The 144,179-nt window shown below is 45.8% G+C and overlaps 1 protein-coding gene, 1 long non-coding RNA gene and 1 other non-coding gene across 3 annotated transcripts; all 3 read right to left on the bottom strand.

The window, feature by feature from the left end:
* Nucleotides 1-30,333: 30,333 nt before the first annotated feature.
* Nucleotides 30,334-93,026, bottom strand: LOC116975817 (potassium/sodium hyperpolarization-activated cyclic nucleotide-gated channel 1-like). Its single transcript, XM_033025051.1, has 11 exons — nucleotides 92,787-93,026; nucleotides 83,018-83,210; nucleotides 77,011-77,118; nucleotides 75,609-75,749; nucleotides 63,620-63,778; nucleotides 48,685-48,778; nucleotides 42,676-42,803; nucleotides 34,093-34,239; nucleotides 31,595-31,832; nucleotides 31,073-31,273; nucleotides 30,334-30,950 (listed from the first exon to the last, which is right to left on the bottom strand). The coding sequence occupies exons 1-10, from the start codon at nucleotides 92,996-92,998 to the stop codon at nucleotides 31,158-31,160; spliced, it is 1,536 nt and encodes a 511-aa protein (XP_032880942.1). The 5' UTR covers nucleotides 92,999-93,026; the 3' UTR covers nucleotides 30,334-30,950; nucleotides 31,073-31,157.
* A 5,112-nt stretch (nucleotides 93,027-98,138) lies between these two features.
* On the bottom strand, nucleotides 98,139-108,777 carry LOC116975727. The gene is made up of 3 exons (XR_004412724.1): nucleotides 108,734-108,777; nucleotides 99,253-99,257; nucleotides 98,139-98,265 (listed from the first exon to the last, which is right to left on the bottom strand). It is a non-coding gene; the product is annotated as an uncharacterized LOC116975727 (long non-coding RNA).
* Nucleotides 108,778-136,068: 27,291 nt separating this feature from the next.
* Nucleotides 136,069-136,260, bottom strand: LOC116976555. The gene has a single exon (XR_004412973.1). It is a non-coding gene; the product is annotated as a U2 spliceosomal RNA (small nuclear RNA).
* Nucleotides 136,261-144,179: the final 7,919 nt, after the last annotated feature.

Here is a 144,179-nt window from a genome sequence, read left to right as displayed (position 1 = left end):
TAACGGCCCTGCTGTTCCTATGGATCGATCAGCGACATGGAGAGGGGGGACGTGCTGCATGGGCAACAGCCTGTCCTCCATATGACATCGCCCAGGCTTGCATCTGACTAGGATGCATCACCCATGGTCAGTCATGACCGAGGGGGGCCTACTATGCTTGTCTGAATGAATGCAGTTTCCACAACCTTAAAAATCTTAGACAATGCAGCCTGCATGAAAGGGATCCAATCCATCATTGCCTCCAGGGTGGTATGCTGTACCTGCAGGGTGTCATTTACAAGATACCTTGCTGCAACTTATTTGAAGACTGTTTTCTATGATGGTAAGAATCTTGTGAACAGGGGGCTGCAAGTAAACTACCATCAGTTGGTAACCTCTGATTAAAGGTGATTATAGGTAGACAAAAATGCTGGAGAAACTCAGCGGGTGTGGCAGCATCTATGGAGCGAAGGAAATAGGCAACGTTTCGGGCCAAAACCCTTCTTCAGACTGATGCAGGGTGGGGGGGGGGGGGGGGGGGGGGGCGGGAAGAAGAAAGGAAGAGGAGGAGCCAGAGGGCTGAGGGAGAGCTGTGAAGGGGAGGAGACGGCAAGGGCTACCGGAAATTGGAGGTCAATGGCAAGGTGATTATAATTGCTTCAGCCTTGTCTTGGGCATCTGCTGGGTTCTGTTGGTAGTAGGATGGGAGGCATTTACTAGGTTCTAAATTATGGGGGAATTTAACTCAGCCGCTGCTGATAGCCTACATCATCTCGTGGATAGACACAAAATGCTGGAGTAACTGAGTAGGACTGGCAGCATCTCTCAAGAGAAGGATGATGTTTCGGGTCGAGACCTTTCTTCAGAAGTCTAGCTTGTTCTGTTTAAAATCTAACCCATCCAGCGCAACCCAAAACGCTTTTTGTGTATCTTCAGCACAATGGAAGGTGTCCTCATGTTGTCTCCACAAGGATAGGTCAATCATATGCAATCATTGTCAAATCGCAGAATTAGAGACCAGTTAGTCTAACGTCGATAGTGGGGAAACTGCTAGAATCATTTATTAAAGATGGGATAGCAGCACATTTGGAAAGTGGTGAAATCATTGGACAAAGTCAGCATGGATTTATGAAGGGTAAATCATGTCTGACGAATCTTATAGAATTTTTCGAGGATGTAACTAGTAGAGTGGATAAGGGAGAACCAGTGGATGTGTTATATCTGGACTTTCAGAAGGCTTTCGACAAGGTCCCACATAAGAGATTAGTATACAAACTTAAAGCACACGGTATTGGGGGTTCAGTATTGATGTGGATAGAGAACTGGCTGGCAGACAGGAAGCAAAGAGTAGGAGTAAATTAGTCCTTTTCACAATGGCAGGCAGTGACTAGTGGGGTACCGCAAAGCTCAGTGCTGGGACCCCAGCTATTTACGATATATATTAATGATTTGGACGAGGGAATTGAATGCAACATCTCCAAGTTTGCGGATGACACGAAGCTGGGGGGCAGTGTTAGCTGTGAGGAGGATGCTAGGAGGCTGCAAGGTGACTTGGATAGGTTGGGTGAGTGGGCAAATGCATGGCAGATGCAGTATAATGTGGATAAATGTGAGGTTATCCACTTTGGTGGCAAAAACAGGAAAGTAGCCTATTATCTAAATGGTGGCCGATTAGGAAACGGGGTGACGCAACGAGACCTGGGTGTCATGGTACACCAGTCATTAAAAGTAGTCTTGCAGGTGCAGCAGGCAGTGAAGAAGGCGAATGGTATGTTAGCATTCATAGCAAAAGGATTTGAGTATAGGAGCAGGGACGTTCTACTGCAGTTGTACAGGGTCTTGGTGAGACCACACCTGGAGTATTGCGTACAGTTTTGGTCTCCTAATCTGAGGAAAGACATTCTTGCCAGAGAAGGTTCACCAGACTGATTCCTGGGATGTCAGGACTTTCATATGAAGAAAGACTGGATAGACTCGGTTTGTACTCGCTAGAATTTAGAAGATTATAGAAACGTACAAAATTCTTAAGGGGTTGGACAGGCTAGATGCAGGAAGATTATTCCCGATGTTGGGGTCACAGTTTAAGGATAAGGGGGAAATCTTTTAGGACCGAGGAGGAAAACATTTTTCACACAGAGAGTGGTGAATCTCTGGAATTCTCTGCCACAGAAGGTAGTTGAGGCCAGTTCATTGGCTATATTTAAAAGGGAGTTAGATGTGGCCCTTGTGGCTAAAGGGATCAGGGGGTATGGAGAGAAAGCAGGTACAGGATACTGAGTTGGATGATCAGCCATGATCATATTGAATGGTGGTGCAGGCTCGAAGGGCCGAATGGACTACTCCTGCGCCTATTTTCTATGTTTCTATGTTCTGGCAGACGCCAGAACCACTGTTGAGCCTTCCCGATGTGTCGTGGGCCCAACTCAACAAAACACTTGCCACCAACTTGAAAGAAAGCTGCCTAAACTGATGCATCAATCACTGAGGGAAGGTGGCCACTCCCAACAGTGGCTGTATTCAAAGGTTCAAAAGGTTCAAAGGTCTATAATTGTCACGTGTACCAATTAAGGTACAGTGATATTCGATTTACCATACAGCCATACTAAAAAGATGATCAAGTGTCACTTCAATCCTGATTATCCAGATGCTGTGATGTCCCAAAGCATTCCCAGCAACCACGTGCATTAAAAAATTCCCCCCAGGCAGCAAACCAGGAAGGAAAATTCACAATTTAAATAATTTAAAAAAATATTTTAGCAACTGCAAACCATCGCTGCACCATATACTTAAGATTCAGTGAAACGATGAAATATCAATCCTTTAAAAAAATTAATATCCAATACATTTTTAAATGTCTGTGTAACATAATACAATGATGCATGTAAAGTTAAGGGCCTGTCCCACTTGGGCGTCATTTGCGCGTAATTTATGCAACACGATTTACGTGTCATGCCGTGCACGTTACGCGCGCATGGTGCGTGGTGACGTAGGCAGTGACGCACCGCGCCCCAGGATTTTGGGATGTTCAAAATCTTTGCACGCCATCTGCGTGACGAGCAAATGACGCCCAAGTGGGACAGGCCCTTTAGTCTTTTTAGGCTGACTATGGCACATGCGGCAAAGGAGTTTAAAGGTTTGCATGTCATTAAGTTCTCATCAATTGACCCAAGATACCTGAATTCCAGTAGAGAGGCCCGTGATACATACAGCTTGCAAGAGCTGAATTACCGACAGCAACTTCTGGTAATTCCAAGTTAGCTATTACGCATGTGCTGAAATCCCAAAGTTACTATCAAGTCCATGGCTTAAAGATCCCAAATCTTGTTGGCTTTGCTGTTATTACAATTACTGTATATTATGTATGCTGGCAGATAACAGCTTTTATTCTTACTCTTACATCATATTTAGACTTAAATTATAACATCTTGAAATCAATTGTTATATTTTGACAGGTTTATAATGAAATCACAGAACAATTACAGACGATCGCTAAAGTAGCAAATCTTACTTTGATCACTTAAAGCACAAGCTAAATGTATCAGGGTTTGGTATTTTAAAATGAACGATATAAACTTTTAAAAATAGAGTAATTTTAATATATTTTAATACAGTTGATAAATTATTCGGCAACAGATTTCATACACATGAATATTATACTGCTGAAATTGTTTTTTTTACTGCAATCATCATTTGTGAAGCCTCTTACACAGACACATTTTCAATCATTATCTCGTCATTTACACTGAACACTAATCATATCTGTTTTTTAGGTTGTGAGGATCTGGAAAAGAGCTGGAATTGAATTTTTAAAAAGCCAATCCTAGGCATCTCAGTATTCTGCATACAAGATCATTCTCCGATGATCTGTTTGATCCAAGGAAGAATAGCTATTTATGTTCCATTCAAGTACTTCACACGCATTATGTACTTTTCTTTTAAATAAGACACAAAATGGATTATGGAAATAGAAAATGGGGGACAGTTTGTCAGAGACATAAGAGACTGCAGATGCTGATATATATATATATACTAGACCAAGTGCAGACCTGTTGGGTCTGTTTTCCCAACGCGCGTTTGCGGGGGGGGGGGGGGGCTGCAGCATCACACTCACACAAACCACCCCCAAACACACAGGCGGGGGGGGGGGGGAAGAGAGGGAGATGGGGTGGGGAGAGAAGAGAGGAGGGGGGGAGAGGGGGAAGAGGAAAGGGGAGAGATTGGGGAGGGAGAGGAGAGCAGGGTGGGGGAGAGGGAGGAGAGTGGGAAGTGGGAGAGCGGGGAGGGCAGGAAGGGGGTAGGGGGTGGGAGGGGATGTTAGAGGTGGAGAGAGGGGATGAGGGGAAGGGGAGAGAGGGGTAGGGGAAGAGGGGAGAGAGAGGAAGGGGGGAAGAGGTGCGGGAGGGAGTGGGGAAGAGTGGGGAATGAGGGGGAGAGGGGTAGTGGGGAGTGGTGCAAGAGAGAGGGGAAGGGGGTGGGGGGGAGATGCGGGTGAAGAGGGGTGGGGGAAGAAAGGAGGTGGGAGGGGAGGAGGGAGAGGGGTGAGGAGAGAGGGAGATGGAGAGGGGGGAAAGAGGGGGGTGGGGAAGGGGGTGAGAGGGGGTGGGGAGGGGGGAGAGGGAGGGGAAAGAGGAGGGAGAAGGGGAAGGGGAGGGGGAAGTGTGGAGGGAGGGGGAGAGTGGTAGGGGGGGTGGAAGAGTGGGGAGGGAGGGGGAGAGGGGTAGGGGGGAGAGAGGTGCAGAGGGGGAGTGGGTGGACAGAGAGGGGGGAAGGGATGGGAGAGGAGGGGATGAGGGGGGAGAGGAAGGGGGAGAGGAAGGGGGGAGGGGGGAGAGAGGGGGGGAGGGGGAAGAGAGGGGAGAAAGGGGGGAGAGAGGGGAGGTGAAGAATGGGGAGGGAGGTGGAGAGGGGAGGAGGGAGGGGGGAAGGATGGGGGAGAGAGGGGTAGGGGAAGAGTGGGGAGGGAGGGGGAGAGGGGTAGGGGGGAGAGAGGTGCAGAGGAGGAGAGGGCGAGTGGGTGGAGAGAGGGGGGAATAGATGGGAGAGGGGGGTGAGGGGGAGAGGAAGGGTGGGAGGAGGGGGGAGAGGAAGGGCGGAGGGAGCGTGAGGGGCGGAGAGGAAGCTGATGGGGAGAGGGAGTGGGGAGAATTTGAGGAGTGGGTGCGCGCGTCGTCAGAGGTGAGGGCTGGTTCTTGAACGTAATAATCTGCTCACTGTGCCGGGGAGGGAGAGAGAGAGAGACAGGGAGAGCGAGAACAGGGCCCGCCTGCTGCTGGTAGCGTGCGGATGGGCGCGAGCCATGGCACGAGCGTACTTGGAGGGAGGTGTGCCTGGATTGGTCGACATGTGGGATTGTGACGATTGTGAGATTTTAAAATGAGTGATTAGGGGGGGGGGGGGGTCGAGGAGGATTTTATTAAAAAACGTGTACATAAAAATGTCCAAATGTTTTGAGGAGTGGATGATTGAATGTAAAAGTGAAAAGGGATAGCGAAATGGGAAAAATCTGGGAGAATTTCGGATAAGTTTTGGCGTAGCAAGGAACCAAAGGCCGATTCTGGCACCCACAAACACACACACACAGAAAAAAACACACACACACACACACAAGTTTTAATATATAGATAGATATACACACACACATCAGTGAACAGATAAAGTGCAATAGGTTGTTATAGTTCATAGTTTGTTTGAAGTTGTGTTTAAGTCTGATGGCTGTTCCTGAATCTGGATGTTGCAGATTTCAGGCTCCTGTACCTTCTACCCGATGGCAGCGGAGAGAAGAGTGTATGGCCAGGATAGTGTGGGTCCTTGATGATGCTGGCAGCCTTTTTGAGGCAGCAACTGCGACATGTACCGATTGTTAAAAGAAGATAAACACAAAAGTAACGCTGGAGTAACTCAGCGGGACAGGCAGCATGGCTGGATAGAAGGAATGGGTGACGTTTCGGGTCGAGACCCATCTTCAACATCCCAACGGAAATGTCACCCATACCTTCTCTCTGAGTTACTCCAACATTTTGTGTCTATCGTCGGTATAAACCAGCATCAACAGTTCCTTCCTACCGATGGTTAAAGTTCAACGTAGCAACTAAATGGCCACAACACATTAGATTAGATTATTTAATGACCACACAGTCAAGCTGGTGGAATTCAGGTTCAGTACAGGATGTTACAAGGTAGGCTGATTCCCGTCAAACATAACATAAAACACAACATCATACAATATACAGTACATGCATGGGGAGGATATGTGCTGTTATCATAGTGTGTTCAGAATTCGGATTGCGTGTGGGTAAAAACTGTTTTTAAATCGAGATGTCTTGGCGGACAGTGAGCTGTAGCGCCTTCCTGATGGCAGCAGGTGGAAGATGTGGTGAGCTGGGTGGGAGGGATCAGAGATGATTTTCTTCACCCTTGACACAGACCGTTTGTGATGGAGTGATTCTATTGATGGAAGGGGAGTGCTGATGATTTTGGATGCTTTGTTAACTATGCGTTGTAATTTATTACGGGAGTGAGTGTCTAAACTGTTGAACCAGACTGTAATTGATGAAGTGAGCATGCTTTGGATGATGGCTGTGTAGAATTTGATTAGAGGTGTTTCCTTACTCTAAACTTCTTGAGCTGGCGGAGGAAGAAGAGTCTTTGGTTTGCTTTTTTGTAGATGTGATTTGAATTGATTTTCCATTTGAGGTTATTGCTTATGTGAGTGCCAAGAAATTTGAATGAGTCAGTGGTGGATATGGGTTCGCCTGAGATGAGTAGGGGGGTCTTGGGTTGTGCCTTACGTCTGAAATCAATGATGAGTTCGTGTGTTTTTGATGTGTTGAGTAAGAGGTTATTATCTGTGCACCAAGTGACTGCTTTGTGTGTTTGAGTGCGGTATTCTGTTTCATTATTGTTCGAGATGAGACCTATGATGGTTGTGTCATCTGCGTATTTATAAATTTTAACTGAACTATGCTGGGATGTGAATTGGTTTGTGTAGAGTGAGAATAACCAGGGAGACAAGACGCAGCCCTGAGGGGCTCCTGTGCTGAGGTGCAGGGGGTGAGATATTGTGTTATGTATCTTCACCCTCTGTTGTCTGTTCCAAAGGAAGCTGTAGATCCAGTGACAGATGCAGGGGTCGATGTTCATGTCCGTTAATTTATGGAAGAGTTTAACCGGGTTGATGGAGTTAAATGCCGAACTGAAGTCCATGAACAGGATGCGGGCGTACGTGTTGGCGGTTTCCAGGTGTTGCAGAGTGTGATGAATGGCCAGATTGACTGTGTCTTCCACTGACCTATTGGCTCTGTATGCGAATTGGTGTGGGTCCAAATTGGAGGAAGTACTGGTTTTGAGGTGAGCAAGAATAATGCGCTCGAATGACTTCATTGCCACAGATGTAAGGGCAATCGGTCTATAGTCATTGAGGCAGGATGATGTGTTGGACTTGGGCACAGGGATGATGGTAGATTGTTTAAAGCACTGGGGCATTGTACATTGGCAGAGGGATGAGTTGAAGATGCCGGTGAATACAGGGGCCAGTTCTACTGCACAGTGATGAAGCACTGCTGGGCTGATGTTGTCTGGGCCTGCAAATTTATTTTTCTTCTGTCTCCTGAAGGTAGTCCTCACCTCGGCCTCCTGGATGTGGAATGGAGGTGGAGGAAGAGGAGAGGGGGACAATGGTGGAGGGACTGGAGACTGTTCAAACCTGCCATAGAAAGTGTTCAATCTATCTGGGAGTTGATGATCATTATCTGGGATGGGGGTGGATGTCTTTTTGTAGTTGGTCATTTCCTGGAGTTTTTTCCAGACAGTTCTAGTGTTGTTTGTTGATATTTCTTGTTCTAATTTGGTGGCATAATTGTGTTTGGCTTTCCTTATTGTGGACCTTAGTTTATATTTTGCAGCCATGTAGTCCTGCTTGTTTCCAGATTTATATGCAGCATTTTTATCAGTTCTTGAAGTGTCGGCCAATCACAAACTCATAACTTGGAAAAGCAGTAAAGAATAACTATTACAGTTTTTCAGAAGTCGGGCTAAATTCAATAACATGAATTTTGCGAAGAGGTAACAAAAAGGATTGTTGATGGCAATGCAGTTGTCATTGTGGATGAGGACTTTCAAGAAGTATTTGATAAAATGCCACAATTTCAATTTGTTTGTAAAATTTAAATGCATTGGGTAAAAGTGTAACAGAGTCAATGATCCACATGTATATAGTTAGCTGCAACAAGGATAGAAATGAATGCAAATTGCTGTTTTTGGGGGCTGGAAAATATATCCATTGGCAATCCCCAAGCTTTAACACCAAGTAACACAACTATTTTCGTACAACTTTAACTTAGGATATGGGCAAAACTTAAAAATTTGTAGATGACATTGAAAAATGTAATGAAGAGTAAGGAAAATTGGCTACCAAAGAACATGGGCAGCGAAAAGGTAGGTACAATTTAATAGAGAAGAAGATGCAAATATATGAGAGATAAACATATGATAAATATATGATAAATGATCCAATTTTAAATTGGGACTACGAAGAGAGAGACTGGGAAATGTGTGAAGATGCCAGGGAAACCGCCTGTAAAGAATACAAGTCTGTGGGATTTATAAATTGATGCATGCAGAACTAAAGTCAAGGATAAGTACAAAGGACAAAGGACAAAGGACATTTATTGTCACATACACCAATTGGTGTAGTGAATTTTGAGTTGCCATTTGCAGCACACCAATAAAAATAAGACACAACATTAAAGAAGAATTTAACATTAAACATAAAAACATCCCCCACAATGGTTCCCACTGTGAGGGAAGGCAGCAAAGACCAGTCCTCTTCTTCGTGTTCACCCCGTGGTCTGGGCCTATTTGAGGCCTCCACATTCGCCGCGATGGCAGCCCAATGTTGCAGGCCCCCTCGCCGGATGATGGAGCGTCGGGAGAACACTTTTCAGCGGCTTGGAGTGTCTGGAACGGCCGCTTCCTCCCCGCGGCTCCTGAAGTCCAAAGGTCGCGCTGGTCGGAGCTCCAATACTGGCGATCTCGGCGAAAGATCCCAGGCTCCGCGGTGTTTAAACTCAGCGCCGCCCGCTGCTGGATGCTCGGCAATGACAGCTCCACGATATAGGAGTTGGCGGTCTCAGCACTCAGGAGCTTACCAAACAGTGACCCGGATAAGGCATCGCCCGCTCCGGGATGGTGCTTCAGCGCTGCGCCGCCGCCGAAGCTGAAGTTCTAGCCGGTCCCAGCAGGAAACGCCGCTCCAGTCCCGTTGGTAGGCCGCGAGGAAGGGGCGAAGATGCGGCTCAGAGGAAAGACGCTTCTCAGACCAGGTAGGGACTGAGAAATACAGTCCCCCCCCCCCCACACATAAAAAGACTAGACCTCCAAAACAAAATTTTTAACATACTAAAAAAATAATTTTAAAGGGTGAAAGGACAGACAGCTGCAGGCTGGGCAGCCATACTCGACGGCGCCCCCGCTCGGATCAGTCACAATATAAATCTAACATTCGAAAGTTTAAAAAATGCCCTGGCCCTTGCTGGTTTATTGTGTCCAATTTTGGTCATCAAATCAAGGAAAATGTCTAATTTAAAAAGAGTTTAGAACAGAATTCCTAGAATGACTTCTAGGAATCAGTTTCAAAATAATTGCTGGAGTAATGTGTTCAATTTTGTTCACTGTTTCAAGGAAAATGTGCAATTTGAAAAGAGTACAGAACAGAATTTCTAGTTATTCCTGGGATGAGGAATTAGTTTCAAAATAAGACTCTATCCATTTACAACTGAAATGAGAAGATATTTCTCCACTCAGATCTTTTGAGAATTGGTTGCTTATTACATGTGACTTCAGATCGAAAGTGATTTTTGACTCCCAAAAGCCCTGTGAAATGGCCGATCAAGCCACTCATGTCAATGATGGTTAAAGATAGCTCACATCTAGAAAACAATCTGAAAAAACTGATATACTATTCCTCTGCTTGTATGTGTTTGATGCTCTACAAATATCCTTAATGTTCACAAAAGAGCTCTCCTGGTCCGAGAACACTGATGCAATTATAAAGAAAGCACATCAGCGCCTCTACTTCCTGAGAAGATTACGGAGTGTCGGTATGTCAAGGAGGACTCCCTCTAACTTCTATAGGTGCACAGTAGAGAGCATGCTGACCAGTTGCATCGTGGCTTGGTTCGGCAACTTGAGCGCCCAGGAGCGGAAAAGGCTACAAAAAGTAGTAAACACTGCCCAGTCCATCATCGGCTCTGACCTCCCTACCATCGACTGGAAGTGGCGGCGCTGCCTGGCAGCTGCGGCTCGCCTGCAGTCCGTCTGTTTTTTCTTTTTTTTGTTGTTTCCTTTCGTCTGTTTTAGTTGAATTTGGTTTATTAGGTTGTGTATGGGTGGGGGGGGGGATGCGACTTTTCTTGTCGTGTCCCCCGTATCCGTCTGCGCTGAAGCCTAATGGCGGAGCTGGCGGCCTCGGGGCTGTGGCGGCGTTCCAGCGTTCCGGCGGCGGACCCGACTCCAGAGCTGTGGCGGCATTCTAGCATTCCGACGGCGGACCTGACTCCAGAGCTGTGGCGGAGTTCCAGCGGCGGACCCGACTCCAGAGCTGTGGCGGCATTCTAGCATTCCGACGGCGGACCTGACTCCAGAGCTGTGGCGGAGTTCCAGCGGCGGACCCGACTCCAGAGCTGTGGCGGCGTTCCAGCGTTCCGGCGGACCTGACTCGAGCTGTGGCGGCGTTCCAGTGTTTCGGCGGCGGCGCGGCTTCAGGGCTGTGGCAGCATTCCGGCGGCGGCCCGACTTCGGAGGCTCGGCCGCGGGCCCAGTGGACGACAACATTGGAGGCCTGGACCGTTTCAGCGCAGAGGGAGAACAAGGAGGGAAGAGACAAAGACTTTAAGACTTTTGCCTTCCATCACAGTGAGGAGGTGCCTGGTGAATTCACTGTGGTGGATGTTAAATTCGTGTTTATTGTGTGTTTTGTTTTTTATTATATGTATGACTGCAAGGCAACGAAATTTCGTTCAGACCGAAGGTCTGAATGACAATAAAGGATACTTTGACTTTTGACTTTTTGATCGAGGGGATCTATCGCAGTCTCTGCCTAAAAAAGGCTGGCAAGGTCCAACACCATCCTGGCCACACACTCATCTCCCCGCTACCTTCAGGTAGAAGGTACAGGTGCCTGAAGACTGCAACATCCAGGTTCAGGAATAGCCCACAGCCATCAGGCTACTAAACTCAACTCAAAAACTCTGAACATTAATAGAATAGAATAGAATGCCTTTTATTGTCATTCAAACAGCTTGGTTTGCACAAAATTGCATTTTCTAGTCTAACATTACAAAACAAAACAAGACCCACACTTAACACAGTTTACACAAACATCCATCACAGTGAATCTCCAACACCTCCTCACTGTGATGGAAGGCAAAAGTTTTAACTCTTCCCTTTGTTCTTCTCCCGCGGTCCAGTAGTCCAACTGTAGCATCGAGGTGACCAGGGCTCACGATGTTAAAGCCCCCGGCGGGCGATGGTAAATCCCGCGGCCGTTAAGCCGCTCCGGGCGATATTAGGCCCCGCTCCGAGTCCTTTAAACCCCGCGATTCCAGTGGATGTTGCCAATGCGGGAGCTCTGAAAAGGGGTCTCCCACCAGGGACCTGCGAGCTCCCGATGTTCCTGTCCACTGGGCCTGCGGCCGGAGCCTCTGAAGCTCCGAAGTCAGGTCGCAGCCTCGCGCCACCACAGCTCTTCCCATTCCGAAGTCAGCCAGCTCCGCGATGGCGAGTCCGCAGGCTTCGCGACTGGAGCCCTCAGGCTGGTCCCGGCCGTAGGCCGCCGCCGTCGGAGACCCAACAGAGAAAAAGTCGGGTCCCCGTACAGGGAAGAGATTAAATGGTTCCCCACCCCCCACATCTATACAGCTAAAGAAAAAGTATAAAAAATAGAGTCAGGACATACATTTAACAAGACAAAAATTATAAAAAAGACAGACGGACTGTAGTCGAGCCGATGCCGTAAGGCACCGCCACACCACAACTGTACCACACCACAAATAGACCATTATCTGTTTATTGGCACTTTATCTGCTTATTTATTCATGTGTGTATATATTTATATAATGGTATTTGGACACACTGATCTGTTCTGTATTCATGACTACTATATTCTGTTATGCTGAAGCAATGCAAGAATTTCATTGTCCTATCTGGGACACATGACAATAAACTCTCTTGAGTCTTGTGGCTCCTAAACTCTTGATTCAAGCATAGTGAATCCTGATATATCAACATTGTCCACCCTGCTCTCAGTTACATTTTTCTGCTACCTTCTCCCATGGAGTGCTGTTCTATCAGAGTCCTGTCCTATTACTCAAAGGCACCAATTCTCTATTTCAGAGCCCACTCCGTCACCACGTTATGGAGTCATTGAGTAATGCAGCATGTAAAAATGACTTTTGGCTCAACTCGGTCTTGCCGACCAAGATGCCCCATTTATCTCATCACAAAAATGGAAAAGTTGCAGCTAAATTCTTTATTCTTTGCTCTCTACAGCTTAAGATCATATAAAAAATCCCAAAACATTTTTAATGAGAGCTTATTCTGTGCAGGATATCCTGTCACTGAAATATGGAACTTCTTGTGCAAAGCTCAATTCAGGTTGAAGCTTTCAGGAAATGGTTGAACAGACAGCTACATCAGCCTTTTAAAATCTGGTGAGTACAACGTTTAAACTAATGTGGTCTTTGTTGATGTACCAGCAAAAGAATCACAATAATTTACAGTGGCATTGAAATTATGTTTTTAAATATGAATGCTAGATGTGCACATTTGAAATTCTCTTTTTTTATTTTCGAGGAAGTATAGACCCTTCTTATACAGATGATGTTCCACAGTGAGATTGAGATTTTATGACTGAAACGTAGAACTCTATATTTTCTAGTCTTTGGACATGAAAAAATAGAATTTAATTTTGAGCTGTCAATTCATCCATTGGCCACAAGATGGAAACGATGTTCTAACTATAAAAAATGATTTGCTCACCTTTTATTTAACAGACAGTTTGAGAGATTTGATTAAAAAGACTGACGCTCCAGTACTGATGCAGTTCATCCACCCAAATAATAGTTGTTCGATACATGTAACTTCCCTTAAAAATTTGAACCAGTTGTTAAAAGAAGAAATCAATTGTACTACATGTGAAAATAATTGAATTTTTTTTTTATTGATCAATCAGTACAAAATGTGAGAAGATACAATTAGACAGAATCAACATGATTTGGTAAAAGGGAAGTCATGTTTAAATCGATTTGTTTTTCTGAGATGGTAATGAATGAGAAACCAGCAATGTTTATTTGCATTATCAAACAGCTTATGATAAGATGCCACTAAGAGGTTGTGAAAAGGATACAGTGTTTGGCATTACATAGCATAAATTGAGGATTTATTAATGAGGTGAAAAAGTAATGGGAATAAATGACTTACCTTTGTTTTGGAAGATTACAGAGCAAATGCATCGTAGCAACAAGTCCAACCATCTGTTCTTCTGCTGGACCTTCAACAATCCTTCATCTTACTCAATTAATATAATTCTTTGTTTTTTCCATTCTGCCTTTTATACTTATGTAGTCTCATTTATCTATACTTAAGCCCGCGATTAATGTATTATCCTCGGAGGAATGCAGATTAAATTGAAAATATAAATGCTACACTTTTCTTAAAAAAAATAATTATACCATAAATCATGCTGGAGTTGTTTACCTTAGAAACTATTGTTTTTGTTTAAACACTGCAGGTTTCTTGCTACCCAGCAATTAATTTCCCCGATCCAAGACATGATTGGTTTGGATCGTGGGTGTACCTCCGACACAAGTGAGACACAATGGTCGAGGATTGAGTGTGCAGAAAGCAACACCAGGGAGCAGCCGAGATGAAGGCCTGAGGCTCTGGAAATGGGAGGGAAGATGATCGTTGCATAGATGATCGTTGCATCAGAGGTGTGATATTACAGAATCATCTTTTAGAAAGGGACTTTTCCAGACTGTCAGTCTAAACCAGTGATGGAAATCGCTATCGTAATATGGAGGGGACCGGGGGACACAATCTTTTGACGGCTGCGCGCGCATGCGCACTCACACACACGCACAAGGCTTGGAGGCTTCTGCCGTGGGCCCAGTGAACGGTAATTTCAGCTCAATCCAGTGCTAAATGCACCTTAACTCTGCCTGTCTAGCCGGGTTAATCTACAGCCCTGCCTGGACTGCCAGAACCGTGGAGCTAGCGTTGTCAGTCCAGGCACCGTGGAGCTAGCGCTGCTTCTCCGCACTGGCTGTAAACCTGGGCCATATTTCCCGCAAGTCCAGGCAGGGCTGCAGGTTAACCCGGCGGGAGAGGCAGAGTTGAGCTAGGTTTAGCCATGCTTCTGTGCGCTGGCTGTGGGCCTGGGAGCACAGCGCCCAACTGACTCCCGACGTATCTGGCCACCCCCGGGCGTGGGGGGGGGGGGGGCACACACTCTGGTGGGACGGGGATGGTCCAGTGGAGGTTCGGCAGCGACTGCAGCGCCGGAGAGCCGGCCGAGATCGATCCTAGCTGCGGATGTGGCGCAGGTCTGTGTCCAGGAATGCCGTTGTGGCCCTATGACCTGGGCACGTCTCCCTCCTCCAATCACCCCACTCTATCCTCAGTCCCACCCCTCTCACTTCCGCCTCTAACCGACACCTCCCTCCTCCAATCATCGCACTCAATCATCATGTTCCGCCCCCATTGCCTGCTGACCGACATCTCTCTCGTGCAATCGGCGCCTTCGATCAGCAGTCCCACCCCCAGTCTCGCGGAAAGCGGAGATTTCACCGGGTTTTAAAATTCGGATTACAAAAAATTGGGGGGGATCGTCCCCCACCTCTCAAAACAGAGGGGGGACGTGTGTCCCCTGCCCCCCCCCCCCCCCCCGGGATTTCCGCCACTGGTCTAAACCACTCTGTGTGGTAGTTTCAAACTCTCAAAGTGAAAGAATGTTATTGGAATTTCCCATTTAATTGTTAGTTGATTTTAATAGGTAAAAGGCCCAGTGAGCTTCACTCTTCCTTACAATGGAAAATACTATGTATTGACGCTGGCAAAACCATTTATACTTGTACAAAACATTATTAAGTTATTCCCTCAGCCTTCATTTGTCAAGAAACCAGTTCACATTGTACATATATAGAACGGTACAGCACAGGAACAAGCCCTTTGGCCCACAATGTCTGTGCCAAACATGATGCAGAAACTAATCTCTTCTGCCTGCACATGGTCCATACCACTCCATTCCCTGCACATCCACATGACCATCTAAAAGCATATTAAATGCCATTATCATAACTGCCTCAATACCACCCCTAGCAGCTCGTTCCTGGCACCCACCATGCTATGTACAAATTTGCCCTGCACATCTTTAAACTTTGTGTCTACACCTTAAAACTATGCTCTTTAGTCTTTGATATTTCTTCCCTGGGAGAAAGGTTCCTCCTCAATAGCCATCAGCACAGAGGCACCTCAAGGCTACATGCTCAGCCCCCTAATCCACCAACTCGAATACTCATGACTGTGTGGTCCAGACACAGTTCCAATTCCATCTTTAAGTTCGCTGACACACCACCGTTGTTGGACAAATGACGAAAAATGATGAGTCAGAGTACAGGAGGGAGATGGATCGCCTGATCGAATGATGCAAAACAACCACCTTACCATACCTGCCAACATTTGAAAATGAAAAATCCTACTCTGAGTGCGCAGATTGACGGAGTGTGAGCTCGCCCATTACGATAGTTTAATCCAGCCTTAGGTCCTGGATTTTAAGGCTTTTTTTAGTAGTTTGCCGATATTGCGATATATTCAGAGCTACCAAGTTTTGTCAGAGCATTTCAATATTTTAGTACCTGAAAATTAGTATTTTGCTGAGTAAATCAGTATTTTTACGCTGTACCATTTTGCTGATTTATTAAAATATTTTATGTGCTTACCAATGTAAGAGTACAAGAATGCATAACTTGTTTATTGTGTATTTGTAATACAGTTTATTGTGTATTATATGTCATAGCTGTTTTCTTGCATTTGTCCAGAAGTAAACTGAAAGTGATTCCCAAGCTTTCTGCTGGTAGTTTACATAACAGAAGCTTAGAATTTTTCTAACACACAACCAGTAAATTAACCCCCATAAGATAAATATTTAATGAAATAAATGACTTCATACAGCGACAAAAATCTGTACAAAGAATGTTACGTGAAATGTCTCTTTGCCCAGCACTGTGTGCAAACAGCAGAGAAAAAGTGATTTTGGCTGCAGCCATCTTCTGCTTTAGTAAGATGGCTGCAGCTGGTCGGTGATTGGCCACAACGCCCCTTGGAGACAACGGCTGAGTGGCCACTGAGTGACCGGTGCATTATTTGATTGGACACAATGCCCTTGGAGACAGCGGCGGATTGGACGGGAATTTTAAGGGAAGCTGGTCGGTGATTGGACACAACCCCCTTAGAGACAGCGGTTGATTGGCCATTTTTCCCCCCTCATTTCAAAATCGTACTGTTCCGATTCTTCATACTTTAACTTAAAAATTGGAACAAAACGATAAATTCTGATTAGTTGGCAGGTATGCCTTACGTCAGCAAAATACCAGTAAAACCAAAGAAATGATTGTTGAGTTCAGAAGAGGAAGGCCGAGGATTCACAAATCTGTCTTCAACAACGAGTCAGTGGTGGAGAGAGTTCAAGTTCCTGGGAATGCATATCTCTGAAGATCTATCTTAGACCCAATACATTGATGCAATCATAAAGAAAGCCCAACAGGCTTCTATTTCCTTTGAAGATTGTGGAGATTCGGTATGTCAACGAATATCCTTGATCTTCTACAGATGTATTGACTGGTTGCATCAGGCCTGGTTCGGCAACTCAAATGGCCAGGAGCGAAGATTACCAAAATTGGTGAACACTGCCCGGTCCATCATGTGTACTACTGACCTCCATTGAATGGATCGATAAGAGGTGCCAAAAAGACAGCCAACTTCATCAAGAACCCACTCCACCCTGGCCACACTCTCATTGCACTCCTGCCATTGAGAATAATGTATGGGAGACTGAAAACTGTAATGTTCAGGTTCAGGAATAACTTCTCAACAACCATTTGAACACTACAAACTCCAAGTAAACTACAAACTGGTTTGCACTAGGGATGTTGAACTTTGCTTTGTTTTTGTGCTATATTTGGCTTTTTATTTATTGAACTTTTAAAAATGTGTTTATTATATTATCCATTGAGGACTGTGTTTACAAACCTGTTGTGCTGCTGCATGAATGTACCATTTTGGTACAAATGACATAATAAAACCCTCTTGGCTCTCTTTCTCAATAACCTGGGATAGATCTCATCAGGCCATGGGTATTTATCAAATTTAATGCCCCTCAAAAGCCACAACACCACCACCTTTGTTATCTCAAACTGCCCTTGCATATTAGTATTCTCCAGTAATCTCACTGTCATCCAAGTACTTCTCCTTTGTGAATATAAAGGCAAAGTACCCTTTTAGTTCCCCGCCTACATCCCCTGACTCCCAGCTTTATCCTTAAGCCATCCTACCTTCTCCCCAGTTACCCACTTGTTTATAAGTATGTATAAAAAGATTTGCAATTTCCTTTAATCTGACTCACCAAAGACATTGTATGAATCCTTTATGGACCTTCTAATCGCCCACTTGAGTTCTTTCCTACTTGCTTTATATTCCTCAAGGATCGAGCTGATTTCATCTTCTTAAACCTTACTTTTTTCTTTATGACCGAATTTGCAACCTCTTTGGTCATGCAAGTTTCCCATACATTTTCTCCTCCTTACTGGAACATGCTGGCCCTGAACTTTGATCAAGTGGCCTTTAAATGATTCCCACATCATTTGTGCAGACTTCCCAATCCGCACGTATTATCTTTCTGCTGATTGGATAGCACGCAACAAAAGCTTTTCACTGCACCTTGGTACATGTGACAATAAACTAAACTAAACTAAACAAAATAATAACTGCTCACAATTTACACACCCTGGCTCCTGCCTAATAACATTTTCATCTGCCTTATTCCAATAGAGGACCTTCACCCAAGTTCCAGACTTATCGCTATTCAAAACAATCTTAAAACTTATAGAGATGTGTCACTGTCCCCAAAATGCTCTTCCCCCGAAACACCAGTAACCTGGCTAGGATCGTTTCCCAATACCAGGTCCAGAATGGTCCTTCCTAAAGTTGGACTGGACACATACTGTTTTAGAAAACCTTCTTGGATGCACCTAACAAGTTCTCCCCATCTAAGCTTGTTCATCCTTTTGTCATAACTGTGGACATCAACTATTTGTGATCTATACCTAAGATTTAAATAAGGAGACAACAGAAAGATATCCATTTGTTGGCAATAAATGTCAGGGGGAAGAATGCCATAATAAAGATAGAAAAAGGCTGCAATAGGTAAGTAAACAGACAAGAGGATTGCAACCAAGTATAATGGTGCCTAGATCACATAGATCTTCCACCAATGTGAAAAAATGTAAATCACTTAAATGGGTATGCTTGAACCCATTATATTTTATCTGTCCACATGGATTATTTTACTCCCTTTTCAGAGATTGTAATATGTTTTTTGCTATCATTATGTCGCATAAAATCATAACAAGTACATCACTACTTCTCCACTCTAGCTTCTTTAAAATATATTATACCCAGCTATAGTTAATTGTCAGTTTTAATTTTCACATAGAGACACAAGAGTCTACAGATGCTGGAATCTGGAGCAAAACAAAAAAAAACTGCTGGAGGAAGCATATGTGGAGGGAAATGGACAGTCGGTGTTTCAGGTTGAAACCCTAATCTCACCACCTCTGGTTACATAAGGTCATAAAACACAGGATCAGTATCAGGACATTTGGTCCATCGATTCTACTCCGCCATTCAATCATGTCATATCTACTTTTCCATCTCAAGTCCATTCACCTGCCTTCTCCTCCCCGTTACATAATCACCTTTGTTCCTACACATCCATGTGCCTATCTAAAAGCACATTTAAAAAAGCCACTATTATATTTGCCTCCAATACCACCCTGGCAGCTCGTTCCATGCACCCACCATGCTATGTCAAAAATTGCTTTCAAAAGCTCCTCATACATTAACCCAATCATCGCTGGAATCATTCTCATAAACCTCCTCTGGACCCTCTCTAAGGCCAGCATATCCTTCCTCAGAAATGAGGTCCAAAACCGCTCACAATATTCCAAGTGTGACCTCACCAGCACTTAATAAAGCCTCAGCATCACATCCTTTCTTATAATATCCGAGTCCCATTGAACTGAATGCTAAAAAATTCATTTGCCTTCCTTACTGGTGGCGGCGCGACTCGTTGCAGCGGCTCCTACAGCCTGTCTGTCTTTTTTTATTTTTTGTCTAGTTAAATGTAGTGTTTGGTGTTTTTTAAATACTGGTTTTTAAATGTGTATATGTGGGGGGCGGGGGAAACCGTTTAAAATCTCTTCCCTGTCCGGGAGACCCGACCTTTTCCCTGTCGGGTCTCCGTTGTCGTTGGGGCCTAGCACCGTGGAGCGGCCTCCAACCTGAACGACCCGGGGGCTCGGGAGACTGCGGAGGTGCGGACTACTCACCATCGTGGGGAGCGGTGGTGACTCGCTGCTGCGACTCGACTCCTGGGGCTCGGAGGCTCCAGCAACGCAGCCGCAGGTCCGGTGGACTGGGACATTGGGAGCTCGCGGGTCCGGGGGGAGAGGCCGCTTCCCGGAGCTCCCGCAACGCGACTTCTCCACAGCCCGTGTCGCGGGGTTGGAACGACCCGGAGCGGGGAAGTACATCACCCGGCACGGCTTCGTGGCCGTGGGACATTACAGCGCCCGCCGGGGGCTCCAACTTCGAGACTTCTAGACCGGGAGCGGGGCCGTAAATCGCCCGGCACGGCCTAAAATGGCCGTGGGACATCATCGCCCGCCTGGGGCTTGGACATCGGGAGAGACATGGAGAGCAGGGGAGAGAAAAGACTTTTGCCTTCCATCACAGTGGGTTCACTGTGATGGATGTTTGTGTGAACTTAATTGTGTGTATGTCTGTAGGACATTGTTTTTGTTTGTATGGCTGTGGAAACAAAATTTCGTTTGAGTCTCACTGGGGCTCAAATGACAATAAATTTGTATTGTATTGTATTGTACTGCTAACTCAACCTGCAAATTAGCCTTTTTGGGAATCCTGTACCAGCACCCCCATTTGAAAAGTAATCTTTGTCTTTAATCCTTCTACCAAAGTGCATGAGTACACTTTGCTGAGCTGTATTCCATTTGCCACTTCTTTGCCTCCTCTCCCAACCTGTCCACGTCCTTTTGCAGCCATCAATTTACTCATCTAGATCATTCACACATAATGCAGAAAGTAGTGGACCCAACACCGACTCCTGAGGAACACCACCAGTTACCAGCGGACAACCAGTAAAGGCACCCTATATTCTCACTCTTTGCCTTCTGCCAGTCAGCTAATCTTCTATCCATAGTATCATGGTCTCATATCTTGATCAGCTGCCTCATGTGTGGCAACTAATCATTGGCCCCCTGAAAATCCAAGTAAACAACATCCACTGACTCTCCTTTGTCTATCCTGCTTGTTACCTCCTCAAAAAAACTCCAACAGATTTGTCAGGCAAGATCTACCTTTAACAAAACTATGTTGACTTCAGCCAATTCTGGCATACGCTTCCAATTACCCCAAAACCTCATGCTTAATAATGGACTCTAAAATGTTATCCACCACAGAATGCAGATTAACTCACCTATAATTCATTTACTTTTACCTCACTCCCTTCTTAAACAGTGGAGCCAACTTAGCGATTTTCCAGTCCTCTGGACATATTTCCGATTCTAGTGATACATGAAAAATCACTACTAATGTCTCCACAATCTCTCCAGCTACCTCTTTCAAAATCCTGGGGTGTAGTCCATCAGGTCCAGGCGACTTATCCACTTTCAGACTGTTCAGCTTCCCAAGCACCTTCTCTACTGTGATAGTGAATGCACTCATTTCTGCCCCCTGACGCTCTTGAGTTTACTGACACATTGCTGATGTCTTCCACTGTGAAGACTGATGCAAAAAAACATTCAGTACATCCACCATTTCTTTCTTCCTCATTACTACTTATCCAGAGTCATTGTCCAGTGGTCCAATATCCACGCTTTTACTCTATGTATCTAATAAAACTGTTGGTGTCCTCTTTTCTATTATTGGCTAGCCTACCCTCATATAAACTCCTCCCCTTATTGTTTTTTTAGTTGCCTTCTGTTGGTTTTTAAACGCTTCCAAATCCTCCAGCTTCCCACTAATTCTTGCCATGTTTAGTGCCTTCTCTTTTGCCTTTATGCAATCTTTGACTTCCTTTGTCAGCAATGGTGGCCTCATTTTCCCCTTGTTTTAAATCTTCCCCTTTGGGTCAGGCTGGGGGAAGTTCCCCCCGCCACGGGTGCCATGTAATCACGTGCTACCTGCTCCATGGTCGGATAGTCGGCGACTAAACCGTCTCCCCCACCTGGTTTGCAGGGTGTGGACCCCCAGCAGGGCCAAAAACAAGACCTGTCAAAGGGCGGATGAGCTCCTAGCGAGGTAATTGCGATCACTGTCGTACATACAGTGCATTCAGAAAGTATTCAGACCTTCACTTTTTCCACATTTTGTTACGTCACAGCCTTATTCTAAAATTGATTAAATTATTTTTTTATCATCAATCTACACACAATACCCCACAATAAAAAAGCAAAAACAGGTGTTTAGAAATTTTTGCAAAGTAATTAAAAAGAAATAACTGAAATATCACATTTACATAAGTATTCAGACCCTTTACTCAGTACTTTATTGAGGCACCTTTGGCAGTGATTACAGCCTCAAGTCTTCTTGGGTACGACTCTACAAGCTTGGCACACCTGTATTTGGGTAATTTCTCCCATTCTTCGCTGCAGATCCTCTCAAGCTCTGTCAGGTTGGACTGGGAGCATCGATGCACAGTTATTTTAAGGTCCCTCCAGAGATATTCGACCGGGTTCAAGTCAGGGCTCTGGCTGGGCCACTCAAAGACATTCACAGACTTGTCACAAAGCCACTCCTGCGTTGTCTTGGCTGTGTGCTTAGGGGCGTTGTCCTGTTGGAAGGTGAACCTCCGCCCCAGTCTGAGGTCCAGAGCGCTCTGGAGCAGGTTTCCATCAAGGATCTCTCTGTACTTTGCTCCGTACATCTTCCCCTCGATCCTGACTAGTCTCCCCACAGAATGATGCTGCCACCACCATGCTTCACCGTGATGAGCGGTGCCTGCTTTCCTCCAGGTATGACGCTTGGCATTCAGGTCAGAGTTCAATCTTGGTTTCATCAGTCCAGAGAATCTTGTTTCTCGTTGTCTGAGAGTCCTTTAGGTGCCTTTTGGCAAACTCCAAGCGGGCTTTTACTGAGGAGTGGCTTCCGTCCGGCCACTCTACCATAAATGCCTGATAAATGCAGATATAGTTGCCCTTCTGGAAGGTTCTCCCATCTCCACAGTGGAGCCCGGGTTCTTGATCACCTCCCTGAACAAGGCCCTTCTCCCCCGATTGCTCAGTTTGGACGGGCAGCCAGCTCCTTGAAGAGTCCTGGTGGTTCCAAAGTTCTTTCATTTAAGAATGACAGAGGCCACTGTGCTCTTCGGGACCTGCAATGCTGCAGAAATTGTTTTATACCCTTCCCCAGACACATCGACACAATCCTGTCTTGGAGGTCTACGGACAATTCCTTCGTCTTCATGGCTTGGTTTTTGCTCTGACATGCACTGTCAACTGTGGGACCTTATATAGGCATGTGTGTGCCTTTCCAAATCATTTCAATCAATTTAATTTACCACTGGTAGACTCCAATCAAGTTGTAGAAACATCTCAAGGATAATCAATGGAAACAGGATGAACCTAAGCTCAATTTTGAGTGTCATAGTAAAGGATCTGAATACTTATGTGAATGTGATATTTCAGTTATTTCTTTTTAATTACTTGCAAAAAAAAACACCTGTTTTTGCTTCTTCTTTCTGGGATATTGTATGTAGATTGATGATTTAAAAAAAAGAATTTAATCCATTTTTAAATAAGGCTGTAACTTAAAAAATGTGGAAAAAGTGAAGGGGTCTGAATACTTTTTGAATCCACTGTAGCATTGTAAGAAATGATGAGAAAGCACACACACCAAAATCCTATGCTTCCAGCGGCGGATGTCCGCAGGAACTGGAGGACAGAGATGTGTGGTGCGTCCGTCACCGTTCCCGTTGGAAACCAGATGCCTTGCCTCTAGTTTCCTGAATATTTATTTGTGTTGAAATTTATTTGTTCATTCTGCAAATTTGTTGCTGTCTTATATGAATATTGCATTGCATTTCAGCATTGACTCTCATGCCCAATTTCAAGTTATCATCATTACCAGAATATGTCTCTTGATTAAATTGTCACAATCATTAACAGAATAACATTAGTTCCAGAATTGATTATTGTAATATCCCACCATACACCTTCTGCTATTCTGTCTAGCCATCCTTTAACCATATTTTCAGCTTTTTATTTTATAGTCAGCTAGCTATCCATTCTGCTACTTGTCCTCTGACATTTATTAAACTATTTTGTGGCACTGTATTGATCGCTGTTTGGAAATCTTGATAATTCACATCTACTTTATGTCCATTCTGTTACTTCTTCAGTTGGATTGATATACTGTATGCATTATGCTACATTAGAAACTGATCATACTTCAGAGAATAATGCCTCTAGTTTGCAAAGCAAAAATGAATTTGTAGGTCAGAATGACCAGAAAGAACATATGTATACCATTTAGCCAAGTGTATCTGCTCTTTCATTAAGATTAGGATTCATCATTTACCTCGGCTCCATTTTCCTGCACTAACTCATTTTTTCTTGATTCCCATAATATCCAGACATCCAACAATCTTGGCCGTAAATGCACTTATGGACTGGGTCTTCACAACACCCTTCTGTAGGGAATTCCAAGGAGCCACTATTCTTTCTAAATTTCTTCCCATCTCCGCCTTGAATAGCTAACCACTTATTCTGAAGCTGTGACCCTAGTTCGGTGCACCCCAGCACATCCCAACATTTCCCCTTCGAAAGACCAGAAGAATTTTGTTTGCTCATTGTCTCTCTGACGTCTTTTGTGAGTAGGCCCTTCACAAGTCTCTGCTTCCTGCTCACCATGTCCATGATATAACAATATAACAATTACAGCACGCAAACAGGCCATCTCGGCCCTACAAGTCCGTGCCGAACAATTTTTTTCCCTTAGTCCCACCTGCCTGCACTCATACCATAACCCTCCATTCCCTTCTCATCCATATGCCTATCCAATTTATTTTTAAATATCAACGAACCTGCCGCCACCACTTCCACTGGAAGCTCATTCCACACCGCTACCACTCTCTGAGTAAAGAAGTTCCCCCTCATGTTACCCCTAAACTTCTGTCCCTTAATTCTGAAGTCATGTCCTCTTGTTTGAATCTTCCCTATTCTCAAAGGGAAAAGCTTGATCACATCAACTCTGTCTATCCCTCTCATCATTTTAAAGACCTCTATCAAGTCCCCCCTTAACCTTCTGCACTCCAGAGAATAAAGACCTAACTTATTCAACCTATCTCTGTAACTTAGTTGTTGAAACCCAGGCAACATTCTAGTAAATCTCCTCTGTACTCTCTCTATTTTGTTGACATCCTTCCTATAATTGGGCGACCAAAATTGTACACCATACTCCAGATTTGGTCTCACCAATGCCTTGTACAATTTTAACATTACATCCCAGCTTCTATACTCAATGCTCTGATTTATAAAGGCTAGCATACCAAAGCTTTCTTTACCACCCTATCTATATGAGATTCCACCTTCAAGGAACTATGCACGGTTATTCCCAGATCCCTCTGTTCAACTGTATTCTTCAATTCCCTACCATTTATCATGTACGTCCTATTTTGATTTGTCCTGCCAAGGTGTAACACCTCACATTTATCAGCATTAAACTCCATCTGCCATCTTTCAGCCCATAAAATGGCCTAAATCACTCTGTAGACTTTGGAAATCCTCTTCATTATCCACAACACCCCCTATCTTGGTATCATCTGCATACTTACTAATCCAATTTACCACCCCTTCATCCAGATCATTGATGTACATGACAAACAACAAAGGACCCAACACAGATCCCTGATGATCTCTTCAGTATTTCTACCAGTATCAGAATCATTTAATTTCTACCAGTATCACTTAATTCATATATCAGAAGCTAAATGTAGAACAATAGCACTCTATTAGTTAGTACGATCACTAGCTTTTGGAAGATTTTCAACAGGTTAGTTAGTACAAGCGTTGTCCTCTCAATGCATCCCTTTTGGCAGCGAGAATAGCAACAAACACGATGTTCACCTCTTTTGAGTGAGATTATTCTGCATGTTAGGTTGGGGAGTTTTAATAGAAATGTTATTGAATATATGCATAATACCCAGAATAGATCAGAAATGTGGATTGTGGCCAAAAGTGCCCAGTCTAATTTTGCAATCAGCATAATTTCACCTCAAAAAGAATGCTACTGCGATCTTTGGGGGTAAATATAAACATGGTCCATTCAGCACTGAAAAAGGTACATAATCCAGTTTTTAGTATGTAATTTCTGAAAATATAGAAGCCAAAACAAGTAAAAATGAGAAACTACCTACGCAGAAATCTACTCTGAATCCAGAATTAAGTTTCATGAAGATATGAAATGACATCTGAGCAGTCATGGAGTCCTGCTTTATGGTTTCACCAGGCATCTCATTTTCTAGGTGTACACTTCTGACACATTTATCTGATGTCCTGAAAAAAGTTGGACCCAGGGCTCGATGTTTATGGCAGTAAGAAGGGTGCGATGCTGTATGGGTCAAGATTGTGACTCAATATAACAGTCATTACTGATTATTCTGAATATAACGTGGGCTATTAGTAAGGAAAGGAGTTTAGGGGTTGGTTTGGAGGCCAAAGCAGGAGGCAAACCATTCAATCATCATAAAATGTTAAATAGCGATTATTTATTGGCCTGATATGACCCAGAATTCATGTACCACACAGTTTGGGTAGGTGTCAAATTCAGAACGATTGGCTTGCAATTAAAATTGTAATTGTTCTCCACTGCTAGATATGCACCATTTTCTGGTGGATATTCCAAAGATAGTTGGGTTAAAAATAAATCAATATCCTGGATCTAATTGCTTGCCCCTCAAGTTCCTGGCAGATGCACACAGATAAAATCAAACAAAGCCTGATAACAGCAAAAGAGACAGCAATGTGAGAGGCCTCACAACCAAAGGATCTTTGGCTTCAGCTCCATTTTGCTGCCCAGATTCAGAAACCCTTCATTTACCTGTGGTGTTAAATTATTTCTATCTCCAGCCTTGAATACAATCAGCCTCCACAACTTTCTAAACTATCATAACTTTCTGAAAGAAGATATTTTTCTTCATCCCAGCATCAAGTAGAAATGCCGATAGCTAGAGAGGAGGCCCTTAACTTCTTAATCACTGGAGGAAACATCCTCAGGGCATTCTCATCATACCCGGCGAGTATTTTATGTTTCAATTAGCTATTCTGTGGATCACCACGACAATAAGAATCTCTATATCAGGTTCCTCTTGATTGACCAGCTTATTCACAACAATAAATCATCTCATCCCTAAACCTCTGCACCTTGGCTTGGGGAATCCATCTGCAAATCTTCTGGACTTCTTGAGTGACGAACCTCAGTTGTTTAGAATTTGTTATAACATTTCCTCCATCCTAATCTTCTATACTGGTGCACCTCAGGGTTGTGAGTCAGTCACTTGCTCTACTCGAAGATAGACACAAAATGCTGGAGTAACTCAGCGGGACAGGCAGCATCTCCGGAGATGCTGCCTGTCCCGCTGAGTTACTCGAGCATTTTGTGTCTATCTACAATTTAAACCCGCATTTGCAGTTCCTTCCTCCACCTTTTCTCCTTCACTCCATGGATGCGGCCTCACCCGCTGAGTTTCTCCAGCATTTTTGTCTACCTTCGATTTTCCAGCATCTGCAGTTCCTTCTTAAACAAAAGAGTCGGTTGTTGACCTAAGGATATGAAGGGGTGAACACATCCCAAACCGGATTAACAAAACTACGGCAGTGACGATCAGGAACATCAGTACTTTCACATCCATCCATAGCAACAGTACAGCACAGGAACGGGCCTTTCAGCCCACCATGTTTGTGCCAAACTGGAAGCCAATGTAAACCAATTTTATCTGCCTGCACATGATCCATATCCCCCTATTCCCTGCACTTCCATGTGCCTATCCAAAAACCTCTTAAACGCCACCACCTTTTAAAGTAGGTGTGAAACTCTGACATCAGTAATGAGAGGTTGAAGATATGCACAGAAACTCGAGAAAGTTGGTCTGCGTAGGTTTTAAAAACACAACAAAGTACACCATCTGGGACAGACATTGTCCCAGTGTTCATCTTCATGAAGAATCTTTTGACATCAGTCTCGGTGTCTGAGAGAACAGTATCAGCCTCTGAGAAGGTACATCAATGTTCTTGTATAGAAAGCATTTAACTCTTCCACGAGCGATGCCTCGCTGTCGCATGAGCTACTACTTGGTTTTGCCTTGTAGTAAGAGATGGTGTGCAAGACTTGTGCAGCTGCAAAATGCCCATCTTATCCAGGTTACACCGAAAGTGCTTCATTGCTTTTCTGATGACTTTATTGAATTGAATTACATTTATTTGTCATTCAAAAACAAGTTTGAATGAAATTTCGTTACCATGTAGTCATAACAGAACACACGATTAACACAATTTAACACTAACATCCATCACAGTAACTCTCCTCCAGGCACCTCATCACTGTGATGGAAGATAAAAAAAGTCTTATCTCTTCCTTGCTTCTTCTCAGGCAGTCAAAATGCTGCGTCGAGGTGATGGAGGCTCCCGATGTTGAAGCCCCCGCTGGACGATGAATATCCCGCGGCCAATTTTAAGCCGCGCCGGGCGATGAAAAGCCCATGCGAACGGGCCGATTCAAGCCTTATGATTCGGGGCGGACGAAGCTGCTGCTGCTGGAGCTCCCGAAAATCGGTTGCCAACCAGGACCTGCGAGCTCCCGATATTGCAGTCCACAGGGCCCACGACCAAAGCCTCCGAAGTCGAGTCGCAGCTGCATCACAGCGCCACCGCAGCCTCCGAAATCAGCCAGCTCTGCGATGGTAAGTCCACAGGCTCGGCGAGGAGCCCTCAAGGTCCATTTCAGTTGGAGGCCACCAGTTCCTCAATGTTAGGCCTTAGGGCGAACGGGGATAGGACACGGAAAAAGGTCGCATCTCCGTTGAAGGAGGAGATTAAAAAAGTTTCCCCCATCCCCCAACATAAACACAACTAAAAATAGACTAAAACATACATCTAACATCAACGATAAGACAAAGAAAGAAGAAAGACAAAGGACTGCAGGCAAGTCGCAGCCGTATGCGCAGCGCCGCCACATCTTGGTAGTAACTGGATTTCCTATGCAATCCACAGTTACCGCCTATATGTAGGAAGAAGGAGCAATCGGAGGAGGTCTGTTTTTCCAAAGTGAGGGTGAGATGGAGTAATAGACATCTTTGATGGTGGAGTAGCAAAGGCTGAGAGTACTTGATCATCTGGTGCTGCAGGAAACATGCTGGTGGTAGATAGGAAGTGAATTCTTCAAATTGTTTTTGCTGAAGTCCCTGGCTATAACAGGAAAGGTGTTGAGGTATGCCGTTTAGTGTTTGTTGACCAGGACGTGCAGCTCCTCTAATGCTAGCCAAACATCTATCTGAGATGGGCGATAGACTAGAGTCCTGAAGTTGAAGGTGAATTTCCTGGGCAGACAGAAGGGACGGCATTTCACTCTTGAATGACCTGCACGGAAGGTAGACGCTCCCGCCCCCACGAGTCTCAGGCAGATGGGGCTCGTCAGCCTGGGAAGGCAGTCCATCTAGGAGAGGGGAAACTCTGATTTAAAAACCTCCACTGCCTTGTGGCCATATCCAGTCATGGAAAAAGCTCCAGGAGTAAACCTCAAGAAAATCTGGCTTTGGAGCCCCTAAAGCAGTTCGTTGTTGTCTACCTCGCTCTGGCAGCTCCTGCAACGGCGCTGGTGCCAAACTGTAACGGCCCTGCTGTTCCTTTGGATCGATCAGCGATGTGGAGAGGGGGGACGTGCTGCATGGGCAACAGCCTGTCCTCCATATGGCATCGCCCAGGCTTGCATCCGACCACACATCACCTGCAAACTAGGATGCATCATCCATGGTCAGTCATGACCTAGGGTGTCCTACTATAACTGATCCAGGTTTCCAGAAGGCCAATTCTGAACACCGCAAAGTGTTTACCATTAGACAAACGCTGCCGTCTCCTCCCTTTCGTGATGACGTTGTCTGGTCCAAGTGAAAGATCAAGAAACCTGTGGGCTGGAGGGCTGAAACTCCAGCGCTGGGGGTGAGCCATATCTCTGTGAAACACACTACACAACATTCCCTCAAGTCCCTTTGGGAAAGCAAACTTGCCCTTAAGTCCTCAACCTTACTTTCTCGAGACTGTACATTGCCAATAGGATGCTAGCGACGATGATGTGAACCCGAAACGTCGCCCATCCAGAGATGCTGCCTCACCCACTGAGTTACTCCAGCATTTTGTGTCTACCTTCGATTTAAACCAGCATCGGCAGTTATTTTTTACACAATAAACTGACCTTGATCTTGAAACTGTTTATGTGGGCAGAGGGATCGAGGACTACCCTGCTGTTGGGAACTCTATTCCCCTTGGGAGATTGCAATCGCACAAATGCATTAATGAACCATTAGTTTGTGTGTTACAAAACCTATATGTGTTGTTTCTCTAAACTTAAGTTCAAAACAGCTATATTTAACTTGTTCTGCTGCTAACAAAATGTCACCAGTCTGGTGCCAATTCTTTTTACTTTCCCACTTATTTTTCCACTTATCTTTATATGGTCAGAAAAAATTTGGTCCTCTCATTTGGATCATTTATATAATTGTAAATAGCTGGGGTCCTCGAGGGCATACATCTGAATATAGCTTGTCAACTTAAAAAATAACCAATTTAAACGGCCTGTCCCACTTACGCGATTTATTCGGCGACTTGCCGGCACCCGTCAGTCGCAGCAGGTCGTCGAAAATTTTCGGTATGACTCTTTGGGCAATTACTCACGACCATGTCGTGGGGTAACGCCTGTTTGGTCGTGAGTAGTCGCCCAAAGAGTCGTACCTTTTTCTGTACACCGCTGGATTTTCAACATTTTGAAAATTTTGGCGACCTGCTGCAACTATGTCGCCGAAGAAAAGTGGGACAGGCCCTCAACGGAACCCTTTGTTTTTCAACTGTGAATGAATAATTTATCAATGGGGAATTGTTATTCTCTGTCCCACAAGCCCCATTTTCATGTAGTATCCTCTTGAATCATGGCTTTTAAACTTTCTACTAAACTTCTGAAATTTGTAGAATATACTGCAATTATTATACAGCAGTTAGCAATCCTGGTTGGAAATTAAATTCTCGGCATTTGTGAATCATAGTACTGTGGAATAAATGATGAAATGGATGGGAGATTGCAACCTTCACGTGGTTCCGCCCTGTTTCGACAAATGCAATCAACCCGGTGTGCACAATCAAATAAGATCAATAGAACAAGTTGTCCTACAACTTTGGGCTGTGCACGCCATGCGCAAGAAGAAGAAGTGATGAAATGATGCAATTTTCAATGAGGCAGATCTTCCACTGACTTGAGATTTCTGGTTCCAAAGATTGCTGTTTCTTCTGACTGCTCCAGAGTAGTCCCACACTGGAAAATATCTTTGACATTCACAAATCATCAAAATCACTCACGATCTGTTTATAAAATGCAAATAATGTTCATTTTTATTTAAAATTTGTTATACAGTGAAATCACACTTAAAAAAGGGAAAACATTTAAACTACTTTAGTGGAATTCAATAAAAAGTGTTACTTACTTTTCTCCCAGCTGCCGCTTTTTCCTATTCATTTCAATGGATCTGCTGAACTTTTACCAGACTGCAAAATTAGCAGGCGTATTTCTCAGCCTGACAGCAGTGAAATCTGCAGAGATTCATCTTGTTCCATTGGATTGCATGACCAGTATCCCATGGCTGGCTGGGCACTTTGCTGAGCAGGGTGCTTCATTTCAGCCTTGACTGAAGAACAGTTACAGTTTACAGTTTAGTTTATTCTCACGAGTACCTAGGAACAGTGAAAAGCTTTTGTTCTGTACTATAGAGTCAGCGGAAAGACAGTACATGATTCCAAACAAGCCATTTGCAGTGTACAGGTACATAAGAGAATAACGTTTTGGGCTGCCAGATCCATATAGATCTGCCCTGTTGTACCAGATAAAGCTGGGAATGTACCGGTTCTAAACAATAACACTCATTTTGCTGATGATTCATTTTCAATTGTTGCAGAGAAATCACATGTCTTAAGTATGCCGCAAGATGTTTTCAAAGTTTCCGACCTACCTCCCAAAAATGCTCCATCTGCCAACTTTGTTGCAAATTGAAGTCCCTCCATATGCATTGTGCCTTTCTCAATAAATAGCATAAAGTTTCCAACTGCACCTTCGTTGAAAATCACCTCGCCACGCTGAGCAATGCGAAATTTCAGTTTACCCAGCATGGCTATCATAAAGTTCTTATCACAATCTTTGAAAAAGGGAGCATTTTCCACCAGGCTACTGCAGTTATGATGGATTACTTCCTAGAATGGACAAGAACAGTAACTTTATTATCTGTAAAACAGTTTATTATTTGTTTTCTCTCATTATGTATGTGGTACTGAGAAATCTAGAGTTAAGAAAATGGTATTTTATCTAAAATTGAGTGCCGTTTAATGAAGCATTGATATTGCATCAATGAATTTAAAATACAAGCAGAAGAAATGCAAAATTGGAGAGTTGTTGAACTGGGCACCAGTAAATACCGTGCTATATTTAGACATGCGGGACTGTTTATAGAGGGATATAATTCTGACCTCTGTACAAGCCTTGTTCTTATTTCCCCTCTCTCACCACCGTCCAGGAACCTAAAAAGCCCTTTCAGATAAGGTAAACATTCAAGTGCCCATCTTCAAACCTTGTCAACTGCAGCTGGTGCTCCCTGTTGTGGCCACCTCTACATTGATGAGACCAAGTACAGATTAGATGACCAATTGGCAGAGCATCTCTGCGGTGTTCGCAATGGCCACCTCAAGCTCCCGGTTGCATGTCATTTCAACTCTCCTTCCCATTCCCACAGCAGCCTGACCATCCTCAGCCTTCTCCACTTCCAGGTGGAGGCCAAATGCAAACTGGAGTCAGAGAGTCATGGAGTGATAAGGTGTGGAAACAGACCCTTCAGTCCAACTTGCCCACACAGGCCAACATGTCCCAGCTACACTAGTCCCACCTGCCAGCATTTGGTCCTTATCCTTCCAAACCTATCATATTCATGTACCTTGTCTTAACAGTTTCTTAAATGTTAGGATGTCCCTGCATCAACTACCTCCTCTGGCAGCTTGTTCCATACACCCACCACCCTTTGGGTGAAAAGGTTACCCCTCAGATTCCTATTAAATCTTTTCCCCTTCACCTTAACCCTGTCCTCTGGTCCTCAATTCACCTACTCTGGGCAAGAGACTCTATGCATCTACCCGATCTATTCCTCTCATGATTCTATATACCTCAATAAGATTACCCCTCATCCTCCTGCGCTCCAAGGAATAGAGTCCCAGCCTATTCAACCTATCCCTATAGCTCAGACCCTCTAGCCCTGGCAACATCCTTGTAAATTTTCTCTGTATTTTTTCCAGATCATCCTCAACCCCTCCAGTTCTAGGAGGAACAATATCTCATATTCCACCCTGAGCAGTCTGTAACGCAACGCTATGAACAATCGAATTTTCCAATTTCAACTAATCCTTCCCTAATTCTGTGTTTTCCCCCTTCCCTCCTTCCGTTCCACCTCATGCCCTTCCCATTTTTGTCTACTTTCCCATATCCCTCCTCCAGCCTACAATGAGCCAACCACCAATTAGCCACATAGTTCACCCATCGACTCCCCCCCTCGTCTGGTCCTGATTCCATCTCCTCTAATAGTTCTCATTATTGCCCTCGCGGCTATGGGGCTTCGGCGGTGGTGAAGCCTCGCAAGCAAAGAATTTCACTGTGCCTTGTCACATGTGACAATAAAGTATTCCATTTCATAAAATTAATTTCTGTATTTTGGCATTACTTTTGACATAGAAATGGAAATAATTCTACTGCTGACCCTATTCATTTTTTTCTTGTAAATATATCCGTCAATAATGAAATCATAAAATATGGAAAAATACAATGCCAACGGACAAATACAGAAACTCAAAGATTAAGACTTTTCTTGTACCCTTTGTCTCAGATGTAATTTGCATTATTCCTGCTGAAATAGCAAACTTGGAACAGCATACTGAGGGCAATCGAGCACCTAGAACTTTGCTGACTAATGGCACAAACTGTGCATCTCCCTAATTTGTTACATTCAAAGGCTAAACAATTAAAGAATTTAGGGAAAAGAAAGAAACAACACAAAAAAATGTAAGGTAGTCAAATCAAGTAAAGAATAAATGACGAGATGGAAAGATTAGATTAGGAGAAAAAGATGATTCAGCATTGTGTTAACAGAGCACACGTTATTAAAAGGGCCTTGCACTGTTAATTAATCTCTGACTTCCTTCCGCCTCTTCAGCAGTGATTAGTCTGCAGCAATTGGTCTCTGCCACATATTTAAAAAGATGTGAGGTAAGGAGTAAGATATCATTTGTGAAAATTAAATGGTGGAGTGTCAAGTCCTGAAAATTTGTGACTTGTTCCACATTACATCTTCTGTTGAACTCGCTGGTTGGTTTCCACATTAATAAGAACACGCACTATGAACTCAAGTAGAATTATCCCATAAAGAACCAAGCTCTGTCAAACATATTACATTTTTTACACTTCAGCAATTACCTCTCTAAGTGACTCCGAGAGTTCCCCTAAGATCATTGATTCATCAAACCATTTGCCTTTAAATTGATGGGCGAGCTGATTTAAGACTCTCAACCGAAGATCCTTTGGTATATGATGGTGACGTAAGAATTCCTTATACTCATGGAGCTAAAAACAAATATTGAAAAAGATGAATGTCATGAGCGTCTGAACACAGAACTTGTCACTGTTTCTTAAAAACACATCTAATGAAATATAGTTTTCCACAATGTTACTTCTCCCTTTGGCACCCATTATATAATAATAATAATAATAACTTTATTTATAAAGCACTTTAAACAACTACAGTTGCCACAAAGCGCTGTACATGAGAACTCATGAACAAAAAGCTATTACAAACAATTAAAAACCATTAAAAACCGTAAAACGAAGGACTATAAAAAACACACTAAAAATTAAAAGACATTAAAAGCACTAAAAACAGGAGCAATGCCTCAGCCAGTGTCGAAAGCCAAAGAATAAAAATGTGTTTTTAGGGAGGATTTGAAGATGGACAGTGAGGGTTAGAGAGGGTTTGATTATTATAACACTACAGTGTAGTGCGTGGGTCTCAAAAGGAGGCACGAAGTACAGTGTTTTGAGAGGCACCTTTTATTATGTTCCTCCCGGTTGTAGGGAAGTCCAAACGAGAGGAAGATGGCATCCAAACCCCTGCCTTTAAACCCTCTGGCTAAGGGCCGCCTCCGGACTGAACCACTCCTGTGCCGAGGGGTTCGACACTATGATGGCACGACCCTTGGGAGCCGCCACAGGACCCCCCCCCCCCAGAACCAGAGGCACGAAACGCACCGGCGGGAGCACGACCCGGCCGGCTCGCGTGCGGAAGTCAGCCGATCGTGGGGCTTGCGGAGGCATAGGTGGAGGGACAGGTCGAGGGACCGGCGGCAGGACAGGTGGAGTGACAGGCGGAGGGAGCCGTGAAGGGGGGCGCCCTCGAGGCCGAGGTTGGGCAACCAGCACCGGCTGGTCAATGTCCAGGTGTGCCGGCTTCAAACGGTCAATCGACACTGCTTCCGGCCGGCCCCCCATGTCCAGGACAAAAGTCGACTGCCCGTGTTCCAGCACTCGGAACGGGCCCTCGTACGGCCTCTGGAGTGGCGTCCGGTGGGCATCACGGCGCAGGAAGACGTAAGGGCAGTCCTTGAGGGCTGATGGCACGTGTGGGCGAAATGTCCCATGGCGGGACGTCGGGACGGGTGCGAGCCTGCCAACTTGCTCGTGAAGGCGCTTTAGGGTGGATGAGGGCGTTCCCTGCTGCCCCGGCGCCGACGGCACGAACTCCCCGGGCACCGTGAGTGGCGACCCGTACACGAGCTCCGCCGATGATGAGGCCAAGTCCTCTTTGGGAGCAGTCCGGATGCCCAGCATGACCCACGGCAACTCGTCCATTCAGTCCGGGCCGGAGAGTCGTGCCTTCAGTGCTGCCTTTAGCTGCCGGTGGAACCTCTCCACCAGACCGTTAGCTTGTGGGTGGTAAGCCGTGGTGTGGTGTAGCCGCACCCCCAGCAAGCGAGCCATGGCTGACCACAGCTCGGAGGTGAACTGTGGCCCCCGGTCTGAGGAGATGTGCGCCGGCACCCCAAAGCGAGCAATCCAGTGCGCGGACAACGCACGAGCACACATAACCGTTGATGTATCGGCCAGCGGAATGGCCTCCGGCCACCGCGTGAAGTGGTCCACCATTGTCAGAAGGTGGGTGATGCCCCGGCACGGCGGGAGAGGCCCTACAATGTCTATGTGGAGATGGTCGAATCGCCGGTGAGTTAGACCAAACTCCTGGTGAGGCGCACGGACATGGCGCTGGATTTTTGCCGTCTGGCACGGAATGCAGGTGCGAGCCCAATGGCCAACCTGCTTGCGCAGACCGTGCCACATGAAACGAGCGGCCACTAGTGCCGTTGTCGCCCGGATTGATGGGTGAGCCAGTCCGTGGATCACCTTGAACATCCTCCGGCGCCAGGTGGCAGGGACGATGGGGCGCGGCTGCCCGGACGACACATCGCACAGGATTGTCACTCCCCCAGGACCGAGAGGGACATCCTCAAGGCGGAGGCCGGAGATGGCATTCCGGTAGGCGGGCACCTCATCGTCCGTGAGCTGTGCCTCTGCCAGAGCAGAATAGTCAATTCCGGGCGCCACCTCGAACACGGCGTTGATAGCGGGGCGGGACAATGCGTCGGCCACCTGGTTCTCTTTCCCCTTGATGTAGCGGATGGATGTCGTATACTCCGATATGTAGGCCAATTGCCGCTGCTGTCGTGCGAACCAGGGGTCGGAAACCTTCGCCAGGGCGAAAGTGAGCGGCTTGTGGTCCGTGTAGGCGGTGAACGGGCGGCCCTCCAGGAAGTAGCGAAAATGGCGCACTGCCAGGTACAGAGCGAGGAGCTCGTGATCGAACGCGCTGTATTTTGTCTGCGCACAGTTGAGGTGCCGGCTGAAGAAGGCCAGGGGCCGCCAACCGCCGCCCGTCAGTTGCTCCAGCACAGCACCAACCGCCGACTCCGAGGCGTCCACCGTGAGAGCAGTTGGGGCATCTTCCCGCAGGTGCACCAGCAGTACGGCCCGAGCAAGGGCCTCCTTCGCGCCGTCAAAAGCTGCCCCTGCCTCGTGGGTCCATTCAACGTTCTTGTTCTGCCCACCCGCCAGAAGTTGATACAGAGGCCGCATGATGTGGGCCGCGGATGGCACGAAACGAGGATAAAACGCCACCATGCCGACAAACTCCTGCAGGCCACGCACCGTGCGTGGGCGGGGAAACCGACGGATGGCGTTGACCCTGTCAGGCAGGGGAACCGCGCCTTGCGCAGTCACGCGGTGGCCGAGGAAGTCAGTCTCGGTTACACCAAAATGGCACTTGTCGAGGTTGATGGCCAAACCATGCTCGCTGAGCCGCTGACAGAGCTGCCGAATGTGGGCGCAGTGCTCCTGGTGCGAGCGGCTGGCCACCAGGATGTCGTCCAGATACACAAACACGAAATCCAGGTCGCGACAAACCCCGTCCATTAGGCGCTGAAAGGCCTGCGCAGCTTTCTTGAGGCCGAACGGCATCCGAGTGAACTCGTAAAGTCCGAATGGCGTGATGATCGCCGTCTTGGGTACGTCATCCGGGTGAACCGGGATCTGGTTATAACCCCGTACCAGATCCACTTTTGAAAATATTGTGGCCCCAGCCAAATGGGCGGTGAAGTCCTGGATGTGGGGTACGGGGTATCGATCCGGTGTTGTTGCGGCGTTCAGCCGTCGGTAATCCCCGCAAGGTCGCCAGCCCCCGCTCGACTTAGGGACCATGTGGAGTGGGGACGCCCAAGGGCTGCTCGAAGGGCGGACGATCCCCAAGGTCTCCATTGTGCGGAATTCCCGCCGTGCCAGACGCAGTTTATCCGGCGGCAGTCGGCGTGCTCGTGCATGGAGTGGTGGGCCGGTAGTCAGGATAAAATGCACCACTCCGTGGCTGGGGGTCGATGATCGAAACTGTGGGGTCAGAATGTCTGGGAACTCGGCCAAAATCCGTGCGAAGCGGGAGTCCACGGACGCCAGGGGCCGTCCCACCGGTTGATCCAAACGCAACGTGATCGGCTCCATCGTAGCGGCGTTGACCAAACGCTGACGCCTGACGTCCACCATGAGGGAATGCGCACGGAAGGAAATCGGCCCCGAGCAATGGTTGGGAGACGTCGGCAATGGTGAACTGCCACGATAAATGGCAGGAGCCGAACACGATTGGAACCATGCGCACTCCATATGTGCGGATGGGGCTGCCATTCGCCACGGTGAGGACGGGCCCCCGCTTACCGGAACGAATGTCGGCCAGCGAAGGGGGCAGGACGCTGAGCTCCGCTCCAGTATCCACGAGGAAGCGGGTCCCGGAGCGCCGAACCCAGGCGAAAAGGCGGTGAATTTGGCCGGCCGCCGTGGGGACTATTGGCAGCCGGCCCAGGCGTTTCCCGGGAACGTGCACGGCTGGCGGCATTGTCGTGCTGCAGCACCCCAGCGCTGATGGAAATAGCACCAGCGCCTCGTGTTGGTACTACTTAGAGCTTGCCTGCTCCTGCTGGTGGTGCCTGCAGCTTGCTGGCGCTGGACTGCAGGTGCAGTACCCCTCACTGCCGCTGGGGGCGATCGTGCGGGCCGTCGGGCTGGAGCTGTCACTCCTTCCACAGCTCCCCCGCCCCACCGGAGGAAATCGGGAGCTGCCGGGGTGACGTCATCGGCGCGCCTGACGACGGCCAGCGCGTTGACGTCATCAGGGCGCGCCGGCCTCAGCGCGACCCCGTCTCTGCTGACGGCCAGCGCGCTGACGTCATCGGGGCGCGCCATCCACAGCGCGTCGGCGCGCCTCCTGAGGGCCCTGAGGTCGGCAAAGGAGACGTCTGTGAGCTGCAGACGGATGTAGGCCGGCAGCAGATGCAGGTAGGTATACTCGAACAACAGGCACGGCGTGTGCCCGTCCAGCAGAGCCACCATCTCCTTTAGGAGGGTAGATGGCCGTCGGTCGCCCAGGCCCCCCATATGCAGGATCCTACCAGCACGGTCCATCCTGCTTAGGCCATAAATCTGGAGCAGGAGCTCCTTAAGGCCGAGATACTTATCAGTGTCCGGGGGGGCTGCGAGGAAGTCCGTGACCTCTTCAACCGTGTCCTGGTCGAGGGCCCCCACCAGGTAATAGAAGCGGGTGGCATCGACCGTGATGCCCCGCAGGCTGAACTGGGCCTCCGCCTGCTGGAACCAGATGAGCGGCCGGGTGGTCCAGAAGTTGGGCAGTTTCACGGAGACCGCGTCCAGAGACAGGGCTGGGCCAGCCTGTGAGGAGGTAGGGCTTGCTCTTCTCTCCATCATGACGCCAATGGAGCGTCGGGGTCACCAATGTAGTGCCTGGGTCTCAAAAGGAGGCACGAAGTACAGTGTTTTGAGAGGCACCTTTTATTATGTTCCTCCCGGTTGTAGGGAAGTCCAAACGAGAGGAAGATGGCATCCAAACCCCTGCCTTTAAACCCTCTGGCTAAGGGCCGCCTCCGGACTGAACCACTCCTGTGCCGAGGGGTTCGACACTATGATGGCACGACCCTTGGGAGCCGCCACAACAGCAGCATATATTCCTATTCGTTAGGTAGTGCATTCCAAATTTGTTATCACCTTACATCTTTCAAAATTATATCAATCCTTTTTGATGTGATACATAATGTGTAGAACAATGCAGAACAAATTAATATTGATGTGATTAACAATCACACTTCGGGAGAAACTGCACTGGTTAAGGGCCTGTCCCACCAGCAAGCGATTGCATGCGTCTAGCGCGATCAAACGTGGTGGCTTGAGGCGTACGGCCTCGCGGGGCCGGTCCCACTTCCAACCGCGGAGCCGTGTGTTAAGCGGGGCTGGTCCCAACATCATACTCACCAATCAGCTGGGCAGGTGGCGGGCCGACTGAATTTGGACGTCGCACGGCGTCGGGCGGTTACGTCATCACGCAACGGCACACCAGGTGGTGACGTCATCGCGCAACGCCACGCGCTAGACTACGCCATCAAGACGCTGCGTACGCCCGTCGATGCGCTGCGTACGGCCTCAATGCAGCTGCGGGCCGACAGGCCGTTGCCGCGTGGAATTTTTGGACGGTGTCAGTTTTTCGGAGCCCCGAACGATGTCGGGACCAGCCCCGCACAACTCCATACGGCTCCGGCGATTGAAGTGGGACCGGCCCCGCGAGGCCGTACAGCTCAAGCGACCACGTTAGGTCGCGCTCACCGCATGCAGTCGCATGCTGGTGGGACATGCCCTTTAGGATGAAAGAGGATTTCAAAAGGGCATTCTTAAAGATTTGGGTCAATAAAGGCAGAGACATACCCTGTCATTAAGTATGGAATTCATTCTTATAATATAAGTTATTTAAAATAGACAAATCAACAAAATCAATGATTGGACTTTACCTGATAAACAAACTTAAATATTACTGTTTATACATTACCACACGAATTACAAGAAATTACCTTATTCAGGAATAGGATTAAATTACATTGATTTCCATCACTTTATTTGCTCACCATCAGGTCTAACAGCTACTTACTTACTTACAGGACATAATGTAGGTCGAACATTTGAGATTCCTGACTTAAATACATGTCACCATTCCTCATTGCTGCACCATTTTATTTTAAAAGTCCTCCATCTAATTATGATTATGAGAGCCACCACCAAAAACATGGTCCACAGCACATCTTCAAAGCAACTTGGAATAGACAATATATGTAGCTATTCTAATGTTACCCCACTTTCATAAGCAACAATGTACAACAATGGGTAACCAATCGCTGTTGTATCTTGCCCCCACATCTTTCACCTACTTTGTCCGCTGTGCTTTCCACAGGAGTTGGCAGTTTGCTGGGTAACATGATCAAACAGAGAAGATTTGGCATTCAGATTTTCCAATACACCTCTGGAGGTCCTGGAGAGTAAGATGGATAAGTGGTAGGAGTTCCTCGAGACAACGATCCAACCACATAATGGCGGCAGTGCAGATAAGCTCCAAAGGCATAAACACAAGGCCACATGAAATTAATGATCTTACATGTGTGTCCAATGTCAGGTAAAATATTCTCAAATCCCATCTCCCAGCAAATATACCTCCAGCCTTACAGAGATCTTCAGAAAAATATACTGCCATAACAGACGTCAAACAAAAGTAATCAAAGCAAAAACCTAAAATTCAAATATTCAAAAACTAATCAAAAATTCAAACACTTAAGGGCCTGTCCCACTGTATGAGGTAATTCAAGAGTTCTCCCGAGTTTCCACTGATTCGAACTCGGAGATTTACGGTAATAGCCGTTCGTAGGTACTCGGGGCTCTCGTGGACATTTTTCACAGTGCTGAAAATACTTCACGAGTTACCGCAATTCCCGAGTACCTGCCGTTAGCATTACGAGCCGCTAAGAGACATCTACGAGCTCCGACGTGCCCGCTACGTACTTACCACGAGTTTGATTTTTTTTAACTCGGGAGAGTTCTTGAATTACCTTGTACAGACGGACAGGCCCTTTATCAGGACTTCATGTGTCACATCTGCACTTCATAGCTGGTAAAACTGTCTGAGGTTTGCAACTATGCAGGTAGCCACAGCCTAAAAAAAACATATTACACAACATCAAAACACTTGCCCTCCTGATGAAGAACAATCTGACCTACAACTGATGCCATTGGCAACTAACAGTGGGGGAAGCCCAAGTCATACTGCTCACCTACTGAAGAATAATGTTCAGGAAGAGTAATATTGAGATAGCTGAAGGTAAAAACACACTCAAATCTTCTCCTCATTCCTGCATTTTACTTAACTTCAAAATTTCTTCCAATTTTTAAGCTTCAGAAAGAGTACACATGGAACCATGTTTTGAGTCCCACTTCATTGCAGCCTACTCTTGCGTTTTCTTTCTCCTTTCCGATACTAACACACAAAGGCGAGTGGTAGTTGAGAAGCATGAAAGTAATGGAGAATGCATGCAATCAGTTGATTTAATAGTTTTGGGTCGAGACCCGAAACGTCACCTATTCCTTTTCTCCTGAGACGCTGTCTGACCCACTGAGTTACTCCAGCTTTTTGCATTTATCTTCGATTTAATCTAGCATCTGCAGTTCCTTCCTACAAAGTCCAATTCAGATACTTTCTGTTGCTGAGGACTTGGGGGAAAATGGTATTGGGGCAACCAGAAGGCAGCTGTTGAATATGCACAAAATACACAGTTGGTGCATAGATGATAGACCTGGTGCAAGTGTCAGGAGCATGATGGAGTCCACCTCCGATCTGGCATACAGATTTGTATAGTACCTGATCCATCCTTTTTCCACCTTTACTTTAGCATATTCAGACTGAATAGCAGATACCTCAGCCACTACAACAAAGGCGGAAGCCAGATAAAGTCTAAACAGTTTTGATGAAGTTTGTAGTTCTCTCATTGCAGTTCTGTGTGTCCGTATTCAAAAGGTGATTTCAGGTGGACAGAACAGCAAATTGTTCTCCAACAGATTACAAGGATTGCTGAAGCACATGGATGATGTTATACCGACATTCCACAGTGGAATTACTACTCCTCCGGACCTGGACATCAACAAAGTTTATCCTCTGCTGGAAGCCAGATTGCTGATGTACCGCTCCACCCTCATAGTGGAATCCAGTGTCAGGAGAGCATCAGTTTGAGAAATTGCAATAGAAGTCTGACCCATCACTGCAGCATAGTTTCTTCATAGTTCTGAAATGCAGCTTGGACTTCAGCCATCAATGGGTGCACCATTGTTGAATCTGGAATTATTGGCATGTAATTGACCACCACTTTCAGTCAGGGAAGGATGGAGTCAAGTCAAGTCACATTTATTTATATAGCACATTTAAAAAACAACTCTCGTTGGCCAAAGTGCTTTACATTTGTTATAAGAATAGTATAAGCAGTCCCGGCAAAGCCATGACCAAATTTGCAGTTGTACTTCTCATGTCAGTTTCAATTCACCAAATTTATTTTGAAATGTTTTAACATATTTTTGAAACATCAACAGTACCTTTCCTGTGTACATACGTCTGCTTGAATCAGAGTTGGCAACCATTGCTGTGACCTGAGCTAACAGCAGTGCATACATGATAGACCCAGTTAACATGCTGAGGTTTAGAATCCAGATTTCAGCAAATCCTTAAAAAAAAGCAAAGAAGATTCAGTAATTTACTACATAGTAATCATCAAAATGAATAATGTAGAATAGTACATACAATTAATATTTGATCCCAGTTATGATTGTATAATCATTCACATTAATGACTCATTACAAGATGATTCTAGGAACAACTTTACATCTGTACAGTTTGCATAATATGTACTTTGTGGTCCTTGAAAAACACATCATAGCAAAATTGGCTTGAAAACCTCGATGACCTTAGACTTTAGAGTGACAATGTGGAAACAGGCACGTCGGCCCGAGTCTGTGCCGACCAACGATCACCCCATATACTAGCTCTAACAATTTACAGAAGCAATTAACCTACAAACCTGTGCGTCATTGGAGTATGGGTGGAAACCAGAGCACCCGAAGAAACCTCACATGGTCACAGGGTGAATGTCCACAATTCCATATAAACAGCACCCGTAGTCAGGATCGAACCCAGTTCTCTGGCGCTGCAAAGCAGCAACTCTACCGCTGCGCCGTTGTGCCTTCCAAATGTTACAAAGTACAGGAAAAACGTACGGTTCTTTAAAAGTACTACTGTAGTTTTAAGGGCCTGCCCCACCAGCACGCGACCAAACGTGGTCGCTTGAGGCGTACGCCCGCGTGGGGCCGGTCCCACTTCGATCGCCGGAGGCGTATGGAGTTGTGCGGGGCTGGTCCCGACATCACGCAGGGCTCAAAAATCTTGCACTGTCCGAAACCTTCGCGCGCCAACGGCAGGCGCATTGAGGGCATACGCGTCTCGACGTCGTAAGCAGCGTCTTGATGGCGTACGCCTAGCGCATGCCGTTGCGCGATGATACCACCACCCGGCATGCCGTTGCGTGATGACGTCACCGCCCGACGTCCAAATTCAGTCGGCCCGCCTCCTACCCAGCTGATTGGTGAGTATGACGTAAATTACGTCACGCACGTACTTAGCGCGTACTTACCGCAAATTTAGCGAAAACTCCGCTTCCGTTTGGTCGCGCAAGACGCATGCAATCGCCTGATGATGGGACAGGCCCTTTAACTAGCTAAACCCATACTCCTTTCAATTGCGCAGCAATGAAATGCTTCATATCACTTGTCCATCAGCAAATATCAAACTGATGGAGGAACTCAGAGAATCATTAAACATCTATAGAGAACTAGACTAAGTGGGACCCGTTGGGTCCCAGCATCACACGGGAGGGCTGGTCACCAACGCAATATTCCACCTCTCCACCAATTCCAATACTGCTGGCATCCAACTGTTGCAATGATTTTAAAAGCCAAGCCAAGGCAAACAATTGGGCTGCAGACACACGACAACCAAAATTCATTTTGTGAACCGAAACTTGTTAAAAAAGGCGAGACAAACAATTGGGCTGCAGACACCCGACAACCAAAATTCATTTTGTGAACACAATCTTGTTAAAAAAAGGCGAGGCAAGCAATTGGGCTGCAGACAACCGACAACCAAAATTCATTTTGTGAAGACAAACTTGTTAAAAAAGGCGAGGCAAACAATTGGGCTGCAGACACCCGACAACCAAAATTCATTTTGTGAACACAATCTTGTTAAAAAAGGCGAGGCAAACAATTGGGCTGCAGACACCCGACAACCAAAATTCATTTTGTGAACACAAACTTGTTAAAAAAAGGCGAGGCAAACAATTGGGCTGCAGACACCCGACAACCAAAATTCATTTTGTGAACACAAACTTGTTAAAAAAGGCGAGGCAAACAATTGGGCTGCAGACACCCGACAACTAAAATTCATTTTGTGAACACAAACTTTTTAAAAAGGGCTGCAGCCAATTTACAGCCGCATCGAGGGAACTCACCGTGGAGTAGACGTGCGTTCAGTTTTATTCGCAGCTCAGAGAGCCGTGACCCACTTGCTTCCTGGGACAGGCAGAGACTGAGTGAGGCACGACACTTCCTGGTTTTATAGTCCCTCCCCCTGCCTCCAGCGGGGGCAGCAGAGAGAATGGGGAATTTTGTAAAAACATTAATATCTCTCTCATTTTTCATCGACGGAAAATATCCTCCGCACTCATACGGCGGAGGGGGGCTCTGAGCGAGGTGGCCAAAAATGACGGCCGTAGGTGGCGGCATTCTCTCGGAAATCACAGCACAGTCGGCCAATAGCGGTCAAGATCAGAGATTTAGTAATATAGAAGAAAGGGAACAGTTAAAATTTTGGGTCAAGACCCTGCATCAGAGATATTAGTGGAATTATTCCGATAGATTGCTGAAAACGATATGCTTCGCTGATTCTTTTCCAACACTGTCCTTGGCTTGATTGTATTTATGTATAGTATATCTGATTTGATTGAATAGCATGCAAGACAAAAGTTTTCATTGCACTTCAGTACGGAATTCAATTTTCATACTGTTGGGTTGTAAGCTACCCAAGTGGAATATGAGGTGCTGTTCCTCCAGTTTGCGGGTGGCCTTACTCTGACAAGGGAAGGGCCATAGGACAGAAAGGTCTCCATCCCTTCTTTTTGCTCTTTTCGCCCTGGCCTTTTCTCTACATAGGTAAACATATATATTTCTAACTTTTGTCAGTGCTGATGGAAAATAATCAAACCAAATGATATGTTGTTTCTCCACAGATGCTCTCTGACCTGGTGAGTATTTCCAGCATTTTTTGTTTTTGATTCAGGTTGTCAGCAACTTTAGCTTTTCTGTTTTTCAATCTTTCTTCCTTTCAATATTTTGTATTGAGCTATCCATCAGCTTATCAAAAAAGCTTTGATGCACAGAATTTCACATATTACAAGATAAGACATGATACAAGATACATTTATTTGTCACCACACATTTAGTTGGCACACTGAAATGTGTGGTCACCATTCAGCCCAACAATAAAATAAAGAACACAACACACGATAGAGTCCAACATAAAACATCCCCACACAGCAGAATCAAAAGTTTCCCACTGTGAGGGAAGGCACCAAAGTCAGACATCTTCCTCTAATGTTCCTGATTTTCACCCGTGGTCGGGGCCTCCGGAGCCCTCCGCAGTCGCCGCTACGGGCGGCCCGCCGCTCATGCCCGCTCGCCGGGATGTTGGAACTCCGACATCAGAACGGGAGGCCAACTTCAGCGGCTTTGACCTTCAAATCGGCCGCTTCCCACCGGAGTCCGCGCTCCCGACGTCCCCTGGCGGCCCTTGGCAAAGGGCCCCAGGACTCCGCGATGTCGGTCAGCGCCGCCCGCGCTGGGAGCTCCGCGATGTTGGAGCAGTGGCCCAACGCTCCGGAGCTCCAAACAGGCATCGCCAGCTACGCGGTGAATCCAGCGCCACGCCGCTGCTGCCGAAGCTCTGGTCCGGTCCCCGGTCTCTGGTAAGAAAGGCTGCTTCGATCCAAATGGTAGGCCACGAGGAGGGGGGCGAGGACGCGACTCGGAGAAATAGTCGCATTCTCGCCAGGAAGTGACTGGGAAACGGTTTCCCCCCTACCCTACCCCCTTCCCCCACATAGAAAAACAAAAGAATCCCCAAAACAAACTGTTTAGACAAACTAAAATTTAAAAAAACAGACAGACTGTAGGCAGAAGCTGCCTTCATTGCGGCGCCCCTAGTGGAATTAAGCCGTTCCTCAACATTTCACAGCACTAAAAAAGTATGCTGCTCACTTGCTACCAATCAGCAGTACAGATGCTCAGGAAGTAAAATGGTACACATATCCCAGTTTACATTGACGGTGCCAAAGTAGAGATGGTTGAAAACTTCAATTTCCTGGGTGTCAATATCACCAACAAATTCTCCTGGACCATCCATATTGAAGCAACGACCAAGAAAGCACACTAGCACACATCTACTTCCTTAGAAGGCTTAGAAAGTTTGGCATGTCCCCTACAACTCTCACCAACTTCTACAGATGCACCATAGAACGCATTTGATCAGGTTGCATCACATCTTGGTTTGGGAATAGCTCCATCCAAGACTGCAATAAATTGCAGCGAATTGTGGCGCAGCTCAGATCATCACACAAACCAACCTCCATTCTTTTGATTCCATTTATATCTCACGCTGCCTCGGCGAGGCCAGTAGCATAATCAAGGACGAGTCGCATCCTGGCCACTCCCTCTTCTGCCCTCTCCCATCAGGCAAACTACTATCTACCTCTTTCGTAACTCTCGGACAATCCTTTATCGGACTACTATCTTTACCTTGCACAAAATGTTATTCTTTTTTTATTTCATTTTTTATTTATTTATTTATTTATTTATTAGAAGTAGACATATTATAAAATGTAGTTACATATTATAGTAAAAAAAAAAAACTTTTCATATACATCAGTCATACATTATTAAAATTTTCCATTATCAATTACTTCTGCTTCTAGTATTTTTATTTTTTATAGAAAGCGAGAAAAAGAGAGGGTAGAAAGTTACAAATAAAAAAGAAAGCAAAAAAAAAAAAAAACAAGAAACACAACAGAAAAACAAGGGAGGTGGAATGGGTTACCTGTAATACATCAATGGAGATAGGTTCGTAGGTTATAAAGTATAGAGTATAGTTTTTCATCTGTTCCTGAGTTCAAGTTTCAGCTGGGTCCTCGTGCTGTGCCAATCTATCCCTTCAGATAGTTAATGAATGGAGCCCAAATTTTATGGAAAAGATCTTGTTTGTCCATTAAGACAAGTCTAATTCTTTCTAAGTATAGGGTCTCCGACATTTCCGTAATCCACATTTTAATTGTGGGGGTTGCACAAAATGTTATTCTCTTATCAAGTATCTATATACTATAAATGATTCAATTATAATCATGTATTGTCTTTCTGCTGACTGGATAGCACGCAACAAAAGCTTTTCACTGTACCTCTGTACACGTGACAATAAACCAAACTAAACTAGGTGGTGTTGGCTACACGCAGTATTCAGATAAAAACGCAGGCAGCACAAGTTGACTGTGAAGAAAGGGTTCCATTAATAACACAATACAATCATGACACCATCTAGATCTCATCCGATTTATTCCCACCATATCGGAAGATGCAGCGGCCCGCATAGCGGAAGCGTTCACATCGCGGGGCTGGAACTGGAAGTATCCTGAGCTAATTCTGCTACCACCATCATCTATCGCGACAAGTGATGGCTTCCACTGATTGTCGCCGGAAGTTGCGTCTGTTTCAGGACGGACGATGACAGCTAGGTCAACATTTGTAACAAGATGGACTTGAAAAGAAAAAGAAGATGATGCAGCATATTGTCAACCGGATTACATCTTGTGGTGGTGTTTGAACTCACAACCTCATTTTTGCAATGCAGGAATGATGCAAGTAGCAAGACATATTAATGATTAAATATTTCCTTCATCCAAGAATTGTCCATGACCTAGCAAATGACATTTTAACATCCAGCACTGAATGCTGAGAAATACAGGTTAAAAAATTGAATAGTGTCGAACATACACTTGTAAAAATGTAAACCATTAGCTAAGCACTATCAACTTCTGATCAAAGGATGTTCATAATGAAATCCTTACAGCAATGCAATAGATATCATAATTCTTTGAATGATTACTTAGCATTTTAGTTATTTAGAGGATGCTAAGCTCCAGCAACTTTCACTGTACTTGTCTCTCAATATGATCATTCTTTAAGTAGTCCAGCATATTTAAATAAAATATTATGAAAAGGAATGAGGAAAGATATGTAATTTAATTATTTTTGAGCTTATTATTAAATAACAAAAATAAATAAATTACTTGAATCTTTCCCCATTCCTTTCCAGCTTATAGTTTTCAGAGCCATTAAAAGCTTCCTTTGAGTTTTTTTGACTGTTTTTTATCAGGATTGTTATGTGGGTAAATGATGTGTTTTTCTTGATCAGTAATGTGAAACGGTTTAAAAGTACAAGGTTTTTACCTTCAGGCATCTGAAGAGCTGCATAATCGAGACACATCATGTGACTAACGGATCTGAATAGAGCGTATGTATATTGAACTCTTATGGATTCATCCTATGCAGGGAATAAAATAAATAAAAATGTGAAATATCATTCAGTTATAGTATAGAAATAAAATTCAAACAGAAATAAACATAACATTACAGGAGGTACACAAAATTGCTGGGGAAACTCAGCGGGTGCAGCAGCATCTATGGAGCGAAGGAAATAGGCGACGTTTCGGGCCGAAACCCTTCTTCAGACTGATGGGGGGTGGGGAAAGAAAGAAGGAAAAAGGGAGGAGGAGGAGGAGCCCGAGGGCGGGCGGATGGGAGGAGACAGCTAGAGGGTTAAGGAAGGGGAGGAGACAGCACGGGCTAGCCAAATTGGGAGAATTCAATGTTAATGCCATAAGGACGCAAGGACCCCAGACGGAATATGAGGTGCTGTTCCTCCAATTTCCGCTGTTGCTCACTCTGGCAATGGAGGAGACCCAGGACAGAGAGGTCGGATTGGGAATGGGAGGGGGAGTTGAAGTGCTGAGCCACCGGGAGGTCAGGTAGGTTATTGCGGACTGAGCGGAGGTGTTCGGCGAAACGATCGCCCAACCTACGCTTGGTCTCACCGATGTAAATCAGCTGACATCTAGAGCAGCGGATGCAGTAGATGAGGTTGGAGGAGATACAGGTGAACCTTTGTCGCACCTGGAACGACTGCTTGGGACCTTGAATGGAGTCGAGGGGGGAGGTGAAGGGACAGGTGTTGCATTTCTTGCGGTTGCAACGGAAAGTGCCCGGGGAGGGGGTGGTGCGGGAGGGAAGGGAAGAATTGACGAGGGAGTTGCGGAGGGAGCGGTCTTTGCGGAAGGCAGACATGGGGGGAGATGGGAAGGTGTGGTGAGTGGTGGGGTCACGTTGGAGGTGGCGGAAATGGCGGAGGATTATGTGTTGTATTTGCCGGCTGGTGGGGTGAAAGGTGAGGACCAGAGAGACTCTGCCCTTGTTGCGTGTGCGGGGATGGGGAGAGAGAGCAGTGTGTTACGGGGTATGGATGAGACCCTGGTGTGAGCCTCATCTATGGTGGCGGAGGGGAATCCCCGTTCCCTGAAGAACGAGGACATTTCCGATGCCCTGGTATGAAATGTCTCATCCTGGGAACAGATGCGGCGTAGGCGGAGGAATTGGGAGTAGGGGATGGAGTCTTTACAGGGGGCAGGGTGGGAAGACGTGTAGTCCAGATAGCCATGTGAGTCAGTGGGTTTGTAATGTATGTCGGTCAGGAGTCTGTCCCCTGCGATGGAGATGGTGAGGTCAAGGAATGGTAGGGAAGTGTCGGAAATCGTCCAGGTGTATTGGAGTGCCGGATGGAAGTTGGTGGTGAAGTGGATGAAGTCAGTCAGTTGTGTGTGGGTGCAGGAGGTGGCACCAAAGCAGTCGTCAATGTAGCGGAGGTAGAGGTCGGGGATGGGGCCCTGGTACGCCTCGAACAAGGATTGTTCAACGTACCCGACAAAGAGGCAGGCGTAGCTGGGGCCCATGCGTGTGCCCATAGCTACGCCTTGTGTTTGGAGGAAATGGGAGGAGTCAAATGTAAAGTTATTGAGGGTGAGGACCAACTCCGCTAAGCGGAGGAGAGTGTCAGTGGCTGGGTATAGGTTGCTCCTCTGGTCGAGGAAGAACCGGAGGGCTCTGAGGCCATCCTGGTGGGGGATGGAGGTGTAGAGTGACCGGACATCCATGGTGAAGATGAGGGGGTGAGGGCCCAGAGAGTGGAATGCGTGGAGGCGGCGGAGAGTCTGAGGTGTCTATATTCTAGACACCTCAGACTCTCCGCCGCCTCCACGCATTCCACTCTCTGGGCCCTCACCCCCTCATCTTCACCATGGATGTCCGGTCACTCTACACCTCCATCCCCCACCAGGATGGCCTCAGAGCCCTCCGGTTCTCCCTCGACCAGAGGAGCAACCTATACCCAGCCACTGACACTCTCCTCCGCTTAGCGGAGTTGGTCCTCACCCTCAATAACTTTACATTTGACTCCTCCCATTTCCTCCAAACACAAGGCGTAGCTATGGGCACACGCATGGGCCCCAGCTACGCCTGCCTCTTTGTCGGGTACGTTGAACAATCCTTGTTCGAGGCGTACCAGGGCCCCATCCCTGACCTCTACCTCCGCTACATTGACGACTGCTTTGGTGCCACCTCCTGCACCCACACACAACTGACTGACTTCATCCACTTCACCACCAACTTCCATCCGGCACTCCAATACACCTGGACGATTTCCGACACTTCCCTACCATTCCTTGACCTCACCATCTCCATCGCAGGGGACAGACTCCTGACCGACATACATTACAAACCCACTGACTCACATGGCTATCTGGACTACACGTCTTCCCACCCTGCCCCCTGTAAAGACTCCATCCCCTACTCCCAATTCCTCCGCCTACGCCGCATCTGTTCCCAGGATGAGACATTTCATACCAGGGCATCGGAAATGTCCTCGTTCTTCAGGGAACGGGGATTCCCCTCCGCCACCATAGATGAGGCTCACACCAGGGTCTCATCCATACCCCGTAACACTGCTCTCTCTCCCCATCCCCGCACACGCAACAAGGGCAGAGTCTCTCTGGTCCTCACCTTTCACCCCACCAGCCGGCAAATACAACACATAATCCTCCGCCATTTCCGCCACCTCCAACGTGACCCCACCACTCACCACACCTTCCCATCTCCCCCCATGTCTGCCTTCCGCAAAGACCGCTCCCTCCGCAACTCCCTCGTCAATTCTTCCCTTCCCTCCCGCACCACCCCCTCCCCGGGCACTTTCCGTTGCAACCGCAAGAAATGCAACACCTGTCCCTTCACCTCCCCCCTCGACTCCATTCAAGGTCCCAAGCAGTCGTTCCAGGTGCGACAAAGGTTCACCTGTATCTCCTCCAACCTCATCTACTGCATCCGCTGCTCTAGATGTCAGCTGATTTACATCGGTGAGACCAAGCGTAGGTTGGGCGATCGTTTCGCCGAACACCTCCGCTCAGTCCGCAATAACCTACCTGACCTCCCGGTGGCTCAGCACTTCAACTCCCCCTCCCATTCCCAATCCGACCTCTCTGTCCTGGGTCTCCTCCATTGCCAGAGTGAGCAACAGCGGAAATTGGAGGAACAGCACCTCATATTCCGTCTGGGGTCCTTGCGTCCTTATGGCATTAACATTGAATTCTCCCAATTTGGCTAGCCCGTGCTGTCTCCTCCCCTTCCTTAACCCTCTAGCTGTCTCCTCCCATCCGCCCGCCCTCGGGCTCCTCCTCCTCCTCCCTTTTTCCTTCTTTCTTTCCCCACCCCCCATCAGTCTGAAGAAGGGTTTCGGCCCGAAACGTCGCCTATTTCCTTCGCTCCATAGATGCTGCTGCACCCGCTGAGTTTCCCCAGCAATTTTGTGTACCTTCGATATTCCAGCATCTGCAGTTCCCTTTTGAACACGATAACATTACAGGAGTTCTGCCTCCTCTGAAGCAACTTTTTCAAAAGATGTGATGTCCTATGAAATTACTGCGATTCAGTGTAAATGATGGGACCATGAATAAGATGCAACAAAAATTATGGTTTCTTGATGTCTGCATCAATTTAGCTACGGATAATGCAGGTACCCCATAAATATCTCTATGAGTCTATACAGCACAGAAACAGGGCCTTTAGCCCAACTTGCCTATGATGACCAAAATGCCTCATTTACACTAGACCTGCCTGCATTTGGCCATATCCCTCTAAACCTTTCCTGTACATGTACTTGTCCAAATATCTTTTAAATGTTGTTCTAGTACCAGCCTCAATTACCTCCTCTGGCAGCTCGCTCCATTGACCCGCTACTCTCCGTATGAAGAAATTGCCCGTCAGGTGCCTATTTAATCTTTCCCCTCTTACCTTAAACCGATGTACTTTGGTTCTTGATTCCCCTACTCTGGACAATAGACAGGGTGCATTCACCTACCTGATCCCCTCATGATCTTGAACACCTCTATAAGATCACCCCTCATCCTGCCACGCTCCAAAGATTAAAGTCCTAGCCTTCCCAATCCCCGCCTACAGCTCAAGTCCTGCAAATATCCTCATAAATATTCTCTGCACTCTTTCCAACTTAACAACAACTTTCTTACAGCAGGGTGACCAAAACTGAACATAATACTCCAAATGTGGTTTTACCACCACCTTGTACAACTGTAACATAGCATCCCGACTTTTACACTCAATACCCTGACTGATGATGACCAACGAACAGAGGCCTTCTTGATCACACTTTCTATGTGACGCCAACCACTTTCAAGGAACTAGGTACATTGCATTCGGGCTGCTAATACAGAAACCTCCCCGTGGTGCAGCCTGGGAAACACTGAATGGTATAATCTGATATTATTACCACCAGTAGGCCAATATCTGTATACTTACCCATGCAATCTACTAGATGACGATGCCGAAGCGCCACAGACACTCGCCCTCCTCGGGGCCTGCACTGTCAATCGCCTCAATCAATATTGAAGGCTTCTCCAGATGCAAGGCAGACATACTAGCGACAGCGGCCAAACGCTTCGACATAGTGTGCATGCAGGAAACCCACACTGGCCCTACACAACACAGACCAGCCATCCCTGGAATGAAGCTGGTGGCCGAGATCCGACACAGACAGTATGGGTCAGCTGTATTCAGCAGACCAAACCTCGCGATCGAAGAGGTCTGCACCCACACCACCGAAGGGCAAATGGAAACCATCACAGTTGCCCTCCCAAACATCTCTGTCACATCAGTGTATAAACCCCCCCAAAGTCCATTCCTCCACTCTGAACTGCCAGACAGATGCAAGAGGAAATACCACATTAGCATTGGGGACTTCAATGCCCATAGCTCATTGTGGGGCTATGAAGTGAACAATCAAGATGGAGATGAAGTCGAAACCTGGCTCGAGTCGAAACACCTGACCCTGATCCATGACGCCAAACTGCCAAAATCTTTCCACAGTGCCAGATGGAAACGAGGATATAACCCAGACCTTGTTTGTGTGAGCAGCGAACTATCATCCAGAGCTGTGAAAGAGGTCCTGGACCCTATCCCCCATACGCAACACCGGCCAATCACCATAACCATCCGATCCGCTCTCCAAGCAACAACCGTCCCCTTCCGCAGAAGGTTAAATCTGCGGAAGGCCGACTGGCTGTCATTCCAACAGGAGATCGAAGACTCCATCCCCAGCATTCCATCACACCCCAACAACTATACCATGTTCACAGAACTGCTGAAAAGGTCAGCCAGGCGACATATACCAAGAGGATGCCAGACCGAGTACATCCCCGGGCTGTCGGAAACATCCAGCGATCTACTGAAAGCCTACCACAGGGCATACCACGAGGACCCTTTCTCCTCCACCACCATGGAACTCGGAGAGACCCTGTTGAACACAGTCGGGGAGGACCAAAGGCAAGTCTGGAAGGAGTTGATAGAAAACACCAACATGACCAATAACAGCAGGAAGGCATGGGCCACAATCCGCCGCCTCGGTGAAGACCATACCACACCGCCCATGCTCACAACAGTCACAGCAAACTCAGTTGCAGCACAGCTGGTGGCAAACGGTCGTAGCCAAAACCGGCGCAGACCCACAGGAGAATACCGCCGGACAGCGGTAACAGACCGCATACAACCAGCCAGCGCTCTCACCAAGCCCTTCGACCTAGAAGAACTCGAAGCTGCAATGAGCATGCTGAAACCTGGGAAAGCAGCAGGAATCGATGATGTACTAACGGAAATGATACAGCACCTTAGACCTAAAGCAAAGACCTGGCTCCTAGCAATGCTGAACTCATGCATGGCACAGAAAACAACCCCACCTGTATGGAGAAAGGCCAAGACTGTCGCAATTCCCAAACCTGGAAAGGACCCATCATCCCCAAAGAGCTACAGACCCATTTCCCTCCTCTGCATCACCGACAAGCTCTACGAGAGGCTACTACTCCAACGCCTTACGCCACTTATAGACTCCAAGCTTACTAAAGATCAAGCTGGCTTCCGCCCTGGCCGCTCCTGTGCCGGGCAGCTACTGAACCTCACCCAACACATTGAGGACAGATTTGAGTGCAAACTCATCACCGGAGCAGCTTTCATAGACCTCACCGCTGCCTACAACACTGTCCAGCACCGCACCATGATCAGGAAACTTTTTGACATGACTGGTGACCTCGACCTGTGCCAAGTCATCAAAAGCCTTCTCAACAACAGGCGCTTCTTCGTTCAACTAAACGACAAGAAGAGCAAATGGAAAGCCCAAAAGAATGGCCTACCACAAGGCAGCGTACTGGCCCCCCTCCTCTTCAACATCTACACCAACGACCAACCACTTCCCCCACAATGCCGCCGCTTCATCTATGCTGATGACCTCTGCATCACCACCCAACAGGAGAACTTCCAGAAGATCGAGTCTGTCCTGGAAAGCGCCCTCCAAGAGATGGCAACCTACTACAATAACAACCACCATCAAAAACCCAACTATGCAGCTTCCATCTTAAAAATCGAGATGCAGGAAAACAACTGAGCGTCTCATGGGATGGCCACAAACTCTCCAACCACTTCCACCCCGTGTACCTCGGAGTCACACTCGACAGGACACTCTCTTTCAAAATCCACCTTCAGAACACCAAAGCCAAGGTCAACACTCGCAACAACATCCTGCGCAAACTGGTAAACTCAAAGTGGGGCGCTGATCCACCAACCATCCGTGCAACTGCCCTAGCCCTGTGCTTCTCCACAGCTGAATACGCGTGCTCAAGCTGGAGCCGCTCCCACCACACCAAACTGGTCGACACAGCCCTCAACGACACCTGCCGCATTATCACGGGATGCATAAAGACAACGCCAGTCCCGTGCCTCTACGCACTAGCTGGTATTGCCCCCCCCCCATATCAGACGATCCATCGTCGCCCAAGACGAGCGGAGAGCACAGGAGATCGATACCAGGCACCCCCTGCACGGACACACAGCACCTCCACCCCGACTGAAATCCAGAGCCAGTTTCTTGCAGACAGTCCCACCTCTCCAGACAACCAAAGAAACAGCAAGGACCAACATCTGGAAAGATGAATGGAACCAGCTCAACACACGAGCCCACGACTGGATGGAGAGAGGAATCACTCCGACTGAATGCCTCGCCAGCGGGCACGACCTCCCATGGCCAACCTGGAAGACCCTCAACAGATTACTAGTGGAGCAGGGGAGGTGCAAAGCACTTATGAAAGCATGGAACTACCAGGCAGAAGACACATGCAGCTGTGGAGCAGTAAAGACAATGTCCCACCTACTGGAGTGTGACGACGCCCCCCAGTGCAGCCCCCAGGACCTGGCTGAACCGACCCGACCAGCTGTGACCTGCGCCAGATACTGGCAGAACGACATCTGAGATTGCAACGGACTCGAAGAAATTGCATTCAGAAAGTATTCAGACCCCTTCATTTTTTCATTATGTTACAGCCTTATTTTAAAATGGATTAGATTCATTTTTTTTATCATCAATCTACACACAATACCTCAGAATGAAGAAGCAAAAACAGGCGTTTAGAAATTAATGTACATATGTAAAATCTCTTTGGATTTTTGTTAATATTATCTGCCAGTCATCTCATGTTCCCTTTTTGCCCTCATGACTTTCTTAGGTAAGCTCCTCAGTTCTCGAAACTCCTCCAGGGATACACTTGATCCAAGCTGCCTATACCTGTCCCATGCCTCCTCCTTTTTCCTGACTAGAGGAACAATTTCTCTCATCATCCAAGCTTCTTTACTGTCATCTTCCTTACAGGAACATGCATGCCTTGAACTCTTGTCATCACACTTTCAAAGGCGTCACACGTTCCAGTTGTTCCTTTGCCCCCAAACATCCTACTCCAATCAATGTGAGCAACTTCCTGTCTAATACCATCAAAGATGGCCTTCCTTCAATTCAGAACTTTAACTCGTGCCCCCACCTTGAACTGCTAAGGATTGAGCTGATGGATCAGTGAAAGTCACCTTGGATAAATACAGCTCAGCAGAGAGCAGGGGTCATAATAAAACTACCCAAGGCACACTTTTAATACTAGATTACTTTATATATTGTTGCAGGCCATGATGGAATCTATCCCAGGTTACTGAGAGAGGCGAGAGAATAGATTGTGGGAGCCTTGACAAAGGTTTTTGCATCTTCTCCAGCTACAAGTTAGGTCACAGAAGGCTGGAGAATAGCTAATGTTGTTCTGGTATCAAAGAAGGAAAGTGGAGAGAATCAAGGAATATATTGGCCGGTGAGCCTCACAGAAGCAGTAGGGAAATTATTGGAGAGGATTTTTCGAGATAGGATTTACTCCCTGTTAGAAGAGAATGGTTTAATTACAGTGAGTCAGCATGGCTTGGTACACGGCAGGTTGCTTCTTACTAATGAACAACTTGCCATGGATCTCATGCATCTTACTCTATTTTGAGGAGTTGACAAAGGTGATCGATGAGGGAGAGGCAGTGGATGCCGTTTACATGACTTTTAGTAAGGTATGTGATCCCCTATGATAACATCCCCTATGATAGGCACTGATAGGCACGATAGGGGATAGATAGATAAAAGGATTATATAAAAAGGATTTTTTAGTTTCAGTTTAGTTTATTATCACCTGTACAGAGGTACAGTGAAAAGCTTTTGTTGCGTGCTATCTAGTCGGCAGAAAGACAAAACATGATTAGAATGGATCCATTTACAGTGTACAGATACATGATAAGGGAATAATGTTTAGTGCAAGGTAAAGACAAGGATAGTCCGAGTGTCACCAATGAGATAGATAATGGTTCTGCAATAATCTCTGGTTGTGGTAGGATGATTCAGTTGCCAGATAACAACGGGGAAGAAACTGTCCCTGAATCTAGTGGTGTGCTTTTTCACACTTGGACGTAAACATAGACGGATTAGTTAGTAAGTCTGTGGATGACACAAAGATTGCTGGGGTCGCAGTCCGTGAGGAAGACTGTCAAAGTATATAGCAGGATATAGATAAAGCTACAGAAATGGGAGGAGAAATGGCAGATGGAGTTTAATCCATGCAAGTGTGAGGAGTTGCATTTTTGGAGGTCAAATGTAAAGGGAAAATACACAATTAATGGAATGATCCTTAACAGCATTGCTGTGCAGAGGGATCTTTGGGTCCAAGGACCATAAGTCACTGAAAGTGGCAATACATATAGACAAAGTGGTAAAGAGGGCATATGGTATGCTTGCTTTCACAGGTCAGAGCATTGAGAATAAGAGTCAGGAAGTCATGATGCAGCTTTATAGTACTTGGGTTAGGTCACATTAGGAATATCGTGTGCAGTTCTGGTCACCCCATTACAGGAAGAATTTTTTCCCCCTGGATTAAAAAATCTGATTCTGGAGGGCATAGCTTTTAGACAAGAGGGGCAGAGTTTAAAAGAGATGTGCGGTGCAATTATTTGTTTTGCCTGGAACGTTCTGCTTGTGGCAGATATGCATATGGATGTGCAGGGAATGGATTGTGGCAGATATGACAGTGGCATGTAAGAGACTTTTTGATATGCATATGGATGTGCAGGGAATGGAAGCCGGTGGATTGCAGGCAGATAAGAGTTGGTCTTGGCATCATGTTCTGCACAGACACTGAGGGCCTGTCTTTGAGCTGTACTGTTCCATGTTCCATATTGTAGAACATATAACATGAACAGCACAGAAACAGGCTCTATGGCCCATGATGTTGGTGCCAATCATGATACCCTATGGCAACCATAATGCCAACTTAAATTAATCTCATCTGCCTGCACATTTTTTATATCTCTGCATTCCCCTACTGTTCATGTGCCTGTCCACATGCCGCTGAAATGCCACTGTCATATCTGCTTTCACCACCTCCCTGGCAATGTGTTCCAGGTACCTACCACTCTCTACATTAAATAAACGCCTCATAAATCTCACAATGTTTTTGAGTATTTGACATTTTCACCCTATCTACACCTCTCAATTTTATATACTTTAATCATCAGTTCACCTCTTAGCCTCTGAATTTCCAGAGAAAACAATCCAAGTTTATCCAATTTCTCCTTTTATCTAATATTCTCTGATCAAGGCAACATTCTGTTGAACTATTTCAGCATCTCCTTCAAATGTTCCACATGCTTCCTGCAATAATACTCCATATGTGACACAAGTTTCATGCAGCTGCAACATGATTTGCCATCTTTTATACTCTGTGACCTGACCAGTGAAAACTAGTATGTTGCATGTATTCTTCACCACCCTATCTACTTATGTTTCCACTTTCATGGATCTATGGATTTGCATCCCAAGATCCCTCTCAATATTAATGTCTTTAAGAGCCCTACAATTTCATTTTCTTACATTCGACCTCCCAAAGTACAATACAACACTCTCATTCAGATTAAACTCTATCTGCCATTTACCAAGCCATACTTCCAAGTGATCTATATCCTGCTGTATTCTTTAACAACTTTCCTCGCTCTACACAACTCTGCTAATTTTTGTGTCATCTGCAAATTTAACAATCAGCTCACCTTCATTTTTGTTTAAATCATTTCTATATATCACAAACAACAGAGGACACAGCACTCATCATAACTGAACACCATTGGTCAGAGACCTCACAATAAAACCCTTCCAACCCCACCCTCTGTCTTCAATGGAAAAGCCAATTTTGAACTGGCTCAGCCCAGTCACAGTGGATCCCATGGATCTTAATCTTCTGGATCAGCCAACCATGAATGATCTTGCCCAATGCTTTGGTAAAGTCCACGCAGCCAACAAACATCAACCATCAGGCTATTAAACTTCGCTTGGACAAAACTCTGAACATTAATAGCCCATTATTTGTTATTTGCACTTTATCAGTTTATTTATTCATGTGTGTATTTACATATATAATGGTATATGGACACAATGATCTGTTTTGCAGTCAATGCGTACTATGTTCTGTTGTGCTGAAGCAAAGCAAGAATTTCATTGTCCTATCAGGGGCACATGACAATAAACTCTCTTGACTTGACTTGACTCTTGAACACTGCCTTACCCTCATCAATCACTTTTGTTACTTCCTCAAAAAACTCAGTCAAGTTTGCAAGCTCTGACATTCTTAAGTGTATAGAAGTGTGAAAATGCACACCCCAGATTCGGGGACAGTTTCTACCCAGCTGTTATCAGGCAACTGAATCATCCTACCACAAGCAGAGAGCAGTCCTGAACTATCTACCTCATTGGTGACCCTTGGACTGTCCTTGATTGGATTTTGCTGGTTTTAATAATAATAATAATGGATGGGATTTATATAGCGCCTTTCTAATACTCAAGGCGCTTTACATCGCATTATTCATTCACTCCTCAGTCACACTCGGTGGTGGTAAGCTACTTCTGTAGCCACAGCTGCCCTGGGGCAGACTGACAGAAGCGTGGCTGCCATTCTGCGCCTACGGCCCCTCCGACCACCACCAATCACTCACACACATTCACACACAGGCAAAGGTGGGTGAAGTGTCTTGCCCAAGGACACAACGACAGTATGCACTCCAAGCGGGATTCGAACCGGCCACCTTCCGGTCGCCAGCCGAACACTTAGCCCATTGTGCCATCTGTCGTCCCGATGACAGATGGCACTAAATGTTTACCTTGCACTAAATGTTTTTAGCCTTATCATGTACCTATCTATACACTTGATTGTAATCATGCATTGTCTTTCTGCTGACTGGATAACATGCAAGAAAAGCTTTTCACTGTACCTCGGTACACGTGACAATAAACTAAACTGAAAACTGAACAGCTTCTCCCTGACTGGTACTGCATCTCCCCCACCTATTTTATCTCTCTCTATTGGGTCTGAAACATCAAAACCCTACAATGTTGAGACGCCAGTCGTGCCCTTCTCTCTACCAATGCTCAGTAATGGCATTACTCTGCCGTACTCAATACCCCCCTCATTGAAGTAAATACAGATCACCCCATTGGCAGCGCATGTTCATTAACCAGGCCAAGCCCGTCTTCTACTTTTAATCTGTGCAGTGATTCACAACAAAACAAACAAATTTAACATGACTTTTGTGGTTGAAATGAGAGAGATAATTAAGAAACAAAGCCCATCATTTCTTTCATTGCACTCACATTTAAAATGCGACTAGTGCACAAGGACTGGCACTCAGTCAATGTTACTCTTATATTTAAATAATGATTTACATCAAGTTTACAGAATCATGAGCCAGGGAGGATAAAATGGATAATGCCAAAAAAGTGGCTGCCAAGTCTGTGAAGGTTCGACCCAGTCCAGTCTGCACACCAAGTCTGTGTTGCCTGCTGACTATAATCTCAGTTATCGGTCACATTTAATTCAATATTGCTAGCTTTATCACACCTGTAGGGTTTTCAATTGTATAAATGATAATCAACAAATTGAACCTGCTTGCACTGTTTATTATAGGCAGCATGGAGTAAATGAGGTGCTTGAGGAGTATAAAGAAGGTAAAAAGAATCTTAAGAAAGAGATTAGAAAAGCTAAAAGAAGATATGAGGTTGCTTTGGCAAATAAGGTGAAAGTAAATCCAGTAAGTAAGGTGAAAGTAAGTAAGGTGAAAGTAAATCCAAAGGGTTTCTACAGCTATATTAATAGCAAAAGGATAACGAGGGATAAAATTGGTCCATTAGAGAGTCAGAGTGGACAGCTATCTGCAGAGCCAAAAGAGATGGGGGAGATATTGAACAATTTATTTTCTTCGGTATTCACCAAGGAGAAGGATATTGAATTATGTGAGGTAAGGGAAACAAGTAGAGTAGCTATGGAAACTATGAGATTCAAAGAAGAGGAAGTACTGACACTTTTGAGAAATATAAAAGTGGATAAGTCTCCAGGTCCGGACAGGATATTCCCTAGGACATTGAGGGAAGTTAGTGTAGAAATAGCAGGGGCTATGACAGAAATATTTCAAATGTCATTAGAAACGGGAATAGTGCCGGAGGATTGGCGTACTGCGCATGTTGTTCCATTGTTTAAAAAAGGGGTCTAAGAGTAAACCTAGCAATTATAGACCTGTTAGTTTGACGTCAGTGGTGGGCAAATTAATGGAAAGGATACTTAGAGATAATATATATAAGCATCTGGATAAACAGGGTCTGATTAGGAACAGTCAACATGGATTTGTGCCTGGAAGGTCATGTTCGACTAATCTTCTTGAATTTTTTGAAGAGGTTACTCGGGAAATTGATGAGGGTAAAGCAGTGGATGTTGTATATATGGACTTCAGTAAGGCCTTTGACAAGGTTCCTCATGGAAGGTTGGTTAAGAAGGTTCAATTGTTGGGTATTAATGGTGGAGTAGCAAGATGGATTCAACAGTGGCTGAATGGGAGATGCCAGAGAGTAATGGTGGATGGTTGTTTGTGAGGTTGGAGGCCAGTGACTAGTGGGGTGCCACAGGGATCTGTGTTGGGTCCACTGTTGTTTGTCATGTACATCAATGATCTGGATGATGGTGTGGTAAATTGGATTAGTAAATATGCAGATTATACTAAGATAGGTGGGGTTGTGGATAATGAAGAAGATTTTCAAAGTCTAGAGAGATTTATGCCAGTTGGAAGAGTGGGCTGAAAGATGGCAGATGGAGTTTAATGCTGATAAGTGTGAGGTGCTACATCTTGGCAGGACAAATCAAAATAGGACGTACATGGTAAATGGTAGGGAATTGAAGAATGCAGGTGAACAGAGGGATCTGGGAATAACTGCACAGTTCCCTGAAAGTGGAATCTCATGTAGATAGGGTGGTAAAGAAAGCTTTTGGTGTGCTGGCCTTTATAAATCAGAGCATTGAGTATAGAAGTTGGGATGTAATGCTAAAATTGTACAAGGCATTGGTGAGGCCAATTCTGGAGTATGGTGTACAATTTTGGTCGCCTAATTATAGGAAGGATGTCAACAAAATAGAGAGAGTACAGAGGAGATTTACTAGAATGTTGCCTGGGTTTCAGCAACTAAGTTACAGAGAAAGGTTGAACAAGTTAGAGGCTTTATTCTTTGGAGCGCAGAAGGTTAAGGGGGGACTTGATAGAGGTCTTTAAGATGATGAGAGGGATAGACAGAGTTGACGTGGATAAGCTTTTCCCACTGAGAGTAGGGAAGATTCAAACAAGGGGACATGACTTGAGAATTAAGGGACAGAAGTTTAGGGGTAACATGAGGGGGAACTTCTTTACTCAGAGAGTGGTGGCTGTGTGGAATGAGCTTCCAGTGAAGGTGGTGGAGGCAGGTTCGTTTTTATCATTTAAAAATAAATTGGATAGTTATATGGACGGGAAAGGAATGGAGGGTTATGGTCTTAGCGCAGGTATATGGGACTAGGTGAGAATACGTGTTCGGCACGGACTAAAAGGGTTGAGATGGCCTGTTTCCGTGCTGTAATTGTTATATGGTTATATGGTTTATGACCTGCCTTAACAACATTAGTTGGCAGAAATTATGGTGATAATTGTAAGTCGGCAGAACATTTTTGATTCATGATTTTTGGATACTACAGGCCTTTGTAGAAAAGATGTTAATAAGGGGAGATACCCTCCATCTCAATGGAACTACCACAGTTTTTTTTCAAGGACTATCTAGGGGTTTTTTTTTAGCACAGTCCAAAAGGATAGTAAGATAAGATAGTAATGGAGATGAACACCTAGAGTAAATAAGTCAGGATTGTGTGTGCAGACGTCACCAGGCAGTCAATGTCACATTGTACATGTGTTGCCAACAACTAAGAACTCTACTCTTTTGCACAATGAAAGTTTTGGACTATGAAAACGAAAAACACAGAAAGCCTATCAGACAACTAAGGATGTGAGAGCTAGTTTATAAGAACAATGCATAGCTCACCATGAGACCTTGAAGTATCACCCAGCTCTTTTCTGGAAAATCCTGTATCATTACTATGAGAAACTGGAAGCAGGCATTCCAGTGACAAAAGAGAACGGCAACAGCAAACCAGTATGCTAAGTGCAACACTCTCGTCATACCCACATCCCACTCGTGTAGCTGCAGAAGGATTAAGTGATTAGAGATAGTAAACTTTCATTTACAGTACATTGCACATTATTAAATTATTTCTAAGGCATTTCATGTTTAATCATAGAAAATAGAAAATAGGTGCAGGAGGAGGCCATTCTGCCCTTCGAGCCAGCACCGTGAATCAGTTATTAGGTATGTTGCAAAGCCTACCTGAAGCGTCGCTGAAAATCTGTCGCTGCGGGTGTGCGCGATTTTGGCGCCGTTTAGAGGGGGGCGGGTTTAAAACGCGATTTTCTCTAGGCTGTTCAAATCGAAGATGTTCAGCCTAGTTAATTATTAACGAAAAATCGCTGGAAGACCCCGTCGCAAAAGCTATTATTAGTTTTAAAGGCCTCGTATAATAGTTATAGTAGTTTAAAAATCAATCTCTAAACCCGCGACCACCGGCAGCTGTCAGGGTCGCATAGAGCAAATAACTGAAGGTAGGCTGCATATTTTTACATTAAAAAGGGCTTCTTAAGATCCCTTTATACAAAGTTTAATATTGCGAGTAGCTCATTTTGGGCCCATTATATCCCGCAGTATTTTTCTGGGCATTTGGGGGCACAAATCTACCGCAATGTGAACGTTCTAAACCAGCGCGTTCATAGGATCCCACTAGAAAGCTGATTTTAAATGGTCTTTAATTTGCAGCAATTGAACACTAAATTCCTTCCATTTGGCCTATAAATTAATGTAAATGAGATTTAAAAATCATGTTTTATTGTGAATTATTTATGAATATTATTTGGACACTTAGGCTATTTAAAAATGTTAATCATTTATTAAGAAATGGATAGATGTTTAGATCTAGTAATTGAAGTTTGAAATTAGCTACACTTGGGTAACTAACTAATTATATGCTTTAATTTCAGGTCATCCAAGTAAGATTATTTTATATTTGTTTCAGAATGGTTCAATCTACGATAACTGAAAATTTCATTCAGTTCTCTTAATTTTTAAGAAGGTTATGGGCTTTTAACTGCACACGATCACAGCTTTTTTGTTATGTCCATAGAAAATCAATAGGGAACAAGATGCTAATTTCCGAGTATGAAAATGGCCATAACTTTTTAAATACTTGAGATATGAAAGTGAATTAGGTGTCAAATTAAACTTCTTTTTATGCTTTATCTGATGGGATAAATTACAGACTTGATTTTTTAAATCTCAAAATTTTGTAACATTGCTACAGTTATCAAAGTAGTCATACTACACATACAAAATTATAAATGAGAATGCGAATGGGTAACTATTCCCTTGAAGCCTTCTCTGGTAGATCGTTGCTAATCAGTGCCCCAACTACACTTAATGTGCAGGAAAGAACTGCAGATGCTGGTTTAAATCGAAGGTGGACACAAAATGCTGGAGTAACTCAGCGGGACAGGCAGCATTTTGGGTCGAAACCCTTCTCAACCGGAAACATCACCCATGCCTGTCCCACTGAGTTACTCCAGCATTTTGTGTCTACCCTCAACTAGTTACTTGTTTTGCTTTATTTTTACTTGATATTCTTACCTAATCAAACTCTCTCAAATTTGCTCTTCACATTTTAATTTGCCCTTCAACCTCAGTCTGTTGGTGAAGCAACTTACAGAATTCTACTTCCAGATCTGGATTTCACTCCCAAAGAGCCAATCTTCCATTTTAAGATTATATTCCTCCTAAATATCCCCACCAGAGGACATGATTTTTCAGTATCTAATAAATAGATTAGATCCTTTAGTCCTCAAAGTTTAAGCCAAATCTGTGTGACTCGTTGTATAAGTCAACACTTTAAACATTGGAAGAATTTTAGTAAGATTGTCTTTCCTGAGGAAGTGCCCTGAATGCTGAACTCTAAAAGTACAACTGAAGCTTTCATTCCTTTACTTTCAAATTCCAACCTTCTTTTGATGATTCTAAAAGCCCATTTAATTTCTTATTAACTACCTTTCAATAATTTATGCACACATACATCTACATCCGTATGCTTATCCATAGCTCCCTTACCATTACGGAAATATGATGAATTATCTTTTGCAGATTCAATGTACATGGTTTTTTATCTCATACACAATCTCTGCCCTTACCACCATTTGCCACCTTTCCCCTCACTTGACATGTAACTTGTGTCTCCAATCTGCGCAATTTACTTTGACTTCTAACTATGTCATCAGCAACTTGGATATCTTTTCTTTCACTCACCAATCTCAGCCATGATCATATTGAATGGCGGTGCTGGCTCGAAGGGCCGAATGGCTTGCTCCTGCACCTATTTTCTGTTTCTATGTTTCTCCCAAGTATGTTTAGTGCAAATATGACACCCTGTGAAAATTCTTAGGAAACATGACTGGAATCTCAACTACATGGCGCTGATCTTAATCAGCATTACGCTATTGGTTTTCAAGTCAAGTCAAGAGTGTTTTATTGTCATATGTCCCAGATAGAACAATGACATTCTTACTTGCTGCAGCACAACAGAATATGTATAGTACACTATAAACAATATGATAAATGAGAAAAAAGTTCAGTGTGTATACATATACGTACTCACAAGTACACACATATAAATATACATACATATATATATATAATATAATATATATACACACATACACCCACACACATATACAAGGTACAGGAGCCTGAAAATGTCCAGATTCAGGAGCAGCTTCTTCCCTACAGCCATCAGGCTATTAAAGACCTTAACCTCAAAAAAGCTCAGAACTACAATTGACATTATTATTATTGCATCATTATTGCACTACTATTGTTTGGGGGGGGGGGGGAGGGTGGGGGGGGGTGGTGTGTGTGTGTGTGTGTGTGTGTGTGTGTGTGTGTGTGTGTGTGTGTGTGTGTGTGTGTGTATGTGTGTGTGTGTATGTGTGTGTGTGTGACATTATTATTATCATTCTTGCACTACTATTTTTGGGGGGGGTGGTGTGTGTTGTGTGCGTGCGTGCGTGTGTATATATATGTGTGTGTGTGTGGCGGCTCCTGGGAAGTAGGCTGCTGGACTGGCCCGGGGGCGGGGCCCAGCTTCGAGTTTAAGAGTAGTTGGCAGTTGGTCCTCAGTCTCCCACTGAAGCAGAGAATAGTGTGCCGTGTTAATTAAAGCCTTTACAGAATTCATCAGTCTTCTCATCTTCATTCCGGGCTCTCCACGCACCTGCTATACTGGTGACCCTCGACATTTTGTCGCAAGTCGCAATGGACCCGATTATGCTTCAAGACGCACAACCCGGTCAACCACCCTTGGCCCAGGCCGGCCCCGCCGATCTCCACACCGTCGCACTGAAGCTGCCTACACTGTGGACCGACGAGCCCGAAATATGGTTTGTCCAGGTCGAGGCGCTGTTTGCACTGCGGGGCGTGACGGCAGATAGCACTAAGTACTATACTATTGTTAGCTCCCTCGACCAGGCCTCTGCACAAGCCTTTTCTCTACGCCCCCCCCCCCCCCCCCCACGTGGACATCGTGGGGCCGCTACCACCTTCTCGGGGCTTCATCCACCTCATGACCGTGGTCAACCGATTCACGTGGTGGCCAGAAGCGGTTCCATTGACAGACACCTCTGCCACCACGTGTGCCCGTGCTTTGGCGTCACACCGAACTACCAGATTCGGAATGCCGTTAGACATTACATCCGACCGGGGGCCTCAGTTCACATCTGAACTTTGGTCAGCCAGGGCCCGCCTTCTCGGGGTTAACCACGGCGTATTATCCGCAGGCGAACGGTCTGGTGGTGCATTTCCACCATCAACTCAAGGAAGCCCTGAAGGCTCGGCTCAAGGACCCGGACTGGGTCCGCGCATTGCCGTGGGTTTTGCTGGGTGTCCGCACCACGCCCAAAGAGGACTTGGCCACCTCCTCAGCTGAGTTGGTGTATGGAGCCCCGCTGACATGCCTGGTGAGTTCATACCATCAGCGCAGGGCCAGGCAGAGCAGCCATCAGCCGCCCTGCAACGGCTTCGAGACACGGTGGGCAAGCTGGCATCGGTGCCAACATCTCGCTACGGTTCGTGTAGGCTGCACGTTCCATCAGCTCTCCAGGACTGCTCGTTTGTTTTCCCTGCGTCGGCATTTTTTGGCCATCTTACTCAGTCCCCCTCCGCTGCGCAGGACAAGAGGATTTTTCCCATCGATGAAAAATAAAAGAGTTATTAGTGTTTAAAAAATGTTGAGTCTCTCTCCTGAAGGCCACATCCCTTCCGGAGGGACTATAAACCTGGAAGTGTGGGCGTGGCAAGATGGTGAGGGAGAGGTCTCGACTCGCTGTCTTTAGTGGTCTTGCACCCAGCTTGAAATGGGATGAAACTACACTTGAATTTGGTGCCCTTGCACCCTGCTTGAAATGGAATTTCAAGGAATAGCCAGCCGTGAGTCAACTGCGAGCCCACCAGCCGTGAGTGAGCTGCCAGCACAACAGGCTAAAGGTTAAAGGTTATTTATTGGTCACAAACACCATAGGTGTAGTGAAATGCCTGTTCACAATGCAGCACATAAAAAAAAAAATACAAACTTAACAATAATAAAGAGATTTAAACATAAAAAACATCTACCCACAATAGTTCCCATTATGAGGGAAGGCACAAAGTCCAGTCCCCATCTCATGTCCACCCATAGTCGAGCCTATTGAGGCATCCGCAGTTGCCTTTACAGAGGCTCGATGTTCCAGGCAGTTCTTCCAGATGATGGTGCTCCGGCGTCGGGAGAACCCTCTCAGCGGCATGGGAAATCTGGAACGGGCGCTTCCTTACTGGAGACCGCGGCTTCCGAAGCCAACGGGCCGCGCCGGATGGAGCTCCACCACTGGTGGTCTCGGCGAGAGATCCCAGGCTCCCGATGTAAAGTTCAGCGCCGCCGCCCGCGGCTGCCCGCTCCACAGGCCCGCAGCTCCGCGATGTTTTTCTCTGCGGTCTCAGCTCACTGGAGTTCCAGCACGGCGACCCGGGCAAGGCATCGCCCGCTCTGCGATGGCGCTCCAGCGCTGTGCCGCCGCCGGAGCCGAGGTTCTGGGTGGTCCCCTCAGGAAACGTCGCTCCAGACCCGCTGGTAGGCCGCGAGGACGGGTCGAAGGTGCTGCCCGGAGAGAAGCCGCCTCTTCGACTAGGTAGGGATCCTGAAAACTAGTTTCCCCCTGCTCTCCCCTCCCACATAAAAATGACTAGAACTCCAAAAACAAAGGACTAAAACCCACTAAAAATAAAAGAGAGTGAAAAAACGGAAAGCTGCAGGCTGGGCAGCCATACCATACAGGACGGCGCCCCCACTTCAGTCACTCAGGCTTGAGTGACTGAGCCGCCAGCCCAAGAATCCATTCGGCCCACAATGTCCATACTAGCCCTCTGGAAACCTGTCCCTTCAGCGCACAACACCCATAATAGCGCTCCAGAAGTGATTCCCCCCCCCTCCCCACTAATATTGGAATTGGTGGAGAGGTGGAATATTGCGTCGTGGGACCAGCCCTCCCGTATGATGCTGGGACCCAATGGATCCCACTCAGTCTAGTGTGTATGTATATATCTATCTATATATTAAAAGTGTGTGTGTGTGTGTGTGTATGTCAGATTCCATTTTCAGATTAGATTTTTGACCTTTGATTCCTTGGTCCGCCAAAGCCGCACGCAGAAACTCCGAGCTTTTTTCCATTTCGGTAGAGATTTCACTTTTACATTCTCAAATCCACTCCTCATTAAATTTCGTTATTTTTATGTACACATTTGTATTAAAATCCTTCCACCCCCCCTCCCCAGAATTTCAAATTGTTAAAAAAAAAAAAAAAACAGCTCTCACCCGTAGAATGTTGGTGAACGTTCCATCGTGTGATGTCACAATGCCCAATGCTCACAGATGCCCAATCGGAATGGATCTCATTTACATATGCCTTATCCCCAGCCCCCCCCCCCCCCGCAGCCTGTGTCGAAGCGTGTGATCACGTGGGTGGGAATAGAGAGAGGATTGGGAGTGATAGGGAATGGGGAATAGATGGACTGCCTCTACCCCCACCCCTCTCCCATCCCTCCACTGTTCCCCCTCCCTCCCCTACCCCATCTCCCTCCCCCTCTCTCCTCCCCCTCCATCCCTCTCCTCCCCTCTCCATCCCTCTTCCCCTTCCCTCTCCTCATCCCTCTCCCTCTCCTCCCCCTCCCCCACACCCCTTCCCTCTCTCCCCCGCCCCCTTTCCCCTACCCCTCTGTCCCTCTTCCACCACTCCCCCTTCCCTCCCCCACCCTCTCTCCCCCCTCCCTTTCTCCCCCCACCCCCTTCCCCTCTTCCACCACTCCCCCCTACCCCCTCCCTCTCTCCCACGTCCACCACTCCCCCCTACACCTTTCCCCCTCCCTCCCCACTCTTCCACTTTTCTCCCCCCATCCCCACCCCTCCCTTCCCACTCTTTCCCCTCTCCCCCTACACTCTTCCCCCTCACCCTCTCCACCTCCCTCCACACTGTTCGCCCTCTCCCCTCCATCCTCCCCTCCCTCTCTCCCCCCTCCCCCACCCTCTCCCACCCTCTTTTCCCCCTCCCCACCCTCTCTCACTCCCTCCCCCACCCCTATCTCCTCCTCCCTTTCCCCCTCTCCCTCTCTCTTCACCCCTCTCCCTCCTCCCCTCCCACCCCCACCCCTCTCTCCCCCCCACCACTCCCCCCCACCCCTCTCTCCCTCTTCCACCATTCCCCCTACCCCTCTTCCCCGGTAGGGAGGGAGAGTGGGGAATGGGGGAGGTGAGGAGAGTGTGGGAATAGAGGGAGAAGAGTGGGGAGTGATAGGAAGTGGGGAATTGATGGACTCCCCCACACCCATCCCTCTCTCACCCCTTCCCCACCCCTCTCTCCTCCCCCTCTCAATCTTCCTCTCCTCACCCCTCTCCATCTTCCTCTCCTCACCCTCCTCCTCCCACCCCCTCACCCCCATCCCCCACCCTTCTCTCCCCCCACACCCTTCCCTCTCTCCCCCACCCCCTTCCCTCTCTCCCCATCCCATCCCCCTACCCCTCTCTTCCTCTTCCACCACTCCCCCTCTCCCCCTCTTCGTAAATATGCTTGCCCGGGAATTTGAAGTTTAATGACTCTCTTCACCTGTTGATATAGACAGAATTGTGGGTCCTCATCCTTCCTCTTCCAAAGTCAATAATGATTTTCAGATAGACACAAAGTGCTGGAGTAACTCAACAGGTCAGGCAGCATCTCTGGAGAGAAAGGATAGGTGAGGTTTCAGGTCAGGACCCTTCTTCAGATTGTAACATCACATATCCTCTCTCCAAAGATGCTGCCTGACCCGCTGAGTTACTCCAGCACTTTGTGTCTATCTTTGGTATAAACCTGTATCTACAGTTCTTTGTTTCTACATTTAACCATTTCCAGTTTGCTTTGTGTCACACGAGAAATTCAACAGTGCTTCTGCGCAATGGTCACCCACATGCTGACATTATTTCCTGTATCCATCCTCCATTCCGTGTGTCGGCTTGGAACAGGACTCCAAGATAGAATGAAAGGACTTTATTTTGCTTGTGAAAGGTCCATGTAATTTTCAGATGCATGAGATAGCTTCTATTCTTCTTCAAACATAGATAGAAATCAGTCTGAAGAAGGGTCTCAATCCTTCTCTCCAGAGTTACTCCAGCATTTTGTGTCCATTATACTGTAGATATATCAACTTTAGATAAAGCCTTGCCTGATAACTCATGCAAAGGCTAGTTGCTTTTTACCTCAGCACTCTTTTAGTAATACACTGAAACATTGGCTTAAATTATGTGGGTAGTTACTGACAACTAGATTTATGGCCATTGGTCTGAATCGTACTGTATCAGATAGGGAATTTTAGTGCAAGTAATTACGTTTTCTTTGAATAAAAGCTAGTCATTGGGTGGTGCCGCATGCAGCAGTCTCGCCAGCAGCTGTTCATCCTTTCATCCTTTTTATTATTTTTAGTCTAAAAGGGGGAGGGGGGGGGGAGGGAGGAAGGGGGAAACCGTCTTCTCAGTCACTACCTGGTCGAGGATGCTTCTATTCTCCGAGTCGCATCTTCACCCCCTCCTCGCGGCCTACAATCTGGATTGGCGCGGCATTTCCTGCCGGAGACCGGCCAGAGCTTCAGCAGCGGGGATCGCCGTGTTGGAGCTCCGGAGTGTTGGGCCATTTAACATCGTGGAGTTGTGGTTTTCAGAATTTCCAGCCACGGGTGGCGCTGACTTTAACATCTCGGAGTCCTGGAGACCTCTTGCCGGAGTCGTCAGCGTTGAATCTCCGTCCAGCTCGGCTTGTGGACTTCGGTCGCCGGTAGGAAGTGGCCGATTCGGAAACTCAAAACCGCTGAGAGTGTTCTCCGTTCCAATGCCAGTGCTCCAATCATCCCAGCGTGAGGGCCCGAAGGCCCCGACCACGAGTGGACAGAGAGGAAGATGAGTGAACTTTATTGCCTTCCCTCACAGTGGGAAATGTTGATTTTGCTGTGTGGGGATGTTCATGTTAAATTCTATTGTGTATTGTGTTCTTTTTATTCGTGTGGCTGTATGGTAATTCAAATCTCACTATACCAATTGGTGCATGTGATAATAAATGTCTCTTGAACTCTTCGCTCTAGTCTGTGAAATTGTGAATAAAATAAAATCCATTTGGTTCACTATTTTCCTTCAGAAAAGTAACGGACATCTGCCAACCTTATTCAGTTTTATTCATTGTGATTCTAGATAAACAAATGCTGTTGACGATTAGCTCCTCAGTGAGCGTTCAAAATTAATGACGTTCGTCAGAAATGCCCATACCCAGGTAAAAATAAGAATAAACAGAAACATTGCTAAATTGCTAAACACTAACTCATGTTGTCATTCTTAACCTATGTAAATGTGGAGATGGACTTCAAATGGTCATCATTGTAGTGGCCATTTGGCTTATTTTGTGTGTCATTAATTACGGGTGAATTGATCATGGGGAACAAGGACATGGCAGACCAATTGAATAACTACTTTGGTTCTGTCTTCACTAAGGAAGACATAAATAATCTGCCGGAAATAGCAGGAGACCGGTGGTCAAATGAGATGGAGGAACTGAGTGAAATCCAGGTTAGCCGGGAAGTGGTGTTAGGTAAATTGAATGGATTAAAGGCCGATAAATCCCCAGGGCCAGATAGGCTGCATCCCAGAGTACTTAAGGAAGTAGCCCCAGAAATAGTGGATGCATTAGTGATAATATTTCAAAACTCTTTAGATTCTGGAGTAGTTCCTGAGGATTGGATGGTAGCTAATGTAACACCACTTTTTAAAAAGGGAGGGAGAGAGAAAACGGGGAATTACAGACCAGTTAATCTAACGTCGGTAGTGGGGAAACTGCTAGAATCAGTTATTAAAGATGGGATAGCAGCACATTTGGAAAGTGGTGAAATCATTGGACAAAGTCAGCATGGATTTATGAAGGGTAAATCATGTCTGACGAATCTTATAGAATTTTTCGAGGATGTAACTAGTAGAGTGGATAAGGGAGAACCAGTGGATGTGTTATATCTGGACTTTCAGAAGGCTTTCGACAAGGTCCCACATAAGAGATTAGTATACAAACTTAAAGCACACGGTATTGGGGGTTCAGTATTGATGTGGATAGAGAACTGGCTGGCAGACAGGAAGCAAAGAGTAGGACTAAACGGGTCCTTTTCACAATGGCAGGCAGTGACTAGTGGGGTACCGCAAGGCTGTTCTGGGACCCCAGCTATTTACGATATATATTAATGATTTGGACGAGGGAATTGAATGCAACATCTCCAAGTTTGTGGATGACACGAAGCTGGGGGGCAGTGTTAGCTGTGAGGAGGATGCTAGGAGGCTGCAAGGTGACTTGGATAGGCTGGGTGAGTGGGCAAATGCATGGCAGATGCAGTATAATGTGGATAAATGTGAGGTTATCCACTTTGGTGGCAAAAACAGGAAAGTAGATTATCTGACTGGCGGCCGATTAGGAAAGGGGGAGATGCAAGGAGACCTGGGTGTCATGGTACACCAGTCATTAAAAGTAGGCATGCAGGTGCAGCAGGCAGTGAAGAAGGCGAATGGTATGTTAGTAATCATAGCAAAAGGATTTGAGTATAGGAGCAGGGAGGTTCTACTGCAGTTGTACAGGGTCTTGGTGAGACCACACCTGGAGTATTGCGTACAGTTTTGGTCTCCTAATCTGAGGAAAGACATTCTTGCCATAGAGGGAGTACAGAGAAGGTTCACCAGACTGATTCCTAGGGTGTCAGGACTTTCATATGAAGAAAGACTGGATAGACTCGGTTTGTACTCGCTAGAATTTAGAAGATTGAGGGGGGATCTTAGAGTAACTTACAAAATTCTTAAGGGGTTGGACAGGCTAGATGCAGGAAGATTGTTCCCGATGTTGGGGAAGTCCAGAACAAGGGGTCACAGTTTAAGGATAAGGGGAAAATCTTTTAGGACCGAGATGAGGAAAACTTTTTTCACAGAGAGTGGTGAATCTCTGGAATTCTCTCCCGCAGAAGGTAGTTGAGGCCAGTTCATTGGCTATATTTAAGAGGGACTTAGATGTGGCCCTTGTGGCTAAAGGGATCAGGGGGTATGGAGAGAAGGCAGGTACAGGATACTGAGTTGGATGATCAGCCATGATCATATTGAATGGCGGTGCAGGCTCGAAGGGCCGAATGGCCTATTCCTGCACCTATTTTCTATGTTTCTATGGCATGTGTATTTAAATTTTAGACTGCCCGTTATTATGTGGGTGGGATTTATGATGTATTCTGGGGCGTGTTTGGTGCTAGGTTTCTTGCGCAGAAGCATAGGTTGTCAGTTTAGTTTTGGGGCTTGCATGAGGAAGGCATACCCTATGACCATGCAAAGTGTAATGGAGACACAATGAGTTTTCTAACCTTTAAAGCAATATGCTGGAGTTTGATTAAGTTTATAGTGTACGAGTCGGAAGAAGGTTGGATGTATACCTTATTGTTTTTCATCAACAATAAAGAATCTATTAATCAAAAGACCGTGTTATGAAGATTTATCTGTGAAGAAGATCTGAAGGTCTCACGGAAAGCTCACATGTGTATTACGACATTCTCCTTAATCATGTAGTCCACTTAGTGGCTAGAGGGAGTAATCTCTTGAACGATATAAAAATCTGCTGCTACAATCATCTATTTACCAAATACGAATAAGGAACCAGACACGAGGAAACCTCCCCCCACCCCAAAAAACATTTTTAGATTCATTTTGATTCTACCAAATTTGGCATCACCAAATACATCTACTCTCTGCTCCCTTTTCAGCTTTCTGGATGTATCCTTTTCTTGATAATATCATGAATCGTTCCTTAATGAACACTAAAGGGCCTGTCCCACTTAGGCTATTTTTTAGGCGACTACAGGCGACTAGGCTGTCGCCACATGGTCGCCGGAGTGTCACCTGTATGGTCGTGAGTAGTCTCCTCAGTTGCCCAAAGAGTCGTAGTGTCTTTCTGATTGCCGCTGGATTTACAAAAAACGTTTAGAGACAGTTGGTGACAGTGGATTTGACGCCAATGAGCGTAGCTTGACTTCTACTGATGTAGGTGCTGTCGCCAGGTAGTTGTCGCCAGGTTAACGTAGGTTGTCGATGGTGCTGACTTCGTTTTTTTATGTTGTTAAAGTAATTATTCTATTTCAAATTTTATATCGAAGGCGGTGTCCAGTCGTCGGTTGTTCGGTGACCTGCTACGACTATGACAGTCGCTTAAAAATAGCCTAAGTGGGAGAGGCCCTTAATACTCCCAACTCCTAAATGAATTACAAGCCTGGTAATAGATAAAGATAGATGGATGAAGCTTGTTGAACAATTTAATTAAACAATTCTTACCTCTTTCCATTCCTGCATATATCGCATCAGGTTTGAGAATCTCAATAAACGTAGCAAGCTCATTATTCTTGTTAGCTTAACAAGGCGGACTAATCGAGAAGTAGCATATCCTACGGGAGACACATCAAGACCACCTGCATGCTTTTAAGACAAACATATATTAATACTCAAGCAATATGACTTTTTTGGAAATGGGATGTGTTTTAATACTAGTTTCATACAAAATGGATACACGCCCATATGATAGTGGTGCAGATCATCTAAAAACAGCTGCCTTTAGTTATTAATTAATTTATTTTTTAAGTGCTGGGGGAACTTGAGGTCAGGCAGGACCTGTGGAGGGAATGGACAGTCTAAAACAAGGAAACCGAACCAATACGTCATCTGTCCATTCCCTCCATAGGGAATCTGACCCACTGAATCCCTCCAGCAAGATCCCTTTGTATCTTGCTCACAATTCCACCATCTGCAATCCCTTGCATCTCTTAAATTTGGTTTATTGTCCAGAGGTTTTATATTGTTTTTTGAAAATTGATAAAAGTTGTTACACGGTAAAGGACCTGTCCCACTTACGCGACCTTTACAGGCGACTGCTGGCACCCGTGATAGGTCGCCGAAATTTTCAACATGTTGAAAATTCAGTGGCGACCAGAAAGACACTACGACTCTTTGGAGACCTCTCACGACCATACAGGCGAAAGAAGGATTTCGACCCGAAACTTTGCCTATTTCCTTCGCTCCATAAATGCTGCCTCACCCGCTGAGTTTCTCCAGCATTTTTGTCTATCTACGTAAATAGATGGGTTGGTTAGTAACTTTGCAGATGACACCAAGATTGCTGAAATCGCAGACTCCAAGGAAGGCAGCCAAAGTACACAGCAGGATATAGATAAACTACAGAAATGGTGGATGGAGCCATCGCAGGCGGAGTTTAATCCCCACAAGTGTGAGGTGCTGTATTGTGCGAGGTCAAATGTAAGGAAAATACTCATGGAAGACCCTTAACAGTATTTACGTACAGAAGGGTCTTGGGTCCAAATTCATAAATCCCTGAAAGTGTCAACACAAGTAGATAGAGTGGTGAAGAAGGCATATGGTATGCTTGACTTCATTGCAGGCTGAAGGGCCTGTTCAGATGCTGTACTGTTTTATGTAATAACGTGAATCATATAATGAGATAGCAACTGGTAAAGTTCTATCAATATTTAAAATTTATTTTCTTCAGATAACAAATGTTAGCATTCAAACTATAATCCCTCGTCCTGTTCTGGCCAGCTTCAATCAGGGCATGGTCACGGACCAGGAAATTCTTACTAGTTCAAAATTAAATTGAAAATCAAATCAAGCTACCCTATCTCCAGTTATAGGATAAAGCAATGTTTCACATATATTTATAACTTACTTTCACACCTAGAAATACATAGTCGACTGGCATCATAGCAACGAGATCCACAGCAAACCAGGAGTTCAGATAATGGTTTTTGATTTTCTTTCGATCCATTATAATAACCTATCAATGTAAAAATAAAGACGTTACCGACTGCAATATTTATCTTAGTTTTTGTCGACTACCTCTTAACCTAGTTGCAAATTCAAACAATTGAAAAAAGTGTGACGTTGCACAATAAACGACCAGGTAAAGTTACCAAGGAACTGGATTTACTCTTGTGTTAAGTTAATCTCGAAACAACATTCCTTAATAAATAAGAAATGAGAGCAAGATAAGTCATCTGCAATACACTGTCCCAAAAAAAGGTAAATACATGAATTCACGTAAAGCAAAACATTTTTGGAAATAGTCAGGTCAGATAGTGAGCTTAATGTCTTAGATCAAGAACATTTCACATGGACTAGTGTTTGATTGAATGGTTCTCAACCCCTGAAACAATTTCACCCAATGTAATATTTCTTCAGGAAGGCTTTTAAACTATCCAGTTTCAAATTTGAGAGAAATAGCAAAGATCTACTTGATACTGCAGAGCAGGAAATATGGCTACATGTATAAAGAATAATATGGCCAAATATCGAAAGCAGCAACCTATAGGCCAGTATTCCAGACATCTGTAATTGGGAGTATGGTGGAATCCATTATTAAGGAGATCACACCAGGACATTAAAAAAAATCATGATAATCAAGCAGAATCAACCTCGCTTTATGAAATGGAAATTACATTGACAAATTTGCTCGTTCATTTAGGATATAATAAAAAGGTGGATATTGGGGGACCATAGATACACTTCATTAAGATTTCCAGAATACATTCAGTCACGTGCCATTTGAAAGATTACCGCACTATAAAAATGTATTAGGAATTGGAGATAATATATTGGCATAGATAGGATATTGGCCAACTAGGAAACAAGGAGTCAGAATAAACCGGTCATTTTCAAACTGATAATTAGTACTTAGTGTGGTGTCACAGGGATCAGTACTGAGAACGGAACTATTTTCCATTGATATTAATGACTTGGATTTAAGGACCAAGTGCACAGTCACAAATTTGTTTTAGATTTGGTGTTAGCAATTTGAAAGTAGGGAACAAAGTGCCTGAAAAGGGATATGGATGAGTTAAATAGGTGAGTAAAAAGATGGCTGATGAGGTATAATGTGTGAACATACGAGGTTATCCACTTTAGAAAGATAAATGAATAAGCAAACAATTACTTAAATGGAATGAAACAATAAAATGTTGTGGTGCAAAAGAATCTAGGGTGTCTAGGATATAAAATGCAAAACTTTGGCTTGCATGTACGGTAACTGGGAAGGCAAATGATTTACGACGCAAGTGGCATGAAGTGTCAAAGTAAGACAAAAATGATGCAGCTTTATGAAACTGATGAAAATACTCCTGGAGTAATAATCCAGTTTTGGTCTACATATTTAAGATCTGGAGAGCTTGTAGCACTGTTAGAAATTGTTAGTACGATGTAGTGGCGTTAGAGACGTGGCTGAAAGAGGATCAGAACTGGGAGCTGAATATTCAAGGTTACGCTTCTTATCAGAGAAACAAACAGGTGGGCAGATGGCATGGTAGCTCTGCTGGTAAGGAATGAAATTCAGTCCTTAGCAGGGGGTGACATAGGATCAGAAGATGTGGGTAGAGCTGAGGTAAAAAGACCCTAATGGGAGTTATTTACAGGCCCCCAAACAGTAGTCAGGATATAGAGTACAAATTACATCAGGAGATACAATCGGCATGTAAGAAAGGCAATGTTACAGTGATCATGGGGGATTTCAATATGCAGGTAGACTGGGTAAATCAAGTTGATACTGGACCCTAAGATAGGGAATTTGTAGATTGCCTCTGAGATGGTTTCTTAGAGCAGTTTGTAGTGGAGCCCACCAGGGAAAAGGCAATTCTGGATTTAGTGTTGTGTAATGAACAGGATTTGATAAGGGAGTTCAAGATAAAGAAACTTGAGAGGGAGAAGATGAAATTGGATGTGTCAGTATCACAGCTGAGCAAAGGGGACTACAGAGGCATGAGGGAGGAGCTGGCCAAAGTTAACTGGGAAGGGACCCTAGCAGAAATGACGATGGAACAATAATGGCAGGAATTTCTGGGAATAATTCGGAAGATGCAGGATCCTCTCATTCCAAAGATGAAGAAAGATTCTCGGAGAATTGGTGACCGTGGCTGACAAGGAAAGTCAAAGACAGCATGAAACCAACAGAGAAGGTGTATAATATTGTAAATATTAGTGGGAAGCTAGAGGATTAGGAAGCTTTTAAAAAAACAACAGAAGGTAACAAAAAAGGCAATAAGGGGAAACAAATATGAAGGTAAGCTAGCCAATAATATGAAAGAGGAGAGATAGCAAGAGTTTCTTCAGATATATAAAGAGTAAGAAAGAGGGAAGTAGTACGAATGGGCATAGACTATTTTCCAAATGGGGAAAGAATTCAGAAATCAGAGGTACAAAGGGACGGGATTTTTGTGGTCCAGGATTACCAAAAAGTCAATTTGTCCAATCGGTAGTAAAGAAGGCAAACGCAATGCTAGTATTTATTAGTATTGAGGGTCCAGAGGAGGTTTACGAGAATGATCCCAGGAATGAGTGGGTTAACATATGATGAGCGTTTGATGGCACTGGGCCTGTACTTGCTGGAGTTTAGAAGGATGAGGGGGACACCTCATTGAAACATACCAAATAGTGAACAGCTTGGATAGAGTGGATGTGGAGAGGATGTTCCCACATCCTGTGAGAAAGTCTAGGACCAGTGGTCATAGCCTCAGTATAATAGGACATTCCATTAGGAAGGAGATGAGGAGGAATTTCTTTAGTCAGAGGGTGGGAATCTGTGAAATTCATTGCCACAGTAGGCTTTGGAGGCCACGTCAATGGACATTTTTAAGGCAGAGATAGATAGATTCTTGATTAGTACAGGTGTTGGGGGTAATGGGGAGAAGGCAGGAGAATGGGGTTGAGAGGAAGAGATAGATCAGTCATTATTGAATAAAGGAGTAAACTTGATGGGCCTAATGGCCTAATTCTGCTCTTATCACTTATGAACACGGGTGTGGTGCCAAATGACTAGAGGGTAGCTAACTGTTGTGGCTCTGTTTAAGTAGGTATGCAAGGATATTTTTGAGAATTATGGACAGTGAACCTAACATTTGTGATAGATAAGTTACTGGAGTATTCTGTGGGATAAGATATATAGGCATTTGGATACACAGGGACAGATTAGAAATAATCAGCATGGTTTTTTGTATATGAGATATCATGTCTTATGAATCTGATTGCATTTTTTGAAGTGGCAACCAAAAAGGTTGACAAGGGCAAAGCAGTGTAGATGTTGTCTACTGCATATGAACTTTAGCAAGGCATTTAATAAGGTTCTGCTTGCTAGGCTACACTGGAAGGTTAGATCGTTTCAGATCCAAGGAGAGCTCGGCAATTTGATAGAGAATTAGAAAGCAGAGGGTGGTGGTGGAAGGTTGGTGCTTGGACTGGAGTCGTGTGACTGGTGGTATGTCTCAGGGATAAGTGCTGGGCCCATTGCTGTATCAATGATTTGGATAAGAATGTACAAGGCTCGATTAGTAGTATGCAGGTGACAATAAAGTGGGTGGTAATGTAAACAAAGATGGTTATCAATAATAACTACAGGATCTTGATCAGCTTGTCAAGTGGGCAAAGGAATGGATGATGGTGTTTAATGTAGATAAGTGTGAGGTGTTGCATTTTGGGAAGTCAAAGCAGGGCAGGACCTTCACAGTAAATTGCAGGACTCTGGGCAGTGTTGAATATCAGAAGGATATAAAGTGCAGGTACATAGTTCCCTGAAACAACATCACAATCTCAGAAGAAGAATGGCATCATATGTACGTAAAGGGCCTGTCCCACGAGCATACGACCTGCATGCGGCAAGCGCGACCAAACCGGAAGCGGGGGCCACGCGGAGGTAGAGTGATCCCCGTACAAGGCCGGTCCCACCAGCATGCGCCTGCATGCGGCGAGTGCAACCAAACCGGAAGCGGGGGCCGCGCGGTCGTCGAGTGAGTGATGTGAAGTTCGAGCAAAGTCCGCAGGAAGTTCGCGCGTGACGTACGGCGTCAAGACGCTGCTTACTGCGTCGAGACGCTGCTCACGCCCATCGAGGCGGTGCGTATGGCGTTGAGGTGGCTGCGGGCCGGCAGGCCTTTGCCGCGTGGATTTTTTGAACACGGTCAGTTTTTCGGAACACCGCGCGATGTCGGGATCAGCTCCGCACAACTCCATACGGCTCCAGCGATCGAAGTGGGACCAGCCCCGCGAGGCCGTACGGCTCAAGCGACGTGCTTGCCGCATGGAGTCGCATGCTCGTGGGACAGGCTCTTAACACTACAGACATCCACTAATTCACAAAAATGGAGAGAATTTAATTGGAAAAAATTTGATTTGTTTCTTTATTACGCCTAACATAAAAAGCAAGCAAATTCTAAGGCAGCAAACATGCTGGAGGCAATGTGGCCAAACAGGCGCAAATCATGCACATATCTTCTGGAGTTGCCCAAAAATAGAACCATTTTGGGACAGAGTGAATTCAGTATTAAAGGAGGTATTAGGATACATATTCTCCAAGAAGTCTTCCATTTTATACCTGGGTAATATAAATACAGTGGTGCTGAAGGGAGATCATTACTTGGTTAAAATCCTACTCACAGCTGGCAGAAAGGCCATTCCAAGAAACTAGCTTGCAGCAGACACACCCAGACTTAGACAATGGTTAGACATATTGCAGGAAATATTTGTGACGGAGAAAATGACATATTCTCCAAGAGTGAAAGAAGACGAGTTTAACAGAAAATGGGAAAATGGATTAGGTATAGAAATAAAGACATCAACACTGTATAATTGTATTGACAATAATGTAAGTTATTGGAAAATGTTTTAATAAGAAAATAGTTCTGTATATTGCATCATTAATTGTAAACTGAAACCCCCGCTGCACTGTTGCACGTTTCACTGCATTGTTGAATGTTTCGTTGTTATATTTGTGTTTTATTTGCGTATGAATCAAAGCAATAAAGACTACAGTGAAAAAAAAGAAAATAATATCACAGGTAACTAGGGTGGTCAAGAAGGCTTTCGGTAGATTGGTCTTCATCAGTCAGGGTATTAAATCTGGAAGTCGGGATGTTATGCTAGCATTGTACAAGACATTGGTGAGGCTATACTTTGAGTATTGTGTTCAGTTTTGTTCACCTGCTGTACGGAGGATGTCATTGAGCTGGACAGAGTGCTAAGAATATTTACAAAGATGTTGCCATGACTCAAGGGCATGATCTATAGGGAGAGGTTGAGCAGGCAGGTTGGGAGGCTTGGAACTGCATTCCTTGGAGTGCAAGAGGGGTGATATTATGGAGGTGTATAAGATCCTGAGGGCAATAAATAGAGTGAATGCACCGTCTTTTACCCAGAGTAGGGGAATCAAGAACCTGTGAACATAGGTTTAAGGTGAGTGGGAAAACATTTAATAGAAACCTGAGGGACAATTATTTTCCACAGAGGATGATGGATATATGGAACAAGCTGCCAGAGCAGGTAGCTGAGGCAAGTGCTATAACAACATTTAAAAGACATTTGGACAGATACGTGGATTGGAAAGGTTTAGAGGAATACGAGTCAAACGCGGGTAGGAAAGACTAGCATAGATGGGGCATCTTGGTCGGCATGGTTGGGTCGATGGGCCTGTTTCTGTGCTGTAAGTCTCTGACTTTAAGACTATTAAATTTTAGATTGGGTTTAAAATATAACTTGCAAGCACTTTACAAATATCTGGCAAGAATTGGCATTTCCGAGACAATGAGAAAAAAGGTAATAAAACTTAGTCAATAAAATTAAAATCACGACGAATTACTTTACATCATTCCTTCTCTGAACAATTTCCTAGTAATATTTTGAAATAATATTATTCATACCTCCAGCTTTTCATCTACATATCCTATGTAGAAATTTAATACGATATCAATTATGGCTATAACATCAGAAATAACAATGTAGCAGATCCAAACGAATCCTGTGTAAATTGCCTCCGTGAAGAAACTGACAGCCAGTGGAATTATGATGAAATTTGCAAACATCCAAGTCATCATTCCAAGTAGCCAATTGTGTCTGCAATAAAACGATTAAACAATTTACTGTATTGGAAATGCAGGTTCAAATCATTTAGATTCTTCTACACATACACAACATATATTTTTGAATTACAATTAGAATAAAATGGCCCGTATTGTACTGATGAAGCAACTTTATTTCACAAATCTTCCAACTTTGAAAAAGGCTCTTTGAATCTTTTATCTGGAAAAACCCCCATATTGGACTGATTTACATCAATGCGCTTAGACATTAACAATACTCATTGTGACCAAGCCAGTTCTTCAGATGACCACAGTAAAAGTGGGCTATTCCTCCCTCCACCATTGATTCAACCTGTATAATTTCTTGCACAATTCCCACAACCCTTGATATCTGAACCGATTGGAAATCTACTTACCTCAGTGTCAGATGTATGCAGGGGCATTACCCCCATGGCTCTTAATGGAAGCAGATCCAAAGAGTCACAGCCGTTGAGAGAAGAAAGCATTTCTCATTTCAGTCTTAAATAGATGCGCCCCCTTATTCTTAGACTATGTCCTTGGGAAACTTTAAAAAATCTCTTTCCTCAACGGAGATGCGACTTTTTCCTTATCGTATCTCTGTCTGAACAGCGGCCTAACATCGAGGAGCTGCCGGACTCTTGCTGGGGATCGACCTTGGGAGCTCCAACCGCGGGAGCCTGCAGATTTAACATCTCGGAGCTGGCGGTCCCATTGTCAGGGATCGACATCGGTAACTCCAAACGCGGGAGCCAACAGACTTAACATCGTGGAGCTCGCAGTCCCTGGTTATGGACCGGCTTCGAGAGCTCCAAGCCGCAAGAGCTTGGACAGCCCCGACGTGGGAGCTTCGATCGCTAGCTGCTGGAGTTCAATTGCCCAGATGGTTCCACTCCCCTGACCACGGGAGAAAAAGGAGGAAAGAAGATAAGACTTTATTGCCTTCCATCACAGTGGGGAATGTAGAGGAGCCGCTGTGATGGATGTTTATGTTCAATTTTTATGTGGTTGTGTGTTTTGTTGCTTTTTGGTATGACTATGGCAAATCAAATTCCTCGTATGATTTACATACTTGTTTTGTTTTCATACTTGGCAAATAAAATCAATTACAATTACAAAATGCTGGAATAACTCGCCTGGAGAGGCAGCATCTCTGAATTGAAGGAACGGGTGATGATTCGGATCAAGACCCTTCTTCAGACTGAGAGTCAGGGGAGGGAGAGACACGGAGATATGGAAGAGTGAGGTGTGAAAATGTGACCTCAATGGGGATGAAGTTTAAGGAAAATGTAGAATAGATCATTGTTAGCTAGGGGAAGGTAACAAGCAAGCATACAAAGATAAAATTTAATCAGAAAGACAGTCAGACTGATCGAAGAACTAGGATGGGGGACGCTTCGACCTAAAACGTCCACCCATTCCTTCTTTCCAGAGAAGCTGCCTGTCCCGCTGAGTTACCCCAGCATTTTGTATCTAACATCCACTTACTATTTACCTCATCAGTAATTTGAAATACTTTAAAAAATATATATTGCTTCTTATTCATCTGAGCCCTCTTAAGTAGAATCCCAAACTGCTTAACATTTTCTCATAAAATAACTCCTTCATAGCAGCCTAATCTGACTGAACCTCTCTGAGCCAACTCCAATGAAAAGGCATCCTTTGCTAATAAGTGTTCACAGTAGTTGGATAACCAGTGTTTAGAACAAAACATTTATGTTTAAGAAGGAACTGCAGTCATGCAACATTTATTCTGTAGGTTGACAGATTCTCCTCCACCATGAATGCTACTTTCTTCCACTTTACCAGATACCTCATAACATTCACCTGCAGGAGAGAAGTTGTTGGTAATGGGCATCTTGCAATAGATCTCTTTGATTTGGATGAGGAATGGGTGGAGATCACCAGCCAGGTGAAAGTAGCACCAGACAGTTCAGAGGGTCAGGAGGCCAAGGACCTCTAGGAAGTAAGCACCTTGCGTAGAGGTATTAAACTTGAGATGTAACACCTGTCCCTATACCTCCTCCCTCGCCTTCATCCAGGGAACTCCGCTGTTCTTCCAGGTGAGACAGGGGTCCACATGCACCTCCTCTAACACCGTCCAGTGTTCCCGATGCGGCTTCCTGTACATCAGTGAGATCAAGTGGAGACTCGGTGACCGGTTTGCTAAACACGTGCTCAGATCACTCGGCTACCAAACATTTTAACTCCCCTTCCCATTCTCAAACTGATCTTTCTGTCCTGGGCCTCTTCCATTGCCAGAGTGAGGCCACATGCAAACTGGAGGAACTGCATCTCATATTCTACTTGGATAGCTTATAACACAATGGTATGAACATTGAATTTTCCAGTTTTAACTAACCCACAACACTCTCCTTCTCCCTCCACTTCCTCCCCCAAGAACCCCCGCCCCCTTCCCTCTAGCTGACCTCTCACTGGTTTCTCCCCTACCCATCCGCTTGTGGCATCTATAATTGATAAGCAATTCAAAACTTTTCTATCCCCAAGCTCTTTATCCTTTCAGGCTCACACCTGTCTCTTCCCACCAATTCAGTTCCTTCCAATATTTATTGCCCTCACTTGGGTGAATTAAATGTTAGGTCTGTTTTCTCCAAGGGTAAAGCTCTCAGATCATCTACACTCAATCTTTCATGAAAAATGGTTATATTGGAGCCTGGTGTTGTGCTGAGCTTTAACATTGGTAACAATGTCATTGGAACTGCTCCTAACAGGGCTAGGTTGTCCACCATTATTCATGACTAGACATGATAAAACAGCAGATTGTGATCCAACACATTGATTGAGTGATCACTTAGCTCTATCTATTGCAGGCTGTTTTTGTTCTCTAGCTTGTATTGCACCTTCATCATTGTTAAGTACTCCTGGTGCCATTCCTGCTATGCCGTCTTGCAATCATCATTGAGCCAGAGTTAATTCCTCCAACGTGCCTTTCATGCTGGATTGAGGGAAATGTCGGGCCATACAATTACTGATTAAGGGTAATTATGACAGGGTTTACGCCAAAAAGTGCAGGGGACACTGTAAAGGCAAACCGATTCTTGCATTGGTTCAAAAAAATATAAGCTGGAGGAACTCAGCGGGTCTGGCAGCATCTGTAAAGGAGAAGGAACGGTGGACGTTTTGGGTTGAGACCCTGCATCAGGACTGAGAGTGTACAGGGAGGATTATTAACATAAAGGGGAGATGGACAGCGGGGTTGAAAAGGGATGAGGTCAGGGATGGGAGATCATAGCTAGACCCAGGTGGAATGAGGGAATCATTGAAAGATGCTCATGTGGGGTGGAGAGAGGGGAGACACAAACAGGGGGCGGTGAGGGAGGAAGTATAGGAACAAGTTTGGAGGGATATGGACCAAATGCAGGCAGGTGGGACTAGTATAGCTGGGACATGTTGGCCAGTGTGGGCAAGTTGGGCCGAAGGGCCTGTTTCCACACTGTATCACTCTATGACTCTAATGCACTCCTGCGGTAACAGAGGATGGGATTGGGGAAGGGATGAGTGGACCAGAGCATCATAGAGAGTGTCCCTGTGAAAAAGTACTAACATGGAGGAGCAGCACCTCATATTTCTCTTGGGTAGTTTACACCCCAGCGGTATGAACATTGACTTCTCCAATTGCAGGTAGTCCTTGCTTTCTCCCTCCTTCCCCTCCCCTTCCCAACTCTCTCACAGCCCACTGTCTCCGCCTCTTCCTTTCTTCTTGCCGCCCCACTCACCCCCACATCAGTCCGAAGAAGGGTCTTGAGCCGAAACGTCACCCATTCCTTCGCTCCATAAATGCTGCCTCAACCGCTGAGTTTCTCCAGCTTTTTGTCTACCTTCGATTATTCCAGCATCTGCAGTTCTTTCTTAAACATGGATACAAGATTGGCTGACTGGCATAAAACAAAGAGTGGGAACAAAGGGAGCATTGTCTGGTTGACAACCAATGACTAGTGATGTTCCACAGGGGTTGCTGTTGGGTCCACTAACTTTCACATTATTTGTTAATGATCCGGATGATGAAATTAATGGTTTGGGGGCTACGTTTGCGGAAGATACGAAAACAGGTGGAGGGGCAGGCAGTGTTGAGGAAGCAGGGAGACTGCAGAAGGACTTGGACAGGTTGGGAGAGTCCACCAAGAAGTGGCAAATGGAATACAGCATAGCAAAGTGTACGGTCATGCACTTTGGTAGCAGGAATAGCAGCATAAACTACTTTCAAAATGGGGAGAGGATTCAGAAATCGGAGGTTTAAAGGGACTTGAGAGTGCTGGTGCAGAATTCCCAAAAGTCTAATTTCAGAGGCTTAGTCGGCAGTAAGGCAGGCAACTGCAATACTAGCATTCATTTAGAGCAGGCTAGAATATAAAAGCTAGTAAGCAATTCAGAGGTTTTATAAGGTACTGATAAACTCCATATTTGGAATATTCTGAGTAGTTTTGGGACCCATATCAAAGGAAGGATGTGCAGGGTTTGGAAAGGGTCCAGAGGAAGTTTACGAGACTGATCATAGGGGATGATTGGGTTAACATATGAGGAGTGCTTGAAGGCTCTGGGCCTGTACTCACTGGAGTTATGAAGGATTAAAGTCAATCCCATTGAAATCACCTGGATAATGAAAGGTCTAGATAGAGTGGATGTGGAGGGAGAATCTTCCCAATAATGTGGAGAGACTTCAACCAGAGGGTACAGACCCAGAATAAAAGGACGTACCTCTAGAATGGAGATGCAAAGGAATTTTTTTAGAGGGTGATGAATCTGTGGCATTTGTTGGCATAGGCAGCTGTGGAGGCCAAGACATTAGGTATTTTAAAAACAGAGCTTGATAATTCTTGGGGGCATCAAACGTTACATGAATTCGAGGTCACGATAGAGGTTAGTAGAACCAGTTATCGATGCAACAGAGAAAGAGATGGGAGTGGTTTCAGAAGGTTTGGAACTAGGTTCTTTCCACAGCCAACTGAAAGGCAGGCATAGCCATGAGATGACGCACTCCCATGAGAGTCCAAGACTACACCTTTGATTTGAAGGAAAGGAGAGGAATCAAAAGATAATTTGTTTGGGTTAAGAATAGCAGGTGAGGGCGGCATAGTGGCGCAAATGGTCGGGCTTCTGCCTCACAACCAGAGACCTGGGTTCGATCCCGACCTCAGATGCTATCTGTGTGGAGTTCGCATGGTCGCCTTGTGACCGGATTCCTCTGGGTGCTCTGGTTTCCTCCCACATCCCAAAACGTCACCCATTCCTTCTTTCCAGAGATGCTGCCTGTCCCGCTGAGTTACTCCAGCATTTTGTGAATATACGGGATACAGGTTTAAGTTTATGAGCAACAAAACAAGAGGCAAGATCAAGAAGACATATACTGTATGCTGGGTTCAAGTTCAAGTGAGTTTATTGTCATGTGTCCCTGATTGGACAATGAAAATCTTGCTTTGCTTCAGCACACAGAACATAGTAGGCATTTACTACAAAACAGATCAGTGTGTCCATATACCATTATATAAATATATACACACATGAATAAATAAACTGATGAAGTGCAAATAACAGATAATGGGTTATTAATAATCAGAGTTTTGTCCGAGCCAGGTTTAATAGCCTGATGGCTGTGAGGAAGTAGCTATTCCTGAACCTGGATATTGGGCAAAACAGAAAGTGCCAGAGGAATTCAGCACTTTCAGGCAATATCTGTGAAGGAATTGAACAGCAACGTTTCAGGTTGGGACCGTTCTTCACACTGTCCGTTTACTCCACAGATATTGACTGACTCGCTGAGTTCCCCCAACACTTTGCGTTTTGCACAAGATGCAAGACCATTTATTTTAACAAAGCACAGTGAAGTATTGTGTTCTGGAATACACAGCCTAAAAGGCTCACAAGTAATTTTCAATTAATCAGATAGATCTCCTGAATCAGAAGAGGAACAATGAATCGAACATTAACTAGTCACAAGTAAAATTATAAAATATTCCAGTTGCTTAGGTTTTTGGGATTGTTTTCAACTGTTGCAGTTCATGTCTGAAAGATAATTCTGTCAAAACATGCATAACAAAAGATAGACACAAAAAGCAGGAATAACTTTGCAGAAGGAAAGCAAGACCTTTTCACAGGCAGCATCTCTGCAGAGAAGGAATGGGTGACGTTTCGGATCGAGATTGAAGGGCTGAAGAAAGGTCTCAACCCGAAACGTCGCCCATTCCATCTCTCTGAAAACGTTGCCTGTCCGGCTGAGTTACTCCAGCATTTTGTGTCTATCTTTGGTTTAAACCAGCATTTAAACCAGCAGTTCCTTCCCATGCATAAAAAAAAGACAGACACAAAACTACAGTAACTCAGCATGTCAGGCAGCATCTCTGGAGAAAAGGAATCGAGGACGTTTCGGGTCGAGACCCCTTTTCATAACAAGTTCCCTTTGAGAATGAAAGGAATTTTCAATGTCTTAAAATGACACGTTGGCTTGAAAGCTGCAGATATGACCTCCAAAAGTCCATTGTAAACACAAAGAGACAATTCCAGGCTAAACTAGTCACAGATGGATGCTTGACAACTGTAGTAGGGCTTATACACTATCATTTCCCACAAGACAAAATCAGAGAGCGTCTGTGACAACCTCGCATCACTTCTGGAAGGGATTTTTCTACACTCTTTGAAATGGAGAACAGTGGACACATTCGAGCCCCCAGAGCTCGATGACCTGTGATCACAGTCTCTGAGGTGGACGTCAGAGCATCCTTCAAAAGGGAAAATCCGCACCTCTCACTTCTGCCATATGAAGTTCCCACCTGCTTGAAAAGGGCATCTATCATATCTGTGCCCAAGAAGAGCAGAGTGGCCTGCCTCAATTACTACTGTCTGGTTGGGAATGAAGTGCTTCAATGGGATGTTTATGGCCAGGCAACCTGTATCAATGGCGCTGAGATAGTGATGGTCAAGCACTTCCAAGTTCGTAGGTATAAATTTCACCAACTATGGCAACACAGTATGCTACAATCTGTTTACTTTCCTTTTGCACTGCCTGATGTACTTGCCCTATGATTAGGTCGAATAGCAAGCAAAATAAAAATGCTCAGTATCTCAGTACATGTGCGAATAGTAAAAGGATACCAATGCTAAAGTGACACTAATTATCAAGAATTTCCATCATCTGGGTCATTCCCTGTCTTGCTCGCCATCGGGCAGGGCGTAGAAGCTCAAACTCCCACACCATTATGTTCAGGAACAGCTACTTTCCTACAACCATCTTGAACACACTTGCACAACGCTAATCCTACCTCAGCAACTCTGGACCACCTCCTGCATTTGCATGAACTAGCTTCTAACTGTATTTTTGTACTAATGTCTAGTTTTGCATTAGTCTTTTTCTTTTCATTGTGTGGTAATCATTTATCTTTTTGTGTGTTTCTCTGAATCAAATGTGTATGTGATGCAGCTGCGAGCAAGATTTGCATTGTACCTGTACCTCACCCGAAGCAAAAACTCAAAGTGCAGAATAAACACAGTGAATTAGGTACCATAGGTCAGGGACAGACAGGTAAAGTTTAGGGTCAGGGCCCTTCATCACGATGATGGAATAAGAGGGGGGGGGGGGGGAAGAAAGATTCTAGCAACTGCAGTTCCTTGTGTCTCCATTGTACCTCAAGGTACTTGCGCATACAACAATGAAGTCGATTTGACTTGAAAATGTCTTGCTTTCCTTCTGCAAATTATACGCACTGCATCCACATGCGGTGGTGAAGGGCTTATTTAAAATCATGTGTTATTTAAACTTCATCCTGATGCACATTTGACATAATAGACAATAGACAATAGGTGCAGGAGTAGGCCATTCGGCCCTTCGAGACAGCACCGCCATTCAATATGATCATGGCTGATCATCCCCAATCAGTACACCGTTCCTGCCTTCTCCCCATATCCCCTGACTCTGCTATTTTTAAGAGCCCTATCTAGCTCTCTCATGAAAGCATCTAGAGAACCCACCTCCACCGTCCTCTGAGACAGAGAATTCCACAGACTCACCACTCTCTGTGAGAAAAAGTGTTTCCTCGTCTCCGTTCTAAATGGCTTACTCCTTATTCACAAACTGTGGCCCCTGGTTCTGGACTCCCCCAACATCGGGAACATATTTCCTGCCTCTAGTGTGTCCAAACCCTTAACAATCTTATATGTTTCAATGAGATGCCCTCTCATCCTTCTAAACTCCAGAGTGTACTAGCCAAGCTGCTCCAATCTCTCAGCATATGACAGTCCCGCCATCCCGGGAATTAACCTTGTAAACCTACGCTGCACTCCCTCAATAGCAAGAGTGTCCTTCCTCAAATTAGGGGACCAAAACGGCACACAATACTCCAGGTGTGGTCTCACTAGGACACATTATGCTCCACCGAGACCCCTCATCTACCAACCTGCGACTGGGGTGGGGGGGGGTGAGAAGTGGGAACAGTCAAGACATTTTATTTAAATCAAGAACATAGACACAATATGTAACTCTGGAGAGAAGGAATGGGTGACATTTTGGGTTGAGACCCTTCTTCAGACTGATTTCTATTTATTTATTTAGAACTGACATTTAGAGCAGAAAGAAACTGCAGATGCGGGTTCCCCTTTGATGTTCCATTTTCACACCTTATACTTCCTTATCTCCGTGTCTCTCTCTTTCCTGACTCTCAGTCTGAAGAAGGGTCTTGACCCAAAACATCACCCATTCTTTGTCTCCAAAGATTCTGCCTGTCCAGCTGAGTTATTCCAGCAGTTTGTATCTATATTTTATTTAGAGTAATCGTTTTTGAAAGGATGCATCTCGACGTTGCAGTTAACTGCAAGGCTCAGTTGGTCTTGTACAATTACATTTAGTTACTCCAGCATTTTGTATTTATCTTCTTTTATTTATAGCAATTGTTTTGAAAGAATGCATCTCGACCTTGCAGGTAGCTACGAGGGTTGGACGTGTACAACCTCCTTGAGCTACAACAGCATTTTGTATCTATCTTTTATTTAGAGCAATTATTTGGAAAGATGCATCCGACCTTGCAGGTAGCTACAAGGCTGAGTTGGTCTTGTAGAACTACATTGAGATACTCCAACATTTTGTGTCTATCTTCTTTTATTTAGAGCAATTGTTTTGAAAGAATGCATCTCGACCTTGCAGATAGCTACATGGCTGAGTTGGTCTTGTACAGCTTCCTTGAATTACAACAGCATTTTGTATTTATCTTTTATTTACAACAATTGTTTTGAAAGGATACTCGTCCTTGCAAAGCAGAGTTGTCCACCTTGTAAAACTACGTTGAGTACTCCAGCATTTTGTCTCAATATATTATTTAGAGCAATTGTTTTGAATGGACGCATCTCGACCTTGCAGGTAACTACAAAGCAGAGTTTGTTTTGTACAACTAACTTGAGTTATTCCAGCAATTTGTATCTATCTTTTATTTAGAGCAATTGTTTTGAAAGGATGCATCTGGACTTAGCAGGTAGCTACAAGGCTGAGTTGGTCTTCCTTGAGTTACTCCAGCATTTTGTGGTCTAATCTCCGGTTTAAACTCTTGATCATTGGTGGGCTGGGAGAGGGGTGGGGTTGGGTCTGTCTTACCTAAAGGTGGAGTAGGGGTGAATGACAAATTTGTCGGTTGTGTCGGCCTTCAGGTAGCCTCTGCTCATGGTGGCCACGCAGCCCTGGAAAGCGGCCGAGCCGGTGTTGAGTCCCCGCTCCTGCTGGTAGTCGGCCCAGCGGGCCTTGCCCAGGCTTCTCCTCGCCGCACTCAGCCGGGAAAACTCGCCCGCATCAGAATCGTTGCTGGTCATCGTCGTCGTCCCCGGCGGCGGCAGTGGCCGCTTCCCCGGCGGCTTCTCCATGGGTGGCGGCTGGTTGAGTGAGAGTGGGCGGTTGCGGCCTTGGCCCGGTTATTCCGCACTGAGGCGGCGCCAACACAATCAAAGCGGAGCTCTGCTATAATATCTTTGAACACAATGACGTTGGTCAATAACGGTCTCCCCTCCCCCCCCCCCCCCCACACACACACACTAACCCCCCCCCCCCCCACACACACACACCTCAACCCCCCCCCCCCCCACACACACACCTCAACCCCCCCCACAACAACACCACACACCATCAACCCCCCCCCCCCCACACCACACACACACACTAACCCCCCCCCCCCCCCCACACACCCCCCCCCCCCCCCCCCACACAACACACAACCCCCCCCCCCAACCCCCCCCTCACCCCCCCCCCCCCACCCCACCACCCTCACCCCCCCCCCCCCCCCCCCCCCCACCCCCCCCACCACACCCCCTCCCCCCCCCCCCCCCCCCACCCCCCCCCCCCCCCCCCCCCCCCCCCCCCCCCCCCCCCCCCCACACCTCCCCCCCCCCCCCCACACCCCCCCCACCCCCCCCCACCTCACCCCCCCCCCCACCCCCACCCCACCCCCCCCCCCCCCCCCCCCCCACCCACCCCCCCCCCCTCCCCCCCCCCCCCCACCACACCCCACCCCCCCCCCCACCACCCCCCCCACCCCCCCCCCCCCCCCCCCCCCCCCCCCCCCCCCCCCCCCCCCCCCCCCCCCCCACCCCCCCCCCCCCCCCCCCCCCCCCCCCCCCCCCACCCCCCACCCCCCCCCCCCCCCACCCCCCCCCCCCCCCCCCACCCAACCCCCCCCCCACCCCACCCCCCCCCCCACCCCACCCCACCCCCCCCCCCACCCCCCCCCCCCCCCCCCCCCCCCCCCCCCCCACCCCACCCCCCCCCCCCACCCCCCCCACCCCCCCCCCCCCCCCCCCCCCCACCCCCCCCCCCCCCCCCCCCCCCCCCCCCCCCCCCCCACCACCCCCCCCTCACCCCACCCCCCCACCCCCCCCCCCCCCCACCCCCCCCCCCCCCCCCACCCCCCCCCCCCCCACCCCCCCCCCCACCCCACCCCCCCCCCCCCCCCCCCCCACCCCCCCCCCCCCCCCACCCCCCCCCCCCCCCACCCCCCCCCCCACCCCCCCCCCCCCAACCCCCCCCCACCCCCCACCCCCCCCCCACCCCCCCCCACCCCCACCCCCCCCCCCCACCCCCCCACCCCCCCCCCCCCCACCCCCCCACCCCCACCACCCCCACCCCCCCCCCCCCCCCACCCCCCCCCCCCCACCCCCCCCCACCCCCCCCCCCCCCCCACCCCCACACCCCCACCCCCCCCCCCCCCACACCCCCCCACCCCCCCCCCCACCCACCCCCCCCCCACCCCCCCCCCCCCCCCCCCCCCCCCCCCCCCACCCCACCCCCCCCCCCCCCACCCCCCCCCCCCCCCCCCCCCCCCCCCCCACCCCCCCCCCCCCACCCCCCCCCCCCCACCCCCCCCCCCACCCCCCCCCCCCCCCCCCCACCCCCCCCCCCCCCCACCCCCCCACCCCCCCCCCCCCCCCCACCCCCCCCCCACCCCCCCCCACCCCCCCACCCCACCCCCCCCCCCCCACCCACCCCCCACACCTCCCCCACACCCACACCCCCACCTCCCACCCCCCCCCCCCCCCTCACCCCCCCACCCCCCCTCACCACCCCCCCCCCCCCCCCCCCCCCCCCCCCCCCCACACCCCCCCCCCCCCCCCCACCCCCCCCCCCCCCCCCCCCCACCCCCCCCCCCCCCCACCCCCCCCCTCCCCCCCCCCCCAACACCACCCTCCACCCCCCCCCCCACCCCCCCCCCCCCCCCCCCCCCCCCACCCCCACACCTCCCCCCCCCCCCACCCCCCCCCCCTCCCCCCCCCCCACCCCCCCTCACCCCCCCCCCCCCCCCCCCCCCCCCTCCCCCCCCCCCCCACCCCCCCCCCCCCCCCCCACTACACACCCCTCACCCTCCCCCCCCCCCCTCCAACACACCCTTACCCACCCCCTCCTCCCCCATCCCCACACCTCAACCCCTCCTCTCTCCCCACAACTCAACCCATCCCCACTGCCCCACACCTCAACTCCTCCCCCACACCTTAACCCCTCCCCCACCCATCTCTCCCCACCCCCCATCTCTCTCCCCACCCCCCATCTCTCTCCCCTCCCCTCCCCAAAGTCTCCATTTCAGAATCAGCCTCTACCAGCTCTTCAAGTACATAAAGTACCTTCACCGTAACCCTATGTCCTCTGGTCCTCAATTCCCAAATCTGGGCAAGAGACTCTGTGCATCTACCCGATCTATTCCTCTCATGATTTTAAACACCTCACTTTCATTTCCCACTCACCTGACCTGAGTGTCTGTCCGATCTGGAGCCCCTCCTCTGCCAGTGGAAGCAGTCTTTATTTGTGAGGGTCCTTCAAGCGTATGAACATCTCTACCCAAGCTTGTTCTAACCTTCTCCACTCCGAGAGATCAACGCCTCTCCGGTAAGTCCACCTCATTTATTTTTCCCGTGCCTAGAATTATTTCCACCCATTTGTTAAGACAACATTGGTAAGAGTTGATTATTGTCTTTTTGTCAGACTATTATTTATTTATTAAAATGAAGTCAAAGCAATTAAAGATAAATATTCATTTGGCACATTGATCCTGAAATCAAATGGTGAGATAATAATGTTCAAATGCCTGATGCATTAACATCACATTTTTTTAAACATGCTTCAGTAATGTGTCATTATTATAAGATGTAAATCAATTATAAAAACTTTCCTAGGTAGACAAAAATGCTGGGGAAACTCAGCGGGTGAGGCAGCATCAATGGAGCGAAGGAATAGGTGACGTTTCGGGTCGAGACCATTGTTCACGAGTGAGTTTCTCCAGCATTTTTGTCTACCTTCGATTTTTCCAGCATCTGCAGTGCTTTCTTAAACATAAACATTTTCCTTCTCACTTTCAAACTATCCACCATCACCGCCTCAAAAAAATAATAATTTTAAATTAAAAATTAGCTTTGGAGTTTTACAGACACGTTGAAGTCAGTACAAGCTGGAAATAATTGATGCGAGTGCACAAACACTCTTCCTAATTTTGGATTAAAAAATTAGTTAATTAGCAATTAGAAACATGTTAAGTCTCCATCCTACTCCCACTCTGACCCAACTGTATGTGATGTTACAACAAGACTCAATACTTGTGGTGGCACAGTGGTGCAGTGTTAGAGTTGCTGCCTTACAGCGCCAGAAACCTGGGTTCGATCCTGACTATGGGTGCTGTCTATATGGAGTTTGTACATTCTCCTCATGACTTGCATGGGTTTTCTCTGGATGCGCAGGTTTCCTCCCACACTCCAAAGATGTACAGGTTTGTAGGTTAATTAGCTTCTGTAAATTGTCCCGAGTGTGTGCCGGATAGTGTTAGTGTGTGGGGATGGGTGCGGACTCGGTGGGATGAAAGGCCTGTTCCTGCGCTGTATCTCTAATCTAAACAATTTTAAGGAACATTGACAGAGATTAAATATCTCATTGACAGATTGAGCATCTCATCTTCCATCCAGGGACATTGCAGCTTTCCGGACTAGATGTCAAATTCTTTGATATTAGGGAACTCATTCTTTCAGTCTGTATCAGAACTGGCCTTTTCCCTCTGTCATCATTTTCAACTACAACAAACAAACTGCGGGGCCAACTCGGCAGTCAGGCGGCATCTGTGGATGGAAATGGGCAGATTAACTTTTGGGTTGGGAAATTTTTGGAATAGAGAGGTAAGGGGGTGGGGTTGGACAAGAACTGACAAGTATTTTGGTAGTAAAAATTTTGGTAGTAAAAATAAAGGCGTAGACTATTTTCTAAATGGGGTGAGAATCCAGTAATCGGAGGTGCAAAGGGATTTGGGAATGCTGGTGCAGGATTCCCAAAAAGGTTAATCTGCAAGATGAATCAGTGTTAAAGAAAGCAAACTCAATGCCAACATGTATTTCAGGAGGGCATGTATACAAAAACAGGGATGTAATATTGAAGCTCTATAAGGCGCTGGGAAGGCGGATTTAGAGTATTGTGAGCAATTTTGGACACCACATCTGAGGAAGGATGTGCTGGCTCTGGAGAGGGTCCAGAGGAGGTTTACAAGAATGATCCCAGGATTGAGTAGGTTTACCTATGGTGAGCGTTTGTCAGCACTGGGCCTGTACTCGCTGGAGTTTAGAAGAATAAGGGAGGACCTCATTGAAACATGCAGAATAGTGAAAGGCTTGGATAGAGTAGATGTGGAGAGGATGTTTCCATTAGTGGGAGAGTCTAGAACTAGAGGTCATAGCCTCAGAATTAAAGGACGTTCTTTTAGGAAGGAGACGAGACATTTCTTTAGTCAGAGGGTGGTGAATCTGGAATTCTTTGCCACAGACTGCTGTAGAGGCTGTCAGTGGACATTTTTAAGGCAGAGATAGATAGATTCTTGATAAGTGCAGGTGTCAGAGGTTATGGGGAGAAGGCAGGAGAATAGGGTTAGGAGGGAGAGATAGATCAGCCATGATTGAATGGTGCCGAATGGCCTAATTTTACTCCTATTCCTTATGACATGGGGAAGGGAAATGCGGAAATAGTCGCAAAGGCTGGAGGCGGTGAGGGAGAAGACCAAAGCAGTTGATGGTGAAATCTAATAAGAAAGCAGTGAGGTGGAAAATGTAGAACCGGGACGATGGATGGTGTGTAAATGGGAACAGGGTTGGCGTGGGGGGTGGGAAATAAGGGATCCGATGGAGGCAGGGTAGGTGATGAGCAGGAGGAGGAGGGGAAGAGAATTGGGTGGCTGGGGATAGACACAAAAAGCTGGAGTAACTCAGGGGCCACACAGTATCTGTGGAGAAAAGGAACAGGTGAAGTTTCGGGTCGAGACCCTTCTTCACACTCAGTGACTGGGGAAGTAAGATTAAAATTATAAAGTGTTTGTGACTCCCTGGGTAGATCACAAAGGAGAGACAATTGGGGTGTGGGTACATGAAATTGGCAAGTTTGATGTTCGTTATTGGGTTGGAGGTTCATAAGTCATCGGAGCAGAATTAGGCCACGGCCCATCAAGTCTACTCTACCATTCACTCATGCCTGATCTATCATTCCCTCTCAACCCCATTCTCCTGCCTTTTTCCCGTAACCTTTGACACCCTAACTAATCGAGAAGCTGTCAATTTCCACTTTTAAAATACTCAATAACTTGGCCTCAACCAATGAATTCCACAGATTCACCACCCTCTGGCTAAAGTAGTTCCTCCTCATCTCCGTTCTAAAGGAACGTCCTTTTATCCTGTTCCCTGGTGATAGACTCTCCCACTAGGAAAAGACCTCTCCACATCCAATCTATCCAGATTTTCACTATTCAGTAAGTGTCAATGAGATGCCCCATCATCCTTCAGAACTCCAGCAGGTACAGGCCCAGAGCCATCAATGCTCATCATACGTTAACTGAATCATCCCCGGGATCATTCTTGTAAACCTCCCCTGGACATGAGGCCCAAAACTGCTCACAATACTCCAAATACAATCTGGCCAGCGTCTTATAAAGCTTCAGAATTACATCGAAGATAGACACAAAATGCTGGAGTAACTCAGCAGGACAGGCAGCATCTCTGGAGAGAAGGACTGGGAGATGTTTTGGGCCGAGACCCTTCTTCAGACAGTACATCCCTGCTTTTACATTCTCGTCCTCTTGAAATGAATATTAGCAGTGTATTTGCCCTCCTTGCTACTGATTCAACCTGCAAATTAACCTTTTAGGAATCATGCACCATCACTCCTAAATTCCTTTGGTTACCTGTGGACTATGAGGTGGGTCTACAGACATCTGCAGACCCACAAGTAGGCGACCCTATGGAGAGGACAGTCATACTCGTTTTGAGTGAGCACCAATGATGATGATCTATTGCTGAGCCATGAATTTTCTGATTGATGGAGCAGATATGAGGTTTCTAATTCTTATGTCCTGAAGTTTAGACAAAATGCAAACCTTCCCATCAGTGTGATTCACATACCACTCAATATATTCAAAAGCAATGATCCAGGGAAAATATTATAATGGGATGACCTTGCTTTATGAACTAAGGTACATGATATGAGGCATATAAACTGCTTCTGCTTTGCTTCTCTGCAGTTACAGTAATGGTCTCAGTTACCTCTCTTGTTTGTGTGACTAGACTCCATCTTGGAATGACCTTATTCTTGTAAAGCTCTATTTAATCTCCTTCCATATAACCCTCATGTAGTTGTCCCATCTCTCTTCAAACTGCACACCCCTAACTACTTTACCTTTATGAGCTATCATTCTCAAATTACATGGAAGTAGTCATGCATGTAAAGGGCCTGTGCCACATAGGCGACTTTTTAGGTGAGTGCAGGAGACTGCGCTCACCTCATGATCGCCACATGGTCGCCACATGTTCACTGGTGGTCCCTGGTGAGTCTCCCACATTCTGAGAACTAGTCGCGGCCTCAGTATGGTCGGCGCAAATTTTTCAACATGTTGAAATTTTTTCTGCAACCAAAAGTTGGTCGCATGGAGAAAATCGATAATCCTGTAGTCGTAGGTGCAGTGGTAGTGGGGTCGCCATGTAATTATGGGTAGTCGAGGTAGTCGTAGATAGTTTTAGTTAATCGCCTTTGCTGACCGGGTATTTTCATTGGCTCACTGGGGGGGAAAAAATGTAAGCATGAGTTTTCAGAACCAAGGATAACCGACCGGTAATGTTATCTGCTAGCCAAACCTCACAGCCATGTATCTCTGGCTTATTGAAAGTTGTCTGGCTTCTTAAAAGTGTCTCCGCTCCTTCCCCCCCCCCCCCCGCTCCTTTCTCCCCCCCCCCACCCTTTCTCCCCCCCCACCCTTTCTCCCCCCCCCCACCCTTTCTCCCCCCCCACCCTTTCTCCCCCCCCCCCCTTTCTCCCCCCCCCCCCCTTTCTCTCCCCCCCCCCCTTTCTCCCCCCCCCCTTTTTCTCCCCCCCCCCCTTTTCTCTCCCCCCCCCCTTTCTCCCCCCCCCCCTTTTTCTCCCCCCCCCTTCTCCCCCCCCCCCTTCTCCCCCCCCTTTCTGCCTCCCACCCTCCTTTCTTCCCCCCCTTTCTTCCCCCCACCGCTTTCTCCCCCCCTTTCTCCTCCCCCCCCCCCTTTCTCCTCCCCCCCCCCCTTCTACTTCCTCCCCCCCTTTCTCCCCCCCCCTATTCCTCTCCTCCCTCCCTTTCGCCGCCCCTCCCCAGTTCCTTCCTCCCTCCCCTTGCTTCCTCCCCCCCTTTCTCCTCTCTCTCCCTCCTCTCCACTTTTCCTCCTCCCCTCCCCTTTCTCCTCCCCCCCCCCTTTCTCCTACCCCCCTTTCTGCGCCCCCCCCTTTCTCCTCCGCCCCCCATTTCTTCTCCCCACCCTTCTCCTCCCGCCCCCTTACTCCCCCCCACTTTCTCCTCCCCCCTTTCTCTCCCCACCCTTCTCTCCCCTCCCAACCCTATTTCTCCTCCCCCCTTTCTCACCCCCCCCTTCTCATTCCTCCCCCCTTTCTTCCTCCCCCCTTCTCGTTCTCGCCCCCCCTTCTCCTCCCCGCCCCTTTCTCCTCCCCCCCCTAGTCTCCCCCCACCCTGGCTCGCGCCCCCCACGGTCTCCTACACCCCCCCTGGCGCCCTCCCCCGCCCCTGGCCTCCCCCCCCGAAACTTCCTCCCCCCCGCTTCTCCCCCCCTTTCTCGCCCCCCTTTCCGCCCCCCCCTTTCCTCCCCCCCCTTTCTCTCCCCTTCTTTCTCCACCCCCCCCCTTCTCCTCCCCCCTTGCGCCGCCCCCCCTTCCCCCCCCCCTTTCGCCCCCCCCTTTCTCCCCCCCCTTCTCTCCTCATCCCCTTGCTCTCCTCTCCCCTTTCTCTCCCCCCCCTTTCTCCTCCCCCCCATTTCGCCTCCCCCCCCCTTCTTCTCCCCCCCTTTCTCCCCCCCCTTTCTCTCCCTCCCCTTCTCTCCTCCCCCCCCTTTCTTCTCCCCCTTCTCCTCCCCCCCCTTCTCCCCCCCTTCTCCCCCCCTTTCTCCCCCCCCTTCTCATCCCCCCCCTTTCTCCTTCCCCCCACCCCGTGTCTTCTCTCCCCCCTTTCTTCTCCCCCCTTTCTTTCCCCCCCCCTTTCTTTCCCCCCCCTTTCTTTCCCCCCCCTTTCTCCCCCCCCCCCTTTCTCCCTCTCCCTTCTCCCCCCCCTTTCTTCCCCCCCCGTTTCTCCCTCTCCCTTCTCCCCTTCCCTTTTAAAGGACTTACCATACACTGTGCTAGCCATCTCAACCTTCCTGTTCATCGTGGTCTGTGTCTGTATCACCTTGGCTTTGCAACGTGTGAATTTCAGACAGCGCTCCCCCCTTTCCCTGGCCCCCGCCTTTGCGATGTGTGTGTGTGTGTGTGTGTGTTCCACTCTGACAGTTGCCGTTCCAGTTCCCGGTTTTTCAGGCGAGTGCCGGGAACTTGACAGTCGCCGGCAATCCGCTGAAAAATCGCCTAAGTGGGACAGGCCCTTAAATGGCACAAATCCCAAACCTTCCCTGCAGAAACACAATGAAACACAACATTCACAAGTGATTTCAAGAGTCAAATGGGAAGAAGCATCTTGCAATATTTCCTGTCAAATAAAGACTTCTTAAATTAATGGTTGTCAATGAGACCTTCTGCTGCTGGTAGTGAAGCTGAATTTACTGACTTAACTAGAATTTTCAGAATGGGTGTGGGATCTCTGGCACTTTGCAAACCAACCAAACTTAATTTAGAGATATAGAGATCAAAGAGTATCCTGTCAGCAATTGTTAATTTTGTTTAAAGCATGGCCATAGTTTTTGGCAATAATATTTTAATTCCTGTTAGGGATTGTAAAAGCAATCCTATTTGGCAGGTACTCAAACGACAGCTTTCAGACTAATAATTGCACTCTATAGTACAATTATATGGACTAGACATGAACCCATTTGTACATGTTTTCATGCACAGATCAAACAAGGAAATGAGTTTACCCAGGTGTTAACAATCATTTCTGAGGGAAAATTCACAAATCGGACATTTGGCCCAGTCATTGTACAGTTAATAGTTTCCCATCATCAGGTACACGTCTACTAACTGCACAAGCAACACTCTACGCATCTGACCTTTGTGAAACACACACAGAATGTCCATTGCAAATTGTGTCTGTCTTCGGTGCAAACCAGCATCTGCAGTTCCTTCCTACTCAATTTCCAGTGATATTTGATATCATAGAGGACTGATTTAAAATTTACCAGGAAATACTAGCGAACATACATTACAGGAAGAGGATATTTAAGGGGCTGTCCCACTGTACGAGTTAATTCAAGAGTTCCCCCGAGTTTCCCCTGATTCGAACTCGAAGAATTACGGTAATAGCCGCTCGTAGGTGCTCGGAGCTCTCGTGGACGTTTTTCAACATGTTGAAAAATCTTCACGAATCTTCCCGAGCTTACCGCGTTTCCCGAGTACCTGCCGTTAGCGTTATGAGCCGCTAAGAGACGTCCAGAGCTCCGACGTACCCGCTACGTACATTCTACGTGCTTACCACTAGTTTGATTTTTTTTTAAACTCGGGAGAGCTCTTGAATTACCTCGTGCAGTGGGACAGGCCCTTTAGCACAACTGATCTATTCCGTTTTTTATATCCAATGACCATCTTGATTAGTACGGGTGTCAGGGGTTATGGGGAGAAGGCAGGAGAATGGGGCTAAGAGGGAGAGAAAGATCAGTCATGATTGAATGGCGAAGTAGACTTGAAGGGTCGACTAGCCAAATTCTGCTCCTATTACCTGTGACCTTATGACACAGTGAGGTATCAATTGAAGAGACTGCACTGTGCATTGATACCACAGTATCTGCCTGTCTGGTGTCAGTGGTCAGGAGAATGTAACTTGCATGGTTTATCCCTTTAATGTTCACAACCTTTTTGCACGTCCGTTTTGAACAGCTCAGTGCAATTACGGGACCTTACCCATCTTTCTCCTTGCAGTGGCGTGGAGCCACTTGTGCATGAGAATCTATCAAGGCAGACCATCACATGGCAACTTCCCGGACACAGGAAATTGCCATGTGCCTTCTCCCCCAATTTCCCCTCACCTTTATGATCACATTTTTATTCAGCTGCTCGGTAGCTGGCAGAGAGAGAATACTTTACATTCTGGTTTATGATGCACTAATCCACATTAATGCAATTGTCAACATGCAGTAGTTGCCAAGCCTTCATATACCATGGCAAATTAGAATATTGCTGTATATGCAAAATGCACTAGTGTAGTGCGTGGGTCTCAAAAGGAAGCACGAAGTCCAGTCTTTTGAGAGGCACCTTTTATTATGTTCCTCCCGGTTGTAGGGAAGACCAAACAAGAGAAAGATGGCACCCAAACCCCTGCCTTTAAACCCTCTGGCTAAGGGCCACCTCCGGACTGAACCACTCCCGTGCCGAGGGGTTTGACAGTATGATGGCACGACCCTTGGGAGCCGCCACAGGACCCCCCTCCCCCCAGAACCAGAGGCACAAAACGCACCGGCCCGCGAGCGGAAGTCAGCCGATCGTGGGGCTTGCGGAGGCATGGGTGGAGGGACAGGTTGAGGGACCGGCGGGAGGACAGGTGGAGTGACAGGCGGAGGGAGCCGTGAAGGGGGGCGCCCTCGAGGCCGAGGTTGGTCAATGTCCAGGTGTGCCGGCTTCAAACGGTCAATCGACACTGCTTCCGGCCGGCCCCCCATGTCCAGGACAAAAGTCGACTGCCCGTGTTCCAGCACTCGGAACGGGCCCTCGTACGGCCTCTGGAGTGGCGTCCGGTGGGCATCACGGCGCAGGAAGACGTATGGGCAGTTCCTGAGGGCTGATGGCACGTGTGGGCGAAATGTCCCATGGCGGGACGTCGGGACGGGTGCGAGCCTGCCAACTGCGTTCCCTGCTGCCCCGGCGCCGACGGCACGAACTCCCCGGGCACCGTGAGTGGCGACCCGTACACGAGCTCCACCGATGATGAGGCCAAGTCCTCTTTGGGAGCAGTCCGGATGCCCAGCATGACCCACGGCAACTCGTCCATCCAGTCCGGGCCGGAGAGGGGGCGCGGCTGACCGGACGACACATCGCACAGGATTGTCACTCCCCCAGGACCGAGAGGGACATCCTCAAGGCGGAGGCCGGAGATGGCAGTCCGGTAGGCGGGCACCTCATCGTCCGTGAGCTGTGTGTGATTGTGTGTGTGTGTGTGTGTGTGTATATGCGTGTGTGTGTGTGTCTTTGTGCGCGTGTGTCTGTGTGTGTCTTTGTGTGTGTGTGTCTGTGTGTGTCTTTGTGCGCGTGTGTCTGTGTGTGTGTGTGTATGCATCTCTGTGTGTATGTCTGTCTGTGTGTGTGTGTGTGTGCGCGAGTTTGTGTGTGTGTGAGTGTGTTTGTGTGTCTGTGTGTGTGCGCATGTGTGTGCGCATGTGTGTGTGTATGTCTGTGTGTGTGGGTGTCTGTGTGAGTGCGCATGCATGTGTGTCTGTGTGCGTGTACGCAGTGCGTGTGTCTGTGTGTACGCATATGTGTGTGTCTGTGGGTTTATGTGTATGTGTGTGTGTGAGTGTGTGCGTGCGTGTGTGTGTATATGTCTGTGCCCATGTGTGTGTGTGAGCGTGTGCGTCTCTGTGTATATCTATGCATGTGTGTATGCACACATATGTGTGCAACTGTGTGTGTGTGCGTGTCTGTGCATGTGTGTGTGCATGTGTGTGTGTGTGTGTGGGGTGTGTTTAGTTTAGAGATACCGTGTGAAAATAGGTCCTTCGGTCCACTGAGTCCGCACCGACCAGCGATCCCCGCACATTAACGCTATCCTACACAAACTAGGGACAATTTTTACACATACACCAAGCCAATTAACCTACAAACTTGTACGTCTTTTGGAGTGTGGGAGGAAACGGAAGATCTCGGAGAAAACCCATGCAGGTCACTGGGAGAACGTATAAACTCCATACAGACAGCACCCGTAGTCTGGATCGAAACGGGGTCTCCTTCGCTGCGTGCTGTAAGGCTGCACCTCTACCGCTGTGCCACCGTGCCGTGTGTATCTGTGTGTGTGTGGGGAGTGTGTGTATGTGGTGTGTGTGTGCACGTGTGTGCACGTGTGTGTGTGTGTGTGCACGTGTGTGTGTGTGTGTGTGTAGGTGTGTGTGTGCGTGCATGTGTGTGTTTGTCTGTGTGTGTGTGTGTGTGTGCTTGTGTATCTGCGTGTTAGTGTGTTTGTGTGTGTCTGCGTGTTCGTGTGTGTCTGCGTGTGTGTCTGTGCGTGTGTCTGTGCGTGTGTGTGTCTGCGTGTTCGTGTGTGTGTGTGTGTGTGTGTTGGGGAGGTAGAGTTGGGAAAGGGGGGGTGCACGACACAAAATATGATGTATTATTTTAGATTAAAGTCAAAATAATTAGAAAATAGCATTGTGCATTGTTCAAGACATGCTTTCTCAAATAAACTCTACAATTGACTGTGCTGGATGTATGAAGCCTTTCATAGAATTCGGTTTTTTTCCAGCTCAAAAATTGCACTATTCCTGCACCTGCAGTCTTATTTTCTGAATTTAGCATCTTGAGCATCCAATCCTTGCTGGTATCTATGATTAGTAGCAATGCCTTCATTATATTCCACGCTGGGTAATTCTAAACTTTTCTGGCATTTTACCTGTTTCCTTTCGTTTAAGATTTTCATTAAAATCTCAACTTTCACCATGTCGATATTACTTACTTTGCAAGTAAAAACAAATGCCCTGTGGCATTTTTTCCTAATTAAAAATAATAAATGAAGACAATTTAGGTGTGATTTTGTAGGCCACAGTGCACCGTGCAAATGTGATTTTTTTTTTAATGGAAATTATTTTACTTTGGAAACATTTCGCATAATCTATTTGGCTGAGATAGCGCATATTCCTAATTAATGCTATATATTTAGGAATTGTAGTAGTGCACTCATGTGGTATACTAAAACAATACAATATTTACATATAAAATCATGAGGGGGATAGATAGGGGGAATGTACAGAGCCTTTTACCCAGAGTAGGGAATTCAAGAGTCAGAGGACATAAGTTTAAAGTGAGATGTGAAAGATTCAATAGGAACCGGAGGGGCAGCCTTTTCGCACAGAGGGTGGTGGGCACATGGAACAAGTTGCCAGAGGAGGTAGTTGAGGCAGGTACTATAATAACATTTAAAATAAGTTTGGACAGGTATGTGGATGAGAAAAGTTTCAAGGGATTTGGGCCAAACGCTGGCAGCTGGGACAAGCGTAGATGGGGCATGTTGGTCGGCATGGGCAAGTTGAGCCAAAGAGCCTGTTTCCGCATTGTATGATTCTATAATGTGGCGACAACGCTCGCCTATTTAATCTTTTTATCACTATTGAAATCATCTATCTACATCACTTTGATCATTTCTTTGCATTTAACATTTTTCAAAATATGGATTTTCTGAATGGCTTAAAACCACTGCAAAACTGCACGTACACTAAAGTCTACAAAACCGTAAAAAATGGTTACAATTTCTTGGCACTCTATCAGTCAAAGGCTGTGGTTACAAAGGTTGTTTTGAAGACAGGATCCCAATAAGAAATTTAATGTTGGCTTGAGATCAAGCAGTTAGTATTGTTCAAGCAGTAAATACATTCTGCTTAGATGGCCTTATTTCAATAATTCATATCACTGTAACTCTACATATCAGTAGAGAACCCTACACACCAAATGATTTATATCATGAAGTTTAAATTATAGGGAAGAATTACTACATTTTTTTAACATATTTTTAATAACAAGGGAATGACTTTCACTTTTACTTATACCAAGGTGACAGTACCCTCTCCCTTGAATGCCACTCTGATCTCTTTAACTGGCTGACAGGCCAATCCTCAGCATCAGATGGCAAAAAGCTGAGTCGAATTAGCTGGTCTCTCAGTTCGCAATAACCACCCTGATCTCCCGGTGGCTCAGCACTTCAACTCCCCCCCTATTCCGAATCCGACCTTTCTGTCCTCGGCCTCCTCCATGGCCAGAGTGAGGACCACCGTAAATTGGAGGAGCAGCACCTCATATTTCGCTTGGGCAGGTTGCACCCCAGCGGTATGAACATTGACTTCTCTAATTTCAGGTGGTCCCTGCTTTCTCCTCCCCTTCTCAGCTCTCCCTCAGCCCACTGGCTCCTCCTCTTCCTTTCTTCTTCCCGCCCCTCCCTCACATCAGTCTGAAGAAGGGTTTTGGCTCGAAACATTGCCTATTTCCTTCGCTCCATAGATGCTGCCTCACCCGCTGAGTTTCTCCAGCATTTTTGTCTACCGTCTAATTAGCTGATATTGGTTGGCCATTTGAGCCTTGTAAGCCTACTCCCTACAAAAAGCAGGAATTCCTGCCAGAGAAGGGAGAGAAAGGAAGCCAAAATGAGAAGGGAGCCAAAATGGGAAAGGGGCCAAAATGGAGTGCCTCCCTGCTAACTGTGTTCCCTTGTCACAGAGAGGACTGAGCCACTATGACAAACTCGAGACCACCAGTTCCACTGTGTGGTCAAGACTGGACTGACGTGATAGAGGCTCAAGGCAGCCATCACCTCTACATGAGGCTGCGACTGAGTGTGTGGGCAAGCCTGAGATGGCAGAATCTCTTCCTGCCCACAGACGATGAGGGACTGTGCCCGCACACACACACACAGGCGAAGCCTGGTCAACAGGGTAATCCAGAGACTGCCAGCATCGCCTCTTCAAGTCCAAAGCTGAACCACCAGGAAGAAACCTGCACCGTCAGCACCTCCTCTTGAGGCAAGGGTGAACTGCAGGAAGAGGCCCGAGTTCGCCACATCTCCTACCTTCGAAGACCAGGACAAAGTTGCTGGGACAAGCCCGAGATCACCAGCACCATTGCCCATGTGCTCTGACGAAGAGGGACAGTGCCCCCGTGCGGTCCTGGACTTGCTTACGACTGGAAATAGAATAAATCACGTGAGTCCACCCCAGTGTGACTGTCGGTGTGGTCACTGCCGTTGTCCCCGACAGCAGAGCGGTGAGATGCACTTGTATTGAAATTCTATTTCCATTCCACATTCCACCGTGCTACATATGGTTTAAAGTGATAGACACAAGCAGCTTTTTAGAAAGCTACCCATACAGTCGAGGACATCAGTAAAATTCAATGTAATTGGTTTTATTTCTAGATTTACATCTGTACTGAAAATAAATAATTTCATTAAACATGGTGTTCATTCAATGAAGTTCGAAACATTTTCTTTAAGGAATCTTTCAGTAATGAATGTAGCGATCACAAGTGGGTGGCAATACAAGCTTTTGATCAAAGTAAGGTTTGGACATTTTCATACAACAGGACTCACATCTGCAAGGAATGGATTATTGTTGTGGTACTTTATTGCTGTGTAAGTGAGCCAAGCGAATAAACTGACTGATAAAGTTAATGTTTTAAAAATTACTGAGAGATGAGTCCCATTCTGCTTTAAATTTGCCACATTCGTAACAGCACTAAAGGTCATAAGGAATAGGAGCAGAATTAGGCCATTCGGCCCATCAAGTCTATTCCGCCATTCAATCTATCTCTCCCTCCTAACCCCATTCTCCTGCCTTCTCGCCATGGCCACTGACACCTGCACTAATCAAGAATCTATCCATCTCTGCCTTAAAGATGTCTACTGACTTGGCCTCCACAGCCTTCCGTGGCAAAGAATTCCACCGATTCACCACCGTCTGACCAAAGATTTGAACGCACTGCCATTTGTTGAGAGGAATTTCAGACGTGAAGATCTACCTCTGTGAGAATGTGGTCATGGCTCATTTTACGTGCATCAAGATCATACCACTGCCCTGGGAAGTGTGTGTCTACAGAAGTGGAACCAATAGGACTTTGGGGGAATGGTATAACCCTATTCCACTTCTGTAGACACACACTTCCCAGGGCAGTGGTATAACCCTGTTATACCATCCGGCCTCTTCTGATGCTGTTCTCACAGATGCCCCACTTCGGCAGGAATGTGAGATCGCACAAGGAAGCACGGGAGACGAGCTCCTCCCTCATGGGAGCACAGGGACAGGGGCCTCAGTAACTTTAAAGAAAGTGTGGGGAACTGACATGTTGACTTTCAAGGGAGTACAAGTAAAGGGACCTCAGTGTGTCTAAAGTGAGCGTGGGAATCATGGTCCCAATAACACTAAAGGGAATGTGGGAAATGAAGTCCAAGTGAAGCGCTGGAAGTGTAGAAACCAGAACCCCAGCATATTGGATTTACTGTACATATGGAATTACACCTGCCACTTTTCTTTCAGTAACCCAAACCACTCCAAATACTTCTGACTTTGTTGCATTGTTATTGATCACTTTTTATTGCTGATATTTTGCTAACATCAAAATCTTTTCACAATAAATATATTGCATCTGCAATTATATTGGGTCTGAAGAAGGGTCTCGATCTGAAACGTCACCCATTCCTTCTCCCCAGAGATGCTGCCTGTCCCGCTGAGTTACTCCAGCTTTTTGTGTCTATATTTGGTTTAAACCAGCACCTGCAGTTCCTTCCTACATATTGCATCCTCTGTTGGTGCACTACATATTGAACTGACAACCAAATTAATCCTCCCCCCCCATAATATTTTGAGTAATTACAGTAAAACATGTCAAATATACCCAATTGTGGCGGCTCCCAAGGGTCGTGCCATCATACTGTCGAACCCCTCGGCACGGGAGTGGTTCAGTCCAGAGGCGGCCCTTAGCCAGAGGGTTTAAAGGCAGGGGTTTGGGTGCCATCTTTCTCTTGTTTGGTCTTCCCTACAACCGGGAGGAACATAATAAAAGGTGCCTCTCAAAACACTGGACTTCGTGCTTCCTTTTGTGACCCACGCACTACATTGGTGACCCCGACGCTCCATTGGCGTCATGATGGAGAGAAGAGCAAGCCCTACCTCCTCACAGGCTGGCCCAGCCCTGTCTCTGGACGCAGTCTCGGTGAAACTGCCCAACGTCTGGACCACCCGGCCGCTCATCTGGTTCCAGCAGGCGGAGGCCCAGTTCAACCTGCGGGGCATCACGGTCGATGCCACTCGCTTCTATTACCTGGTGGGGGCCCTCGACCAGGACACGGTTGAAGAGGTCACGGACTTCCTCGCAGCCCCCCCGGACACTGATAAGTATCTCGGCCTTAAGGAGCTCCTGCTCCAGATTTATGGCCTAAGCAGGATGGAGCGTGCTGGTAGGATCCTGCATATGGAGGGCCTAGGCGACCGACGGCCATCTACCCTCCTAAAGGAGATGGTGGCTCTGCTGGACGGGCACACGCCGTGCCTGTTGTTCGAGTATACCTACCTGCATCTGCTGCCGGCCTACATCCGTCTGCAGCTCACAGATGCCTCGTTTGCCAACCTCAGGGCCCTCGGGAGGCGCGCCCTGATGATGTCAGCGCGCTGGTCGTCGGCAGGCGCGCCGATGACGTCACCCCGGCAGCTCCCGATTTCCTCCGGTGGGGCGGGGGAGCTGTGGAAGGAGTGACAGCTCCAGCCCGACGGCCTACTCGATCGCCCCCAGCGGCAGTGAGAGGTACTGCACCTGCAGTCCAGCGCCAGCAAGCTGCAGCCACCACCAGCAGGAGCAGGCAAGCTCCAAGTAGCACCAACATGAGGCGCTGGTGCTATTTCCATCAGCGCTGGGGTGCGGCAGCACGACAATGCCGCCAGTCGTGCACGTTCCCGGGAAACTCCTGGGCCGGCTGACAATAGTCCCCGTGGCAGCCGGCCAAATTCACCGCCTTTTCGCCTGGGATCGGCGCTCCGGGACCCGCTTCCTCGTGGATACTGGAGCGGAGCTCAGCGTCCTGCCCCCTTCGCTGGCCGACATTCGTTCCGGTAAGCGGGGGCCCGTCCTCACCGCGGCGAATGGCAGCCCCATCCGCACATATGGAGTGCGCATGGTTCAGATCGTGTTCGGCTCCTGCCATTTCTCGTGGCGGTTTACCATTGCCGACGTCTCCCAGCCATTGCTCGGGGCCGATTTCCTCCGGGCGCATTCCCTCATGGTGGACGTCAGGCATCAGCGTTTGGTCAACGCCGCTACGATGGAGCCGATCACGTTGCGTTTGTATCAACCGGTGGGACGGCCCCTGGCGTCCGTGGACTCCCGCTTCGCACGGATCTTGACCGCGTTCCCAGACATTCTGACCCCGCAGTTTCGATCATCGACCCCCAGCCATGGAGTGGTGCATTTTATCCAGACTACCAGCCCACCACTCCATGCACGAGCACGCCGACTGCCGCCGGATAAACTGCGTCTGGCACGGCGGGAATTCCGCACAATGGAGACCTTGGGGATCGTCCGCCCTGCGAGCAGCCCTTGGGCGTCCCCACTCCACATGGTCCCTAAGTCGAGCGGGGGCTGGCGACCTTGCGGGGATTACCGACGGCTGAACGCCGCAACAACAGCGGATCGATACCCCGTACCCCACATTCAGGACTTCACCGCCCATTTGGCTGGGGCCACAATATTTTCAAAAGTGGATCTGGTATGGGGTTATAACCAGACCCCGGTTCATCCGTACGTACCCAAGACGGCGATCATCACGCCATTTGGACTTTACGAGTTCGGCCTCAAGAACGCTGCGCAGGCCTTTCAACGCCTAATGGACGGGGTTTGTTGCGACCTCGATTTTGTGTTTGTGTAGCTGGACGACATCCTGGTGGCCAGCCGCTCGCAGCAGGAGCACTGCGCCCACCTTCAGCAGCTCTGTCAGCGGCTCAGCGAGCATGGTTTGGCCATCAACCTCGACAAGTGCCATTTTGGTGTAACCGAGATTGACTTCCCTGGCCACCGCGTGACTGCGCAAGGCGCGGTTCCCCTGCCTGACAGGGTCAACGCCATCCATCGGTTTCCCCGCCCACGCACGGTGCGTGGCCTGCAGGAGTTTGTCGGCATGGTGGCTTTTTACCATCGTTTCGTGCCATCTGCGGCCCACATCATGCGGCCTCTGTATCACAGACACACGCGCACAAAGGCACACACACACACACATACACACACACACATGCATATACACACACACACACACACACATCTATATTACTAAAACTCTGTTCTTGACCGGTTTTGGCCATCTGTGCTGCGATTTCCGAGAGAACGCCGCCACCTACGGCCGTCATTTTTGGCCACCTCGCTCAGAGCCCCCCTCCGCCGCATGTGTGCCGAGGATTTTTCCCGTCGATTAAAAATGACAGAGATATTAATGTTTTTACAAAATTCCCCATTCTCTCTGCTGCCCCCGCTGGCGGCAGGGGGGAGGAACTATAAAACCAGGAAGTGGTGTGCCTCAATCAGTGTCTGCAAGCTGGAGGAAGGCAGAGGGTCACGTTTCTCTGAGCTGTGAATAACACTGAACACATGTCTACTCAAATGTAAGTGCCCTTAGTGGTTCTAAAATGCCTTCAGAATGTGTCTATTGGTTCTAATGCTTGCAAAAACATGTCTATTGGTTCTAAAGCTTGCAAAAAATGTCTATTGGTTCTAAAGCTTGCAAAAAAATGTCTATTGGTTCTAAATCTTGCAAAAAAAATGTCTATTGGTTCTAAAGCTTGCAAAAAATGTCTCTATTGGTTCTAAAGCTTGCAAAAAATGTCTATTGGTTCTAAAGCTTGCAAAAAAATGTCTATTGGTTCTAAAGCTTGCAAAAAAATGTCTATTGGTTCTAAAGCTTGCAAAAAGTGTCTCCATTGGTTCTAAAGCTTGCAAAAAATGTCTATTGGTTCTAAAGCTTGCAAAAAAATGTTTATTGGTTCTAAAGCTGGCATAAAAATGTCTATTGGTTCTAAAGCTTGCAAAAAATGTCTATTGGTTCTAAAGCTTGCAAAAAATGTCTATTGGTTCTAAAGCTTGCAAAAAGTGTCTATTGGTTCTAAAGCTTGCAAAAAAATGTCTATTGGTTCTAAAACTTGCAAAAAAATGTCTATTGGTTCTAAAGCTTGCAAAAAAATGTCTTGGTTCTAAAGCTTGCAAAAAAATGTCTTGGTTCTAAAGCTTGCAAAAAATGTCTATTGGTTCTAAAGCTTGCAAAAAAATGTTTATTGGTTCTAAAGCTTGCAAAATGTGTCTATTGGTTCTAAAGCTTGCAAAATGTGTCTATTGGTTCTAAAGCTTGCAAAAAAATGTTTATTGGTTCTAAAGCTTGCAAAAAAATGTCTATTGGTTCTAAAGCTGGCAAAAAATGTTTATTGGTTCTAAAGCTTGCAAAATGTGTCTATTGGTTCTAAAGCTTGCAAAGGGTGTCTCTATTGGTTCTAAAGCTTGCAAAAAAAATGTCTATTGGTTCTAAAGCTTGCAAAAAAATGTCTATTGGTTCTAAGCTTGCAAAAATATGTCTTGGTTCTAAAGCTTGCAAAAAAATGTCTATTGGTTCTAAAGCTTGCAAAAAAAAGGCCAATTGGTTCTAAAGCTTGCAAAAAGTGTCTCCATTGGTTCAAAAGCTTGCAAAAAGTGTCTATTGGTTCTAAAGCTTGCAAAAAAATGTCTATTGGTTCTAAAACTTGCAAAAAAATGTCTATTGGTTCTAAAGCTTGCAAAAAAATGTCTTGGTTCTAAAGCTTGCAAAAAATGTCTTGGTTCTAAAGCTTGCAAAAAATGTCTGTTGGTTCTAAAGCTTGCAAAAAAATGTTTATTGGTTCTAAAGCTTGCAAAATGTGTCTATTGGTTCTAATGCTTGCAAAATGTGTCTATTGGTTCTAAAGCTTGCAAAAAAATGTTTATTGGTTCTAAAGCTTGCAAAAAAATGTCTATTGGTTCTAAAGCTGGCAAAAAATGTTTATTGGTTCTAAACTTGCAAAATGTGTCTATTGGTTCTAAAGCTTGCAAAGGGTGTCGCTATTGGTTCTAAAGCTTGCAAAAAAAATGTCTATTGGTTCTAAAGCTTGCAAAAAAATGTCTATTGGTTCTAAGCTTGCAAAAATATGTCTTGGTTCTAAAGCTTGCAAAAAAATGTCTATTGGTTCTAAAATGCTTGCAAAAATATGTCTTGGTTCTAAAGCTTTCAAAAAACGGCTTACTGCAAATTGTGGCTTGAAGTTGAAAGGCATTACTTACTGCAAATGGTGGCATGAAGTTGAAAGACACTACTTACTGCAAATGGTGGCTTGGGTGCTTTGATTGCAGTTGAAAGGCAGTACTTACTGCAAATGGTGGCTTGGGAGCTTTGGCTTGAAGTTGAAAGGCACTACTTACTGCAAATTGTGGCTTGAAGTTGAAAGGCACTACTTCCTGCAAATGATGGCTTGGGTGTGGCTTGAAGTTGAAAGGCACTACTTACTGCAAATGGGGGGCGTGGGTGCATTGGCTTGAAGTTGAAAGGCACTATTACTGCAAATGGTGGCTTGGTTGCTTTGGCTTGAAGTTGAAAGGCACTACTTACTGCAAATGGTGGCTTGGGTGTGGCTTGAAGTTGAAAGACACCACTTACTGCAAATGGTGGCATGAAGTTGAAATGCACTACTTACTGCAAATGGTGGATTGGTTGCTTTGGCTTGAAGTTGAAAGGCACTACTTCCTGCAAATGGGGGGGGGCGTGGGTGTGGCTTGAAGTTGAAAGGCATTACTTACTGCAAATGGTGGCATGAAGTTGAACGGCACTACTTACTGCAAATGGTGGCTTGGGAGCTTTGGTTTGAAGTTGAAAGGCACTATTACTGCAAATGATGGCTTGGTTGCTTTGGCTTGAAGTTGAAAGGCACTACTTACTGCAAATGGTGGCTTGGTGGCTTGGGAGCTTTGACGAAGTTGAAAGGCACTATTACTGCAAATGGTAGCTTGGTTGCTTTGGCTTGAAGTTGAAAGGCACTATTACTGCAAATGGTGGCTTGGTTGCTTTGGCTTGAAGTTGAAAGGCACTACTTACTGCAAATGGTGGCTTGGGTGTGGCTTGACGTTGAAAGACACCACTTACTGCAAATGATGGCATGAAGTTGAAAGGCACTACTTATTGCAAATGGTGGCTTGGTTGCTTTGGCTTGAAGTTGAAAGGCACTACTTCCTGCAAATGGTGGCTTGGGAGCTTTGACTTGAAGTTGAAAGGCACTACTTACTGCAAATGGTGGCTTGGGTGCAATGGCTTGAAGTTAAAATGCATTACTTACTGCAAATGGGGGCGTGGGTGCATTGGCATTAAGTTGAAAGGCACTGCAAATGGTGGCATGAAGTTGAAAGCCAGTATTACTGCAAATGGTGGCTTGGTTGCTTTGGCTTGAAGTTGAAAGGCACTACTTACTGCAAATGGTAGCTTGGGTGTGGCTTGAAGTTGAAAGACACCACTTACTGCAAATGGTGGCTTGGGAGCTTTGAAGTTGAAAGGCACTACTTACTGCAAATGATGGCGCGTGTGGCTTGAAGTTGAAAGACACCACTTACTGCTAATGGTAGCTTGGGTGTGGCTTGAAGTTGAAAGACACCACTTACTGCAAATGGTGGCATGAAGTTGAAAGGCACTACTTACTGCAAATGGTGGCTTGGTTGCTTTGGCTTGAAGATGAAATGCACTACTTACTGCAAATTATGGCTTGGGTGTGGCTTGAAGTTGTAAGGCACTTCTTACTGCAGATGGTGGCTTGGGTGCATTGGTTAGAAGTTAAAAGGCACTACTGTAAATGCACTTCCTGTTAGCACTGTATATTGATTTTAGATAAAACGCTACCACTTACGGCTGTGATTTTTGGCCATCTTACTCAGTCCCCCTCCGCTGAGCAGATGCGGAGAATTCTTCCCATCAATGAAAAATAAAAGTGTTATTAGTTTTTTTTTAAATGTTGAGAATCTATCTCCTGTCAATCACTCCATGAAAGCCACACCTTTTCCGGTGGGGGGGGGAGGGGTTATAAAACCCGGAAATGTGGGTGTGGCTCAGTCTCTGCAAGATGGAGGAGGGAGAGGTCACGACTCGCTGTCTTTAGTGGCTTTGCACCCTACTTCAAATGGTATGAAACTGCACTTGAACTTGGTGGCCTTGCACCCTGCTAGAAGTGGTAAGAAACTGCACTTGAATTTGGTGGCCTTATACCCTGCTTGAAATAGAATTTCAAGGATTAGCCGTGAGTCAACTACCAGCCCACCAGCCGTGAGTGAGTGAGTTGCCAGCACAACAGGCTTGATTGACTGAGACGCCAGCCCAAGAATCCATTTGGCGCACAATTTGCATACTAGCCCTCTGGAAACCAGTCCCTTCAGCCCACAACACCCATACTAGCGCTCCAGAAAGCTTCCCCCCCCCCCCAACTGGCCACCAATATTAGAATTGGTGGAGAGGTGGAATATTGCGTTGGATGACCAGCCCTCCTGTGTGATGCTGGGACCCAACGGGTCCCACTTAGTCTAGTATATATATATATACACAAGGTCAGAGCACAAAGTCACAAGACAAAACGTCAGCAGGATCAATCATTCACTTTTTAAAGGAGCCTGTTCAAAGTGACAGTGTAAAAGCCTCCAAGATGAAAGCATGCAGTCTTGTCTGGTGAGTGATGTTTAAAGCTAAAGAAGTCAAGAATAAAATCATTTTTGATTTAACATCAAATAGTGCAGAGAATGCTGACGTACGACTTTATCTGAGCCTATTTTAACACGCAGTATATCAAAGTAAGCAAACAGAAATAGTTACAATGGAGCGGTGTTATTGCTTTTAATTAGAATTTAATTAGAATTTACCAGAGTTTCAAATACAGTGGACCCTCGTTATAATGGACCATGGGGGGGGAATCTTGTTCGTTATGGCAGATTGTCCATTGCTACCGACATGACACGCTCAGTCATCATGGGGCTCCCTCCCCTCTCACCAGCTGCTGCTTTGCTTTGCCCGCTCAACGCTACACCATCACCTCATCCTCCTCCATCGCTCTGTCCACTTGACCTCTCCCAATGCTCCACCTCCTCCTCCTATGTCCTCGCGGTTACTGACAACTTCCATGGGGGAGAAGGAGGAGGAGGAGGAGGAGGCAACAGTGGAGGTGGGGGGCGGGAAAGAGGCTGAGTGGGCAGAGCGACGGGAGGGGAAGGAGTCGCGGTGGGACAAGGCAAGGGGCCGACAGGATGAAGCAGAGGAGATGGGAGTGAGTGGGTCTACTCAGTGGCTGAGAGTGTCCAGTCAGTCGTGGCGGCCTGAAATAAACTCTGTCCCCAGAGGCTACAATGTGAGTCACAACAACAGCCACATCAACCAGACTGTGTGATGGGTGAACAAGGGTTCACTGGGGCACCTTGCCAATCTGGGGTGGCATCGGTAGCCGAGGCTGTAAGCTGCTGGGGAGGTCATGCAAGAGGGTTTTGGCATCAACAGTTCCATCCATTATATACAAAATCCGTTATAAAGGGGTCCGTTAAATCAACGGTTTACTGTAAGTCAAGTAGAAGAAGCATTTTGAGTTTTACAACTTCCTAAATTTATTTTAAAGTATAACCAGCTTTATTTTTAAAGTATAACCAAGTTATAGGAGTAGAATTAGGCCATTCGGCCCATCAAGTCTACTACGCATCTGCTTCCTAATCCCATTTTCCTGCCTTCGCCCCATAACCCTTGACACCCGTTCTAATCAAGAATTTGTCTATCTCTGCCTTAAAAATATCCACTGATTTGGCCTCCACAGCAATGAGTTCCACAGATTAACTACACGCTGACTAAAGAAGTTCCTCCTCACCTCCTTTCTAAAAGAGCACTTTCTGATGTTAGATTTAGAAAATTGGTTTCTTCAATAATAAAGCTCTTTAATTTCTGAAGATGTTTATTCCTTGAAGTAATATTGGCCAAGCATGACTAAAGTTCAATGTATTCCCCACTTCTAACAGATTGGCTCTACTTGGTGGTGAAGAAATAAGATCAGATATTTTAAATATGGTCATGAAAGAATGGGTCGACTGGGCTTGTATTTACTGGAATTTAGAAGGATGAGAGGCGAATTTATAGAAACATATAAAATTCTTAAGAGATTGGACAGGCTAGATGCAGGAAAAATGTTCCTGATGTTGGGGGAGTCCAGAACCAGGGATCACAGTTTAAGAATAAGGGGTAGGCCATTTAGGACTGAGATGAGGAACTTTTTCACCCAGAGAGTTGTGAATCTGTGGAATTCTCTGCCACAGACGGCAGTGGAGGCCAATTCACTGGATGTTTTCAAGAGAGTTAGATATAGCGCTTAGGGCTAACGGAATCAAGCAGGAACAGGGTACTGATTGTGGATGATCAGCCAAGATCATATTGAATGGCGGTGCTGGCTCGAAGGGCCGAATGGCCCACCCCTACACCTATTTTCTATGTTTCTATGTTTCTTTATGCAAAGTGTAACATTTATCATAATGTAAACCTCAAAGCTGATTAGCAAGAAAACATGTTTTAGAGGAGCTAAAACAGCACCACTAACATTGACAACAAGAGTTCAAGCCCAATTATTCTATTACATATCATTGATCATTTACCATTAATAGCCAAAGAGAAGGCCAAAAGGCTATTGTTGAAGTAGATTCATAAGCCATTTTTTAGTTTTGCAATTTGAGATTACATTAGTTTGCTTTTCTTATGAGGAAGCAATGATGTTTTAAAAGAAAGTAAACATTTTTGCAACCACCATATCTTGAGGAAATGTAAAATAAGACAAAGACAGGTAACTACTGCCCTCATGTTTCTGGACAATAATTGTATTGCAAGCAAACGTTTCAACATTTTGGCAATTGTACCCTATTTGTATATTTTATAGACAATAGACAGTAGGTGCAGGAGTAGGCCATTCGGCCCTTCGAGCCAGCACCGCCATTCAATGTGATCATGGCTGATCATGATCACATTGATTTATCTTTCACAATATAATTATTAAAAGTAGTGAAATAATAGGCAGAAACTCATTAGATGACAGCTTTTTAGGCAGTTATTGCCATTTTCTCAATAGGCGTTTAAAAAGAAAATTCCAAATTCCCAGTCCAAGTCCATAATTCCCAGAAAGTCAAAATATAATTTGATAGAGTGGTAAAGAAAGTGTCTGGTGTGCTTGCATTCATAGGTCGGGGCATAGAGTATAAGACTCAGGATGTCACGGTGGTGCAGCGGTAGCTACCTTACAGGGATGCAGTGCTGGAGACCCGGGTTCGATCCCGACTAAGGGTGCTGTCAGGGGAGGGGGGGGGGTGTAGGGGAGGGGGGGTGTAGGGGAGGGGGGGTGTAGGGGAGGGGGGTAGGGGGTTGAGGGTAAGGAGGGGTGTAGGGGAGGGGTGTGTGTAAGGGAGGGGGGTGTAGGGGAGGGGGGGCTGTGGGGGAGGGAGGGCTGTGGGGGAGGGGGGGTGTGGGAGGGGGGTGCGTGGGCTCACCGGTTCCCGATTCCGGCTCCGACCGCACTCACCGGCTCCAGGATCCGGCTCCGGACTCACTCAGCGGCTCCCGTCCCCAGCGCCTGTCGCGCTCACAGCTCCCGCCCGTGAACGCAGCCAGCCCCCGCCCACGGACAAAGCCCGCTCCCGCCCGCAAACATAGCCCGCCCCCGCCCGTGAACACAGCCCGCCCCCGCCCACGGAACACAGCCCACACTCCGCTCCTTCAGCTTTATTCTCGATGTCGGTGATTGACAGCGGGTGCCAGAAGGAACATCGCCGTCCCTACGAATAACAGACCAATAACCTTTGTGATATTTCACCGATCAGAACACAACTTGGTGCGCTTGCAACAGGGAACGGTGAGTAAGGTGGAGAAAAAATCCTAGCAATATAGGGTACCGTTTTTGCGTAAATTTAAAAACGACGCCAACTGGAAGAGGACAAGATGAGTTTTACAGATAGATAGATAGATAGATAGATAGATAGATAGATAGATAGATAGATAGATAGATAGATAGATAGATAGATAGATAGATAGATCTACATTATAAAGAGGTTATGCTTTTACGTACGGGGTTTAGGCCCATTGCCTCTAATCCAAAGATAACAATGTATCTGTCGGAGGCACTTTTGTGCTATACGCATACCTTATATCTGACTTTACTCAGATAGGCACAGACATGAAATAAAACGCCTTGTAGATCAGTGCTGATCACATTGGTTTATTGATCAAGTTGAAGGCCTTTACAGTGTGCACCATAAACACTCTGAGGGAACCCAGAGATTCATTGTACCTAAGGTATTTTTATGTTCTCATGATACAATGGTTGTGGATTTCAAATGAGTCATCATTGATCAATGTCTCTGTAATTTTTCATCTTTGCCTTTCCCCAAAGTTAATTTCTAACCTTATGTTTCCTGTTAGTTAGTATACCACTCTCCCCATTTTTACCGAAAATGTCTGTATCCCTGTATGGAGAATTGATGGGGTCAGTTTATTAAAAAAAGGCCGTTAATTCCTGGGTACACTGGAGCAGCTATAATCTCAAGGTTGTAATGGATGAGAACCTAAACAGAACTGCAAACAACTATCCCTCCTCAATATACAGCAGAGTGTATTAGTTTTTGCTATTTTAATTAATCTGTGCTGTGAAAGCTAAATACGTTGATACATCTATTTATAACCTTCCCAACATTTGTTGGCCATTTTTCCCATCATGCTTCCCAAGTATGTGAGGTCTAAGGGGCGGTACTGGACCTCCTGTTAGGAAATGAGATGGGTCAGGTGGCAGAGGTATGCGTTGGGGAACAGTTCGGGTCCAGTGATCACAATACCATTAGTTTCAATATAATTATGGAGAGGGACAAAACTGGACCTAGGGTTGAGATTTTTGATTGGAGAAAGGCTAACTTTGAGGAGATGCGAAAGGATTTAAAAGGAGTAAATTGGGACAGTTTGTTTTATGGGAAAGATGTGGAAGAGAAATGGAGTACATTTAAAGGTGAAATTTTAAGAGTACAGAATCTTTATGTCCCTGTTCGGTTGAAAGGAAATCGTAAAAATTGTAAAGAGCCATGGTTTTCAAAGGAAATTGGACACTTGGTTCGGAAAAAGAGGGAGATCTACAATAGTTATAGGCAGCATGGAGTAAATGAGGTGCTTGAAGAGTATAAAGAATGTAAAAAGAATCTTAAGAAAGAAATTAGAAAAGCTAAAAGAAGATATGAGGTTGCTTTGGCAAGTAAGGTAAAAGTAAATCCGAAGGGTTTCTACCGCTATATTAATAGCAAAAGGATAACGAGGGATAAAATTGGTCCATTAGAGAGTCAGAGTGGCCAACTATCTGCAGAGCCAAAAGAGATGGGGGAGATATTGAACAGTTTCTTTTCTTCGGTATTCACCAAGGAGAAGGATATTGAATTATGTGAGGTAAGGGAAACAAGTAGAGTAGCTATGGAAACTTTGAGGATCAAAGAAGAGGAAGTACTGACACTTTTGAGAAATATAAAAGTGGATAAGTCTCCAGGTCCGGACAGGATATTCCCTAGGACATTGAGGGAAGTTAGTGTAGAAATAGCAGGGGCTATGGCAGAAATATTTCAAATGTCATTAGAAACGGGAATAGTGCCGGAGGATTGGCGTACTGCGCATGTTGTTCCATTGTTTAAAAAGGGGTCTAAGAGTAAACCTAGCAATTATAGACCTGTTAGTTTGACGTCAGTGGTGGGCAAATTAATGGAAAGAATACTTAGAGATAATATATATAAGCATCTGGATAAACAGGGTCTGATTAGGAACAGTCAACATGGATTTGTGCCTGGAAGGTCATGTTTAACTAATCTTCTTGAATTTTTTGAAGATGTTACTCGGGAAATTGATGAGGGTAAAGCAGTGGATGTTGTGTATATGGACTTCAGTAAGGCCTTTGACAAGGTTCCTCATGGAAGGTTGGTTAAGAAGGTTCAATGGTTGGGTATTAATGGTGGAGTAGCAAGATGGATTCAACAGTGGCTGAATGGGAGATGCCAGAGAGTAATGGTGGATGGTTGTTTGTCAGGTTGGAGGCCAGTGACGAGTGGGGTGCCACAGGGATCTGTGTTGGGTCCACTGTTGTTTGTCATGTACATCAATGATCTGGACGATGGTGTGGTAAATTGGATTAGTAAGTATGCAGATGATACTAAGATAGGTGGGGTTGCGGGTAATGAAGTAGAGTTTCAAAGTCTACAGAGAGATTTATGCCAGTTGGAAGAGTGGGCTGAAAGATGGCAGATGGAGTTTAATGCTGATAAGTGTGAGGTGCTACATCTTGGCAGGACAAATCAAAATAGGACGTACATGGTAAATGGTAGGGAATTGAAGAATGTAGGTGAACAGAGGGATCTGGGAATAACTGTGCACAGTTCCATGAAAGTGGAATCTCATGTAGATAGGGTGGTAAAGAAAGCTTTTGGTGTGCTGGTCTTTATAAATCAGAGCATTGAGTATAGAAGTTGGGATGTAATGTTAAAATTGTACAAGGCATTGGTGAGGCCAATTCTGGAGTATGGTGTACAATTTTGGTCGCCTAATTATAGGAAGGATGTCAACAAAATAGAGAGAGTACAGAGGAGATTTACTAGAATGTTGCCTGGGTTTCAGCAACTAAGTTACAGAGAAAGGTTGAACAAGTTAGGGCTTTATTCTTTGGAGCGCAGAAGGTTAAGGGGGGACTTGATAGAGGTTTTTAAAATGATGAGAGGGATAGACAGAGTTGACGTGGAAAAGCTTTTCCCACTGAGAGTAGGGAAGATTCAAACAAGGGGACATGACTTGAGAATTAAGGGACTGAAGTTTAGGGGTAACATGAGGGGGAACTTCTTTACTCAGAGAGTGGTAGCTGTGTGGAATGAGCTTCCAGTGAAGGTGGTGGAGGCAGGTTCGTTTTTATCATTTAAAAATAAATTGGATAGTTATATGGATGGGAAAGGAATGGAGGGTTATGGTCTGAGCGCAGGTATATGGGACTAGGGGAGATTATGTGTTCGGCACGGACTAGAGGGGTCGAGATGGCCTGTTTCCGTGCTGTAATTGTTATATGGTTATATGGTTATATGGTCTAAGGTTAAACAGACTATAACCTACTCATCCTCCTTATAATTTCCAAATTTCTGACATTTCCCCCCTCTTGGCGAGTAGCCACGCCATATTAAATACTCCCTAAGAGATCTTTTGGAACTAAAGTTAGGGCTTCTGATGGTTAAATGTTGTTTCGTTGGAGCGCTCATGAATCCAGCATGCATATTAGAAACCTGCAAAAACAGAAACAAATCTTGCCAGTTGTGTTAGTTAAGTTCTTCCTCTAAAGTGCCTGTCCCACTTAGGTGATTTTTTTCGGCGACGGTCACAGTCGTAGCAGGTCGCCGAAAAAGTGGCGACTGGACCCCCCCACGACAATGTCTACTGCAAGCTACGACAATCTGCCACCTAGTTGACGGCAAGCTACGGCAAGTTACCGACAACCGGAGACCCATTAGGACATCCACCTATGACCACACCTACGACAACCTACAACCACACAGGGACAACTTATGACAACCAGAGTTAACCTACATCCACCCACGACAAGCTACGACCCTGTTGGCGACAGCTGAAGATAACTGAGAACAATTTAGTCGCTGGTACCTGTTGCCTCTTGGCGTAGATTGACGTTGGTAATCACCAGTGGAATTCACCGAAGTCAGCACCCGACGACAACCAACGTCACCTGGCGACAACCTACGATAGCACCTACGACAGGAGAAGACAAGCTACGTCAAGAAAACATTTTTGAACATTTCAAAATCCAGCGGCGACCAATAAAACATTACGACTCTTTAGGCAACTTGAGGAGACTACTCACGACCATACAGGCCATACATACCCCGTGACCATGTGGCGACTGCCTAGTTGCCGAAAAAAATCGCCTACGTGGGACAGGAGCTTAAGGTTTATTCTGATTCAACTGAGTCGGATGTTTCCAATTAGCAATCCCTCTTACATTAGCCTGTTAGCTTATGACCAGTTAGCCTGACTTCGGTGGTGGGAAAGATGTTGGAGTCAATTATTAAAGAGGTAATAATGGGGCATGTGATGCTGGAGTCAATTATTAAAGAGGTAATAATGGGGCATTTGGATAGCAGTAAAAGGATTAGTCCAAGTCAGCATGGATTTATGAAAGGAAAATCATGCTTGACTAATCTTCTGGAATTTTTTGAGGATGTGACAAGTAAAATGGATGAAGGGGAGCCAGTGGATGTAGTGTATCTAGACTTTCAGAAAGCCTTCAATAAGGTTCCGCACTGGAGACTGGTAACTAAAATTAGAGCACATGGTATTGGGGGTAGGTTGTTGACGTGGATAGGAAATTGGTTGGCAGACAGGAAGCAACGAGTAGGAGTGAACGGGTCCTTTTCAGAATGGCAGGCAGTGGCGAGTGGAGTGCCGCAAGGCTCAGTGTTGGGGCCGCTACTGTTTACCATATATATTAATGATTTGGAAGAGGGAATTAGGAGCAACACTAGCAAGTTTGCGGATGACACAAAGCTAGGTGGCAGTGAGAACTGTGAAGAGGATGTTAGGAGGTTGCAGGGTGACCTGAACAGGTTGAGTGAGTGGGCAGATGCGTGGCAGATGCAGTATAATATAGATAAATGTGAGGTTATCCACTTTGGCGAAAAAACAAGGGGGCAGATTATTATCTCAACGGGGGTTAGGTTTGGTAAGGGGGAGGCACAGCGAGACCTGGGTGTCCTTGTACACCGGTCACTGAAGGTTGGCGTGCAGGTACAGCAGGCAGTGAAGAAAGCTAATGGAATGTTGGCCTTCATAACAAGAGGATTTCAGTATACAGGTAAGTATAAAGTATCCTTTATTGTCATTAAAACTTGTTAGTTTGAACGAAATTAAATACCTTGCAGTCATAACAGAGAATAAAATAACAGAACACACAATGAACATCCACCATAGTGAGTCTACCAGGCACCTCCTCACTGTGAAGGAAGGCAAAAGTCTTAAAGTCTTATCTCTTCCTTGCTTGTTCTCCCTCTGCGTTGAGGCGATCCAGGCTTTCGATGTTGGGCCCCCTGCCGGGTGATGGCAAGTCCCGCGGCCAAATCCGAGCTCCGCGAACGGGCCGATTCAAACTCCGCGGCCCGGGGCGGATGAAGCTGCCACCCTCCAGTCCAGCGGATGAAGCTGTTGTTGCGGGAGCTCCGGAGAATCGGTCACCAACCTGGGACCTGCGAGCTCCCGACGTTGTCGTCCATTGGGCCCGCGGCCGAAGCCTCCGAGGCTCCGAAGTCGGGCCGTCGCCGCAGCACCACCACAGCCCCGAAGTCGGCCAAGATGGTGAGCCTCCGGAGCCTCGAGATCGGTCCCAGTTGGAGGCTGCTAGCTCCGCGATTAGGCCTCAGCGCAGACGGTGACGTAGACAGGGACACGACAAGAAAAGGTCGCATCCCCCCGAAGGAAGAGATTAAAACAAGTTTCCCCCGGCCCCCACACATACACAACTAAAAATAAACGAAAACATACGTCCAACAAGACAAAAAAAAAAAAGACAGACGGACTGGAGGCGACCAGCAGCTGCTTGGGTCGCATCGCAACGTCAGTATAGGAGTAGAAAGGTTCTTCTGCAGTTGTATAGGGCTCTGGTAAGACCACATCTGGAGTATTGTGTACAGTTTTGGTCTCCTAATTTGAGGAAGGACATCCTTGTGATTAAGGCAGTGCAGCGTAGGTTCATGAGATTGATCCCTGGGATGGCGGGACTGTCATATGAGGAAAGATTGAAAAGACTAGGCTTGTATTCACTGGAGTTTAGAAGGATGAGGGGGTATCTTATAGAAACATAAAATTATAAAAGGACTGGACAAGCTAGATGCAGGAAAAATGTTCCCAATGTTGGGCGAGTCCAGAACCAGGGGCCACAGTCTTAGAATAAAGGGGAAGCCATTTAAGACTGAGGTGAGAAAAAAAATGTTCACCCGAGAGTTGTGAATTTATGGAATTCCCTGCCACAGAGGGCAGTGGAGGCCAAATGACTGGATGGATTTAAGAGAGAGTTAGATAGAGCTCTAGGGGCTAGTGGAATCAAGGGATATGGGTAGAAGGCAGGCACGGGTTATTGATTGGGGACGATCAGCCATGATCACAATGAATGGCGGTGCTGGCTCGAAGGGCCGAATGGCCTCCTCCTGCACCTATATTCTATGTTTCTCTGTCCACTAGGGCACATGTTTCTGCTGCCACTATAATACTATGTGGTCCCACCCACTGGGGTGAAGACATTTTAACTTCAAACTTACTTTCTCCAATCCCAATCTTTGATTTTCCACCAATCAATTAACTCATTCTTAAACTCATGCAATCGTTTTACTAACTATCAGATGTACCCGATAAATTTTCCCTTTCCGTTATAAACCTCTGCTCCTCTGGTTTTCACATTGTCGGCAGGTTGATAACTCACTCTGTCATCAGCTGACATGTATTAACCCTATCTCTACAGCTGGGGTTGCTCTCAACTTCATGATTTGTGTTACTACTGCTTAAGGAACCCTCTCTCATTATCACAGTGAAAATGGAAGAATTTATTCCCATTTGGGAATCCCAAGGCGGGGAAACAGGTCAGCGTTTGTGGGAATTTTGCAAATGCCCAAATTTATTTCTCCCTGCAATCTACCTTCTCTCGCTTTCTCTCTCTCTCGACTGTTTACCTTCCCCAGAGATTTTCATTAAATACCCCTTTTGTGAGATAGGATCTGAGGTAATTGACCACCAGAATACAACGTGGACCCACATTTGCATTTTACCAGACAGATGCTGAACTTCAAGCACTTGTGCGGCACAGTGCCACAGCAGTTGCATTGCTGCCTCACAGCGCTAACAACACCAGAGATTCGGGTTCGATCCAGACTACAGGTACTGTCTGTACAGAGTTGGTACATTCTCCCTGCGACATGTGTGGGTTTTGATTTGATTTAATTTATTATCATTGTCTTCAATTAAGAGACAACAAAATTATTTTTCCCTGACTCATACAAATAATAGAAAAACACAGAACACAGTATTCCACAACACAACATCCCCACAGCGGCCCCACACTGTGAGGGAAGGAACTAAAGTCCAGTCAACCTCCTCACTGATGTTCCCCAATGTTCACCCGTGATCGGGGCCTCCCGAGCACCACCTAGTCGCCGCTACGGGCAGCCCGATGTTCAGGCCCTCTCACCGGGAACGATGGAACCCCGACGTCGAAAGGGAGAACATCCTCAGCGGCCTGGACCTCTGAATCGGCCACCTTCCACCGGAGTCCGCGGCTCCCGATTTCCACAAGCCGCTCTGGGAGGAGATTCGCGCTGGCGACCCCCGGCAAAGGGTCCCAGGACTCCACGATGTTGAGGTCAGCGCCGCACGCGTTGGGAGCTCCGCATCCACAGCTCCGCGATGTTGGAGCAGTGGCCCAACACCCCGAAGCTCCAAGCGGCGATCCCAGGTAAGGACTCGCCCGCTCCATGATGTTTCCAGCGTCTCGCCGCCGCTGCTGAAGCTCTGGTCCGGTCCGGCAGGAATGGCTGCGCCAATCCAGTTAGTAGGCCGCGAGAGGGGGAGGGGGGGGCGATGACGTGACTCGGATAATAGCCGCATCCTCGTCAGGAAGTGACTGAAGGACAGATCACCCTTACCATACCCTCTTCCCCCCACATAAAATGCTGAAAACTAAAAAAAACAAAAAACTTTAAACATAACAAAAAAAACAAAAAGACAACCAGACTGTGGACGGGGGCAGACAGTAACAGCGCCACCGAATGCTCTTTTTTTTCCCATACAAAATGCTTTTATTCAGAACAAACAAAAATACAAAGTAGTAACACGATCAAAGAATGCCTACATTGGCATTTTACAAACAAAGTTATCAAATTAAAATATTAACATTTTTATCAACAATACATTCGACCTCCCGCGGTGACTAGCGTGCACGGAAGGCCTCCACAGTTCCCGTGGACACCGCATGTTCCCTCTCCAGGGACACGCGGGCACGGGCGTAACCCCGGAAACGGGGCAGGCAGCCGACCGCTGTGCTGCCGTCGATTGCCCGCTGCCTGGACCCGCGAATGTTCTCTGGGAGCTCCGGTTTTCTCCCACACTCCAAAGACGTACGGGTTTGGAGGTTCATTGGTTTGGTAAAATTGGAAATTGTCCCTAGTGTGTGTAGGGTAGTGTTAGTGTGCAGGGATCTCTGGTCAGCGCGCACTCCATGGGCAGAAGGGCCTGTTTCTGTGCTGTATCTCTAAAGCTAAAGATAAAACACTTACACATTTGCTTTTCTGGAGACAGGAATCCTGACTGCTCTTCTTCATTTTACAAGACAAACATTGTGATGACATCAAAACAAGCTTTTACATAATAATTCATAAACTCAAAATCAGTCATCTGTAACTTGAGCAATATCTTTAAAACCTTCAGATATACATTGTTATTATGAAAAGCAATGTTTAAGATTATTCCCCAATTATTCCAATCTATCTCTCAAAGTAACTGTTTCAAATTCCTAGTACAAGTGTATACTAATCACAATTTACCCAAATGCCAATTTCCTTCTGAAATGTTGGCATCTCAGATCCAAAATATTGACACTCACATTTCTAACACTTTATTTTGGATTCCACATGGCCAGTGTGGAATCCGGGTCTATTTGAAATGATGGAAAATAATAATGTTAAATTGATGGAAAATATGTCGAACATCAATGCTGGTAATCAAAAAGTTATTGACTGCATTGGCATTATACAAAAACGAATTGAGGATGTGCAAGAAGAGCTAACGGGGAGAATTAATAAAGGGGAAGAAGAATCTAAGAAGAAGTTTGAGGCTGTGCATGTAATTGTTTCTTCACATGTAACTGCAATGAACGACATAGAAACAATTGTTGATCAAATGGCTGAAGATATGCAGGGAATGAAGCTAGAACTAGACAGCCTCAAGAGTCAACTGGCGAAAGTCTCAGATAAATGTCTTGATCTCGAAGCTCGCTCAAGACGCCAAAATTTACGAATACTGGGAGTAACTGAAGGAGCAGAGGGAAACAACGCCCGTGAGTTCACTGCCAACTTAATCAAACATGTACTCAATTTACCTGTGGAACCGGAAATTGAAGTGGCACATCGAATACCCAGATTTAAGCCAAGATCACAAGCAGATCCAGCCCACCCACGACAGATCATAGTCAAACTTCGGGACATTTCAGCACTTGAAGAGCTGATGAAAAAAATCAAATACGGAGTGAAGATGACGTTTGGAAACAACTCTTTCAAACTCCTCCGGGATTATCCCTATGAGATCGTGCAAAAGAGAAGAATGTTCTCACAGACAAGACAGATTCTCTATGGAGTTAAAGATGTCAGATGTGGCGTTTTGTATCCGGCCAGGATGCGCATTACTTTCAAGGGAAAAGAGAAAACTTTCACTAATTCGGACGCATCTTATAAATATGCCCAAGAGATTGTGGCAGAAACAGAAAATTAATCAAGGCAGCGGGACGATATGGACAAATTCTTTCCTTTTATTACTTCACAGAGAACACCCGAAGATAAGGGAAGAAACACCATTCTCTAAAAGTTTAAAATGGAAGAGCATTTCCACGTGCGCTGGTCTAGACACCTTATCTCCTTTGGACGCTTTGGAATTCAACTCAAGGACATTCTTTGTTCAAAATGAAGGAAAGACTGATAAGCAACGCAGAGACGAACAGCAGAGCCGAATGTGGAAAACATCACAAGGACAAATGGCGGTTTAAGATCTTAAAATAGCTTTACAAAATATAGAGAATTAACAATAATTAACAATACTAATATAGAAATATAAATGGAAACTAACCTGAACTATATAATGGGCAAAATGTAATAATGTGCTAAAAAGACTGACTAACTCGTATATAGAGATAACACATTTTAGAATTAAAGTAGATAATACTGAAAGTTTAAGTGCTATGTAGTTTGTGTGGGGAAGGGAGGAGACTCAGGCACCTGGCATAATTCCAGGAGCCTGTTTCTGGTTAACCCTTACAGCTAACAGCTTACTATTATCAAAGGTATAACTAATTATAAATAATTAGTAGATGAAAGTGTTAGATAAATAAATTTCACAGTAGCTGAACACAGATCTGATAAGTCTGAATGAAATATATATATATATGTATATATATAGTGTAATTGGGTGAAATATAATTGATTTTGAAATGGTACCGCCCTCCTAGGTTTAGAGTAATAAAGGGAGCGGAGCTAATTGTACAACATCAACTTCGGAAGTCGAATAGATGTCGAATCCCACAGACGGGTGGCACACGCACTACAGTGTCGAATACTTCAGACACTGTAATTTTACTTGTTCAAATTTTTTTTAATCACAATATGTCACTACTAGTGATTTGTTTTCAAGGACAATCGCAAAAGGGATCTACCAAGGAAGTTAGTAATATAAACGCCCCCCAAATATCCAGAGTCCTGAGGTATGGATGCACCGTAATAAATAAGGGTATTAAAATCAGAGTAAATGCAAGATGATAAACAAAAGAAAATGGGAGGAATCACACTGTGTAGCTGGAATATAAGGGGTATTAATGAACCAATTAAAAGGGGCAAAATACTAGCTCAGTTGAAATCATATAACACGGACATTACTTTTCTACAAGAAACGCACCTTAAACATCAAGATCAGATGAGATTGAGGGCGAATTGGATAGGCCAAACATTTCACTCCTCATATACTTTGAAATCCAGAGGCACCGCAATTATTATTCGCAAAGGAATACCATTCAAATCAAAGAACATTATATCAGATAAGGAAGGGAGATATCTTATAGTTACAGGAGAGATCCATGCTACGCCAATCACTTTGGTAAACATATATGCGCCCAATTTTGATAATCCTCAATTTTTTAATAAAATCCTGAATGCAATCGCAGAATTTAACTACCAAAATGTTATAATTGGAGGAGACTTCAACTGTGTTTTAGATCCGTACTTAGATAAATCGATGCAAAAACAAAGAGGTAATATGAAATCTAAAACTAGTGAACTCTTAAATACATATATAAAAAATACAAATGTAGCAGACGTCTGGAGGATCGCGAATCCGACTGGAAGGGAATACTCGTTTTATTCAATGGTACACAAAACATACTCACATATAGACTACTTCCTAGTGGATACAAAACTAATCCCTTATACTATGAACCCTAAATATCACACCAATACGATTTCAGATTTACTTTACTTTACTATGGGAATCCTTCAAAGCATTTATTAGAGGAGTCATTATCTCGTATCAAGCTTTTCAAAACAAAAAGAATAAGCATGAACAAAGACAATTAGAAGAACAAATCAGACAACTAGATATAGATAACGCTAAAGATCCAACTATGGATAAACATAACAAAATTTTAATATTGAAATTTAAGCTAAATAAATTATTATCAGAGAATGTTATAAGATTATTCCAAATTACAAAACAAGAACATTTCGAATTTGGGGATAAAACCCATAAACCTTTGGCACGCCAACTGAAAAAACGGGAAAAAGATCATGCAATTTTAAAGATTAAATCAGATAGAGGGGAATTATTCTTCTTCTTATCGAGTCCACAAGATTAGAAGTTGTTCAGCCAGAGCTGAACACACTTCTCTGCATCTGCATACAATGGTGTCTGTCTTGCGCTTCTCGTGCTTCTTGTGCGCGGTGGTGGAAAGATTGGTGGAAACAGGGCCGCGACGTGAACGCTCTTTCCTTGACCCCAGGGGAATTATTGACACTACTTAATGATATCAATAAAAGATTTGCTCAATTTTACAAGAATTTATACACATTGTATTGTATTCTTTGTATTGTATTCAAATTTATTGTCATTGTCTCAGTTAGAGACAACAAAATGAATTTCCCTTACAGGCAGTATCATAAAAATAAAAATAAATAAATAATAATAAATAATAAAACATATTAAAAATAAAATAGAATTAAAAAAAAAGCACAAACAGTGAAAGTCCACGACACAACATAACACAGTGGCACCAAGGTGAGGAAGGCACCATAGTCCAGCCAGCCTCCACTCCGTTCTTCCCAGATGTTCACTCGTGGTCGAGGCCTTCCTAGCACCCGCAGTCGCCGCCCTGGGTGGCCCGATGTTCAGGCCCTCACGCCGGGCTGGTGGCCCGAGAATTTATACACATTGAAAACGCTAATAGACAATAATAAAGTTTCAGAATTTTTGGACAATTGTAACCTTCCAAAACTAGAACTGAAGGAACAAGAGGAACTGGGAGCACAAATTACATCTAAGGAACTAGAAGACACAATAAACACACTTAAGAATGGAAAAACACCAGGACCAGACGGATTCAGTAATGAATTTTATAAATGTTTTTACGACATAGTTACACCACGTCTACAGAAAATGTATACATACGCTTTTAAAGAACAAATCTTACCTGAAACACTAGCAGAATCAACGATCACATTAATACTTAAAAAAGATAAAGATATAGAAGAACCAGGCTCATATAGAGCTATTGCTTTGTTAAATACGGATCAAAAATTATTAGCGAAAACACTAGCTAGAAGACTAAGTCAAAATGTTAATAAATTAATAAATGAGGATCAAACGAGATTTATACCTAAGAGACATTCATTTAATAACCTGAGACGTCTGCTTAACATAACGCACTCTCACAAACCTCAAGAACAAGAGTTATCTATCATTTCATTGAACGCAGAAAAAGCGTTTGATCAAGTAGAATGGGATTATATGATTAAAGTATTGCAAAAATTTCAAATGGGAGAGATCTTCATCGCATGGATAAAATTATTATATAACAAACCCACGGCTAGAATATTAACTAATAATATACTATCTACGAAATTCCAATTATCAAGGGGCAATAGACAAGGATGTTCATTATCACCGCTGTTATTTGCTCTGGTTATTGAACCTTTAGCTGAAAAAATCAGAACACACCCGGATATTTACGGTTATAATACAAAATACTCAAATAACAAAATATCCTTATACGCAGACGATGTACTACTGTATATCACAAAACCCCAAATCAGTATACCAAACATATTAAATCTAATAGTAAGATTAAACGAGAACTTACCAGTTTGAAGTTTGATCTGTATTTTATGAGGAGTTACGATGAGGGATTACGTGAAGAACCCGCTCAGTGCGCAGGCGCGGCATACTTCCAAGCAGCGGTGTGGAATCACAGATAGACACAGTTATTTGAAGTAAACATAGTAAAGATAAGGAGACATCAATTTATTAGTTTGATCCATATAATGAGGGTGGGAGCGGAGGGCACGTAATCCCTCATCGTAACTCCTCATAAAATACAGATCAAACTTCAAACTGGTAAGTTCTCGTTTAATCTTACTATTTTACTTCGGAGTCACGTGAGTGACTACGTGAAGACTTCAAAGCTCTGTGATTTCAAACCGTGTAACAGTTCATACTTCACTCGCTGCCGAAGTCATTCGAGGGAGGAAGTATGTTATCGTAATCAACCATGAATCTGTTTGTAAAAACAATATTGGTGTTATTAACAACAACAAGGCCAATTGCTCCCCCGGGCTTAAATTATATATTTTTTGCAGATTCTTTTTCTGCAAACGATACAGGTTCTGTCAGTGGTTTGTTATAAAAGTTTGGAACGTATACTCCCTAGACCACCCTGCAGTAGCCAGGATGTGGTCCATAGGCTCGTCCATCCTCTTAGTTACTGACGTGGAAGCTGTTCTGGTGGAATAAGATTTTATACACGTTAGTATTTACTCCAGCAACTCCCAGTACCTGCTTGAGCCACTAGAGATAGTTTAGCTCGTCACCCGACCATGAGGTTTCCTGTGGCTGACCCATAAGGCTTTTTCCTCTCCCTCGGTATTCCTTATTGTGTCGATCTCTAAGTGGGTCATGACACATAAAACGTGGTTCAGGTGGGTATGCCCGGAATTTCATGACGACCTGATGTTCCTGGTCTGTTCTGTTTGGCCAACCCTTGAATGGGCATGTGACACTATCTGGTGTTATAACCATGTTGTCCCATCGCAGTAGATGGGAGAGCTGGCTCTTTGTGTTGATGTAAGGCCACCAGCATGTCCATCTTCAACCTGCGACCGACCTCGAGGGTCCGGAGGTAGAGCCAGCCAGGACTCACCAACGCGAGGCTGGCCGTCTTCGAGCTGCGGCGGCGTCCGGGTAGCGGCACGACTCGGCGCTCCGGTGAGGGCGGATGGTGCGGAGCTGAGACACTCCTGTGCGGCCGGCACGGCTACTGGCTGGAAGGCGCTCCCGAGCGAGCGGCCTGGTGCGGAGCTGAGACACTCCTGTGCGGCCGGCACGGCTACCGGCTGGAAGGTGCTTCCGTGGGGGCAGCCCGGTGCGGGGCTGAGACGCTGCCTTGTGGACGGCCCGGTGCGGGGCGGAGACGGTGCTACGGCGGCTGAGGCGGCGGCAACCTGGATTCGGGGCTCGGCCGCGAGCCAATGGAGGACAATGTCAGGAGCTCGCAGGTCACAGGCTGGTGCCTGTTTTCCGGAGCACCCGTTGCAACAGCTGCGGGCAGCTTTGACCACCCCCCGGGCCGCGGAGTTTGAATCCGCGGGACTGACTTACCATCGCCCGGTGGGGTATCGCCTCGGCGCAGAGGGAGAAGAGGAGGGAAGAGACAGTAACTCTAAGACTTTTGCCTCCATCACAGTGAGGAGGTGTTTGGTGAACTCACTGTGGTGGATGTTAATTTGTGTTTATTGTGTTTTGTTATTATTACATGTATGGCTGCAGGCAACAGCATTTCGTTCAGACCGAAAGGTCTGAATGACAAATAAAGGATTCAATTCATTCAGGGTAGGCTGTTCCAGGGTGAGTGACCTGGCTGGTGATCATCCCCTAAGGTATGTCAGGATTTCACTGACATCCCAATTTGGGTGTACCTATTTCTGGGGAATGGATTGATATACCTCTCCTGTATCTGATCACCAGTGAGCGGTACCCAAGTTGAGTAGGCTAACAGAACATGTCCTTCATTGTGGTGAAGACCTGCCAGGAGCTCCAGTACAGTTTTTTGTTATAGTTGAATGTGTAATTCCTGTTTTGGAAACAGTGTACCATTTCTTGATGCTCCTCAGGTATGTTCCCTAGGATATGCGACGGAATGCTGTCATCAGGTTGATAGTGCTCCTGATCCAAGCACAGCAATGGTCTTCCCAATTCTGCAATTCTTTTAATGACCATGTCGAGGATCACTGGGAACCATGCTTGTGGACTTGGTCCACTGTAATTTGCGTAGTACCCGACTGATGAAGCCGTAGTACCTATTGAAGAGGTAGAAGGAAAGGAAAACATAGAGATTAGGTTCCCCCCACCCCTCAATACGCGGGAATGTCTCCATTGCCGCTGCCTTGAGATTGGTTTCATGTGACGTAAGTTAGTACGTGGTGATTTAATTGGATATAAGGAATCGATATCTGGTGTCCATATTGCTTAGTGATTTCAGCAAATATTTTTGGTTTAAATGTATGTTTACAGTATTTAGCTCACCTGATAGGTGAGTTACTGATGGTCAAACATGTTTGACGACATACGGTTTCCAATTGTTAATAAATTGTCCCCTAATATCGATGTTCTCCGCCCAAGTGGTTTGGTATATGCCACCACTGATGTTGTTATCTTATAAACGAACATGCAAATTTGGTGGATTACTGAGCAAATGCTTCACTAGAATTAAGTAAGTTAATATATAACATGTTTAAGTCAATTCATATTGGCATTAAGTATTACAAGCTCAGTAACACATCAGGACACATAAGATGTTACTCAAAACAGGTGGAAGTGTACAACCATAATCCTTCCTGCCGATAAATTCCATGATAACACTACAGATTAATCCATTTGCCCCCATATTACAGGTATGGAGATAGTTTTGAATACTAGTATCTCAGCTCATAGGAAAGGTACAAAGTTCAGTAGCTGGTAATGCTGCTATATCCCAATTACTTTGCCACGTAGTTGATTGGTGGTTAATGCACCATGACTGATAGTCTTAATGAATACCAGATAACAACGTTGTGGATGGTCAACGTAAATATCTGGATATATATTTTGTGCACCGTTGCCAGAGGCACTGCAATACTGGGTCGATGCGTGGAGTGGACGGAGCAAGCCCCTATTCCATCTCCCTGTTCCAAAATTCAATTTAATATATGGTCCCTAGATAAGGGACGTATCAGATTATTAAACTGATAAGAACAGATACTACACTTGATCTTAGCCAAAAGGCCGAGAAGCGATGCAGCTAAAGCTGTATCCAAGGATAGTTTGTCGTTAATATATAGACATGCCATGACGGAATGTTTCTAAGTGTCAGGGCTAGTTGATTCTGGATAACTTTGACTTAAATGCCGCAACGCTCATCATGGTTACTCCATCCAGGTAATTGCGGTATATCCGAAACTTATATGAGAAGGTACTGAATAGTGTGCATCTTCAAGGTCGATGTCTACCATAAAGTATCCTTGGATCCATGGTAGTAGTTACAAATCCCATGAATGGGTATACCTGGTGAAATACTCAAGTGGTTTATCAACGATGGTGCGACATTCACCATCGTGGGAGGGTAGACCACTTGGGGTGCTTGCTGAATTGGTGGCAAGATATTAATTCTATTCCCCTTGTATTTATTTTTTGGTATATAACTACCAAGAGTGATAGCTTCCTAACCAGGCGTGATTCATCCACCCCTTGTTAGTACAACCCTTAACCTTTATGTGATGGTAGGAACCATACTTATCTGTCTTCATTGTTGTTTTCTTCGGTTTCTGGTTCCTTGTTCTTGTAGGGACGATGTTTGTTGGGGGGTGGCACATTTTCCCCTGGGACCTGCTCTGGGCCGTGGCCTAAAATGCTACAGGTTTGGCATGCAGGCCCCGAGCTTTCACCAGTACCATGAGGTAGACGCCCCTGGTGGACACGTAGAGGTACTGCTGTCTGGTTTAGTTTGAACACTTCGTCCAGTTTTTTAGGACTGGTTTGGTAAGTGCCAGGTAGCAGGATCTGCTTATGAGGTCGGCGTTCTCATAGTCCTGTTAATTTCATAGATTGAGGGCAGGTTTGTGAGTTAATTTCAGAAGTTATGAGGTATACCGTTGAACATTAGGGTCAGGTGTTTTGCCATACTACCCTGCCCTTCTGGAATGAGCAGGTGGACATGATAGCCGACGTCCTGTTGCACTGCTGGCGTAATGCCGCGCCTGCGCACTGAGCGGGTTCTTCACGTAGTCACTCACGTGACTCCGAAGTAAAATTGAGGGTTTTGGATCTTTCTCAGGATACAGAATAAACTGGAACAAAAGTGAAATTATGTCGATAAAACCGAAAGACTCAACACATCTCTTGAAATTCCCCTTTAAAATAGCCACAGAAAAATTTAAATATTTAGGAATTGAAATCACTAGAAATTATCACGCTATGTTTAATGCCAATTATAGCCCCTTACTTAAGAAACTAAATAATCTAATCAAATTCTGGAAAACGCTCCCGATGTCTTTAATAGGTCGAATAAACGCTATAAAAATGATCTTTTTACCACAAATCCTATATTTATTTCAATCAATACCTATATATCTTCCAAAAAGGTTTTTCAAAAAACTAGGCTCAGACATTACAAATGTTATATGGGATTATAAATCCCACAGAATACAAAGAGCACACCTTAGTAAGCCAAAAGAGATGGGTGGTCTAGCGCTCCCTAACGTTATGTACTATAATTGGGCAGTAAATATTTAAAATATGATTCACCTGCTGGACAATTCTGCCCAGCAGGTGGACTGGATTGTAATGGAGAGAGAGGACTGCTCTCCGTGTAATACAGGAGCGACTCTCCTCTCACCAATGAATCTGAATAACAAAAATTATAATAAAAATCCAATGATACATAGCACAATTAGAACTTGGAAATAAATAAAACAGAATCTAAAATTAAGAAATCTATCTCTTTTAATGCCAATAGTCAATAACCCGTCATTTAAACCTTCAATTATAGATAAATCATTTACACAATGGGAAAGAATGGGAATCAAAACGCTCGGAGACTTGTATGAATTAGGAAAATTTTATCATTTCAACAATTACAACTGAAATATAATTTGAAAAATAATCAATATTTTAAATATCTTCAAATCCGTGACTAACTGAAAAAATACACAAAAGACTATCATAACATGTCCCCAGACTTATTGGATGAATACAATACAATACACAATACACATTTATTGTCATTTGAGCCCCAGTGAGACTCAAACGAAATTTTGTTTCCACAGCCATACAAACAAAAACAATATCCTACAGACATACACACAATTAAGTTCACACAAACATCCATCACAGTGAACCCACTGTGATGGAAGGCAAAAGTCTTTTCTCTCCACTGCTCTCCATGTCTCTCCCGATGTCGAAGCCCCAGGCGGGTGATGCTAAGTCCCACGGCCATTTTAGGCCGTGCCGGGCGATTTACGGCCCCGCTCCCGGTCTAGAAAGTCTCGAAGTCGGAGCCCCCGGCGGGCGCTGGAATGTCCCACGGCCACGAAGCCGTGCTGGGCGATGTATGACCCCGCTCCGGGTCGTTCCAACCCCGCGACACGGGCTGGAGAAGTCGCGTTGTGGGAGCTCCGGGAAGCGGTCTCTCTCTCTCTCCCCCCCGGACCCGCGAGCTCCCGATGTCCCAGTCCACCGGACCTGCGGCTGCGTTGATAGTCTTTTGTGTATTTTTTCAGTTAGTCACGGATTTGAAGATATTTAAAATATTGATTATTTTTCAAATTATATTTCAGTTGTAATTGTAATTGAAGCCATGAAGACAAAGGCTGAATCAGCAAATCTAATATCATACTTATACAACATTATTTTAAATATAGAAATACCTACAACCGATGGTATTAGAAGAGACTGGGAACAAGAACTAGCTATAAAAATTTCAAAAGAGAGCTGGGATAAACACTTACTATATGTGCATAAATGCTCGATCAACGTCCGACATACTCTAATTCAATTTAAAACATTACATAGACTATATTATTCAAAAACTAAAATAAATAAACTTTTCCCCAATGTCTCACCCATTTGTGATAAATGTCAGTCACAAGAAGCTACCATAGCGCACTCTTTTGTTTTTTGTATAAAAATCCAAAAATTCTGGAACGAAATATTTGAAATCTTCACAAAATTAATTAAAATAAAACTTAGCAGAATGGATCACTTTTGGAATATCGGAAGGTAACCCCGAATTAAACATGTTTCAAAAGAACTTACTTAATTACGGGCTAATAATGGGAAAAAAGCTTATACTCAAATTTTGGAAAAATGCTCCAATACCAACAATAAAAATGTGGATTTCAAACATGTTCGAAACACTACACCTGGAAGAGATGAGACTCCTCCTAGCAGGCAAAGCAGACCACTTCCAAAAGACGTGGTCTGCATTTATGGAACTATTACAAGCATAAGGTGCAATAGTAATTTAAAATATAAATGGTACCAGGATCTGGTAACGGGGGGTATAAAATAAAATTAAATTAAAAACACGGTTGGTATATCCTTTTTTGCGGAGTTTTGTGTTATAATAGAGCGATTGTTTTTCCTTTTTTTTCTTTTCTTTCTATGGTCTATTTTCTTTCTTTACTTCCTTCTCTAACTTCTTCCCCAAGGGGCTTTCTTCTCTCAACACTTTCCTGCACCTTCACGATTCTTGCTCACTTTCCTTACTTCTTTTATTTCTACCTTTTTTTAAAGCTCGAAAAATGAAGTGGTACAACAAATGTAATAAGATATATGTGATGTGTATTACTGTAATTTACTGTACTTCTAATAAAAATAAAATAAAAAATAAAATAAAAATAAATCAATATATTTCACATGGAATCATTCAGTCCCATCCTATTCCATCTGGACGAATGGATCAATTTAACATTCTCCCAGAACAGAATAAGAAAAACAAATTAACAATCTTTGCACTTACTTTTTCCACACCTTTTCATACAAATCAAAATTAACTAGCAAGGTGCCACACCACATGCAAAATGCTGACTTTCATACATATTCACACACATATCACATCCCGGTTGCCCATATTTCCGATCATGCTGATAATTTGTCCCCCTGTCGTTCTGACTACTGTCCGAATCGGAGCTGCATTGACTGCAACTCATTTCTTTACATTTATGTCCAAAGGTGGGGACAGTCCATAATCTTCATCATATCCATCTCGATACATCTCATTGTCTAAACTTCCCCAGTTAATGTTGGCTCTGTCCATTGGCGGGGAGGTAGCCGACACAGCCACCACCATTCATACCACACATTTCTTTGTTCCTCCTGTGCACAATCTAATGCTGCTATTTTTACCCTTTGTTGTTGGTCCTTTGCCATGTCTGCGTATAATTACTTTTACATATTTACCCCTTTGTTTTGTCCCTGTCGACAAGCTTTTTTCTCAGTGAAGAGTGCTTCCAGATCGAGTTCAAGAGTTCAAGAGAGTTTATTGTCATGTGTCCCATGAAATTCCTGCTTTGCTTTAGCACACCAGAACATAGTAGGCATGAATACAGAACAGATCAGTGTGTCCATATACCATTGTATAAATATATGCACACATGAATAAATAAACTGATAAAGTGCAAATAAACAGACTATGGGCTATTAATGTTCAGAGTTTGTCCGAGCCGAGTTTAATAGCCTGATGGCTATGGGGAAGTAGCTATTCCTGAACCTGGTCGTTGCAGTCTTCAGGCTCCTGTACCTTCTACCTGAAGGTGGTGGGGAGATGGATGTGTGGCCAGGATGGTGTGTATCCTTGATGATGCTGCCAGCCTTTTTGAGGCTGTAATTTTTCAGATTATGTTTCGACTATAGTTTGTATTATGGATCCCTCAGGGCCCCATTTGATGTCAGCACTATTCTTATCAGTAGACATCCTCAGTCCGTTGAGTACTCAACTGATAATCTATATAACTAAAAGTCTCATCATGACCACTTCCTGTCTGCGCTGTATATTGATTTTAGAAAAAATGCTACCCTATATCGTTATGAATTTTTGGCCATCTTACTCACAGTTCTCCTCCGCTGAGGCAGCTCCGGGGATTTTTCTGATCGATGAAAAATAAAAAAGTTATGAGTGTTTAAAAAATCTTGAGATCAGCTGATTGGTCCTCTCCCCTATCAATCACCACGGTGAAGGTGACGCCCCTTCCGGGACGGGTGGGGGGGGGGGGGGGGGGGGTCAGGACTATAAAACCCCTGGATGCCTGAACCTGAGTCAGTCACTCAGGAAGATCGCGAGGGAGAATCCACAACTGATTCTAAACTGTGAATCAACTAAAGTGTGAGTCTGCAATGTACTTGCAATTAATGATTTGTTAGCCCTTAATGACAATGTAATGAGTTGTTTGGCAATTTGGTGGCCTGCACTCTGCTTGAAATGCCATGAAATTGAATTTGGTGGTCTGCGCTCTGCCTGAAATGCTGTGAAACTGAATTTGGTGGCCTGCACTCTACCTGAAATGCTGTGAAACTGAATTTGGTGGCCTGCACTCTGCTTGAAATGCTGTGAAACTGAATTTGGTGGCCTGCGCTCTGCCTGAAATGCTGTGAAACTGAATTTGGTGGCCTGCACTCTGCCTGAAATGCTGTGAAACTGAATTTGGTGGCCTGCACTCTGCCTGAAATGCTGTGAAACTGAATTTGGTGGCCTGCGCTCTGCCTGAAATGCTGTGAAACTGAATTTGGTGGCCTGCACTGTGCCTGAAATGCTGCACAACTGAATTTAGTGGCCTGCACTCTGCCTGAAATGCTGTGGAACTGAATTTGGTGGCCTGCACTCTGCCTGAAATGCTGTGAAACTGAATTTGGTGGCCTGCACTCTGCCTGAAATGCTGTGAAACTGAATTTGGTGGCCTGAATTCTGAATGGAATTTCAAGGAATAGCTGTGAGTGAACTGCCAGCCCACCAGCCCTGAGTGACTGATCTGCCAGCCCACCAGCCCTGAGTGACTGATCTGCCAGCCCACTAGCCCTGAGTGACTGAGCTGCCAGCCCACCAGCCCTGAGTGACTGAGCTGCCAGTCCAACAGCCCTGAGTGACTGAGCTGTCTGCCAATCAGGCCTGAGTGACTGAGCTGCCACCCCAAGAATCGGCCCACAATGTCCATACTAGCCCTCTGGAAACGTCCCTTTGGCCCACAACACACATACTAGCGCTCCAGAAAGCCCCCCCCCCCCCCCATTGGCCACCAATATTGGAATTGGTGGAGAGGTGGAACATTGCATTGGGGGACCAGCCCTCCCGCATGAACATGGGGTGAAATAATTTATACTATTTTTAAACCACCTGTAGGAGCCATTAAGCTAGTCAGTATTATTATCATGCCTGATATTTTTAGTTTTAGCTATCTGCCTGTACTTTTGTAGGTGGGATTTGATACGTAGTAGGGATGTGTTCTTTTGTTGGAGGAGTCTCGCGCAGACTTGCAGATTAGAAGTTTTAGTTTGGTGTCGGAGTTTGAGGGGAGATAGTTTTCTACCATGATCACGACACGCATGTTACGAGACGACATAACTTTATAAGAAGAAGCTGTCATGTGATTTATATGACATGAATGGAACAGCGATTAAGAACGGAAAGGTATGAGTTACTTCTTTGTTTTTGTATTATTTCAATAAATTACTAATTAATCAAGAAACGTCATCTGGAAGAATCATTTTTGCTGTCTTATGTATGTCGTGAATGCGTTAGACGATACCTGGAAATCATTCTCGACAAATTAATGGCTATCGAAATTGGATTTTGAGAACGTTTTTAAAAACTGCCATTGCGTAAAAGTAGCAAACTACCAGGAGGTAGTATGCCAAAGACTGATTCAACTAGGTCTTTATTCTCTGGAGCGCAGAAGGTTAAGGGGGGACTTGATAGAGGTCTTTAAAATGATGAGAGGGATAGACAGAGTTAATGTGATCAAGCTTTTCCCTTTGAGAATAGGGAAGATTCAAACAAGAGGACATGACTTCAGAATTAAGGGGCAGAAGTTTAGGGGTAACATGAGGGGGAACTTCTTTACTCAGAGAGTGGTAGCGGTGTGGAATGAGCTTCCAGTGGAAGTGGTGGCGGCAGGTTTGTTGGTATCATTTAAATATAAATTGGATAGGCATATGGATGAGAAGGGAATGGAGGGTTATGGTATGAGTGCAGCAGGTGGGACTAAGGGAAAAAAGTTGTTCGGCACAGACTTGTAGGGCCGAGATGGCCTGTTTCCGTGCTGTAATTGTTATATGGTTGTTATATGGTTAACAGTGTAACCGACGAAAAGGCTGAATCTCTGCCGGAGATTAGACCTTAAATCCTGGATCAAGGAATCTACCAGCCAGCACGCTAATCGACACGGTTTCACCCAAATTATTATGAAGATTGAAGACTTCGAAAGAACACCAGATCGTGAGTAACGAGCTATTGCAGACTTGAAAACAGCTTTGAGATAAGCTGCAATGTTGTATTGAAGCGACCTTGAAAATCTCAAATCAGCCGATGTTTTTAATTCCTGAGGATTGGTTTGAAGAATAGCTACAGGTTGTTTGAATTTCAGTCTTACGTAAATACGTCATTACGTCGATACGTTAGTACGTCAACACGTCCTTAAAGTGTGGTAAATTGGATTAGTAAGTATGCAGATGATACTAAGATAGGTGGGGTTGCGGGTAATGAAGTAGAGTTTCAAAGTCTACAGAGAGATTTATGCCAGTTGGAAGAGTGGGCTGAAAGATGGCAGATGGAGTTTAATGCTGATAAGTGTGAGGTGCTACATCTTGGCAGGACAAATCAAAATAGGACGTACATGGTAAATGGTAGGGAATTGAAGAATGTAGGTGAACAGAGGGATCTGGGAATAACTGTGCACAGTTCCATGAAAGTGGAATCTCATGTAGATAGGGTGGTAAAGAAAGCTTTTGGTGTGCTGGCCTTTATAAATCAGAGCATTGAGTATAGAAGTTGGGATGTAATGTTAAAATTGTACAAGGCATTGGTGAGGCCAATTCTGGAGTATGGTGTACAATTTTGGTCGCCTAATTATAGGAAGGATGTCAACAAAATAGAGAGAGTACAGAGGAGATTTACTAGAATGTTGCCTGGGTTTCAGCAACTAAGTTACAGAGAAAGGTTGAACAAG

Source organism: Amblyraja radiata, chromosome 8, assembly GCF_010909765.2.
Source record: "Amblyraja radiata isolate CabotCenter1 chromosome 8, sAmbRad1.1.pri, whole genome shotgun sequence".
Classification (NCBI taxonomy): domain Eukaryota; kingdom Metazoa; phylum Chordata; class Chondrichthyes; order Rajiformes; family Rajidae; genus Amblyraja; species Amblyraja radiata.
This window is presented reverse-complemented; position numbering and strand designations above follow the sequence as displayed.

Coding starts and splice junctions, on each gene's coding strand:
- LOC116975817 (XM_033025051.1), bottom strand. CDS start 92,998: ATGACCAGCAACGATTCTGATGCGGGCGAGTTTTCCCGGCTGAGTGCG. Junction 83,211..92,786: donor CACCCCTACTCCACCTTTAG/GTAAGACAGACC, acceptor GTTTTATTGCAG/ACACAATTGGCTACTTGGAA. Junction 31,833..34,092: donor TCTCGGAGTCACTTAGAGAG/GTAATTGCTGAA, acceptor TGTCCATTCTAG/GAAGTAATCCATCATAACTG.